This window comes from Lichenostomus cassidix, chromosome 2 (genome assembly GCF_008360975.1).
Source record: "Lichenostomus cassidix isolate B80296 chromosome 2, HeHo_3.0, whole genome shotgun sequence".
Lineage (NCBI taxonomy): Eukaryota > Metazoa > Chordata > Aves > Passeriformes > Meliphagidae > Lichenostomus > Lichenostomus cassidix.
This window is the reverse complement of record NC_139482.1, coordinates 20,791,829-20,911,593: the sequence shown is the minus strand read 5'-3', so window position 1 is coordinate 20,911,593 and position 119,765 is coordinate 20,791,829. Positions and strand designations below refer to the sequence as shown.

The following is a 119,765-nucleotide window of genomic DNA, read 5'->3' as shown; positions in this document are numbered from 1 at the left end:
CATCATGAAAACCCTTTAAAACCACTGCTTGTATTAAGACCCCCTTTAAGTAAGTACTTTCAGCTTTGATGCCCAACATCTCTTGCAGCAGGGCCAGCCATTCTTTGAAAATGGAATTTCTCATCTCACAGCGTTATTTCAAGCACCGTTTCCTACCTTTATAATAAAAAACTGGCATGAGCATTCCTCAGCTGGGTTTATTGAGGAGTCTGTATTTCTAGTCATGTGAACACTAAGTCCTTCTCTACAGAATTACAAAAATAACCTGTAAAGAAAGTATTCTATTTGTACCTCCCTGTTGTCATCACATTTTCCTTCCCTTTGGCTATAAGTTTCTAAGGCAGAATAACTATTTAATGATCAAACACACTAACTGGCACTGTTCATTCCTAGAAGAAAAGCACATCAATAAACCAAGAAATACTTCAGTTAAGTGATAATAGAGACCAGGTGCCACAGTTTGCAAAGTAATAACCTGTAGATACCAGAGGATTACAGCTGAAAAGAACTACATACCCTTCTGTCATTTCTGACAAATAGAAGACAGTACCCGGTCTCTACTCAACAGCCGGAATTACATGAGTAAATGTAATAATAAATGTTCCTCTATTCTGAAAATTGCATTTGACAGCTGCCTATTTGTTTCCCTGAAGCTCTAATTCCAATTGCTTTACAGCATGGAAATGAAAATATCAGCTATATGAAAATATAGTGTGTGTATATATCTACAATAGCATATGATATAGCATATTATTATATATATTATAAATCATATGTGTGTGTATATATGTGTATATATATATATATGTACACACATGATAACAGTAAGGTTAGCATGACGAGTAAGGTTTATCAGTCTGTAAGTCAGTCAATCTGTCTGTAAGCAGAGGAACCAGAAAAGAACAATTGAGTTGCTCCTATTTTTCTCAACTTTGGAAACAATGAGTAGTTAAAATTGTTTTTACTTTCCTTTAATGTAAACCCAAGGTGCTATTCATGAGGCAGAATACAGAGCCATCAGTGATGATGCATTTTGATTTGAATGGAGATGCCATAAAATGAACACTCCCCCAGCAGAGGCTGGGCAAGGTCTCTCAGCTGACAGGGATCTCTGCACTTGGACTGACAGCAGGCCCAGGAAAGCACTGCTGATCCTGTGCCAGCTGCCTGCTGGTGTTACTGAAGTTGTTAACTGTGCTTATATCGAAATGATGAACCGTACTTGACGTGCAGTACGTCTGGAGAGCAGCTCACCACCAGGTGGCAGATACCACAACTAGAAGTATAAATGCTGAAGAGACCCAAACGGCAGCACTGATTCAGAAAAACCTTATCTGTCGCACATGTTTTAGAAAAGTAAACACTCTTCTCCTTTGACCAAAGTCCAGGGATGTACTGCATGGACCCTACCATGCCCCAAGTTACAGACTACTGATAGTTGATTATTGTGTTATAATAAATTTTAATTTGAATGAATTGATGAATTCTTGTTGGTTAAGAAAAAAAAGTCTTTTTGGTTCACTACAGACATTCCTAGTGTAAGGGTAAATATCTAATCCAGCACTTGCTCATTTATACCTGGACTGTTCTATAGGCTAAACTCTACACAGGGCATTGATTTCTTAACAATTTCAACCACATTGGTTTAGAATAGTGAAATAAAATTGGTCCCCTTGAGCATTCATGCATAGAATGAGGGGCAGAAAATGAAAATATTGCCAAGGTATTTCAAGAGTGCTCAATTCACTCTACTAAATCTACACAGTCCTCCCTGTAACAAAGAAAAGCATAATGAACAATTTCCAAATGGTGGGGCCTTCCTCTGTAATCTGCTCATCTCAGATCCGTACCGCAATTTTGTGTAATTTGTGTAACATGTTAGATTGCAGTGCCCAGTTTTTGTCCCTGTATTTGCAGAGGGTTTAGCATGCTGGTACCGTGACAAAGCACTTAATCAAATAAAAGGTCATTATCACAATAAGTCAAGGTGCTTTACAGATAGTCTAATAAGCTTTGAGAAGCAAGTATTTGAGCAGGAACAAAGTGGGAGCTGGGGGAAAACCATGAAGTGAATGGAAGCTTAATGAGTGTAATAATTCCCAACAGTGCTAACATTTCAGAGAGTCTGTGATGTAAATGGACTTGAACTTCAAAGATTTGTTTCTAGTATTTTTTAAAGACCACCAGATTTTCATTATTTTTGTAAGCTTTGTCATTAAAAATATTTGCATTTTTCGCCTCCTAATATTGGCCATCATAAAATAAGAAAACAATTCCTTTTCTAGGTCATCTTCTACATGGCCTTGGACCTGCTGATGCCAAGACTTATTCAAGTTATACTTTGTGTTTTATAAGCTTTATTGGTAGTTGCTTCACTGTGCAACTGCAATATACAAGCAAGAAAATGTCTTATATTTCACTGATGTATCTTCCTCAGTGTATTTCTGAAAAGCATGGAACTTGTCACTGGACTCTTAGATTAGGCACAGCATACTCATTTCAACCTGTTACCCGATCTGTGTTACCTCTGTTCCAGTTTCATTTAGCAGATGGCCCAGGTGTGTTGGATATAGAGAAATACATTTCATAAACTATATATTCTGCAAAATTAAAGTATCACACCAATTAAAAAATGCTATTTTAGATTTGCAACATACCCACACTGTTTGTTATTTGCTGTATTAGGGCCACAAATCATCAAACCATCAAATGTAGTGTTTTGAAACACAAAACCAACACAATTAAAGAAACAAACCACTGCAATTTAATAGCAACAATCTCACTTTACAAGATAGTAAAGATGGAAACTTTGCAAAGGAATGTGAAAAAAGAATGTAATTAAAAATGACAGATTTAAGACAACAGAAAATTTGAAATCAAATAGCACAATAATTCTAGTATGCAGAAATTTTATTCAGAATGTTTACTTACGCAGCATTCTGATTAATGTAACACTGTATTACCAGCACTTACTGACATCTGATAAATACTATTCCTTTAAAGCAGTATTTTTCTGTTCAGTGACCTTGCACAAACTGACAATAAGTAACCCAGAGCCCAAAACCAGTCACAGGCGCTCAGTACAAAATTCCTAAACAGAACAGGAAAGGACCTGGCACACACACACAATGAGTAAAACATAATTTACTGCTAATATGGTGATTTCAATATCAATGCACTCCACAATATTTTAGATTTCTTTTACAACACATACCACTTTCAATCATGAATCAAAGCAAAAGGCGATCTGGCTTTGTGGATGGAAAGGAGCACTGACCTGGGAACTAGGAAATTGGGATTAAATTCCTGGCTAGAGATCAGATTCCCAGGAAAGACATACAGTGAGATGGAAATTACAAGACTCACTTCCTATGAAAACCTTGAAATCTACTGAAAATAAAGCAATGAATGTGAGTTGGGGCTTATTATTAAAAATTAAATAAGAACTATATAGCACTTAAGTCACTTTGGAGATGACTTAATTATTAACTTTAGTAAGCATGACTGCTATTCTGCATGAAAATAACAGAATGAAACATGATAAACTGAATGTATATGAAGGATTCCACAAGAGTGGAAGTCACATACTTCCTCTTCTTTGAACCCAATTCATGAAAAAGTGAGAAGAGTGCAATAAGTGTGAGTACCCACAGGAATCCCAGGAAGAAAACTGGCCCACAGGAAGTATGACTCCACAGGGAATTTTGGCGATATCAGGATTTCATTTCCAAAGTCTTCAGTGATACTTAGGCAAATAATTCTAAATTTATCAAGGTATAGAGGATACTTTTCTGAAAAGGGGTCTAAATTTCAGCATTGACTGAAGTTCATGAGAATTGCAAAAGAAAGTAAGTCACATGTGCATAAATATGCACAGGAAAAGTGAAACCAAAGCATTTTTCTTTTTAAATAACATAAAATAATGTGATAGCCAATAATAGAGGAAAAAGATCCACAAAGATACTTTTTGCAGTTTATTTTCAATTATAATTTTTGGATAACCAAGCAGCTCTGTATGGAAAAAGCACAGAAGAGTAATTCTGGCACTTTTGGATAGTACATTTTTTTTTCCCCCAAATTTTTCTAGACACATTCAGTCCACTTGCTCGGTCAATAGTCCATTTTATATGAGCATGATTAGCTCATGTGATTCCAGAGGAAACTAACAATATATACAGTCAATGAAACTATCATCTTGGCTACTCCGGGCCCTTTAAAATGTCTTCTAAGTCTATCCTGGCTAAACAGAATCCACAATATACATGATAGCTACAGAATACACTGTATTGAAATGAGGAATGCTCAGCACAAAATGGGACTCTTGGCATGCAGCTTAAAATAAAAGGTAGAAGTTCAGAAGTTTATAAAATCTCAAATGGGGTCAATTAAAAGGACTTAGCAAAAGAAGGGACTGTTCATTGTTACTGTAAAAAAGGCACTTTGAGAAAATGGGACCAGAATTGGAGGAATCTTAGTCGACACAAAGTTCAGTTTGGTTTCATAAAAAGGCTTCAATGCTAAGGGATGCTACTCAAGTTTCCTGCAGTTGTACATCAAAAGAAATTGCTGAGTAGTTTATAATAAAGGACATAAAATGTTTACAACCAACTTGTAAAATTAAGAAAAGCATAGTATAAGCAAAAATATTACTAAAAGCAGCAATGCATAGCCTTTCATTGAGATAATGCACAAGTTTGGACACCATGTGTCAAGCTCCTGTTTTTAAGATACTTTCAGTAGCATTATCAACATAAAATTGGCCTACAAAACAAAAGCTTTACCAGCTCCTATTCAAAAGGAGATTGAGGTCATAAACCAACCAAAACAATTCGTCAGTATTTTCAACATCCTGGATGACCAATATCAAGTATATGGAATAACAATCACACTCTTTGTTCAGCTATCTCACTGGAGGCAGCTGTTAAATCAGAGGAATGATTTTAATTCTTTTCTAACATTTACACAGTAATGCATTTAAGTTCTTTCAAATGTTGCTCACCACAGTTTGTTTTTCTCTTTTCTCTCCACAACAAAAAAAAAAAAGAAAAAAAAAAGGAAGAAGAAAAAAGAAAAAAAATATCAAGCACTTCCACAGAAAGGATATTTGGCAATTTTATACTCCACTGAAGGGTGGATTTTCACAATAGCTCACTTTAGATTGAAAGTCATTAGTGGTCTTTCCTCTCGTTTCTGCCAAGGACTCTTCTTATCTTCACCTTGGTCATCTTCCTCATCCTCCTCATCTTCATCATCATCATCTTGCACGGATGTTCCATGTTCAGGACTAGTTAATGGCTCTGGTTTGGTATCCACAGTTCTGGTTTCCTCCTGCAGGCTGGGCAGCTGCACACCACTTCTCTTACTGGTGCCTTCTAGGAGGCATCGGAGAGCATTGTCCTCAGGGCTACAAACTGCTGTTCCACACTCGCTGCCACTTTGGTCCATATCATCCAAGTACACCAGCTGTGTGTAAGCTGTGCTATCTGAAACCTTGCGCTCTCTCTGCTGGTGCTCCTGCACCGGGGGGTGACTCTGCGGTGCAGACAGATGATCTCCTCTTCCCTTTCGGGCAGATTTCGGTTCATTCATGTCAACACCAGAGTCCAAACTGGCATCATTACTCCCATTCCTACCAGCTCTTTGGAGATCAATGTATGAATGTCTAACGTGGGCATTCGAACGTCCATCTAGAGAAACAAACCATGCTCGAGGATGAGGCAATGGCTTTCCACCTCCCAATTCCATCAAAGCCTTTTCTGTAAGAAGCTGCACTTCGCTATTCATTTGAGCCAGGGATGCATCGTTAAGAGAGGCAGGAATGGAAATGGATTCAGACATGGAAGCATTTTGCTGACTCCACTCAGCTGTACCTGCATCTTGCAAATGTTGCTGAGATATTGCTTGGGATGCCAACTGCTGGGGCTGCAGCTGCTGGGTGGGGTGTGGGAAAAGCCGTGCGTGAGGGTTAGGAAGCTCAGCCTGAAGTCTTTCTAGATCAATCTGCTGGTCAGCTGGGACAACCAGGGGCTGGCTAACAAAAGGGTGCTCTCCGGGCAACTTCATGTAATGACCTGGGATGACCAGTGCAGGCAAAACCTTTCTGTAAACACTGTCATTGACTTGGTCAACAGAATTGCAGCAGATTAACTGACCCGGTCGAGGGAAAGATGTAGGTCTTTCAAGGTGATCAACTGAACGAGACATCATACAATCAGTAGGTCTGCAGTCCAGCAGCTCTTTTTCAGGGGCTGAAGGTGTGGGGTATATTTGTTCCTGAACATTGTATTTACTTCCAGTAGCAATATGGTTCATAGACACTTGAATTTCTCTCTCTTGCTTTTCAAATAAAGGCTGAGATAGCATAGCATTGTAACTTCTCCTATACTCATCTTTGATAGGGGACTCATAGCCTTCAGCTGTTTCTGTAGATTTTCTCGTCTTTAGAGGAAAACTATCTGCTGATTTGTGGTAGTCTTTTCTTAGAGACCCACTGGGAGTCAGGTCATCCAAGGAAATTCTGCTCTTGTCTTTCTCCTTGTCAGAGAGCAGTTCCTCTCGGGAGCTAAACTCCTGGGAAGTACTGAAGGAGTGTTTGAGCATAGGTGTATGCATATCTGCTTCTCCAGTAGGTGATACCATCTCCATGTGGACAGCACTGATTAATTCCTTTGCCCCTGAGTTTTCAGCATGTCCATTGCTAGCAACAGACAATCCACCTGGAAATTCTGACTCACGACGTGAAAATATTAAATTTATATGGGACATTGAGGTTGCTTGATCCTTCTTAGAAGTGTCCAGTGCTGTTGAAAGTTGCAGTTTCTTATGATGCTGACGTGGTCTTAGACATTTTCTTCTATAAAAGCCAGTAACAAAAGAAGTTATACATTTATGACTGTTGAACATAAAAACAAGAGAAGCAAGAGTGTCTTAACAGAAGATTTTTAGGCAGTGATTAGTATTAGGGGAATTGAGCTTTTATTACATAATCTAAAAATTAAAAGCTTATCCCAGCAGCAAAGATAAAATTAAAAATAACTAATGTCAATTGGGAAATATCTCAAGTTCCAATTACAAATTGCAGTAAATGTCTGGAGAAGGCAAATATAAAATCACTCACTAGTAGGCACTTGCTGATAAAAGTTTAACATTCATTTTAATACAAGGCTAACAGAAAGATCATTTGCAAATGCCTAACAGGAACAATGACAGAGATCTTGAACCTATGCCCATGTTTGATAGGAAGTTATACGGAGAACACAGGTACAGATGTGTGTGATTCATTCAACTACCATCCTACCAAAGGCAGGGATTTATATGCTGCATGTAACCAGGAACACAGGAAATTAGATCTCACTGTTTCTTCCTTTTTCAAGTTGCCTGTTTGCTTTTTTTCTCCCCCAAAGTAAAAATGTTTCAATACAAAAGTTTTTGATTTCATAAGCACAATAAAGCTTGTATTTTCAACATGAAGTAACCAGGGTGGTGAATCTTACCTGCAATAATACAAAAGCAGACACAGCAAGACAAGAAGTATAAGAGCCATCCCTCCTAAAATTGCCAAAAGAAACATTGTGTGATAGCTGGTAATGTCGTGTGTTACAACGGGACCTGGAAGGCCAGAAAAGAGAATTTAGACCTGTAATAATCTGCAAACAGGAAGAGGAACAACAGACAAACAAGGAGAGGGACACCTTCCCTTATTATCAGGGTGCTAAGCAACGCTGCTGCTCATCACCCTGGTGCCTACTGAGCAGACCATCTCTGGAGAAGGGAGCAAGTTGTGGAGAAAGCATGTGCTGGTTTTCATGACTGCAAGTCCAACTAGCCCATTCTGTGAAAAAGCAGTTAGTTTCCATGGGAGCATGCATCAGTGAATGCTGCCTTCCAGGTCCTAATGCTGACACCGTGCCAAAGCTCTCACCAGAGGAGAAAATCCATCTGAGCATCTCCCAGCACTGTAATGCACCAAGCAGCACTGTGGGCAACAACTGCTCTTTAGTATCTGTGGCTCTTCACACTAAACAGTACAGACAGTGCAGCACAGGATTCACTGGAAGATGTGTTGGTGCCCTGAGTCTAGATCAAGCCAAGCCAAGCAGATCTTTGGTGGCTTTAAAAAACAGGCCACTAGTGAAACAGTGTTGTAACTCCAGGTTCAATAATGCTTAGTAGATGTTCTAACACACAAAGGAATGCACACATGGGGACAGCATCTATTCACAATTATGCATGTGTGACCCTGTTAGTTTGTAAAATCCTTATGACAATTTTGAAATAAAGACCCAAATTTTCATCTGCAGGCAAGGAGGTAAAGCACCAGCTGGCAGACTAATATGCATGTACTGTGAAGGAGAACAAACTCAGCCAACTTGGAGGTTCTAAGTCATAAGGTTTGCATAACATCATCTGTGGATCTTGAGTGGTCTGTAGAGCCACTGCTAGGGATACAAAACTTATTTTTGTCCATTTTTGAGGTAAGAAATTGAGAAGGTTCAATTAGGAGATAAAATATGTGAAAATACATTAACTCATTAAAAGTAACATAAATTATATTGCATTTAGGAAATCTATTTATACATTCTGTCCCATCACTACCTTTACATCATTGATTGTTACTGTTGCTTCAGGACATTGAGCAGAAAGAAGACAAGATAAATCACTTGAATTGTTCATGAAAATGTTGTTCCTATTGCAACAAAGTTTTAGGAACTCTGATCTAGCCCTAGAGGGAAGGAAAAGTAAAACACAAGTAGAAACTCTGTCATACAAGTTAAACTACAAGCACAAAGAAGCCTTCTCCTGTTTTTTTCCTGTTAAGAGTCATGGGCCTTGTAACCTCAGGGTTACAAGCACAATTTCATGACTAGTGTAACTTCTCTGCTTTCTGGGACAGAGCTGTACTGGGAAATGTTTGGCTCAGAACAGTTGCTTTTTCTTCAAGTACAATTATACTGTAAAATTCCATTATATTTGATATGATAGCTTATTCAGATCTGCACCTGCCTCTTAAGTCTGTTCAGCATTTAATATCTATAATTTAACAGAACCTCAAATAAAAAGCTCGCATATTATGAAACAACTTCATTGTATTAATGAGTAGATTTTAAAACCTGTCCTCATGTAAGAGTTTCTTTTTGCTGGTTACTTATAGTTTATTGAGCTTGCACAGCCAAAGCAAGCATGTTTTCATTTCTACTGGATTAGGTTTTCAGCTAGAAAACCTAATAAAGAAAATCTGTAAGGAGTTCTGGGTTGGGTTTGTCATTGATTGATTGATTGGCTCTTTTATATGCAGAGGTATCTCAGATTTTTGGTGGCTGAAGAATTAATACCAAGAAATCTGAGGCAGCGAGAGACAGAAAAAAAAGAAGTGCAAGTTGCAGCATTAAAAACCTCCACAGGCACAGAAGCACATGTAATTAATGCCTAGTTCAAAGTCATTTTATAGTTATGCCAAGAGGTTTGCAGATGGCAACCAGTCAGCTCTGTACTAATGCCATTCTAATTCACTTCCTAGAACTTCTACACTAAGTTATTATTGGCAGTGTAAATTAATCAGTCACCAAAATGATGCAAAGCATAACTCAGGGCAAAATGGGCATCTTCAGTGCAAAAGGAAAAAAGTGTCAATCAATCAATCAATCAATCCATCCATCCATCCATCCATTAGTGAATGTATAATCCAGGATAATGCTGGTTTTAGATGAATCCATATATCTGTGAGTTTCTATACAGAAACTTCACAGCACCTGTTTATCTACCTGCTGGAACAGCAACACATTTATTCTATGACTTCCCTCATTTTCTAGCAATGGCTCTATCAGGCAGTTGAGACATAAATACATCAAAGCAGGAACACTTTAAAAAGTTCCCAGTTGAAATGACACAGATATTTTGTGCACCAGGGTTGCCCCACAGAATCCCAAAAATATTTTAGCCCTTTACTTTCAGATTTCTGTTTTCTAATAATCCATTATTGATCAAGCTGTGGCATCTCAGATGAGGTCATTCTGAAAAATATAAACATTATATATGAATAAATAATTGCCCAGTGCTGCAAATATCTATAAAATCCAATTCCATCTTACCTGGGATAGTAGGTGACATAGCTGCAACCCAGTAGCCCAGCTGAGGTGCAATATAAGTCCAAGTCAACTGATTTCCTTCTTGTTGTACAATTCCCAAACTACTCTTCAGCCATGTCCCTGTAAATGTAAAAGTTGTAGGAAGATGTTACAGATATTCACACATTTCTCTGCAAACAAGAGGAAAATCAAGCAGTAATAAAACCTATCCCTGAGCAGTAGGGATTGTGTGTTGCTGTGATGTCTTTCTGTTGTGCTGTGCCTTCTGGTCACTGGCATTTGAGAGCTCCTACAAGCAGTCATTCCCATGGCTTTCTCAGAAGCAAAGAAAACCCAAACCCCAAACCTTTACGATTAAATAAAACTAATAAATGTTCAAAACCTGTTAAAAGAAAACATTTGTTGTCATATTAGATTCCCTTATTTTTGAAGAAGAATATTGCTGAAGCTTATTATATGTAGGCAGCCCACTTAAAAAATGTAGTTCAAGAGACATCACATCTCTCAGACCACACCTGAGTTCTACATACCACCTTTCTACCAAACCCTGGCTGTCAGCTTCTAGAAGACACAGGAAAATGTTTCCTCAAAATATTTTTCCTATACAGAAAGCAAGCTTATGAATGTTACTACCAATGACTAGAATTAGATTGCACCATCACTTCGATTAACTCCATTAATCATTCAGAATCTGTATCATACCCCAAGGAATACTGTTTGGTAACAGATGATGAGATTTTTAAAACATGTTTCTCAAAGGGAACAGATGTTTTTTAGAATTATGAAATTATAATTTCAAAATAAATACGACTAACAATTTTAAAGCAATGTGTTTAAGTTCATATAACTCATGAGTAGTCCAGATTGACAATCTGCAGTAGTTGAGAGCTGTTCTACTTCCTGAAGATTAATTTTATTCCAAGAGTTGGGTTATGAAAACCTTTACAACTGAATCAGCTGAATGCCTTTTTGTAATTCATTAAGACCGCTGATTCTGGGGCTGTAGCAGAAAAAAAATCACCTTAGTTTCTGATGCAAAAAATGCCCACACTTGCTTGTAGACTGTTCCTGTGTTCATCCTCTTTGAAAAAGACACGGAATTTCTGGCCTGGACATGGAGAGCGATCACTGAGGGGCCACCTTCAGTGCCAGGCAGTGTTTCCCAAAGCTGCAGTCCTGGCTTGGCAACCCCAGTGGGTGCCATAATAGAGGGCATGGCCTCCTTAAGGAGGTTCTTCCCATATTTTGGTGGCCATTACCAGGATGCTGATCTGCATACAGAGAAGGGGTGAACTCCTCTGCATTTCTGTAGTGCAGTTCTCTATTTCTGAGCAGAAGGGGGAAGAATGCAGTATTTCCCTTAGCTTCAAATGCTCACTTGAAAGGCAAACTGCATCATGTACTTGTGATTTCCTTTAAATAAGTCTCCGTCCCGAAATGGTGCTTTTCATCAGACGTCACTCAGGACTAAGTAACAGCATTCTGGATGACAGTCATCTGAACACTCAGCAGTGAGTACAGAACACACAGAAGAGATGCTGAGGTTGTGTTTGTTGTTTTTATAATACATCCAAGATCCCGATGACTTCTGTGTTCCTTAGATTATCCATCCGTGCAAACCCTCTACACATGAGAACAATTTTTCTGAGTATTTAGTTTCTCCCTACTACCAATTTTTCCTATGTAAGACCACCATCTTAGGTTAATAATAAACCCACCTGAATACAGTAAAAGGTTTAGAAAAATACATGGTTGACAGGATTTCTAGATCTAAGTGACCACTACTGCCAGATGTTGACTGTGTTTGCAACCATACTGAATTTGTGGGCAACACAGAAGGAATTACTGATGTAATTAATCAGTTTTCCAAATATCATTTTCAGTCTATACAGGATAGCAATACTCTTATTTCAAAAAGAAAGTCACACAAGACAAGTAATTTTGATTTACACTACTAAAAGGACCAAAATCTGTATACATAGATTTGCATACATGGCATCCATAATGGTTGCAGCAGAACACTTTGATGTAGTCATTCATTAACCTCTCTTGGGGAAACATTTTCAGGAAAAATAGAATGGAATTGTCTGCAGTTATGTGTAAAGTTTCTGGGAAAACAAGGAAAAGTAGATTACTTTTTCTCTACTAATATGGCCAATAACCCTTCAGATTCTCTATCCATAGACTTTTAAGGAAGTTCATACTAATAGCCCTGAAGGTGAAGAATAGCCCTTAGGGTCACAAACTTATTTTAGCTTGTCTCTAAAATGCCATCTGGTAAAAATTCTGTAACCTTGAACCTTGCAATTTTTCTTTTTCTGCAAGATTTGGATGAAGAGAATATGTACCAACTATTCAAATACACAATGACATGAAACAAAATTTTAACAGAGATATAAAGTGCTCACTTAAAAAAAAAAAAGGAAAAAGGAAGGACCTGGGTGATGAATACATCATGTTTCCCATACTCTTCTTACCATCTCTTAGCCTTTTAAATTCACACACAAGCAGAAGGCGGACATATGTAATTTAGCAAAGTTCCTCAGCACTACTTTCCATGTCTGTTTCTCTAGCTGCCTCCCCGAGCAGAAGCTATTGCTGATTCCCTCACTAGGGGGAACTTGTGTCCAGCGTGCCTTATCCCCATGATGCCGCAAGCCAAGGAACGCAGCCTTCCTCTGCTGCCTCCTGAAAAGCCTTTTGCTCGGTAATGCTCTGCATAATGCAGCGATCAAGAAGCTCAGGGAGGCTGCAGGCTTATCGCTGCGAGCAGAGCTCTGCTGCCGTCCTGCCAAACGAGCAGCAGCTCGGATTGCTCGTATTTGAGCAACGACAGGAATCACTTCTTTGCAATGGAAGCAAACGAGTCTACTGCACAAGCCTCAGTCAGGTTTCACCTTGTCTGCTGCTCACTGTTCACCTGTTCTTGCTAACCGCTGGACTCACTCCACACAATGTGCTGGTCTGTATAAACTAAGGGAAAATGCAATTCCCTCTCTCTCCTATGGGTAGTTAAGAATTTCAATGCATGAAAGATGTATCTAATATTAGTCATCTTTAAAGAAGAGTGATGTGGCTTTTGATGACCAGACCCTACAAATTAGTGTATTACAACAGAAAATAGTTATTTTTTAAATGGCACTGTCCCAAGTTCTTTCATCAGGACAACACCAATTTTGGGTTCTGTGAACCATGAGTACCCAATCTCCTTGTCAGCCCTTTTTTAATACTTTATACATCCAACACTTTGGTGTTAAATTTGCCTCTTAAGCTTCCACCATCTCTTATATATTCCACTAATGAAACAGAGCATCCTCCCACATCGTGGGATGAAGAAAGTAAAGAACTTCTTCCTCCACAGCAGCAGCAAGAAATTTGAGTGCAAAGTCCTGTATTGTTTCTTTTGTGATCAAATTTTGTGAAAGCTAACCTAGTATTACTGGGGGGAACTGACATGCCTCCGGTATTCTGCAAATCCATCAGAGCATTTCCAGGTCTCTCTCACATTTCAGCCCTTACAGGTTCTAACTTCTTGGTTGCTTTTCAAGTATCATTAAGCAAGCAGTGCTCTTGTAGCTCCTGACATGCAATGTCTTGCTGTAACGACTGATGTTGGACCTTCTCTTGAGCAAAACCCAACTGCATGGTAGTGACTGGCTATGCTCCTACCATTTCACGCTGCCTTAAGTGACCAAGAGTTCACTGCTGTGCAGCCTTGAGAATGACCTCCCTATGCTGCCTCAGATTCCTCCTTGGAGTGGAAAACAAGATGATTTCCTGTTCTAAAAATGAAGCTAATTACCCTCTGTGTCTTCACATACTTGCTGCTGTAAGCAAAGGAGGAGACTGGGCAGTCAGTAAAGAACTTTGTCCTTTTTTCTATCTGATCCTATGCAGTAGCCTGCAAATGGAAGAAGGGCAAGCAGCATTCATTCTTTCTGTATTGTCAGGATTACAACTGCAGAACTGCAGGAAGATTTAGAAGGAAAAAGAGGTCCTACCTCCCTGTATGGCTGTGTTCTAGTAATTTAATCTGATTTTCTCTGAATATCCTGTAAATCTACTCCTTCTCCCCACCCAAGTCAGCAAAATCAATGAGCTTCACTGTTTATTAATATTTATACTTGATTTGCAATAACTGTTTAGTAACAAATAATACAGGAATATTTAAAAAAAAACCCCAAACCAGTAAAAAGAGCTGGATGTAATGGAAGTGATCATTTTTGTTCAAGACTGTGTAGTTCCAAAGAAAACTTGTCAATGCCTCTTTGGAGCAGGAACAACAAGCTCAGTATAGTTTGTAAGCACTGCATGATTTGGGCCAATTCACCATTAATTCTTAAAGACAGTCTGGTGCTTCATGGAAAGCTTCTATATATAGAGACATTCTTGCTTATAGATCATTTTTACATTTCTCTTCCTCTTTTTCCTCTCTTACTGCTCAGTGGAGCCAACATGCTGATCCAAGATTCAAGTCAGGGGAGCTGTCTCCTGGCTCAAATTAATAGTAGGGGGAGAACCTAGAAGTTTAACGCTTTTCTCACCAAAATTATACTGCCTGTTACTGACTTTTTGGAATAAATAGTGTAATTTAACAAATTTATTGTTAATTTCTTCTTAAAAAGCTTATGAAGCATCTACCCATCACTCTTTCATATATGGGACTCAAAAGAGAACATGGCAAAGAATTTAAAATCAGAGTACCTTACAGATCTACAAATCAAAAAACAATCAGAAAAAGTGAGCTGACCTCCATCTGTCTCCAAAAATATCAGAGAAATTCAAGATTTCAGCAGAGCAGGGGAAATACATTCTGCTGGGAAGAAGCATCTTAATACTTTGCAATAAGTTGGATTCTGATGAACATGCTTATTTATCTCAGAGAGATTTTAGGTCTTGCCAATGGAGGCAAGAGGGGGTTATAATGAGTAAATTAAAAAGCAAAAGGTTTGCACATAAAATCTCTATTTCAAGACACATTCAGCATGAAGCAACACCTTTTCATAGTTTAATTTGGTTTACTTCTGAATCAGACTGAAAAATGGCACTTTCAGCAGGGAGAGTGCCCAGAGAAGCCATTGAAGAACAGCTATTCCAGACTATCCCCTGCACAATCAGGTCACTGCACGTATGGCTGCTTTGCCCAGAAGAGAGACACCCTGCTGTCTTCAAAGACATCAACTATTCAATGTGACAGCTTGCTCAAACCAGGCAGCACAAATGGATCTGCTTCCATAGTCTAGATACATGATGCCTCTGAGTAAGACATTGCTTCCATATTTTAAAACTAGACTAATATGTCAAATGGATCTGTAGTGAAATCCAGTGAATTGTATGTCCCTCTGGCTTCCATGTGTGGCTGCATCCTGACAATCCCATGCTGCTCCAGCTCAAGCACATGGCAAACTTCCCACTGGCCTATGTGAGGCAGGACTGCCCCACACATCATCGGCTCTAGGGAGAGACTGGGACTCTTGCTACAGCCAAGAAGGGAGACAACCTCCTCTCCTGTGTTCTGGCTGCAAGAGGAGTTTGCTCGCTGGCACCCGAGCACAGAGCTTGGCCCTCCAGGAGGATGTCTAATGCTGCTTCCTTCAGGTTTAACGTCCCAAGCTGATCATTTCAGAGCCTTCCAGATCGCCACTGCAGCAGGGACTTCTGCTGACTTTGATTGTGTGTTCTTTCCATCACTGACCAAAGCAGTTCAGGTAAATGGCTGCCAGAGGAGTGTGCTGCAGCCAGCAGCTTCCCCCAAAGACAGTCATAAAGCCTAAATATTGCTTGTGTTTAAATATATGGTAGCTATGGTGGTTTATTGCCATAAATTACTTTTACATGTGAGCTTTTAATAGAAAATTCTTCCATCGATCAAATAGTGTTTGCTTTTCATTTTGTTTCTTTTAACTGACAATAGGATCATCCTGTCCCACTCAAGCAGGGAACCAAAACTGTGTTATTTACAACATGACTTATTTCCATCCAATGGGTTTGACAAATAAGAAGATTTAATTAGTCAGAGAGGAAATTAAACATAATCCCGTTATATGAATTTATTTTTATTCACAAGATTATCTTCCCTGGACAAAAGAGCTTTAGAAAGAAAAAAAAGGCACTTTTAACCATACTGCTAAATGGCATAGATGTTTTGAATAAATATTCCTTAATGAGAAGTGTTTTTCTTTCAGCATGGATCTCTTTTGTGCAGTCTGTGATGTCTCATAAGATTGTCCTGCTTAGGCAGAGATTCACAGTTAAACAGAGATACATGTGTCAAAAGGAATGAGGCAGGTTGTTATCAGACAGTGCAGGACAGCAAAGGATATTCAAAACATACTAAAAGCACTTCTAGAAGTAATTGTTTTAGACACTGCAAATGGCAGTGTTATTATGAAGAGTTAATCAAGGGCAAGTTTGTGAAAATAACTTCCTAAAGCTTGTTATGACATACATAAATTGTAGCTTTTCATTCTACCAGTTGAAAGCTGCTTATCAGATTTCTTCTTCCAACTGAAAATCACCTCTAATCTGCATCAGGAGGGGAAGTTTTGCTAGACAGGGACAAAATTTTTGGTTTTACTTTTGTTAATTTTCTAAAATGCTAAAAGCCTGAAATGGAAGTTGAAAATTCCTTCCTGAATATTGGTGGAGCTTACTCTCCTCCTTGTCTTCCCCCCAATACACATGGGTTTAAAAATTCATAGTATTTAAGTTAATATTACAATTTTGTTTTCAGGGTTGCTAAGCAACATAAAAAAATAAACGTCCCTGTTCTGAGAGCCCATACCCTCATTATTCTTCCACCCCTACAGAATTTGTTACACAACCCTTCCAGGGCTAAATCCTGCTCATGTTCTAGCAACACCACTACCTAATTTCATGAACTAAAAGGGAAATGCTTTTACCATCATACCTTGAAGATTTTGGCAAGGAAATCTAAGGGTTTAATTTATTGCTTGTGTCTGAGAAGCTCTGTGGGTTTTCCCATTTCTTCTCATTTTCCCCCTTTAATCACCTGTCAAGTGTTTAACAAAAGAACACAGCAGTTTTCATTATTTAATAATCTTAATTATATCTGGGCAGAAGGCAGGGCACGTTGTACACAGAACTGCTTGCATTGCTTTTGTCCCCTCAGTATTTCCTTCCAGAATGCCAGAACAGAAGTGACTTATTAAAGAAAATGACTTCCATACATAATTACTGGTTAATAATTGTATTTCAAAAGGAAAAGCTCACCTATGCCTGCTGGACCACCATCCTTAGTTACTGGCATACGTGAAAGATACTGCCTTTAGAATTTGCTTTACCACATTATTATTCATTTTCAGTTAGTTACTGACAAAATTATTAGAAAAAGTAATAAACAAAAGCACATGCACAAAACACTGCATGCCTTTTCCTTCCTTCAGCCTCACATCACACTCACATTCAGTTTCTATTTTTTTAAACTGGAAATGGAAGCAGAGGCACACTGGGATTCGACCTGACATTGCAAGGCTGCAGAGGAAGAGGTTCCCAGGTCCTCCTCAGCCTCTTCCAGGCACCTCCCACTCTTGCCTGGATTCCCACCAATCTCCTGGTCCTCTTCAACTCAGGCTGTTTGCACAAGAACAAAGGTCTTTTCTCCACTTCTGAAGTTTTCATGCCCACCTCTCCCCACCTTCTCCTGCATGGTTTCTGTAGGTGGAGCTACAGGGCCATCTACATGATACTACATTATGAAAACCTGCTCCCAGAAGACAGGTGATTTGTTTAGTTTTATTTCCTTGACTACATATTAGTAGATAAAGATCACTACACTTTGGCACCAACTTGGCTCCTTCAATGTCCCCTTGAGCTTCACCATCATGCCATACCTCATCCAATTTGCTATAACTGCAGCTCGGATGGTATATGAGATGGAAAGATGATTAAACAGTCCATTCATTCACTTTCATATGTGTAAGCCACAACATCCCTTTTGAAAACACACATAAAAAAATAAACACAACTGTCCCCCATGATTCTCTCCAGAGGGATCATGATGGTGAGAACACACCTCAGTGAGCTACACTGTTAGGCATCAGAGGAAGAGCTTCTTTTCCTTTCAGTGCTGAAAGGAAATGCTAATACTGTCTAATACACTGAAATTATATCTGCATCTATTATGTAGACCCTGTACATGATAAAAAGCTGGGTTTGGTAGCTGCAATTTCTATGGCAACACATAAAATATGAAATTCTTTGAGAGCAGTTAGTTAAGAACCTGTATTCCTTAGTGTATTTAGTCTTTAAGAATAATTTAAGCTTTCCAGCTGAGATTAAAAAGGAAGTCAAACTCAAATAGTCAAGGAATTTTTAAACTACAGAAATAGCTTAACCTTGAACTTTTTTGGTTTTCACCTTTGCAAAAAAATTACCATATTACCAGTGAATCTGGTCTAGAACCACATGTTCAGGATCTGATTATACTGAGCTCAAACTTTTGGGGATGAGGAATGTGATTTCCTGAGCATGTCAATTTCTCACACGTAGAAAACCCACTAAAAGTCAGGGAGAAGCACATGAAGTGCCAAGCCCTGTGTGCAGCTGCATGCAGTCCAAATGCAGGCCATCTCTCCAGGGCCACATACTCACACTCAGTGTCAAGTCAAAGGATAGACTGCAAATGTTTCTGTGCAATAATTACTTTCTGTCAGTCACACAGGGTTATGAATGTGTTGGCAATCAGAAATTAATCAAATTCACAACAAATAGAAACCTGTTTTATTTTTAAACTATTAGACAAGCTTTTCTTTGGGTGGATTATCATTGCTACCACATGGGAAGCTTAGATTCAAGACCTTTATAAATCATCTTATTTTCAAACAATGCACAGTGAACTAGACAGGTAGATGTACAGTAATCTGCTTACATTTTCTGCCTGACAGTAGCTGTCACTCTCTCCCTATAAACACTAGGAACAAAACCCAAGCATCATTTCACCTCTATGAAATGCAGCAAAAATATTGCAGTCAAGTTTAAGTAGGCACCAATACTGCTTACACAGAAATATATCCTCATGACTTCTTCTGAGCACAGAAAACATTTTCTTGATTTTGCTGAGGAAGGAACATCTGGAAATTCTGATTCTACAGAAATCAATACAAATTTTACCACTGACGGCAGAATGTCACCCAGAAAAAACAAGTACCAGACTTCTAAATGCATTTAGAAATCTATTATGGCACTAAATGCAGTCAGAAAGCACCAACCAAGAACAGCAGAGTACTTCAAGTATTGTGTTTTATAAAGCTACAAAGAGTTTCCCAAGATACTTTTCTCCATACTGTGCCATCACTTTACATGAACACATGGTTGAAATTTCAGGCACTGGGGAAAGATCCTCCTCTGCAAAAGAACCAGTAATTTAAAGAAAAGTTCACATCAGAGATATACACCTAGTGTTTGGGGAGAAGGAAGAACAGAGACAGTATTCTGAACTTCATTCACATGTAGTGGGTAAGAAATAATACATTTTAAGGAGGAGGAACAAAAGGGTAGAAGTTTAACCCTTCCACTCCAGAATCCCTTGCCACACACCTGAAAACAGTGCTGAAAATTTTCCTTTTATTTGGTGGGATTAATTATCTAGCAGATGCATAACAGTAATAAATCTATTTTTCATATTATGCACTCTTGAATATTTGAATATTTTGTAATATTTTGAAGCCCTTCATGCAGCTCTAGATGTGGATCTAGAGGCATAGGTGCAACATAATGCCTTCATACCACATGGAATGAAACTGAGGACTTAAAATGGAGAATGCTGGACTTAGAATTTTTGCTCATTGAATCCAATGAAAACCACACACCTTAAAATAAAACATAAAGCATTTAAATGGGAGCTAAGGAGAATACAGCTGAGCAAGTACTGTGTTATTCAGTCCAGCTGGTGGGAGTTGGAGATGACACAGGAGGTGGAAAGTTTCATTTCTACTGGGATCTCTGGTATTTCTAACCGAAGATGACAAGGCTAGAAAGAAGTTTTGAACAGAAATTTGGTGTCCAAGAATAGAGAGATTAATTATACTGCTGTAAATCCTACTGACATCAAGGCAAATATACATGGAAGAAGTCATGATCCCAACCATCTGTTTATGGATAAAGAAAAAAATGTTTTTCAGCTCCCTCAGATTTGGAGAAATATAACACAGCACTTGTTAGGAAAAAACCCCCCAAACCCCAGAAAACCTCACTGAGCACCCCCAATCATAGGAATCACTATCTCTATGTTCAAACCTTTAAGTGTGTACTGTGAAATAAAATCACTGTCCCACAGTAGTGTGAAATACAAGACATGGGTATGTCCACAGCATAGAGTGATTAGGTCGCATTCTAGTATGCAATGTCTCTGTAACATCAATGTATCTGTGTTTATTATTATCAGCACTAAGAAATGCTGCAGGACACAGTGGTGGACCAACACAAGAGCAAGGTTACATGTATTTCTTCACCCTGAAAACATCTCCAGGGCATTGACAGCTGATCTTCATTTTATTAGCTATTTAAAATGGTATTATTGCTTTAATTTGCCTGCTGTGCACACAAGGCAGTAAGTTTGTTTCATAATGACAAATCACATTTGGAACAGTATGAAATAGATGCAGCAGATTGTCTTATTTTGATGTCAGCCTGTTTTTTCTGGCTGCTTGTTTCATCAGTGTCAGTGGAGCCACTCTCAGCCTTAAGCAGACTATGCTGCTTCTCCCCCTTCTCTCTCAAGGATAGAAAGCATGGTCATGAAAATACAGATTGTTTATGGTAAACATCCTAAAAAGCCATTAGTTATTTTTGGCTGCCATAAGATGCAAATACGCCTCATTTTTGTGGAAGATATGGAAATCTCTGCACTTCCAGTCAGAAGCCTCTGAGTTCATATTAGTTCATCATGAGCTCAGCAAAACATATGAGATACTAAGGATTAAAATATATCTGTAGTACGTCTATCACTTCTCCACGCCCTCTAAAAGTGAATAATATTTCTGCTTTTTAGAGCAGAAATTGTATTTCATGCAGTAATGATGACAACCACAAGGACTCTAAACAAGAACAATGGCTTGCATGAACAAGTGTCCAGTGCACTGCTAATCCACGAGAGCGAAGTGCTGTGTTAGTGCCTGGTAAGACAGTCAGAGTTTTCTATCTGTGGCTTTTACTCACTGTTCAGTTAAAAGCACGAATATTTAAGCCACTGAAAATCTGTGAAGGAGAGACCGAAACCTAACCAGCACTGAGAAAAGCAGCCCTGAAATGAAAGACAAAATCAGAATAATGAGGTTAGAGGTCCTATCCTGACATGGCACAGATCTGGCAGTGCAAATGGGTTACAACAACTTACCTGCCAGCTAAGGATTTCTGCGCTATGGAGCCATCCCAGTCATTACCCATCCATCTCCCTTCACAGTCCAAGCACAACAGGGATGGGGAATGACAGGATACCACCATGCTCATGCTACATATGGCTAGCTTGACAGCCCTTTAGGGTGCTAAAGTAGCTCGCACTAGATAGTGTCGCTGCTCTACTTATTAAATTAAGCTACTCTAATTTAAATTGGTTGGGATGTGGCCAAAATTCTACTAGAACTGGCACGCTGCAGTCAGGGCTTAAAATGCATCTTTGTTCAACATCTTTGACTGCACAAAGATGCTTACTTCAGCTAAGTGTGAGCTGGAGCCCCAGCATATCATCTTCAATACCCTCCTCTCCACGGCTTTGTGAAGCTAAGTGGCTTGACAAAGATGCATTTTGTTTAGCAATCCTCATGCCTTCTCCTCCCAGTAAAACAAGTGCTCCAGTAGTTTGTCAACTGAATCAAACAAGGCTGGACTTGTCTCAAGACTGGGAACCTCAAGCCTGCAACACTAATTAACTAACCCATCCTGATCTATACTATGACATACTGCACACAATAGGGTAACTAGCTCTTTACATACAAAAGTAAAAACCATATTCCATACTAAGAGAGAGCTTTTGTGGCCTCACTGCAGGGGCATGGAAATTTGGCCATAAATGAGAAAGCTCCATAATCAAAATCAGAATCATTTACTTGCAATGAGTAACTAGCAATGAGCAGGCAGCAGCTCCAGCACAGCTGACAGGAAGGATTGGGGAAGGACTGCTTCTTGTGGGGAAAGTAAATGTGACTCAGTCTTCCCCATCTTTTTTTTTTTTTTAACAAGGGAAAACAAAACAGTTTCTAGAAAAATTATTCAAAATCATTCAGGAAGAATGTAGTGAAACTTATTGCCAGGACAGCACAAGAAAAGTGTGATTTCAATAGTTAAGTGAAAAGCCAAATCCATTAATTGCACTCTTTTTATATGATTCCACTTTATATCATATTCAAATTTATTCTTCACTAAATTGTACTGCTTTACTCTCTAACAGAGGCAACTTCTGAAAAGATTCATAGGCATGCTGTTTGAAAATACACCACTTTTTTCAATAAACAGAGGCAGGAAGGAAGCAAAAACATGATTCCCCCTTTCACCTCTCTCTTCCTCCCTTCCTCCAACACACTGCTTTCATGCTCATTGCTCTGCTTCTGGGGGTGATCAACTGGCTCAAAACATTTGCCTTGCAGGACAAGCCCCACTGATTGTCTATGCAGACCCATATTTCTGTCTCCTTTTTGTCTCAGCATCTACCCTTCTCACCTTCCATTTTCCTTAACAACCATCTGGTACATGCTTCAGAAGGTACAGGGCAGTAACTGAAGGGGGACATGAGGACAAGACTTATGCACTCCTTCACCCTTTTAACTTTCAAGCTGTAAGAAGGCCAGTAAGAAGTGTAAGAAGGCCAGGTGAAAGAAGTGTACCAGCTAGCAACAAAATAAAGAAAATAAATTTAAAAAGAGAGACAAAACCATGTATTTCTGGGAAAACTCCTGTTCACAATGGCACACGCTATTCTACAATATAAAAACCTGAGTGTATTTTACAGCTTTTATTAATTAGTCATTCTGTTCTTTCAAAATGTTTCATGAATTTTGCTTTTTAAAAATTTATTTAAATCATTTACATGTACTTTCCTGACAGTATTAGTAAATCTCAAAGCGATTTACAAAAGAAATCAGTACTGTATTTCCTATCTGGCAGGCAGGAAGCAGAGCTCGAGCCAAGAGAGGGACCCAAGGTCAGACAGCTGGCTGCTGGCAAAGATAAGGCAAGTTTCCATTTCTACACACTTCCAATTCAATGCTGTAGTGAAGATGTCTTCTTCTCAGTCTGCGGGTGAAATGCAGTTCTCTCAAGTTTTTAAATAAAATATTTAATAATTGAAAAATGGTACATCTACTAAAAAATTTTGTTAAAATTGGCACACAATGCTAGTCATGTGTATTTGCCTATATACCACACATTACTTGATCAGTAAAACTCAATTGTCTCTTCTTTTAGATAGAAAACAAAAGCCATCCACGGAGCCACAGTGAGATGTTACCTACCAAATTTTTGGTCAAACCTCCATGCTGGAACGTGTGCATTGTGTTTCAAGTTGCTGTTTGCTGGCAGAGGCACTGTTACATAGATGGGGCCGTTCACAGGGACAGGAGTCCCATCGCTGCTGAGGAGGTGCACGCTGACAGCAGTGACAGGGGTGAGGTCATACCTGGTGCTGTTTCCTGGTGAGAGAGTGAATGAACACTGTGACTACAGAATGGACACAATTTAAGGGATACCTGTGTAGTTCAACACTGTAGTACTGTGTTAACATAATTCTCAAGGGATGGAAGCAGCAATTTCCTCCCTGCCTTACAAAAGAACCTCAAACCAACCAACCAGCCAGCCAACAAACAACCCTCCCCCTGCCAAAAACCCAAGCCACAAAATCCAAGGAAGATGTATCTGATCTATTTTTCACTTAATTTTGGAAAAAGGCAAAGACAAAAAAGACAATATAAATATTTCCTGCATATATTTTTTCATTTTAATTAATCTTAAAATGAACCTGTATGAATAACATAGCCATAATCATAGCAAAAAATTATCTTAGAATTCTTTATTATAGCCTCAAATGCCCATATTGTTAACTAACAAACACCAAAATAAACAGTGCACCTCACAGGTGATCGGGGGAGTGGTAAAGGGAAGGGGAAAAAAGGTGACAAAACTCTGGATTTCAAATTCCTTGGATTTTGCATGATTGGCAAACTGAAGAAATGGAAAATAGCCAGAAATAATGTTGCGTGTGGCTTATTTATGAAAGCATCTAGTCCAATGCACACTTTGCCCAGATTTCCAGGTGGGTGTCAGTGTCACACAGCTGATGAACAAGGGACACACAGGCTGCCTTCACTGACTGAGAACAGAGGGGCAGATGCTGATCCTACAGAGGGATTAGAGTACTGAGAAGAAAACAGGCACTCTGAAGGTGGCCATGTAGGAGAGCCACAGAGCTAACATATTAAAAACAGACAAGCAAGCTTTGAAAATTCAGCTAGGGTGTAGGGGAAAGTTGCCAGCCTACCTATGCATCTGTAAATGTATATTATAGGCTCCAATGGTGCATAATATTGTCCCCTTAACACCTTAGAATATAAAACAGCGAGACAGAGGAAGGAATTGGTGAAGGGAAAGTTGTTTCTTTATTCCTGATCATTCAATACATTGCCTGTGCCATGCACCTGTAACTTTTGTCAGATTGATGCCTGACCCCAGGACTTAGGCCACTAAGGTTCTCAGGCTGGTATAAGAGAAATAAATTCCTCTTGCCAAGTATTGTATCCTGACCATATTCTTGTGTATACAAATTCCAAATGGAAAAAAGGTATAACTTCAGATTTTAGATTAATATAAAGGATTAAATAATGTTTTATGTTTTGCATTTTTTTAGTTATTGAAAGTTTTGAATTTTTCTTTTATTAAAGTAAAAAGTACTTTTCAGTCCCAGAAAAAGCATTCTGATTGTGAAACACAATTTTAATTAAGATGCATTAACACTATGCTCAGCATTGGACTGAAAAATTTATATTAGAAGATGAAGAAATTTCTGAAATCCACTGACCCTTAGCAAGAAGAAATAATTCTTCTGTTTGCCAACTTGTAGAGTATGTTAATGCTCATTAAAAAGATAAAATGTTTCTCTTTTTTGTTGTGAAGGCAAATTAAAATCAATGCTTACGAAACTCTCGCATCCTATAAAACTGATAAGCACACACAGATTAAATGGGAATGGGCTTCAATAAATGTCAGCTTTCATTTATTTCCTGTCATTTTTGACATCTGGTGACCTGTAAAGAGCTTTAAAAATAATCAGATAAAATTCACTGTCACTTCAGACATGACACTTTATAAAGAAGCAAGCAGCCACGAAGAGCAGGAGGAGTAATGGTTATTAGCCAGCTTGGTCCACTGAGGCAGATGATGGAAAGTTTTGTTTAGTTGGGCTAAAAGGACAAGATTTTGTGAAACCATCCTCTTGCTCTCCAACTTGTGATTAATATAAACAATAAGCTAACATTATACAGGCTTGTCACTAGCAGTGAAATTCTTCAAATTTTTATGTTTACAACATGCTGATTCATGCAATGAATTTTCACTGCTCTGTATTACTAATTCAACACCCAGTTGGGATTTTATGAAAAATGCTGAACTCACAGAGAATAGGTTTTAGTTAAAACTACTATAAAGTCACTCTGGACAAATACTGAGGGTGCTAAATGGAGGGACCTCACTAAAACACTACAGACATGTAAATAAACTGTGAAAGAACAGAGGAGTAATTGTGGGAAAGGAGAGGTGGGAAAGAGGGAAGGAACAATGTTCTGCCAAATTCGAAAATTTCTCCTGCAAATTAATGCCAAGATTTTTTAGTATTCTAGGATTTGTAAATACTCTTTTTTTCTTGAGAATAGAAATATTAAAAAATCTCCAGCACGTGTTGACCTAATTTTTTATGCTTTCAAAAGTTTTCCTGGCAAAGTGTTCACTTGGAGATGCAGAAAAGGATGTCAATACAAGTTTAGGATTTTAAAGTTTCATGTTTCCATATCAGGAGAGGCTTCTGTTAGAAACAAAGGAGAATTCATTTCTACTGTAGCGCATAATAAAATACATTGCATTTGTAGTCCATGTTATACCATACAGAATACTACAGTATTCAGAAAACAAGGTTCTTCTCAGTCTCTTAAATGCCATTTCTTTGCCAGCCATTTTGGTCTTTCATAACATAATTTTACCTGAAGGCTAGAAGTCAAATCCAGGGTCCCTGTGCTCAAGCAGAAAAGCTTCTGTCATGCAAGAATACAGAAGACTAAAAAAGCCAAGGGTGCACTAATCTGTTTTGTAGGGGGATAGGAGGTAAAACAGGAGAAAGACAATAACCTGGTTGTGCAGCTCCAATGAGACAGGATCATCTGAAGCCTTGGCAAGACCTGTGCTCACTAAATAAATGCAAGAATGGGAAGTTGGTTTGCAGAGTACTTTGGAAAGATCTGGGAAAGAGAAATCCCACACACATTGCCAATACTTTGTTCAGTTGGTTTAGAGATAAAAAGAAAGGAGATGAGGAAGCAGATGAATGAGATCAAATGCATTCCTTCATTTTAAAAAAGATAAAGAGATTTTGATCACATCTGAGTATGAGAAGTCAGAGAAAACTGAAGGTTGAAGATGAGAATAGGAAAATGACAGGGAGATAGAATGAGATAGGATGAGATGTACTCACTGGAGCAGACAGAAGGACTGGAGTAAGGCTGCAGACACATTTCTTGTTGTAATAGAAAAGGAGATGCAAAGATTTGTACAAAGGGAAAGAAGGGGGAAGCTAGCAAGCTACCTTTTACACACATGACCTAGCATTCAAAGTCACTCAGATCAAAACATCACAAGCAAATACATCCTGAGAAACAGCAGGGAGAGACCTCAAGGGGATATTCAGGCTGTTCAAAGCAGGCTCAGCTACGCCTATGCCATCCTCACAGGTGACTGTCTAACTCTGTCCAACACCTCAAACAATTAATTCTACAGCTTAAACTATCCTCACCATAGCAAGGTTTTCCTAATCACTAGCCTGAATCTCCCTTACTACAGTGCATGGCCACTGATATCTTTCTAACCCACTACGGATACAGAAAACAAATTATTCTCCTTTTCACACCAGCCTTTTAAGAATTTGAAGGTTTCTGCTCTCAATTCTGCTATTCTTCTCTTACCTATGAAACACCAATTATTTCAGTCTGAATGAAAAGTGGAAAAGGACTAGCAGGAAGCTGCAGTCATAAAAATGTATTACAACTTTGAATTTAATAGTGGTTGTGTTTCTACTATGAATTTTCATTGTTTTCCCTTTGGTGATAGATGAATTTGCACATTTTTGCTACATTCAAAAGTATCAAAAAAGCCATTGAAACAAAACAGTATGAAATCCTTGACACACAGGCACTTTATTTATTTTTTAGAAAAAAAAGATGAACAAGAATTTTATGGCATCCTCAATTTAAGTTCTCTCTTGTTCCTTCACATTCATCTCCATCTTTTACATGCACATGCAGTACATTTGGAGACTCAGCTCTGAATTAAAAGCGTACCCAACTTGGCAGATCTCCCAAGGCCAAGGTGTTTTCATCTTTGCTATTCAGTGGCCCCATTTAAGGGAGAGCAGACCCTGCCCTCTTGCTCAGTAGAACAGCATATAGATAGGGCAGTTGAACCTATCAGGTCACCCAAATTGGAAACAATGTTTGCTGAAATTGGGAGTGCAAAAAATTATATGATCAAAAGTCAAGCCCTGGACCGATATGAAATCAGAGCAAAACCAAAGTAGTGGGTTACCTGTTCCATTTCCATCTAATCCCTGCAAATAAGGGAAACTGTCCACTTCCCAGGGTGAACTGGCTGCAGTCAAATACGCTGTCAAATCACTGTAGCTAGTGTTCTCTGGCAATTTCACAGATCTTCTCTGAAAGTGAACTTGTGGCTGAGTCCGTGCACCTAAAAATATTAAAAGTGACTTTATATTCAAGGCAGGCAGAACATTTAGGTGTTCATATTCATGGAAGCACTTTTACATTTTTTTTCATTATAAACTGCAATAACTAGAGAAGGACAGAGACATCGGAAAACTATTAGGAAAGATGGAAAACCAGTATTTTTACATTTATTTTGCGGTTGCCATTATTTCTCCACAAGTATTCCAGAGCAAAATTGTGGAGGCACCTACTGTCAAAAGCTTTTCTAGCTACACTGTTTCTCCCCTACTTTCATTATGTGCCTCTTTTAATGAGTATAACTGAAACTAAAACTAAGTCCAGAAGTAGGGTATGCAAAAGCTTAGGAAAGCATCCAGTTCACCATATTTGTTCAAATATTGTTTTCCCTGAAATAGCAAGATAAATGTAGTTTATACCCTTTAAAATTATTTTTAAGAGACAATTCTACCTGTAGTCTCAATTAATTTATGTAACTTCTGTATTTAGATCTTGCAAAGCTCTGGCTGTGAAAACTAATTCTAGAACTGAGACTGGTCTCTACTGAAATCACTGGATAAAATGATTCACTTGACAAACCTTGGGTGAAAGGATTTTCCATATTTTCCCATGCAAAGAACACATCTAAATAGAACCAGGTTACTTGGCATATAAGATTTCTCTCCTTCCCTCTATCTTGTACAGTGTTAGTGTTTCTTTCAAGCTCACCAGGTGTTAATTGAAGGGTCTTTGTTGCAACATGATTTAAGAGTGTTTCATGTACTATGGCATTTCATGTCTCATTTAAATCCCAGCTTATAAAGTCAATAGTCTATTTCAATGGATACTCACCATTAATACTGTTTAGCAACACACAGCGAGACTCCATCTGCAAGTTTGTGTGCACAACATGCAAATTAATTTTTAAATCAAAAGCTATTGTATTCTCCAGAGCTCAGTTTGAATACACACAGAACACTTCCCACACAGCACAAAATCAAGAGGCAAGCAGTTTTTTTCTTAATTCACACTGGACTATGTGATTCAAAGATGTCAACTCAAAACAATGTTGCATCCTTCCCCCCATTAGTCTCTGGCAGCATTTTTAGGTTACATGTAGCTTCACTGTGAGAAAGAAAAACGAGCTTGACTTGCTCCTAAGCTTTGTAACTGGTACTGTCATTAACCTAGAGACTGATATCTTTTTTTGCATAATTTTCCAGCAGGAGCTCTAGCTGTGAGAAAACACAAAGCTCAACAGAACAAAATGTCTGTGTACAGGAGTAAGTACATCCAAAGAGCTGATCACTGTTTAGCTGTCATTTCTTTGGTAATTCTGCAAGAAAAAGCTATAAAATTGTTTTTATTTTTGAATTTCTGAAACATTAAAGTGTTTACAGCTCTCAAGACTGGCAGTATCCTCAAGTGTTTAAGGTAGTCATTAAACAACACCCATGTGAAATGGGGAGAAATCTCCCTTATCAAATTTCTAGACAATAAATAGAAAGCTATATAAAATGTACTGACTGCAACAAACTCAGGCAAGACCTATCTCCTGTGTGTTCTGCAATCCTGTAGCAGTTGGCTGCACCTCATGGACTGATCTGCTCAGGCACTTTGGAAACCTCTGACTGCACTGCTGAGTGGGCTCCTGCAGCCCATGGGTATAAATATCCACAGTAACAAAACAGGAAAAAAAAAACCCCACAACAAAGAAACTGGTATTAGGATTATCACTAACAATTAAACGTAAAATTGTAGGATTTTCTGCCGTCTAAATCTCTGCTTAAGATGCATTATTCAAGTTGCCAAGAAGTGGTGTTTTATTTCCAAAGATACAAAGTAATTAAAACTTAGAAACCAAGTAACTGTCGTTCAGTCTGTAATACAGCAGTTCGTGGGTTTTCTATTTAAAAAATGGCTGGGTTTTAGCACTGGGAAAGCCATGAGCTGCCAAATTTTAACTAGATAAGGAGGACTCAGAAAGCCAACCTCCATTCCTTCAATTGTACAAGCAACACAAAGCCTTCTCATGGCTGAGTCCCAAACCTGGCAGGAACACCTGCGCAGCAATGAACTCAGATACAGATTTGAGGGTGAAAAAACAACCTCCTCTGTAGAAGGTGCATACACTGACAACAAATCAGTGCAGAGTAGTTAATTCACACCCTAGAATAACAAGTTCCTTGATATTGATGCTCACCCAAAACCTGCCACTGACTGTGACTCTCCCCTCAGTTCCTCCACTGGGTTTCCCATGCGTGGCAAGAGACTCCAAAGGGGGAGAAGACTGGGAGCTTCCAAAGAAAGCCTTGTAAGGGAAGCAGCTACCAAGGCTTTCACCTTCGTTCACCACCTTGCTTGAAGATAATCCAGTGTTCTCCTGTACCAGAGGCAATGTGGATTTTGGGGCATGTGTTTGGGGATAGACTTACTGAGGGAATTGGAAGTGGTAGAAACTTGTGCTGACCAGACTCTTAAAGAGTATTTTTCCACAACTCATCACTTATCACTGGGAGTGGATTATTAGTATTGCTTCTATTTCTGAAAATACCTAGTTTTGACTTACCAAATGCAGATTTTATTTATAAAACCCAAACATATTCTAGTCTAGATTGGGCAGGTGAGTTCTTTCCTCATGGTGTGTGCCATGAGGTTAAGACTGCTGAGCACTGATCGTATCTTCCTTAAACAGCCTCTTGTCAACACATCAGCCATGATTCAAATGCTGTCAGCTGCAGTTTGCCAGTGCACACCTGAAGATGTAACCTCAAGGAGTCCCTGTAAGGCACCTCTTGTCACACTGGATGTGTGACATGTGGCACCACAGCATTTGAGGTTTAATCCATGTGAAGTAACATCTGAAGTCTCACCAATTCATGCTCTGATTGCTCATAGGTCAGAGGCAGACAGAGTGTCCCCACACAGCTTCCATTCACTGAACGCCGAAATTCAGCTTGTCACTGTGCTGGTAGTATTAAATAACTTAAATGACCCAGTGGCTGGCAAGCCCCATCCTTCACAATTACTGACAGAGCACAGCAGTGGATTGTAATGCCACCATGAAAATGGAGCTGCCTGCATCAACTCAGACAAACTTCTCAACTGCATAATACGTTGCTTGCTTGATTAATTATTCAAATGCAATTGGTAACTTAGTGTACCAAGACAGGCTTTTCTTTCCCTTTCACTGGTGCTTCAAACACCAGTGTTCCCAGCCTGTTCCTGGTATAATGAGGTCTGGTTTGCTCTCATTTTTGCAATAAGGTAACTCCTGATCAGCTCTTTTGAAACAGCATGAGGTTACTGGGAAGTAAATTGGAGAAATAACAGAGAAAAACTAGGTCACAAGGATTTTGGATCGAGACTAGAGAGGCTCCATTCAAACACTGGAACAATATCTAGGCTGTCTTTCATTTAGGCTTCATCACAAGAGAATTCCCAAGAAAAAAAAAATGGAGACTGGATCCAAAAGACAGATTGTACTGGGCAAGACTGCCAGTTCAAGTCCTAGTCCTTAGGATATTCCAGGTACTACTTTCTTCCTTTATCCTTTTTTTCTGCTATCCCAGTAGAACTAGTTATGTTATTCTAATTTACATATATTGTGAACACACTGGATCAATTCACTGAAGGAAGCAAGATTATGTTGAAAATATTTATGACTGTCACTCAGCTGTTAAATGTCCTTCCAGTCCTTTAGCATCCCGCATTTTTCTGAAGGAAGCTGTAGAACATGAAAACACTGTTCTTTTTCAGTTAATTGCATAATATTAGCACATTTGCATAAGAATAAGAGTATTTAATACAGCATGATAGTGGAATACTGTTGGTAAACAATGTTTCATGTTTTGCCTAATGGTATCCCTTGTGTTCTAACACAGTTCACCATCCATCTAATTTACCCCATTAGACAATGTCCAGCTCTCAAATTGCAGAATATATGTACAGCAGCTGTTTCTCCAGCTCCTTTTGAGCATTCCACCAGCTACCTAATTTGTTTAATGCATTTTCAGCCCTGGTCATATTTAGTGCTATCATTAATGAAAAGCCTATTATGTCTGGATGGCTTCTAACTAAAAAAATATGTCAAGAAGGCATAATTGTATTATATTCTCTGAGATAGAACAAGGTTATCTTGGAATACTATTGAGGGCACTATTCCCTCGTTTATTAACCATCCAGTAGAGTTTAAAATTATGGCAAGTGTAAGACTTATTGTGGATAAGGCACTATTTAAGAGTGCCCACAGGAAGATGTCCCCTTAGTCTGGTGCAAGGTATATTTAAAAGCTCCTGTTCTTTTGTTAACATCCTTACCTCAGCCAGCACATCAGTTGGACTGATTTACGTCAGACCCCTAAGTCAGATGAACATTTTATTCTTCACTGTGCAGTTCAGAAAACACTGTTCCTCTGACTGATACTACAGTTGCTCTAACGTCAGTGTTTGGCCTTACAAAAAGGTTATTCAAACTTTATTCTTCCAACAAACACAGTGAGCTTCAACCTGTAGGATTTGGGTGTGCAAGCAGTCTGACAAGAGGTCCACAGGGAATGCAAGTTTATACAAGAATATACAAGAATTGCAGATACAAGAAATTTTCAGGGTTTTTATGCCCTAAATTTCTAAGTAGTTAACATTAGGAAGCAAGAAACAAAATAAAACCAGAGAAAATCCTTAGGCATTAAGAACACCAGAAAATATCTACTTCAAGGATGGTTAAATGAGGCTAGATGAGAAAACATCCAACAGATAGTGTAAGAAATTTAATCTCTAGCTCTCAAATGGCACACTAAAGTCCAAACTCATTTATTACTGTGTAACTTGAATTCCCTAGTCACAGCAGTTAGGGATGAATTCAGCTATTAATTTGGTAAAACAATCCCACAGAGAAGCATTCCTCAGGGAACTCAGAACTCCCCACAGAACACCAGTCTCACTCACAGGACAGAGTTCAGAAAGCATTGGGCTGTCAGGCTTTTTGTTTAGTGTCCCTCAAATTTCAATTCTGACCTCCAAAAGCCAGCATACCTTGAAATCCTGAGACTATCTGGACTACATCATCATAGACCATCAGAGTAGCTGAGCGTTCAGGAAGAAGGCCGAGGCTCAGTGAAGAGAACACTGTGGGAGAGAAGTGGTTTAAGTGGGATATATTTAAATTCTTATAAACATAATCCAACAACAGTGCTTACTTTCTTCACATTTTTGCAAAAGCAGGCCACCCAAACTATTAAAATCATATTGTATACATGACAGAAACCACATGCATTTTCTGAACCAAACAGTTAAATTGCCAGAGTAATTACTGAGCTAAACAAAATGTTCTATGCTTTGACTCCCGCACGTCACGCATGGTAGCTCAAAGCACTGAAGAGTGCAGCATAAAGCAGGGTTTCAAGCTTTACATGGAGCAATTCCCAGCTCCACAGACAGACATGAAATACATAAAGAGGAGTGAAACACTAGCTCCGTCTGGCTGATTTATTTTTCTGTGCAAAAGCTATACTTCTTACCTCAGGAAGATTTTAATGAGACTCAACTTTTAAGTACTTTGAGATGCTTACATAAGTCATACAGAAAGGCAAAGTATGATGAATAAGTCTGAATAATTTGCTTTAAAATGCAGCATGTACTTACTGACTCACCACCTACACCAGAGAAGGGCTATTTATAGCAGAACTACTGTCATCCTACTAGTGGTGTGAAGGGGGACAGATAAAGGGAATTTGCTGCAAGAAGCCTGCCTGCAAGGACCTCCCTTCCCACTGGGTATTGACACTCCTTGCAGGGTGCTGTGTCTGTATGCTCACACATCTTTGCAGAGTGAGAAACAGGATAGAATTTCATGCCAAGTTCTTCAGACCCAGAAGACCCAAAATATGGAAGGAATTAGCCAGAGATCCCACCTGCCTCCTGCATCCATGAAAACAGTAAGGAGCATGACTGTCTGCAGTCCACATGTGGCTTTCAAAGACAGAAGGAGAAGACTAATGCAGAGTAGTAATTTTTGGTAACTGGGCAGCATCCCATACCTGGAAATTACTCATCCCAGTCTGAAGTAAACACAAGCTAAGGAAGGCATTCCCAGAACCAGTCAACAGAAAAACAATATATCTTCTGATTTTCTGTAATTTTTAAAAATTTCCTCTAAGTTAATACGCATTGCTTGACCCAAGAGACCAAACTGATGTTAGCTACCAATAGGGAGACTACACTATTTCTGCTTTAAGAAATATATTCTCCTTTTAAAGATCAGAAATTTTAGTGTTTGGGAGAAGTACAGGACAAAGGAGAAGAAACTAGGAGAAACACTCTGATAACAACTACTGTTAAAAGGATGGTCTTAACAATATATATAAACATTGAAATAAATAAATAAAAAAAAAATTAAATACCATATTATTGCAAGTACAGCTGGGAATTTTCTTTCCAATGCCCTACATGTGAAACAGATCTACACATTAGGCAACATAAGTAAGAAAGCCTAGTGCAAGTAGCACTAAGGCCACACAATTACAAAATTTGTCTTTACTCCAATAACTTAATTTGTATGAAGAAAGCTAATATAATTTAGACACCCTGGGGAGCTCAATACAATCAACCACGCCAACATCTTCCCCCATATATGCCAGACTATAATGAATATATAACCTCTAAACTTCCCTTGGGCTTTTCTGCACAATCTTTTCTCAGCATGAAAAAGACAGAAAGACACAGCTTTTAAGGCCAGAAGGATGACAGTGATGATCCAGCCTTATTCCTGTGTAACTACAGCCTTCCCTGAATTAATTACTGCTGCAGACTCCATAGCTGTACTGAAACTTGAAAACATGCTGTAGAAAAACTCCAATTTTCTTTTACAGGTGTCCAGTGGTGAAGAACACATCACAACATCAATGTTCTAATAAATAATTATGAGGGCAGTTAAACTATGTGCCTCTTTACCCATCAAAATTTATAGAGGTTAGATTTCCAGCCATTTGATCTTCTTTTTATACAAGCCTGCTAGACAGAAGAATTCTCTCTTACCCATTTCCTATTCTCTATGAGGGTATTGATGGACTATGATCAAATTACCCCATGGAACTTTCTCACTAGTGAACAAAATAAATTATGCACTTCTGAGTCTTTCCCTGTAAACCATATTTTACAGTTTTTAAATCACCCCTCATATAACTCTGCAGTTTTAAACACGCTTCTTGAAGCGTGGATCCAGAGCTGGACACACATTTCCCTGAATGGCTATGCCAAAGACAAGTCCTGAAATACGATACTCTGCCTTCTCAGTTTTTACCTTATTTTACAGGTAAAGTATTCCAGATGAGCTCTCCTCCCCCAGAAATACCATCAGCATCAGCCTCTGCTCCTAGAACTATTTCACCACAGTGAATACCATGGTTTGCTTTGACTGACTGTCTAGTTTCACCCAGGAAGCAGCTAATTTGTTCTCGTTGCTGGTACAGTGAAGTTTTTTGGATTTGGGATGACAATAGGGTCAATTACACACTGATGGTTTAGGTGTTGCTGAGTAGTGCTTACCCTAAATTAAGGACTTTGCAGTTTTCCATGCTTTGTCAGTGAGAAGCTGAAGAAGAAGCTGGGAGGGAGCACAGCCAGGACAGCTGACCCAGACTGACCAAAGGGATATTCCATACCACAGAATGTCATGCCCAGTTTATAAACTGGCAGCAGCTATCTGGAAGGAGTCAACTGCTGCTCAGGGATAGGCTGGGCAATTGTATTGTGCATCACTTGCTTTACCTGGGTTTTACTCCCCACTCTCTTTTTGTTAGTCTCTTCTATTATTATTATAAAAATTTACTTTATTTTGATTATTAAAGTGCTATTCTCTCAACCCACGGTTTTTTACCTTTCTATGACTCTCCTCCCCACCACACCGAGGCTGGTGGGGGAGCAAACAGATGAGTGATACTTAGTTGATGACTGGAATTAAACCATGACACTGACCCCAGCAGCTAAGTCAGAACTGTGCTGTCTCAGCAACTCCCTCTCTTCATTGCATACATTGCTCCAAAAGAAGTGTCCTTTTGAATAAGGATTACCAGTCACAAATGTTTTCTTCCAAATTATTTACAAAGAAAAATCTATGCGTAGTTAAGAGCAGACAGATGAACACATCTTCCATCATAAACACTTCAACAACTCAAGTGATGTTAAATTGATGAACTGTTAATAAGTTGAGTCATGGCTCTGCTGATAAATATTTTAATGGCAAAAGAGATCTTAAAATCTTTTCCTCCTACCATTTATCACTGTGTAAATAAATAATCCTCCTGATTAAGCGGTAAAGAGCTAGTAATTATTTTGGTTAATATAAGAAAAGTTAATTTCTGCCAAATTATAAGAACAGAAAAACCTTGATGTTCACTCCTTGAAGCTACTACAACAATATCACAAGTTCAGGGTCTGCATAGCTTTTCAGCATAAGGCTGTAACTAATGCATATTGCCTGTGAAGGAAGAATCCAGATCCCTTGGCAAAGCTCTGCTACAGCACTTTTAACATTACCACCCTGTGGCTTTCAAATCTACTCCCTGCTCGTGGTTATCACTTTCCCATTTGAGGTAAATATGGCCACAGTTCATTCACCACAGCCCAGAATGGCACATCAGCTTAAAAAACTGCCCTGGGTGGAACGCTGCTCAGAGTGGGGGATCTGCTCTGTGGGGACAGCTCCTAGGACTGTTAAAAGGTATTTTTGGGAAATGAGGATCCAGCTGTATGGGTGTGCCCAGACTGAACACTGCAGAATGAAGATTGAGATATGCTGCCTGTTCCCCATTATTCAAACCAGCTTAAAAATAACAACAAAACAACTTGCCCATTTTTTAAAAGTTCTACACTGTGTTGGTTAAAATCATAATAGGCATTTAAATACAGGGCATTTAAATACAAACAGTTCTTGGAAACTTTTTTAAAGACTATAGGCATCTTAGTCAATACAAAAAATAAAAGCCTAAGTATCTTGGTCCTTAACTTTTATGTCATGCACCTTTTCAGGACTAATTCAAAGAACAACCCTATTAAATCTACATAGGGCATATCAAGTTGTAACCTGTTGTTTCTTTAATCAAAGAAAGGAATAAGCTCAAGGTACAGAAAGCAAAAGAAAGGATTTGATTTCCAATTAAATCAATGGCAAACTATCTACCAGTTTCAGTGGGGGAGGATCAGAGGTGAAATGAATCTACTTTCTGAGCTAAGCTCACGTTTCAGCCATGGAAAGAAAGATTTTGTGGAACCTATACAATTACTGCTCTTTAAACTTCAATGACTTACTAAAATAAAAATGCCCTGTTTCATTCCCTTCCCTCAAAACCAGTATTTAAGAAAAGCAACAAGCAAAAAACTTAACCAAACTCCAGGCTATGGAAGAGTACATCTCATTCAAAAGACCTAGGGTTTAAGACAGAAAGATGAGACAGAAGGTAAGTTATTGCATACTTTAATCGTTTAAAAGAACATGAAGTATGCTGAGGAAGCTGCACTTCATGTTATTTAAAGAGAATAAAACCCAAAGGATATTTCTAAACAGAGTCACAGAACAATTATGGCTGGAAGGGAGCTCTGGACATCACCTGCTTTCACCAAGCAGGGGTTGTCTGTTTGAGTTCTGAATATCTTTAGACATTTCACTGCCTTTCAGGGTAACCTATTCCAATCTTCACTGCTGCTGTAATGAATTGTTGCCTTTTACTTATTTGAAATTCTCCTGGCTGCAAGTCTTTCCAGTTGCTTCTTATTCTGTCACTACACTCCAAAGAGCTTGACTTAGTCTCCGCTGTAGCTCCATTAAGTAGCTGAAAAACATGGCAGAATATAGTACAGAAAATGTGGAAGAAGTCAGTCTTATCTGAAGCAAGTGAATGCAGATAAGTAAACAGCATACTGAAATGCCTAAAGCATAATTCTGGGTTTGAAGAGATTCACGTTCCTTTCCCCTTCAGAAAATACATTTGCTACTTGACCTTGCAGCAAGTCATGCAGTCCTCCTGGCTATGTTGATATTAATACATAAAATGGAGCCAAGGCACGGAATTCAACACTGCCCTGGGAACAAACATACTATTTAAATATTAGTGCACTTAAAACCTGGCATTGCTTTGGCCCAGGCTAATTATCAAATCTGAGGAGTGTGTTATTTAGGTGTGATTTGGGTATAATATAAGCCTGGGGTCATCCCCAAATTATTGGGACCCTAATTGTAGCTGAGGATTACAGGAAAGGCAGATGAAAGTAGGGATGTGATCTTCATATAGATGTTACATTTCAAGGTTTGAAAGCCACCCTCAATCTGTTCTTTTTAGCAGTACAGAAATAGGCTTCATGACTCAATTTTTCCTCCTGTATAACTAATGTCAGGTTCTGAAGCATTCTGATAAAAACTAACATGCAAGTACTATTGTTATATTTGTTTGCCTGTGGAAGAAGCAAAACCATGCTAATTAAGTTAGTAAAAATCCTTACATCTGCATAACATAACATGTTCTATCAACATGGCTAGGAACTAAAAGACGAGGACTTTTTTGTACACTACAACCTATAGTGCAACAGTTGTTGTTACACCTTGGAAGTGAAGCAAGAGAACATCACAGCTGCTGAAATAAGGCTCTTGAAAACAGAGTTCCCACAAAGAAAAAGATTTGGAGTAGATTTGAATTTTCTGTGGAGCTGTAAGAGCACCAACAGTTGTTTGAAAACTGATGCAGCACTGTATCAAGGACCGTCAGAAGGAGAGTGAATTGCTGCTTAGCCCTGATGCTGCAGTTTAACTGAGGAAGAAATGTTACTATTTTTGAAATAGGCAGATGTTTCTCCTCCCACCCAGGATTGCAAGCATTGAAACACGTCATACAAAACTGTGTAGCTTCCTTTAGATGCAAAATCTTACCTCAGAACAAAAATAAAGATCTCTTACCAGGCAATCTTACAGGTTTCCATGGTGCAGAATTTGGCACATATGAATGTTTACTAGCAGTCACTATCAGCTGATTGCCCAACTTATACTGAAACTTGAGGAAGGCAGTGCCATCTGCTCCTGAGGTTCCAGATGCAATGGAGATCTGGTTGGTAAAAATCTCAATGAAGGCTTCAGTTACTGGCTGATGGGTGCTGGCATCGCTTACATGGACCTTCAGCGTTACTTCTGTAATGACAAACAACCACAGTGATTATTGTCTGAAAAGCTTCTATGGGAGGCAGCAGTCAGAACATGCTGACACACCAATGACTGAAACAACACTAGGCTCTGACATTTTGGTGCCACACACAGCTTCTTATATATGACTGACCTGGAGGTCTCCATCTCAGGGAGTCACTCTTTAGAGACACTGCAGATTCTGCCACAAGCCAGACGAGGTCCTGAATGATTGCCTGACAGCTACCTTCAACTGTGGAGGCATCTACCTTCCACCTGTGACCCACATGCAGCTGGGCAGCACATCACATCACCAGGGTAGGCAATACTCCCTGTGATGGGCAACATATCAATGATGCAGAGTGTTGTACTACGGCAATTCTAAATGTGTGCTATCGAATGTCAGGTGTTAGTCTCGGACAGCAGGGCATGGCAACTCTCTGTAAGGTCCCTGCCTTGCTGCACCTCTGCTCCAGCCAGCCTTCTCCAGCAGCACTGGGGAGAGGCAAAGGCTACAAGGGGGATATGCTCCCTCACCCCTTCCCAAAGCAATTCTGTTTAGCAATGGAATGGAGGAAATCTGTTGTGACAGAAGCCCAGGAGGAATGTGGGCACTGCAGAAGGCTGTGCTACAGTTGTAGGTTTTCAGCTCTGGTGGAGAGATCGCCCCAGCTGGCACAGGACTTCCCTGGTGATGTCTAACCAAGGTCGTGAATTCCCACAGGATCATGTCCACATTCTCAAAGCACAGGACAACTAGGTAGGATACAGAGTGCTGGCAGTGACAGAATAGCCCTGACACTGCTGTATCACCTGTCCCCATATACTACTGGTGAAAAGCAAAGAAGTGATGGTTAAGGCAGTCAGGAGAATCATACATCTTGCAGATATGCAGTCAGAAGCCAATACAATGGACATTTTTCTTGAGTAATTTGCCATTTTTCCAGAAACTAATTACTAGTTTAAATGTTTCCAGATGTACAATATTTGTCCACTCTGGGCACTCCTATGACTAAACCATGCATTGTGTCACCAGGCTTTTGTTACATAAAATGGAGTGCCTTGTGCAAGACAGTCCCTCTGGAAGGCATTCTTCAGTATCTACGATTACTTTTCTGTGCCTACAATAGTTCCATTGCCTCATGCTCTAAAGAAGCAGCTGTTGCCTTTCTGCAATAACCATGACTTACATGCAGTGCTGTGTTGAAAAGACCCAGCAATGATCTATTACTTCTACCAAGATACTCCTTGGGTTCTTTTCCAGTCACCTCTTTCCCTTAAATGAACACCTCCCTCCCTCTTTTCTCTCCCACTCTCCCCTTTCTCTCATTCCCATCCTAATTTTTGGAAATTCTGCTGTTCTTGCATGAAGTTGCCTACCTCAGCTTACTCCATTGCCTAAGGTTGTATTGCAGATGATATTCTGCAAACTCCCTTCTTGTGTCAGGAGACTTCAGTCTTTCACAAGCAAAATGCTCACACTCCATGTCCAACTCATTTCTGCAAGTGATGCCCAGAAAAGAGAGCATGACCTCCATTTTATATATATTAAAAAACAATACACTGATTTCTACAGAACAGAACTGCTGGTAAAGTTCTGTTCTATTACTAATGCCTTGTGATTATAAAAGGTTAATTTGGTGTAAGCCCTGAGTCAGCAAGACATAACACCAAGAAGAAAACAAAGAACTTAACAAAATTTTTGTTTTGAGTTGCAATATTGAAATGACACAACTGAGTAAGCAGAGAAATACACTGTAACAATCAAAAGTTTTAAAAGTATGTCAGGACCCAATACAAAAATATCAGCACATCTGTCCTAAGGCAATTTCAGCTAGAAAGATCAATATCTTGGGCCCTTTTATAAGCAGGGACATTCTCTCTGAATCCTATGGTATGGAAAATACCAATATCCAGCAGCCCTAAACAAAAACCTGATTAGAGAAATTCATCATCATTGCAGCCCTCACTTTAGAACTTGGCAACAGAGGATGCCAATTTAGATGGGATCAGCATGAAACACATTCTAGCTATTAAAGATTCTGGACTTCTTCCCAGTTTTGCATTTAGTAGCCAAAGGAAGCAATGTACATTGAAAATCAGTGTCCACATACTCTGGTGCCCAGTGCAGAGTGTGTCCTCAGAAACCCCGCCTTGACCACCAAGCAACTTGTGAAATCTTGTGTATGTAAAAGGCAACCACATTAATCAAATAAGAAAAATATATATATTCATGTATTTACAAACATGAGGACAAAAAACAGTGTAAGATTTAATTTTCAAAGAGACAACATGCTTAGATCCAAAGCCAGATAGCTGTGCTCTTGGTATTTTCTACTTTGAATTGCCTAGCAAAGAATGCAAGAATAGATGACGTTGGGAATAATGGGTGATGCATTAAGAAAAAGCAGGAGAACAGGATAACCTGAACATTGCTGTTAGCAATTTCAGTAACATGCAAGTTTAGACTTTTCTAAAACAACCACATATTAAGAAGGAACCAAGGAGCTCTGGAATATGAAATACTAATTAAGGAAGAGGATAAGAAAACAAGAAGTATCAAATGAATTTAATTCCTTATAGACATCCAAAATTCTAGAATAGAGACTACTACTAAAATTGATCAAGAGAAAAAACTGGTAAAATTTTCCTGTATACACAAATCCATCTTTCTCTTCCCAAATCAGAGAGCTAGCCATGGGTATCTCCAGTAAGAAATTTATCTTTCATTCCATAGCTATGTAAGGGCTTCTGTCTGCATCCTTCTCTCTTTCTGATAAGGATAGGGGTTTCCAAAATCCTGTTTCTAAACAGAAACGACAAAGGCAATCACCCAAGATGGAAGACTGATGTCCTGAAAGGCAGCAGACTGGAACTGCTATTCCAAACCACACAGTCACTAGATCAGACACAGGGTTTGTTTTCTCCTTCTTTTTGATATTTAACATGTTTTTTCCTGAGCAGATAGAGAAAACCCTAGCAGCCTGAACAATCCTAACTCCTTTTCATGTGTTATCTTCCCTGACAAACATGTGAAACCTATACAACTTGCTTAATTCAGGGCTTTCTCCCACGCAACAGCTCCTTTTTCTTATCTAATACAGCAGTTAAGTCACAAACACTAAACCTACGTTATCACTGTAATTTCCACAGCAACTGAATGATTAAAAGCTTAAAACTGGAAAGAAGTTTTTTAAGAAAACATCCTCTCAAACAGTGAAGTGATGAGAACAACCTATAAAAAGAGACACTAAGTTTCAGAATTGCTAGAATATATTCAGGCACTTCTTGAGGATCAGGAGGACTGGAGAAGGGAAATAAAAAAGCAGAGTAAGGACAAGTGACCCAAGATCAGTCTGATCTCAAATTAATAGGGAGGTCTTAGATTGAAAGACTAGGTATACTAGATGGAATAAATTAGAAGCTGTTTATAAGACTTATTTTAAACTAAGGAATAGAGTATTTTAAATACCTGGCAAACTTTTTACTTGGTACTCTCAGCACACAGTGGGTATAAAGCAGATACACTATTCTTGAGTTTTGCAGTCTACCAGAGCAAGGAGCTGACACAATTAAAGACACATGGACTCAGAGAAGAAGGGCATCTGCAGATGGAGGCAGGGAACTGAAAGTACTGTAAAGATGAACTCATTCTTCATTCTCACACTATTGTATGTACAGCAGGAATATTTGCTAAGTTGTGAGGTCCTGGAGGAAGGAACAGAACATAAAGGTGAAAAGTGCTGATGTTTCCTTATTTAAGAGCAAAGCAGAGATGGCTAAGGTGACAGGGCCAGGCTGACGAACTCACCCTGGGCAGGTGTTGTCTCTCTCACTTCCACAGACAAGCAAACCACAGTCAGGACAGGCTATGCCTGAGCCACAGCTCTGTCTGATGTCCCTTGCTCCTGACTGGTGTGGTGTGAATGTGTCTCTTTCAGACCTCAGCTCTCTGGCATGTGCTTCCCTGATGGTTGGTAGCAGTGGTGGGCACAGGTACAGAGCCAGAGTCACTTGCCTGCACCACTAGCGTGTGTCCTGCCTTTATAGTCTTATAGGAAAGATTCAAGTCCAAAGCAAGAACCATCTAGGATAACTGTCATTTCCAGAAGATAAACCATGGGCAAAGACATCCTTTCTGGATGAGTAAAACACCTGTGTCTCTGTGTCTAGAAGTGCAGGTAGGAATGGGGCACTCACAGATGTTAAATAGTGCAACCTTCCAACTCTGCTTCAAGTATCCCAAAGTGGCAAAAGGAGGTTAATGGGAAAAGAGCAAATAAAACCAGCAAATGAAAGGGTAAATTCCACAGAGATCAAGGTTGATGTATATGTATGCTCAAACAAGTCTAGTGTAAATCTGTTCTCTCATATAGTCCTTTGTCCTCTTTTAAGCAATATCTTGTTTTTCAAATGACTGCAAACCAAAACTACTAGTTACTGTGAAAACAGCTGCTTAAGTGCAACTCCCTCCCAGTTTTCTAGTACTAAATTTACTGTAAGCTACATAAAAAACTCCAGCATCTTCAAGATTATAATTTGGGAAAGTAAAAAAAGACAAAAAAACCCCCTAAATGGTAGCATTCCAATCTAGAATCCCATCTGTCTTCCTAATCTGATTTTTGAGATTTTTTTAAACTTTCTCTGAGCAATCCTTCCTGTGCCATCTGGTCGATGAGCCCTACTGCCTTGCCTGAAATACAATTAACCTTAAGAAAACTATTTCTGCAGTTGTAACCCCTTCTTATACTCACAACTGCTCTTTACATTGCGGTGAACTCTCAGTTTGGGAATTGTTTCCTTCAGAACTGCTATCATCACTGTTGTCTTCTATAACCAAACTCTTAATAAATGAAAAGCACTGGTTTTAGGTGCTTGTCAGATCTCAAATACTGGAATAAACAGAGAGAAGCTATGACACAGATTGGAAGTTAAAGATCACAATCCTATTTAGATCCCAATCCTGCAATTTGGTTTCTGTGCACACACCCCTCTGTCAGGCAGACTCCCACTGACGTCTGCTGGACCGATGATCTCTTTTGGGAACAGGCCGACACAGGCAGCTGTTATCACTTAGCTTTTCCTTTGGGGATCCCTTATCCACAGACAATGTCAGGATATTACCAAAGAAAGAGATATTTAAATTATCTAGGGTTTGATTAAAAAAGAAAACTTCCTGCTCATTTAAAAAATGCCATTATGAACTTTATGTAAAATTGTGTCCTCTGTTCTGATTGAGCTTACTGGCAACATGCCTGGCTTTGAATCCTACATGCCAAATGCATAAGCCTTTCTGTCTCTTAACCTTTAGCCCATGTGTGAGGTCAATCCTCAGCCAAACAATAGGATTTTCATTTATCTAAAGGAAAACATTTTCCTAGAAAAAGGAGTGTTCCACATGCTTTAGCCACAGATGCCAACTCAAGCATTTACATATCTTCGTGACTATTTTATGTGCTGCATCAAGAAGGCTCTACTGACAATCACACTTCAAAATAGCAGCAGAGTAAGTTTGTATGAAGAAAAGGAAACATGTATATAATAACATCCCTCCAGAAGCACATAGACTCTGATCTTCAGTGATGCTGTCAGCTGAAAATAAGTTCTCAAGTAGCACCTCAAACAGCAAACTATGTGTGTTTGAACAAGATTCACAGCAAAGAGGATGACATCCTCTATTCAGAACTGGTTCTAGCATCCATTACAGGAAAATCAGTAGTGCTACACCACTTTCCTCTCCACCACAGGTGACCCAGCTTTCAACTGGGGTCAGTGTCCACCACTGATTTGCAGGAAACCAAACCATGCAGAGGGTGGGATATGAGAGGTCTGCTCAGTGCCTGTTCAGCGATTCTCCAAATGATACCAAGGCTGCTGCAGTCCCTGCATCAAGACGAAAGCTCCTTATTGCACTGGTCAGAAATCCAGAAAGGACCACACAACACAGCTTGGTTCTCAGACCCAGATTCAGAAGGGATTTAGAAAGTAGAGGGGTTCAGAGAAGAGCCACATAAAAACCCAGGGGGGGACAGTGAAGCAGCCTTGGGACTGGCCATTTGAAGAACCCAACCTCTTCTTCCTGCAAGAGAAGGCTGGATTACTCTGCATAAAAAGGAAACTGCAAAAAATCAAGTCAGCTGAGGACCATTAGCCTTGCTGACAGAGACAGCCAACAGCTGTACACCAAACCTAAGAAAATTCAGGCGTCAAACAGCTTACTAGATAATACACTCAGGCCGTGGGAAAAATTAATTTTCTTTATTTTTTAAATAGCTTTAATTTTAGTTCTAGGTGTTTAATTAAGGCTCACAATTAATGTTAAGAGAATTAATTTGATTCTAGAATATTTATGAAGGCAGCCAAAGTGGTTGTTTGTAGTGTTTCTTTTTAGCACTGCAATCTGAATTTGCTAAATACTTTTGTGCTTTATAGGCTGAGAGGAAGACTATCAGTGATGTCCTCTGCACACTGAGTACTTGCAGTGTGATGACTATAATTAACTCTCACACCTCAGAAGTCAAGAAGGAACTTTCTTCTCCAAATACACAACTGATTGATTTCTGAGTTTTTCTTTTAGTTCTCAGTCTTGCTCTTTCTCAGAAAGAGATCTGGCACAATGAGAGCTGCATATTTCACTCTTTTGGCTGACACAGAGAAGCCCCTGCATGACACCTGATCAGGGCATCCTGCTCACCTCATCTCCACAGATAAGCGGGATCCAGGCCTGTGGAGTAGGCTGCTTTTGGGTAGCACTTGAGGCTTTTTCACCCTTCTCTGCAGCTCAAGTTGATTCATCCATATTTCTCATCTAACATTCCTTGCTGCTCCAAGTGCCTCAGGCATTGCTGGCACTGTGGCTGGTTCCTCTAGAGCACAAGAATTTAATTTCCAGGGGATTGAAATGGTTTATCTTAACTAAAATAATTAGACTTAATCCTCAATATTCAAATAAAGCACAGTGGTCTGTGATATGAAGGTCAGACAGGTGCCCTACTTACCTCTTTAGATTTAAAATCCATTAAACAAAGTATTCATAAACTAAAACGATAAATACATTAATTTATCTCAAAATGCATTATCTCCAAGGGATAATGCACACAGTTTTTAGTAAAATGTCACAAAAAGAATTCTGCTATTTGAACTAGAGCAATTTATGGCACATACAGTGACAACCAGGCTACTACACAACCCGGTATTCAAAGGGGAGGGAGGGGCAGTTATGGGATAATAAAATAAAGACATTCATCATACAACCGTCCAACATTTAAAAGAAGATTTGCATATCCTGACCTGCTAGAGCCTAGAGCATTACCACCAAAATTAATTTCTTGGGAAAAAAGGTAGGAATTTGCTTTAATTAAAAAAAGTGGGAGCTATATGCATTATGCCCAGATGAGACTCTGATACCCTATTGTTGAGTGATTAAACAAGCATTTATAATTAGCTTGAAACTCACACGGCTATGAAACTCATGAATAGCAATAGTTGCATTAACAGGTCTGCCTTTGATCTCCACAGGAACTGTGCATGACACAAACTAATTTCATTTCCAAACCTTGTATCTTAGACATGGAATTAAATAAAATACTGTCATGGAGCGCAGATGGAAGTTGAGTTTCAAAGCTTTAGCTTGCCACACGCATAATGTATTCTTTACGAGACATGAAAAAGTAATCCCTGCTTAAACCCCTCTTTTTTTGTAATAGAGATCTTTGAAACTCTGTGTGGGGATCAATATGGAATGAGAAGTTAATGCACTGATATTTTCCCATTGCTCAGCATTAGAGTTCTCCACTGACTCAAGACCACAGCTGATTTCGTGACATCAGCTCTGAGGATAATACCGCATTGAGCTGTGAAACTCACAAGGGTTTTAAGCCACCTTTACACCTACTGCACCTCCAGTCTAGTTTTGGGGAAGGGCAGAAAGGGAAAGCTTGGATTTACTTAGCCACAAAGGCAAGTGTTACATATTCTCAGAACAACTTTATTCTAACTCTATTAATAAAAGTGTGCATCTGATGAAAGCAATTTAAAGCAGATATATTCTATGTTTAAGCAATCCAATGTATGTTCAACGGGGCAGCAAGTACACAAGCGCTTTTTTTTTTTGCTCATTTTCAAGCAGTTTTAATCTTAGGCTTAATCTCTAATTTCCAAAGCCTGTTGGGGAAGCAAAGCCAGATATCACTTTGGAAGACGGTATTTTTACTTGAGTTGTTTGTTTTCAACAAACCACTGTAGCAATTCAAACAAACCCATCTCAAGTGCCTCTCTAAATTCCCATTGCAGCCTTTAGTGCAAACTTCCACTTTCATCTCAGTACTCTGCTGACGTAAGCACATGCACATACAGAGGCAAACTATCGCGCTAAAATTTTATCCAGGCGCTCGCACGTTCCCTTTCTTCAAAGAACTCGACAGTCGATTTATAATCACTTCATTCCTTGAAGAGGTTATCCCTAGCTGCCAGACAGGAAAATTAAATCACAGGTGAAGCTACACATGGTAACCATCTCATTCCTTCAACCCAGCCAGCCTGAGCAGAGAGCTCTGCAGAGTGATGAGGAGTGCAGCACTACTGTTCAGCTTTGCCACAGAAAAACCAGGAGCATCCCTTCCCTCCCCACCTCTGTGGCCTGGCTGTGGACTCTTGCTCCTCCTCTTGTGCTATCCCACTTTTTCCTTGGACCTGCTGCTGTGGTGGTTACATTTACTAACCCAGCATTGCACCAGCCTAACAAAATGAGTGGCTCGCTGCCAGGCTATCAGGCTGAACTGCTGAAGCAATGCAGCCTCAAGTGCCAAAATCAGCAGAACAGGCAGGTGTGGGGGTGGAGAGTGGTGGCCAAGGGCAACACTGGCAGAGGAAAAGAAGGGATTTTGGACCACCCCTGCTGGTTCACGGGCAATTCAGTCAGCTCTGTTGCACCCCTACAGTCACTTTGGAAGGGTACCTGTCCATTTCCTGACCTAAGGCAAGCTTAAGGTCAGTATTTGACATGTACAGTTGCAGTAAATCTTTATTCAGCATTAGTCCCAAATGACTGATGCCCAAATAACTTCCAACCCTTACCCCTGCATACTGGCACCACAGCAGTAAAATCTCCTGGCTCCATATCGACAGGATGCCTGTGACAATGCCAGGAAAAGGTTTGATAATGGAGCAGCGAGGACTTTTGCACAGGCACTACACAGTGTTTACAACTGCTCTTGAACACTGAAAAACCTCTAGAGTCAGTTGGTATTTGTGACTGGGTGGATGGAGGAGGTTCCTGTTGTTTCCTCCTGAACCTAAAAAGCTTCCTTTTATTAACATCTCTACATGCCACTTCCTGTGACTTCTGTTTTCTCCTCACAATAGCACCAGGATTAATTGACACCCAACTTGTCTATACTGAAATGTCCCTATCCTCCAAAAACATTTATTATATTTCCAAGGTTTTGAGATTTGTCTGTTCAAAAAATATTTCTATTTCCTCATTTGGAATAGCTTAAAAAATTTAATTAACCTGTAATCTAGGTCTTCTTCTGGATAATGAATAAAAACTTTAAATAAAATAGGACCCATTATAGTTCCCTTCATCCTAACTCTGTAAAGCAACCCCAGCTTAATACAAGGCCATTTATCATTACACTTTGTTTTCTCTTTCATCCAATCTCAGTCACACAGAAGAAGCCTTCTGATCCAAGTTAATTAATTTTTCAATTAATATTTTTGAACCAGGCTGCTGTACTGTCTATATTTCAGCTATGATGACTGCATATATATTTAGACCATATATAACTGATTCAGCAACCAAAACTTGCGTCAGTTTAAATTACTGTAACAGCCATGGTGATCTTAATTCTTGGCAGCAGATTAATTTTAGGGTTGTTATGATTTAATAAGAAAAAAAAATTCTAATCAGACTAAAACTGTGAATTTTGAAAAATTACTTTCTATTCCCCTACACTGGAAGTCAATTATGTAAATCAGAAGTTACTGGCTCTTCCACAAATTCACAATCATGATAGAAAGGTACAGTTACACTTGCAACATTCATCTTTCTTAGACTCATTTTATAGAAAAAACACAATGTGACAATGAGGGTTTGACACGCTGCTCACACACCTTATCTTGCTTTCCAAGATGGGAAGAGCACTGGAGCATACATTTGTATTTCTTGGTTTCCCTGCAGCTCTGATTCCCTGAGCTGCTTATCACAGTCCCATGACTACCACTGTAGCTAGAAATGAAGGTTTGGAGGTTCATGGCTTTGGGAATGGGTGAAAGTAACTCGGAGTAACCATGTTTGTTTATGTTGTATATACAATTGTCTAAGGGAGGGGTCTGAAGGGAATGCCACTCTACTGAAGGACTCCTGGGGTTCACAAATCAAAATGCTAAAAACCAACAAGTCACAGATGATCAAACAGATCAGTGAATTATCTGTTCTATTCAGAGATCAATCTTGATGTAAAATGCTGTGACTGGCTAACAAATGGCAGAGGAAGGCTGAGAGGAGATGGGCAAGGCTGACATGCCCTGAAGCTCTGGGAGTAATGCAGGGTGGGACTGACCACAGCTGCTGCAAACAGGGCTGACTGTATCTCAACACAAATGGAACCTGAGGGTGGCTTCTGTGTTAGATGACCAGCTATGTCACTTGAGTGAATCAGCTGATCACACCACAGCAGAGTGGGTCAAATCTTTCTCCAAGTTCATTAAAAAAGTGACGATATCTCCCAAACTAGCAGAGGAAAGGCATGTATACATGGCTCAGACCAGCAAAGAGTGAGAACTGGACAACTAGTAACATAAATAAATAAAATCAAAGATAGCTATGGGCTAGTTTCAGCCCATGTATTCCTTCTCAGCAGCTGGTGATGCCCAGCATCATGATGGTGAGCATATTACAGAGACCAGAAATATGTACCACATATTGATGTAGTGATCAAACTGCTGCTGCTGTTACTGTACTTTGTATTAACAAAGTACAAATTACATTGGCATTGCGATTTTGGTATATTTTGTATCAAAATCAAAAATCCCACATAACGTTAAACATATCTTTAAAAAAGTAAACTTGATATTACACAAAAGGCCTACCTAAAAGAGTCCAGTCAAAGAATACAGGATTCTGGCAAAAGCTCATATTATTTACTAGTTTGTCCATTTGACAACATAAAGAAGGTATTGCTTTTACTCTGGCATAAGCCCATTTTAGATATTTATAGGTGTAAACAGCACTCTGCTCAAGCTCCTTCCCTCAGCATAGAATCCCTCAACTTCTTTCATTTCACCTCGTCTGTTTCTTACACTTGTGCTACAGAACACACATCTGTTTAAAAGGAATGCTATCACACAGGGCTGCTGGTGTTTTCAGTTTGACAAATATGGCCACTTTCCCATTTACAAGCAGATATGTAGAACTGAAAACATTCCAGCAGCCTGCTCTGCTTGGCACAGACAGCAACATGAATATTTTGTAGGCTACTTAGTCTGTGCATTAAGCAAGCATTATAAAGTATTATTATACTGGTTTAAACAAACAGCTGTATGTTTGGAAAGCAATCTACTGCGTGCAAGCAATGCTTACAGAAGCAGCAGGAGGAAGGCCTTCTAAATACTCAGATCATGCAGAGGCTAAACTTATAGACAGAAGCTGCATTAACAGGATGTGTTGGGGGAATTTTCTGGGATGCAAATGAAAAAGGAGATATGTGAGACCAAAAATCAACATCTAAAAGGGCAAAATATGCTCTGTTATACATTGTGCCCAGAATAAATATAATGTTATCACTTGGAGACATGGTTTTGTGATGAACATGGCAGTGCTTGGTTAATGATTGGACTTGATGATCTTAGAGGTCTTCTCTAACCTTACAGATTTATAATTAGCAGGTAGAAGATTCATGTATGTTATACACATACATATGTATGATAAGTTAAACTGAAAACAAAAAGTACAGCTAATCACATTGAAAATGACAGCCTTTACTTTAAAGTTTCCTTGACAGTACAAGTCCATACCACTTCCCTGAAACCCATTCAAAAACCAAGTTTACAGATGCCCTCTTGATGTTAAAACATGTATGTCACGCAGGGATATCTCCTCTTTGCTCATTTGCAATTAATTCTGTTCCCACACTTACAAAGGAACTAAGAAAAATTATAGTATTCAACAGCTAATCATAATTTTAAAGGAATCAGCCCAATAAATTTAAAACCTGTTCTACCATATTTAGTCATAAATACAATTCCAGTGAGTATTCCAGGAGTGCTAACCTTCTTGTAAACATAGAGATACAGACTCTTCATCTTTCCTTCTTGAATTTAACAGTTGTAGAAAATTTATAAATACCAATTTTTAGCAGTATATTCAGTATCACTACATGCTCTGTATTATTTTGACATTCAGTTTTCTAAACTATTGTACATTTACTTTTAAAGTTCACATAATTTCACATTGTCCTGAGATTTGGGAAATTAACATTCCACAATACAAAAATAAGGTATCCTTTCCACTTTGCTGAGCATATGTTCTAAATCAAAATTGCTCTTTAATTTTTTTCCCTTCTTCACACAAAGATTCTGGGAAAAAAACCCCAACCCACATAACTCAAAGGATGCATGTGTGTGTATATACACTCACAATCTGCAGCACACAGTTGTACAGGAAGGCTGATTTATTTATTTCAACAGGTCTAACAACCCAAACAGCCAGTTGTTCTCTTGAGGTTGCAAAATAACTTAAGGGAAAGGGAAAAAGAACAGTAGATTGCTATTACTGCTCAAAGCCAGCCTGAATTCCCAGATAGCCTTGTGCTACCATAAAACAGCATGACTGAGACTTCCAGCCATCAGCTGGCCAAGCACAAGGTGCACCCCTTTAAAGAGTACAGGAAGGGGGGAGGTTAGAAAGCCCAGCAGCACCATCCTGTAGGAACCAGAGGTCTACTGCAAGGATGCTAACAATCTGCTGAGCTGCCTTAGCTGTTTATAAAGAAAAAAGGACTTTGGGTCCACTACTTTAGTATAGGATCAGCAACAAGCACCACAGCAAAATAGTGACAGTTCTGATTCTATGTAGTTACAACAAAATTCTACAGACATATTAACGTTCTGCACCCACATACATGTGGATGCAATATAGGAGAAACAAAATAATTAAATACCCAACTGCCTTAAATAGAAACTTAAAGACCTTATCTGCAGACTCAAGTTTCTCCCAGAAATGGCAGTTAGTCTAATGCCAAGGTGTTCGACGTGAACACGGATTTTAACTTCAGCTTTGGACCATTCAATCACATACTCCCACCTGAGTTGGTAGTTAAATAAAGAAAAAATGAAGCAAGTAAGAATTATTACCAGCTAATATGAATGAAACAACCTTTAATATTTGCACTTTAAGTTCCTCTTTCTAGCAATTAAATGAACACTAAAATTAGGCTGAAATTATTTTGTAGTTACACTCACATGGAGTCCAAAGTGCTTGGGGTCTCAAATAGCACATAATAAACAGTAAGGTAATAATTCAGCTAAGTACACAGACTCATAGTGTAAAGCTGCTCCTTTAAAACGTGATGATTCTTATATTAGCTGCAACACCAAAGCCAGGCAAAATACATTTCATATTCTTTTCAATGGGTATGTTCACACATAAAACACTGCTGCTGATTTTGGAGGCCGGTTTAGAAATTCATTTTTGTTACTGCCATGTTAAAACTGCAGTGAAGTGGGTGGAATTTCTTAAAATCTCTTTTTAACTAGGAACCTCAGCCAAAGTCTTTTTGAGAGCCACTGCTCCAATTCCCTTAGTAGAAAGGACTTTTAGAAAATCAAATAGGTAACTGAAGCATAACGAGTGAGATTTCACGATCCACTTAGGGATGCAGTGCTAAACTCGCTGTCAACACAGACAGTGGCAGAAGCAGATGGCTCTGCAGGCCATAAGCTACTTTTGCACTATGCCTATCCTTTTCCACAAATTAGAGGGGTTTCCTGGCAAAATGCCCTGAGGACTGCCTGTTACATTAGAAGTAACAAAGCCTGAACTCTGAAGATGTGGCCTTCACCTTGATAGTTCTCCCATTTCTGCTGCCCAGGCTACATCACATGCAGAAAGGGTGTGTGAAAGGCAGCTGCACTCCAAGCGGGGAATCCTCTCTGGCAGGCAGAGCCATTGCACAGCACCTTCCCCAGCCTAGGTCCCTGGAGTAACATAGGAATGCTCAAGGCTGATGGTCTCACCCAGGAATCCTGTTCGGGCTATTTTCTGCTCTTGTGCTGAAGACCTGTTTGGCTTAAAATCACCACCTCCTCGGACTGATGACCTACTGCTGAAATAACCTGGATAAGATGATGTATTTAGACTCTCAGCTATTAATTTTCAGAACTGCTTGTGAAACACCTTGCTTCATATTTAGGTACCTTTTCCCTACAGTTTTCATGCTCCAAGACTCCATCACTTACTAATACACATTTTTTAAAAAAGGAAACAGAGAAAGCTCTGCCAAATTCAATGAAGTGCTTAATTGTAATAACATGAAGTAAATGGATTTACACTGGAGCAGTATGTCTTATTTAAACTTCATTTTGTTTAAGTAGCAGTGGTAGCAAATATGTTTAAATAGCAGACCTGCCACAGTTTAAAAAACAACAAAAACCCACATGTACTTTACTTTGGCTTTCTCTGCAACAGTTTAGCACAAACCGTTCCAACTTTCACATGAGACTGTATCAACCTGCAGAGAAAAACAGGCTCCAGAAACTCATTCTACAAAATGTGCAGAAATTTGAAATTACTTTTTAAATTAAGAGTTTTCACTTTTCAACAGCTTTGTTGCAACCCTTGCTACTTTGCTCCCCGAAAGTATCCTTCTGAAAATATGTATCCTTTTTAAGCTCACTTATTGCAGTGACAGCAGGCACACAGATTCCAGCAACAGTGGCAGATCAGTTGTGAAGTTACCAAAGCTTTTTGCCAAATCAATCAAATCCAGAGTTAAAATAAGCCCTAAACCATGCAGCAAAATATGCTGAATATCTGAAATGTGGTATGATCATAAGGGTCAGAGCAGTGGGAAGGCCCCTTGGTATAGCAGAGTCCTGGAGCTCCTTCCTCCAGGGTGAGGAAGCCGGTTCCAGCAGAGTCACACAAAAGCTGCATCTTCCTGTCACTTTGTGTGGGCAGCCCAAATTGCTCGTTCCTATCACTCAATTGCAACAGTTTAGCAAATGGGGCTTGACCCAGTCCCTTTTGAAGAAAGCAATCACCTGCCAGTCTGTTTTGGGTTTTCCCATGGCAGCTTTTCTCAGTCTCCGTACAAGGCCCTTGGACCTACAGATTATATCAAAAGAGTCAAAAAAGACACCTGAAAAAGAGCAAGTCATGAGGCTTAGCAGTGTTATACTGCCATTTTTACTGTTACTGGATTTTTTAATATGTTTTAAATAGGATCCATAAAAGCAAAAACGCTAATAACTACTGCTGAATGATGAAGGAAGTCTAATAAGATGGCAGTGGGGTTGCTTCTTGGTTGAGGGTTCTTCAGAAACAGACACTTTTTAGGAAGAAAAGCTCTAAACTCAGAGAAAGAAACATAGTACAATAACAGAGAGTGAAAATGTAATGAAGAGAGGGCAGCACCTAGCTTTTGTATGAGTTTAATGAAAGTCTACAAATAAATTTATTCTAACAGTTTTTGAGCTTGCAGAGAATCAACAAAACATTTCATGTTCAGTGGGACTTTCACCTCCTATTAGATAAAAAAAGATGAGTGAATGTATCCTTGTGGAAGGAAAGGCCTTTGGGCTGAGCTGGGCTGAGCAGTAAATGGACCTTAACACCAGAGGCACACAGCTAAGGCAGCTGGGAGCCTGCATGGTTATCTGCCATGCCTGTCAGCCTGTGGAAGATGGGAGGGGACAGAAAGACAGGTGAAGAGGTGGATAATCTCCATTGACTGCAACAGGGAAATGAGAGTGAGGACAAATGCTTGCAGGAAAGTCACAGGTCCACAGATATTGTTGTTCTCCCTGGAGTTTAAAAAAACCCTGAAATGGGTTTTTTGCCCTGACTACTGGACTCTCCTCCTTTTTAAAGTCCTTATCACATTCCAGTAATTCCCATCAGCTCTAAGCTAACTTTTGCTATTTGCTCTTACTCAGACTGGTCTTAAGAGTGGTCCAAAAGCATTCAGAAAAGCAGGATGCAGAGAAAACTCCTTGGTGCAGCAGTGAAAGACCAACACCTCCCTGATGCCACAGGCCCTGCTGGCTGACACAGCCACGGCTCGCCCAGCTCTCTGGGATGAGGTGAGAGGCAGCAGGGCAGCACACAGCTATGTTCCCCATGACAGCCAGGAGCTCTGCTGGGGCAGCTGCCCCATTCCCCAGCCTTGGGCCTTAGCACTTCATCGACATCATACAAGATTCACTCCTCTTCCAGCACGTCCACCCCAGACACTGACAGCATCTGCTTTGGGCCAGAATACCCTGGCCTTTTGACTCCCATTTCTCCTTTCTCTTTGGGATCATTTGCTACATTTTATTTATTACAACAGCTGGATGTTCAAGATCCTCCTATGCATGTGGGCTTTGTATACAAGAAGTGTCATCTCCCCCTGGATATGGGGGTGTTGGGCAGGGGAAGGGAGGAAAAAGAAGAGAAGTTGAGTATTTCAAGCTGCTCCCTTTGATTTGCAGAGTAAGTACATCACTGCTGCATGCCAAGACACTTCAGTCCAAGGGCTGTACGCAGCCGTCAGGGAAGCAGGTCACAGAACAGGGCAGCTCCACTCCACAGCCAGCATGCTGGGTCACTGCTGCCTCTTCCCTCCCACAAATACCACCCTCAGCCCAGCACCTCAGGGCTGTCAGCCAGCTGGCAAGGAACTGAGGTGGGGAGGGGAGACCAAAGAATCCCAGGCTCTGCCTTCTCCTCAAACAGCAGTCAAGACAGGCTGGGAGATACAAACACTTGCCTACCCACTCATCGTGCTGTGATGCTGCTCAGGACTTGCAGGAATGTTACACCCATCCCCTCCGAGGCACAGAGTGACTCACACAGCACTGACTTCCCACCCTGCAAGCATCAAAATCAGCAGCAGGGTGTTGGGGGCAGGGGAAGGAATATCAAACAGCATGCCCCAAAACCACCCGAGTTGTGCAGAACAGCAACTCCAGTCTTGTGCTATGGGACCCAGGCAAATGTCTTAGCTCTGGGATCTGTACACACTGCTTCCACAGATCCCAGTTCCATGGCGGGAGGACACAAAGGAGTATGCCATCCCTCTGACTTCTGTAGCTTGTTTTCCACAAGATGGATTTTGAAATGGCTGTAACCCATCTGGGTCCCACCCCAGCCAGAACTGCAAAGCACATTGTGAACCCCTTCTCCCCCTGAAGCTTTGGCATAGCTTGTGTGACAGCACTCAGCATCTGGGACACTTGCAAGATAAAACCAGAGGAAGCTGAAATCAGAAAGGCATCTAACACTAGCACAGCTCTTGCAAACACTTAAGCAAACCATAGGTTAAGTAGTGAAGCAAGTGCTAGAAAATGATCTGCACATTGCTTTATGGGAAGAAAAAAGGGAAAAAAATGGTCAAATGGAAAAGATTTGTCACTTGGGAGAGATGAACAGTGGTGGAGGACATCTATACACATCAGCAATCAGATACAAAGCAATACCTAAAAATATCCAAAGGAAAAACTAGTAAAATAGTATGCTTAAATGCAAAATGTGTGTCTTAGCCACTTTTTATATCCCGCTTTGCCTCCAAAAATCTTTGTGGGTTCCTTTGAAGTCAAATGACTGCAGATTATTATTTTTTTTTTTAATTAGTTTAATTATGTTCCTTGTGGACAGTAAAATATTTGCTAACTTTTACACAAGAATTTTCCAATAGTTTTATTTGGAATGCTCACTGGTGTTGTAGGACTCTCACTTGCACTTTCAGCTACTTCAGAAACTGCAAGCTTTAGCAAGTCCAGAAAATGAAGTTTTCTGAGTAGTCTGTATACACCTCCATGATTCCAAAGGCTGTAAGGATTCATGCTCCTGTGACATAAATATACCTTGGAGAAAAAGTCAAGCAACATTTACAGTGTAAGTTTAGGCTATTTTTGAATGCTCTGCCTTTATACAGCTACAAACTAATTCTAAATTGTTCGAAGGTTAGTACAGGAAGAAAATAGTTCTTAACACTAATACAATTTTACTTTAAAGAGACCATACAGAAAATAAAGAGGGTTTACCAGGCAGCTGTTTGGTTCTATACCATATACTCTACTCACGTCCAGCTGAAAGACCACTACAAATGAGCACCCAGAAAAACATGTTTTTAAGGTTCAAGCACATGGACAAGACCTCCAAGGCCAGCAGCACCAGAAGTGTGAGTCACATTATGTATCATATCTACCTTCTACAGACTCATAAGCTTCCTTTGCAGTATTTTGGCTCTTATTCTACTGGAATTTTTGAGAGATTCACAAGCATTATTGTTGATGACAGCTTATTAATAAACAGAGATTAGTTCAAGTTTTGTACACCACAATATGAAGATATAATCAACCTGTGTTTTTAAGCAGAACACACACAATACACTCATTGTTTACCAAAGAACTGCAAAACCCACACAAAACACGTATTTAAATTATTCTTGCTTATATCTGGTCTGAAAAATCCTACAATAATTTCTTCACAGCAACTGATATTTAAAAAATAATAATACATAATCCCTATATCATCTGACGTGTACTCATCTCGAGTCCAAGAATACCACTTTCATAATAGTTTCAATGTAGTAAAATGGGCTGTGAAGTTCACCAAGTGACTAGACCTCTTCTATTTTCAGCTTAGATCCTGCCTAGACTTGGAAACTGAGGCAGGCAGGAAGGTGACTGGCTGATGTTTTGTAAGGAATAAAGGATGACAAGACCTCTTGGAGTTTCAAGGAATAGTCTATGGCCAGACATGGGAGATGTTTCTCAGTTCTCAACGCTCCTCATGCAAGGAAATTGGCATGACTAGCCTAAGTGCTCTTTCCCACATTGCTCCCCTCCAGGGAAGTGTGACAAAGATGCTACAAGGAATTGATGTTTCTATTAACTTTTTTTGTTTGTTTGTTTTTGTTTTTTAAAAACAGAGATTGGTAAGAGTTTGATACTTTGTAAGCTGTGTGGTGACCACAAAGAGGTATTTCTCCATCGTGCTGAAGGGAAGACGCAAGTATGTTCACAAAGCCTCTTTATTCCCAGCTAGCTCGGGAGGGCTCACAAAGGGGTGAGTGGGCCGATGATGACAACCTCTTTGCAAGAGCACGCAGGAATCTGGTGACGCACTAATCGCTGCCTTGCTTTTTTCACTGCAGAACCCCTTGTGTGCCTGCCTCAGAAGCCAACTCTCACCCTGCTATGCTGCCACAGCAACACAGAGACCATCATGTGGGAGTGCTGAAAACAGATTTCCTTGTAGTACTGAAACCAAGAGATCCAGCAGTAGGCAAGAAACCCAGAACCACTCCTCTATCGTCTTGTGGACTCACCACACTCACATCTCAAAGGCAAAGCACAATTTGATGCTCTTCCCCTCACCCAGTCTTAAAACAAATGCACACACACTCTTTCCCCCATATACAATACTACACAAGAAAAATTCTCCTGACTTTTATTGTCCTTTGAGGAACTGACTGTTTTCTCAGCAAGGCCTTACGCTGACTTGAAGATCTATAAACTTACACAGCATCTCAGTGGAAAACAAAAACTGTTATTGGGGTTTGGGCTTGCTTTGCAGAGATGCTGCTGCCTCTTTTCACTTTACAGAAAAAAACCACAGTGAAGGAGAAAGAAAGGCTGTGCAGATCACTGAGACATCTAATTACACCTTGCTTTTTTAACTTTCAGTAGATTTGCAGCTCTTTGACAAGTCTATAATGATACAGTTTTTCATTTTGCATTATAAACGTTAACAGTCAATACCCCAACAACTACTGAAACAGATAACAGGTTGCTGAAATTCTGTAATGTAGGAATTCAATCTGTGGGTGGTGTTTTAAAAGTAGCAGTTTCTCTCCTGTGCTCATGGGGAAGGGAAGGTGACAGCAGGACATGCTCTAAAAGCCCACTGCTTTTGTCACACTCTATGACACAGACAGAGTATAACTTGGCCACCACAGGAATCCAACACATTTTATCAGTATACACCCTCATATAGTTTACAAGTACTAGTGATACTACCATGTGGCCTATCTTAAAATTGTATTTTCCCACAAGGGAAGGAAACAATGTTTAAGATGAGACACTCATTAAAAATGAAACAATTAAATGGGAAGTTTCTAATTTCCTTCAGCCAAGCTGGAATTGAAACATCTGAAAATAAAAGTATCACTTAATTTCACTGCTTCAATGTATTCTCCTGGGTGACAACTTTCCAACAAAACTTAGTGTGTTTTATGCGTTACACTTACTATGCATTCCCTCTTTAACAGAAATACTGGTCCAGAGACATAAAGGAGAGTGAGAACTAACTTCCTTGCAGTTAAATCAAGAAATCACAGTTTTCATTTCCTGTGGGTTTTGCTGCAAGGCTAGAATCATCCATCAGATGGTATCAATACCAAGCTAAGAAACCCAGTCAGAAAGACCTTAATCATACTACAGTTGAAGACAAACTTTAGTTCAGCACTGTTCAATTTGGTGTTTGTTTAATTATACATGGCAAGCAAAAACTTATTGTACCTGACATTTTGAGGAGTAGAAGATTCCAGCTGTTGCTCAAACCCATATGAACACAATATGTTTAAGAATTGAAATATGTCATCCCAGAACAGATACAGTAAAATGGTGTGGCTGCTGAAATCACCATCTATGCACAGCATGCTCACTAATGAATGACCTTGATGTGAAATCTTACAGTGGCAGAGCCAGAAGCAGAGCTCTGTGAAGATTCTCCTTTCCCTCAGCCAACCAGACACCACATCCTGGTGGCTGTCAGACAGTGCTGGGAGCAGGACGATTGTACCCCAATGGTCTTGAGACCTCCAAGTCTACTGAGGTCATTCCCCACGACCGGAGCTCCTCAGAGGCTCTGCAGGTTTCACCACCACAAGGAAGCAACAGGACTGCTCTGTGCAGGACTGCTAGCCTCTGATTTCTTTTCTTTATGGATGAAAAATGCTGCAAACATCAGACCAAGCTCCAAGGTGTAAAAAGCCTGCACTGAGAGACATAATGAGGGATTTTTAAAATCTGTTTTATGTTGCCAGAAGCATTCAAATCCAACACCTTCAGGGAAGGTCAATATTTCTCCAGTGACAATGCAGAGAACATACAGTATGCTTATTTTGGTAATTCTATATGCAAGCAAGTTAAATACCCATACTAGCTTGAAGCTGAGATTGAAAAACATTACATATACCTACATGAAGTTTTATGCAGAAAAATCACAAGGCAATTGGAAAAAAAGTTTACGGTCAAACTGTCTCTCCAAGGAGTATTTGGAAAGCAAAGGAAAAAGGCGATTGATTGAGCAGCATTCCCTTTAATTGATTAAGTCCAGCTGTATTAATTTATTTAACAGATGTTGAAGACAACAAATCATTATTTGTCAGTTTAGAGCAATTTCACGAAGCAATCTTTAAACCTCAGTGGTATTATCTCCCTTTGCTTTTTGAACACTACGAAGCTGCTAAAAATGTACTTAATCAGCCTGCTATCAATACTGATAGCACTATGAAGTTGAAAACGATGCATAAAACCCTCATAGTTTTCCAGGAAATAATCCAAGGCAATGAAATTAAGCATTATTATAGTTTTCAAATGTTTCAATTCCAGCTTTCCTGGAATCTCCATGAAGCCAATCCACAAACACACTGGTTATAAACAAAACTGCCCATAAAATTAAGACTCCTGCATTTGATATGCTCATCTTACCTTTTAATTACACCTAAAAACGAAGAGGATTGAGATTTTAGTTGAGATGTCCCATATCTTGCAACCATGTGTTTTCTTGCCCGCTGTCCATTGTGTTTAAAAGAGAAAGCAGAGTGGATGCCCTACAATTTTATATAGCAAGAAACACACCTCATTCAAATTGTGCTGCAGTAAGTTATCTTATTCTAAATCACGGTGGAAGAGAGATCTTGCTGAAAGACGTACTTTCAGAAAATGCAGTGAAAGAGTTGTGTGGAAAAGACAGAACACTAAAGCAGCCTGGAAACTGGTTTAAAAAGCAATCTGTTTTTTCTCCATAGTTAACAGAGAATGTGCTCATCAAGCCACTTTTTAAAATCAATTGGATTGCATTTCTCCTTTCATTCCTGATGCCTCCTCCTAATGACTGTTTGTACCTCAATTTCCTTTGACATTTAACATACACATTAAATGCTAGTTGAAGGTGAAAGTATCTTACTTAACAGTTTCTAAATATGAATATAACGGATGGAAATATATGGATCTATCACCTGAATTACAGCCAATCCCCCTCCCAAACAACAACCAAAAAAGCCCAACCACAAGCAGAAGCCAAAGCTGTAACAGTGCATTAGTTTACCACAGCATCATAAACAAAGGATAGTAGTGGGCAAGCTTTCAAAATACAAATTTTTCTACTGTGAGAGTCCTCCTGTTTTCAATCTGTTACAGCTAAGTGCCTGCGCTCATTAAAAGCATGTTTTGCACAAACAGGACTTAAAGAGCAATGAAATATTCACTTTCAAGTAAAATTGTGGCTGCTCACAAGTCAACATGACACAAGAAAGCAAGAAGGAAATGTGATGATGCAAAAGCAGCATCACTTACCTGTCAAGAATAATATAAAACAAGCCCACAATGTGCTTCATTGTATTTTTTCCGATACTACCCATAACCCTTCACTTTTAGCCAACTTAAATTGGCTTAGATGGCTACCATAGTTTTTGTGTCCTTAAGGCTGTTAGCCAATTTAAGCATTACAGTAAGTGACCAAAATTTTGGTAATCCATAATTTTGGTAAATATTTAGTAAAGTTATTCGATGCATGCCTTCACTTAGACCTTCCTGATAAAAGCAGAAAAGGCTCACCAACTACATTAGCCTGCATTTATAAAATACACAGTATATATTACTTCAGACAACCTAGTTGTAGAAAACAGAGGGAAAAAAGCTATGTGAGTGAAAGAATAGCAAATTTAAATCTTCAGAAAATGTCCTCAATTAACTGCATGAACATTTGACAGAAGGGATGTTTTTAACTGGGTGTACAACATACAGGAATACTGCAGCCCTCAACCCTTACCCCCATCTGCCTTTGTGCCTTGGGCTGGAGAAGGGGACAAAAGGAACAAACACACACAGTTTTCTTCTGAGGACAGAAAGCTTCTCTGGCACACACCACTGGAAAACAACACTGATGCAATTATCACATGGAGGCAAAGCATACAGAATTTTAAAGTGTAATTCGATTACTTTCCCATTTTTTTAAAATCACATTTTTCCTCCAAGATACCAATTTCTGCTAAGTACAAACCTAACTGGCATTATAAGTATGTCAACTTGTAATGGGCAGAACTTCATATTTGGCTGTACCAGCACTGTTCTGAGCTCCTTCAGCAATAGCACAGATTCCACCCATTATGGGATTTGGGATTAGGCAACACACCCCACAGAAAGAGTAACATCAAAATTAACAATTAAGGCAATCCTTTTCTCTAAAGGAAGCCTGGTTGGAAAGACCTGGAGGGTTTGCAGATCTGTCCATTCAGTACCTCTTGCTCTGTAAGTCTATCAGTGTTGTTGGAATATGTATACTGTCTGGACAGGAGGAGAAAATCTCCATTAAGAATGTCAATATTTATGAGTACTTTACTTAAAGACATTTATATTTTTAGTAGCCTTATGATCCTGTGTAACGATTTTTCAACTTTACAGGAAGTAATGCTACAAGGAAAGGTCTGCATCTTGGATTCAGGAATGCTGGTTATTACTTTTTCCAAGCCTTGGCTTGTTGCTAAAAAGAGTGAGTGTGAGCATATGTGTGTGTAGGGGAGGAAAGGAGGGAAACCTGCTATAAATACTGATGCATGATGACCTTCATAAAGTACCAGATGAGATTCCAACTTGGTCTAAAGCTACTTCATTTTTTCCAAAGAGACGGATATCTTTTCTCTCTCTTCTTATGCCCAGCTATCAGCTTTTTGCACCCCTACATCTTAGCAATATCACTTACATAAAATAGCAGTAAAAAGTCAAGCTCTTTCGTTTTACTCAAATTGCTGCTTCCCCAGTGCTGATTGTACCCATGGTCCTCATCTGTCTACTCTATAAATTTACATCCCTGTGGTAAGTCATGATAGTTGTGTCATTGTCTTTAAATATCAACTTTTCCGTAATCCACATACCCTAATTATCTGCCAGTGAATGTACCTGCAGCAGGTTGGAAAGAGCACAAAATGAACACATATGCTGGTATAAGACAACCAGACATCACAGTTCCACTGAGACAGAGGAAGGTTGTAGCCTCTTGAGCCATAAGAATTATGAAAAGGGCTTTTTCTCAAGATAAGAAAACTATCTAATCAGAAAACCCTTCCCCAGGCAGTTCTAGGAGTGTCTGAAATCAGGTTTGATGCAAGGCACGGTCAAGAGTGGTTAAGTTCTATCTTGACAGCAAAGGCGACATCTGCAATGGAACATTAATTACCATCAACCTCCTCAACTAACCACTTAAAATCGGAAAGCCTCTTAAACCAGCCAGTCTTTTTATATTTGTTAAGATATCAGCAAAAATGATGCACAATATTAAAAGTGAACCAACTCTACTGCTGAATGAACTTTTTGAAAAATAGGACTGTATTGTCCTCAAAAACCAAACATATCCCAATTGTTGCCCTAGTACAATGCAGGGTACTGTGTCCTTTAACTGACAACAAGCCAGGCAGAGAATTGACTAACCCATTGATTTCTGTTGGTATGTTTGAGATGGGTTTTAGCCACACAAATTTAGGGTTATCCAGAGCCAGAGGGTAGGTACAGTGCACCTGATAGATCCTCTGTGACAGAACTCAGTCAGTGCTTTGACTAAAACCAAGTATCAACACTGGGAAATGAGGCTGAACCACTAAAATGTGCCTTCAGGCAGCTTGGGTGCTTTTTTTAATGGCAGCTGCAAATATTACTTTACAGATCAGAGACTCCTGAATGATGTATATGGGCTGAACTCAAACCAGTGATCCTATAAACTGCATTATCTTTTGTTGGGTTCTGCAATTTACTAGTGTGACTACTGAAATAATTAAACCTATTCACCTGATTAAACCATTATATTGACATTCCCAAAGGCTGTACACCCTTTATACTTTTAGACACAGCTTAATCTACACGCAGCCTCAAAATACACAATTATAAAGTAATTAGTAATATTTTACTATGGTTTGGATTAAGTTAATCAGACTTTCAACTAACAGATATATTTTAAAAAAATTAAAGAACAAAAATAGGATTTGCCACACCAGATCAAGTCACTATCCAACATGATATTTGCCTTTGGCAGTGGCTCAATACTGTGGACTGGCAAGAAAGTGACAAAGTCTGTCCAGTTTTTAAAAAAAAGTTACATAACATACATCTATGAAAGCAAAAGAATAAAGGATAGGGCAAAGTGTGTTGTCTCACATAAAATCATGTAATACATCATGCATTTGTCCAGGAGTTAATTCACTGTTCAAGGTTATAACTCTGCAAGCAGTCCAAGGAACAATTAAGAACAATGTCAAAGTATTCTCACAAGCACTACAAGTGAAAGCAAATTTAGAAATACAACAGATAATGGTATAATGACAGATGGGGCTCCGTCTGTCAAGCACTTATATTTGATAAAGTAATTTCAAAAGAACTAATGGAGATGAAAATTTTCCAGTGGGTGTAAGAAGAGATACTCTTCAGATGTAGTTCCAGAAAGGACTTATTCTGGGTACAGTTGCACTTATCTACATATATACACAGATATATACATATATACATATAAAAATAAAGGCTGGTTAACATACTCTATCGAAAAAACTGAATTAAGAAGGGAAGGATAACTTTTTTTTAACTCAAATCGAGTCACTGACGTGGTGTGATGGAGGGCAGTGATGATCCTAGTACAGCTAAACACTGGTAAAGACAGATGAGTGGGTATGGTCAAGAACATTGGAATTATGCCCTGATTTTCACATATGCAGAAATACCAGTATATTCATTTTTCTCATGTAGTTTTGGATTTTGGCAGGTGAGAAACGTATGTTGTTTACAACACATAAGATGTTTCATGGTTATCAAGGAACTCCCTATGAGGGACTTATTTAGATAACCAGGAAATGGTTCCCATATCCATCTTACTGGTGGTGGGGGAAATCTTTTCCAGGCAAAAAATTTGCTCAGTTCACACCAAGCTAGGGTAAAAATCTGCATTTCTTGTAGACAGACACAATAACCATGGGATGGCATAGTTTGGTCTGTTGAGGTCCAGCAAAACTCTAAAGGATAAAGAGAAGAGAAAATGAAACCAGAAAAAACCCTCAATCCACTCCCCTGTGCCACCTCCTTCCCTCTCCCCTGACAAAAGGAAAATCTTGGAAAATGCTTGTGAAAACTATCCAGAAAAAGACCAACTTGCCAGTTAAGCTATAGTGGTGTAGTAAGTATCACACTGGAGCAGTAAGCAAGGCACAAGTCAAGGCCATACAGCAGATAAAGAACTTTTACCTGGTATCTACTTTTGTTGCAATCTCACTTGGGATGGGTTTTCAACTAACAAATTAACAAATAACATATCGACTAACAAAGCCAAACGTAAAAACCAGAACATTCTTTGACTAAAAAATTGTTAAAACATGAAATATTATTGAAAATAGCTAAATAGTTATTTGCAGTGAACTTGGACAGACTTAGCTGTGTGTGTGATTTTATGAAGAAGGGTATTCCATAACCCAAAACATTCTCACAAAATACCTAAAGTACAATTCCCACTAAGAAGCATGCACAAAAATTGAGCTAAAATACTACATTTTAAATATGGATGTGAAATAAAGGGAAAGGAGCATGCAGAAGGGATTGAATGTCCCAGGACAAAGTACAACATACTAAAGGGGAAGACTGCCATTAGCTATTTCCACAATCATGGTTTTCCATGGACAAAATCTAGTGGTTCCTGTTGCTGTCCTGTGAAACTCAGCAATATGATGCACCCAAGTTAATACCTGTCCCAAGGTCCCGTTTTTGGCACCCTGAAAGGCAAAGAAAAAATTACCATATTCTGGAAGCTTTACGAGCTTCTTGAAACAAGTCAGATCACTTCCTCTCAAAAGCAATTTGGTTTGTATATTAAATGAGCTGAACTTCATTAAAACTTTATACATTTTGGACAAAAAAAAGAGTTTCTACAATTCTGAATTATTTTGGTTGCTGGTCAAAATATCAAACTATAGCCAAATATGATATCAATTAGCTGTCCAAATGAAGAGTATCTCTCTGTTCTTATCCAAGTGGTAAGAATACTTGGATAGTCTATTTAAAGCTTCAACTTATGCTGCTTTATCATCCAAGTCTTTTACACTAAAATGAGCACACAAAGAAACCCACAGACTAATGTTCTTCAAGCAGATTTGCTTGAGAACACAGGCACCATTAGATACATTTCATTTCATCAACTCAAAAGGACACGTGTACAGTGGTCACACCTTCATGTGATTGTAGAACAGACATTTAACAGACATTTAACTCTTCCCAAAATCAGGAGCAGCATTTGAAAGTTCCCTTCGCTTTTCAGTTCCTCTTGCTATACAGTGGTGGTTCTGTATTGGTGTTTATACAATAAACACTAATCCAACCAAACAACAGAATCCACCACAAACAAGAAAGCAAATTCTTCCATATTCAGCAGCCATTCACATCAGCCCTGAAATGCAGTTACATGTTTTGCCTTTCAATCCCTTATCTAACACATTAATTACTTTCCATGTGCACTGAGAATAAAACTGTAACTACTTTCAACTGAGTACTAGTTCTTTTGCAGCAAGAATGGACAAAAATGACTTTAAAAAGAGTAATCTGTATAAAAATTACCAAGTAATACTAACATACAATCCCTAACTGCAACACAAGTACAAAAGAAACTGTAAATCTCAAGAAAACAGAGTCATTTTTTCCACTTCTTTCATAGGCTTTAGTTTTTTATTTAAATACTGAGTGTCCTCAGGCCATTTTTAGAACAGGAGGTTTTGTTGCGTTCCACTGAAAAGCAAAAACTAAAGGCAAATGAAAAATAGTTTAGCTGGATCTTCACTATACTATTACATTTTTTTGTGTTTCTATTCTTCTCACTTGTTCTTAGTAGGAATGTTTTAAATTAGAATAAAGAACATAAAGGAATCTTGTGGGTAGCCAGATCCAGGCCTCTCTTACCAGAAGAAACATGCAGCATAAAAAGAAGTAAAAATTTTCAAGTTCTGTCTTAAAAAAGGTAATTACTTATCTTCCACACCCACACAACTGGCTGCCTGCCAGAACCTCACTCCTCAATGGCTATTTCTTTTACCTGCATACTTTTCTCAAGGCCAAACTGTCAAGTCTTATTCTTTCCTATATCTGCAGACAGAATCATGGATTACTTTTATTTGGTGTCTTATCACTCTGTGATTGACAAATACTCTTGTATCTGTTTTTCCCTCTGTAACTAACAGCTGATAAGCCTGCAATTTGGAAATTAATGTTATTGGTACCAAATAGAGAAATTCATACTCTAATACACTGATTTCATTTTGTAAAGACTGTTATAAAAATCAAAGCTTTATAAATGTTATTATTAGAAATGTGAATGAAAACCTACTAATACAAATATTCAGCATCTATTCACAGGCTACTGTGTTTGGTCACACAGAAATACTTTCACAATGCCAAATGTAAAGCAAGATCCTGATGAAACACTACTAACAGCTTTGATACAACAGGATTGGGGACACAGTCTAACAAGGAACAACACTATTATTCCATTCAATCTTAATAGATTATGTGCAAATGTTAACGTGTTAGAGAAAAAAGATCCAAAATAGTTTCTGCAGCAATCTATCAAAATCTCAGCTTTGTCAAAAACAACTGAAACAGTCATGAATGTTCTTTGCCACAGCCATTTTCCACCTCTTGCAAATAAAGATCAAAAGTAGTATAAAATGACAGACAATTCCCTAACAAAACAAACAATCAAGAAACACAAGCAACAAATCCCAACACCAAAATGCAACTCAAGCAAGGTAAGGCAGCAGGTCATATGGAGTAACCTGGGGATGGTAAAATCTGACCTCCAAACAACCTGCTTGAGTAAGAAATACCAAGTAATCTTCCCCAAGCCCTCCCCACACCCTCTTTCTCTGCCCCCCCCCCCCCCCCCATTTGCTGAGAGTTTTACAAGTACTGGGACAAAGTGTCAGGTCACAGAAAGCTGAAATTCAAAAAAGAACACAGCAATCTGTACTAGACAAAAACTAAGTTAATTATGCCATGAGGAAAAAAATGCATGATTGAGCAAGTTCATGTATAGTTCAAAAGCTATGTAGGAATGAACATTATACAAATGAAAAATAATGTTTAATAATTCATTTATTATCTCCAATCATCACACACTGATGTTTAGATGATTATTCAGGGCCTAAAGTGCCTATTTCCTCCTTTCTGGGAAAAGGGGAAAGAATTGAATGCAATGGAGCTGTGCCAGGTGGCACAAACTGATATCAAGAGAATAAAAACAGTCCCACATGGCTTCACCAAGCTGTGAGCTCAGGCTAGCTATGACAACTTTTCTGTGTAGGTAAATAACATTCCCTTCTGATTAAGCAAAAGGGCAAGACTGCTTTTTGATTAGGATCAAATACTGCTAGAACAGCTGCTCACTGCAGATACCAAAGGTGCATGAAACTGTAATCACAAACGCCAGCAGCACATAAAGATGCTCATGCTCAAGCTGCCTAGCAGCCTCCCTCATCTGAATATCATTATTCCTCCAGCTGAAGGACTGCACAGTGTTACATGAGCACACCTCACCCCTATCTGTGCAAAAGCAGCCAGGCAGTGACTCCATGCACCAACACTGCTCAACTGTTTTGGTGAAAACCAACTGGAGTTATCCAAACTGTGGAACAGAGATCCCACAGTAACTGCTGCAACATCCAAAGCTGACTATGCTAGATGTGAAAGGTAAATATGATAATAGTTTAACTGTGAAGAGGAAATAGTACAAAGAATATGTTATAAAATTGCTTATCAAATAAAATATAGATGCCAACACATATGGCACTAAAAGCTTACAAACAGGGCACTACCACAGCTCGATGTATATTAAATTCCACATAGCCCGAGCACTGGATAGACACATGCAGTGTGAAATCATTGTTCCTGAGACCACAGGCAAAGGTAAAACATACCAAATTTCTGGCAGTTCACTTTGAATCATTACTGTTCATATTTTAACAACAAATGCTATGAAAGCAATACAACTCTACTCAAAATAACCTGGCATACTGTACATTTCTTGGCTCTGGTATGGATCGAATTTTGAGGAAACGTGCAAGGTTTGATTTCCCAATCAGGTATCCTTCTACTGAAAAAATAATTAGTCAAAGTTTGATAATTTTTTGAAACAGAACTCTTTCTACTCTTTGTGGTCTTGACAGTAACAGCACCTTCCAGACAAGTACAGTTTGGAAAAACCAGCTTTGAATATGGCATAATCATGCTAATACCATATGTCACAGTTTTTCCACACTTGCTACTTTATTGGAAAGATGATGGAGTCAGGCACTTCTCAGTGGTGCCCAGTGACAGAACAGAGGCTATGAGCGCCAAATGAAACGAAGGAGGTTTCCTCTGAACCTCAGGAAACTTTTTCACTGCAAGGGTGACTGCACACTGGCACAGGCTGCCCAGGCATGTTGTAGATTCTCCATCCCTGGAGGTACTCAAAAGCTGTCTGGAAATAGCCCTGGACCACCAGCTCTAGCTGGATCTGCCTAAAGTGGGGGATTGGACTAGAGTTACCTTCCAAACTCAACCACTCCGTGATTTTATCTCCACACTATTTCAATGCCTACCTTTCCCCAATTTGATGGATATCAACCATCCTTATTGCCCTCCTTTGATTTGTCTCAACATTAACTTAACAAAATTAAAGTCAGATCAATTGTATTGAGGTATGTACAAGTTGAAAAAAACAACTTAATCAGAGATATGGATAACATCTTTATGCCTGCAAGCTCTTCTCTGTTTTTCAATTTTACAAGGTGGTCCTGTTCTAAGAAATAGGACCATGTGCAAGCTACATACATTTGGATAACACTAAAGAAAAATATGAGGGATTATCAGGTTCTAATTACCTTACCACCAACTGAGTAAAAAATTAGTTACTTCTCTGAATACTTGTGGTTCTGTACTGCTAAGTGTTTTCAGCATCTCTGTTGGTAATGAACCTATGTGCCCAATCTTTAGTTTGTAAAATTTTATATTTTTTTACCTTTTTTTTTTTTAACTGCATATTTGTACAACTGCAACTTTCACTGAACTCAACAAGATGGATCAATCTGTTCAGTTACAACCCTGTGTATGCACATGGCAGTAAAGGGCAGCAAAATCCCGTATTTCATGGACTTTAATAATTTAGTTGCTCTGGAAGATAAAATTAATTGAAAACTTTGCACAATATTACTAACAACAGTGAAATACTTGGGAATATCCTCTGACTCATAATGGTGAAGTCAAGCAGAACTCAGTTTTAAGATGAGGTCAGTGAGATTCAAAAAATGCTTACAAGGTACTTGCTAAGGAGATGAAAATCCAGTCTGTTCCAGTACCATACTCCTACACTTTCACAGGGTTCATGATTCATATTCAGAACTGCGTTCCAAACATTTTTGGTCAAATGCAGAAGTTAACATATTGCTGCACTTCATTCCCTTTCCCTACAAAGAGAGTTGTGGGCACATGTTGTACACCACCTGTAATTTCTGCAGTATTACATTCACAGGTTGGAGGGCAGAAGGGCCACTTGGTATGATCCACAATATAACACTAAGGAATTTCACCTAGTTCCCACTTCTGTTCTGCATAGAAGCACCAATGGCAACCATGCAGACCAAGCTACTCCCTCTGAAAACAACATGTAATCATCCTGCACACCAGAAAGGAGAAGTGAGACAGCCTCCCCTTTATTTTCAGCTCACAAATATTTGCTTTCCATGTTCAGCAGTTAACAATTATCCTGCTCCAGGCTGAAAGCAAAGCAGACAAGTAGACTTATGAGACCAAAGCAGTGGGGAAAAAAAGTTTAAAAAAAAAAAAATTAAAAAAAAAAAATCAGTAATCCAAGAATCAAGTACAGGCTATTGCTGGTGCCTATAATAGCTCTCAGAAAGTCAAATAAACACAGATGACTAGCGAGGAAATCTGAAGTTTATGTAATACACAAAATCTCAAGACTATTAGCGAAAGTTATTAAGTGCTCCAAAGTCTACAAATGGCCCCCAAGGAAATAGTTCTAAAATAATAATAATAAAAAAATCAACCAGAAATCACAAATTGCATTTATTCTGGCATAAGACCTGTATATTTCTTGGAATTAAATATCTGTCTTTCTATTAAAAACATCCATGTCTGTTCATGCTGGGTTTAAAACACAACCAGAAGACATTTGCTAGATTAACACCCTTGCTATCATGTTTTAACTCTTTAAAGAATCACACAATAAAAAGTCAGCATCTGATTCTCATCAGTTGACAATAAGGTCAATTTTCTTTTATTTAAAAAAAATACTAACTTTATTCCTCACTCATAATATAAACCAAGAAAGAAAGTAAGGAGTTAAAGCTGTTTGGCAGCTGTTACTTTAAACTCCTTTGGGTTTTACAATTTGCAGAGCATTTCAGTTCCTCCACCCTGAACTTTTTTAAAAACACACAAGCAGAGTAATGTCACAGCACCATCATCTGCTATCAGTACAATAGTCAGAGAGATGATACAGCAGAGGACCTCCTCCTCCAAATCTGTCACTTGTAATAAATTATGGCATAGCCAGGAGCTGGTTGAGACCAGACAGACAGAGAAATCAAAATTAAGAGAATATGTAGAATCAGACATGACCTATATAGAAGTGACAGATAAGGCTGAAGAGAGCAATATGATTTCTTAGAGGGAGAAGATATGCAGATGAGGGATAAGGACAGAGCCAATGACCACTCGGTGAAAAGGACAAGCAAGCATAAAACCTTGAGCACTGGTACTAAAAAGTAGCAGTTTGAGACAGTTTTCAAGCACACAACACACTGGTTTCTTGTTAAAGGTGCTCAGAAAGTAAAGACTAAATGGCACTAAAACCCAGCCATGGTGAATTTAGATCAGAGACAAAGCCTGCATTGTAAGACCTGCTGGGCAAGTGCCACACAGCAATCAGACACTGTCTTTGAACAGAATACCTCGAGCAGAAGGTTTTGCACAACTAAGAAATGCTTATGTTTATAATTCTTCAAACAAATGCCCTTTTCCCTACAAGCTCATTTTTTCCACACCTATTGAGAAAGGCTATTCCAGCATACAAACATCCCATCACTACATCAAGCCCCTGTATCTGGCCAATAAAACCCTCTCTCAAAGCAGAGAAATCCAATGTGAACTGAATAAAGATAGATAAAACACTATCTCATTATTTCATAACTTTGCACTAAGTTTACTTCCTCTATTAGTATCCACTTCCATTAAGTCCAAGCTGTGAACAAGAACTAATGAACAGTAAACTACCATCCAGCTCATACTCAGTACTGCAGGACAGTAGCTCTGAAGCACTCCTGAGCCTTTGGCAAATAAGGGTGGACACCTTCTTCACTTACCAGTTTAAAACAAGCAGACAAAGCCAGTAAGACATCAGTAAGACAACCGTTCATGTTTTCTATTTTTTTACCTCTTTCAACTATGTGCATTTTCAGATGAACTTCTACATTACTTACTTTTCTCTGTTGCACAGCTTACAGCATTAGAAGAGGTCACAAAGCAGAGCTTCTATTTAGCTCCCCAGCAATGGAAAACACTAAAAGCCACACCACCTTGACAGATTACAGCCCAGCAGAAGCCCAGTCACAAGCTGGGGCCCTCATGCACTGCTGCTATCTACAGGTACCTAAGAGCCAAGGAAGAAGTTACAGCAGTGTAAGCAGTGCAAGCCCAGCATCTGCAAGTACTGAGAGCACAACAATGAGACATTTGTTCCAAGCTCACGCAGCAAGGCAAAAACAACTGCACAGCAGCCACCATTCTTCTGAACAGGAGCCAATACAATGAATGTTTTTTCATTTTCCCCAATGTGTTCACAAAATGTTGGTAAGAATCATCCTTTTATTTTAATGATTGCACAGATCCATACAATCTGGACGCTTTACCCAAGAAGCAGCAGCAGTGGGGCGTGGATGAGGGTGAAGAACAGGAGCACAGACAGCTCACTGCTGTACCTTCAGCCATACCAGCCCACACTGAAGGAGCTGCAGTTCAGGATCCTCAGTTGACACAAAGCCAACACAACAGACCTTCTAAGTCTGGACACAACATGTCGAGAACACAAAGGACTGGGCAACGAAACAGCAGTTGGTAGCCATGAGATACTGCCATGGCTGTCAAGCTAACCAAGCTTCCCTCAAGTATGAACAACAAAGAAACACAGTGCTCACTACAGCCTCATCTCTGCACATCCCTCTGTGGTAGTGAAGGCCAGTAAAATGCCTCATTCCACCTACACCTTGAGCATCTCTCTCCAAGAACTACTGAGCAACCAAATCCTTCTCCATCTCTTCTGATGGGGATTAAGAACCTGGGAAAGGAACAAGACACATGGATTAGAGTCCTTCAGAAGCTGAAATGCAGCTGTATTTCAAGCAACTGGAAGGACAATTTGAAACACTGCCAAATTGTCAGGGACTCACTAGCAGGGACCTAACTCACTCCTTTATGAGATGTAGATGTGGCACTTAGGGACATGGTTTGGTGATGGACTTTGCATGGCTTAGTGATGGACTGTTGTACTAGATGATCTTAAAGGTCTTTTCCAATCTAAATGTTTCTACAATTCTTTGAGTAAACAGCCAGGTAACAGAACTTCTGCAATGCACAGCTGGAAACACAGGTCAGAGGCAAGTTCAAGTGAATCTGACAAAGAATAAAACGGCTCCAGAATCGACACCAGGGTGGACAGCCTCCACAAAAAATAATCTGGAAATAACAAAACAACTCTTAGCAAAAGTCCCTGATGAACTACTCATCATCTTCATACTTTGGCCTGAGGATGCTCCTTGCTCAAAGACAACCATAGCAGCATGCTGAGGAGGGCACATGTTCATCTCCTCTGAAAGTCAAGGTCATCATGATTATGTGAAGAAATAACTGGCCACTCGACCAAGGTCATTATCTACACCAGAATTACTGGCAATTGAAGTCCTGTTGTCAAAAATTACAAGTATGGCAGAAAATTTAACTACCAGACATACTCTGAAGGGATGGCTCTGAGTGCTTACAAACCATTAAAAAAAATAAAAATCAATATATGAGACACATCATGTTACGTAAATATGAATCGTTTTATTTGACGTTTTATATTCCTGATAGAGAAAAATGACAGCATATCAGTTCCAAACAAGTATACAGGAACAGTTAGAGCCCAAGGACCTACTATCACTACCAAAGAGAAAAATCTACCAGTATTGATTTTCAGTAATGTCATTTACAGAATAAGACATCTGATTCAGCATCTGGTCAATTTTTAGGGTATCTTAATCACCCTACTTATCTTAATATAGATAAAATATAAACAGTAGGTCAGCTCTCCATTTAATGCTAAACGTATTTGTGTGTCTAGAAAGCATAATTTTTAATACTATCAAAGGCACTATGACAGCCTAAAGGCTGAATTGTCTTGAGCTACTAGAATGAGGAAAAATTTTAAGTCTTATAGTTTTATGTAAAAAATAATAGTCTAATATTAAAATCCACTATTTCTGATAAAAGTTGGAAATTTCTAAGAACTCCCAACAACAGTATGAAATATCCTTGAAAACTGCAGGAAGAAAAACAACCAGAAGCCAGCAATGTTTAATTAGAGGTCTCAGATTGTTTAAAAATCCTGAGCAAGGAAGTACATATACTCATACACTCAATTAGTTTGCATGCCTTTTATCTGCTAGCAAAGGTTTGTTGCAAATCTACTGCCATGACCAAAAAAGAACAAACACATCTGTATGCATTTGCAAGCCGAAGCTGCTTTGAACAAAGCCAGTGAGCAGAAAAGATGACACAATTTCTGGTGTTATTGAAATAGCCAGAGCAATCCAAGGACAAAATTGAAGCTAAGTATCCTGGAGAACACATTAATTTCACAGAATAATGACCATTTACAAAGGACAATCACTGTAAGTTGTTCGAAGCACAGAGTATCATGCCATGAACACATAACTGAAAATGGTGGAAAATGCATTACAGTTTTACTACTGTGAGGTAAGTTTTGATTCATACCATATGGCCTTACAAGACAAGCATGTGTGCACGTCTGCACATGTGTACATGAATGCCGGGGTCTCCAACAAAATGCAGCCATCCCAGTCTCCTAGCAGAAGTAAGGAAAAACAGGAGGATTCCAACAAAAAAATCATAGTTTTTTCATAGTATGAAAAACTATTCATACTGACTCAAAATTTTAGTCTCAGAAACCTGGTAATTAACACAAACTGAGAAACGAAGGTGTGAAGATATCTAGGTACTATATTGATATTATTATGCTCATATTTGTTCTTCTCTTTACAAGGCTTAAAAAAAACCCCTCCTAATACCTAACAAAACCAATTCACACTAATATGTTAATAATTCATGACAAGGAAAGGGATCAATGGACTTACCATTAAGTTCTTTTCTTTTTCCCTATTCTTTTTAACATAGTATAAAACACACAGTCCTTTTATTTTGCCCTCAGGCTAAGACGTCCAGTGAATACACAGCTACCCCATAAAAATCACAGGTCATCAGTCAGGGTTTGAAGTAACAAAAATGTTAAACCAAATACTATACTATAATCACAGAGAACATTGACAAATGCAATTAGTTACCATGAAATTTCCTGAAATCAACATTTATCAGTGCTGTCTCACTCTTTGAATGAAAATTGCATCCTATGGTATTTTCTGGGCTGTAACTACAGACAAGTATTGACTTTTTAAAAGCACCTTGAATTTGAGGTGTTTTATCCTCCTGCTGCTTCACAGGCATGAAATGAGATTCTGATGTTATCTGCAACATCAAGTTTGTGAGTATGTTTGAAATACAAATTTGTTTACAAGACTGTTTTAAAATGTAGGTTATCTTCTGTCAAAATGAAAAAAAAGTAAAAAATTAAGCTCAACTCCGCAGGAAAGGGAAGGTGAGGGAAAGTGCAAGAAGGAAAGGAAGAAGGATCTTAGTACTTGTAGCTGGAATCCATTCAAACTTCATTTCCTATATAGGAACTTTAACATGTCTTCCTACCACCTTTATGCTTTTGCTTTTTACACCCCCCCCTTCTTTTAATCTTCTTAGTTTCTTTATATATATATTATATATATATATTCCAAAACACAGCTTGCCATTCATTTTTGGGACAAGTTGCTGTGTAGATAAAAAGCCTCCCTCAGATTTGAACATCAGTGTGGCAGGTGGGGCTCTCTGCCTTCCCAGGAGGCTGAAAGCACTGCTGACACACTGCCGTGCTTCTCACTGCCAGGCAACTTTCTGGCTTTACCCTTTACACTCATGCAAGTGTGATGATGAAAAGCATGGAACTGCAAGAAGAGGGGGAATAAACCTGAACATGATTTCACAAGGCTCCAAACAGAAACTTCATTACTAAGCATCACTTAATTCATTAAAAGTTCCCCAACCACTGAAGTAAAAATGGCATAAATTAAGAACAAACTTGTGTGGGCCTGATTTACCTCCCAGCCCTGACCTAGACAGAGTATCATCACGGTCATTTTCTCTTTGCTTCTGACCTTATTTTATGCACAACAGATACCTTCCTCATCCTGTGACTAGAGAACAAGCAACAAGCCTTTCTTTTCCAAGGAAGATACACCCTTTTATTAATTTGAACTTTTTTTATACACTCAAGAAGCTGTAAGAATAACTTAAAACATTAAACTCTGGAAGAGTAAGTGCTGTTCCTTTTGGCAAATATACTCAATGCCTTCAAAGCCTTTGGGCTGTTAAAAGCTATTCTGAATTTTAACATTTGGAGTAATGAAGGCTGCATTTTACTATCTCCACAAAGACACAGCAGAAAGCAATGACCTGCAACCCAATACTGTCAGATACCATTTGTTTATAGCCAGCCTTTAGATGCACCAAGGTTCTGTCAGGATGGAATATTTCAAGTATATCCTCACTAGCTGTTAACCTGTACAGCAGTAGACAGAATGGCATGAAGTAACAGTGAGGCCATGAGACTTTCTGCCCCATGTCAGTCATTACCAGCCCCTCACCCCTCAAGGCTATTCTTCTGTGCATAGAAAGTCAGCTTGTGACATGATACTACTTTGATCCCCTTTCTAACGACAACATCTGCTGAGAGGGCTCACTCAGCTCTTTAAGCAGCAACAGTAAACCATGCCTTAAAAAGCCCCCAAACAAATGAAACAACCACTTCCACCGCCCCCAAGATTAACTGAAAGATTACATACAGGTAAAATTAGTAATTAAAACAACATTTTCACCAAGATTCTGAACTTGGCTTAAGAAAGACAAGTAGTTTTTGCTGAGGTAAAGCTTCATAGAACAGGTAAGTATTCATATCTGACCTTAAGAAGGAAGGAAGACCTTATCAAATGTCTGGAAAAACGAATGGTTTTCAACAAGAACTTTAGTATGTCAGATTCTCTTTCTTCAACAGCTGATTTTTAAAGCACTTTTACTAATTTAATATTCCAAAGCCCGCTGCAGCTATATCTCAATAGCTTACAGCAATAAGCAAATTTGAAATTCATCCCATTTGAAGTTCTAGCTCCTACTGCTTTTGGCTGCTTGAAGCAACTGTATATTTAATTTTCATGTAACATGCTAACAACAGTTTTTACATTGACTAAGTCTAATGCCATAGTTCCTTCTGAGGAGTTTTAACTAGCAGTATACTAAAGAATGAAATAAAAATTCCTTTGTTCTTATAGGATAGTTAACTTTGGAAGAAAATGAGTGACTTCAAATTAAGGTTTTTGTAGCAGGGAAAATAGAACAACCCCCCCCACCCCCCCGTACACCACAAAGCAATGAAAATATAGCTCTCATTTCATCTCAACATCTGTGTTCCTGGGTCCTGTAAATCATACATCATGAACCTAGAGACTGGCCCAAGCTTAAGTTATTTTCCAGAACTTCAAATGCTGAAATAAGCTGCACTGCAAGAATATTCTGGGTACTAGCAGTAAAGCTAGAAGAGTAAGTATATCATTGTGCTTCATTGTGTCTGTCAATGTTATTACTCCAAGCAGCCTCTTTAACTACTGTAATATTTGTCCAGGTCAGCATGCTACTCAGCAGGCTTCAGAACTTGCCAGGAGCACAATACAGAGGGAAGTAAAGAAAGTTCCCATCTTGAGCTGATGGCTCCCATCCTGCAAACACAATGCAAGGCCTGAACAAGTTTATCCCCTCCTGCCCAGCAGTGTGCTCCTGCCTTGTCCACCTCACCTCCTGCAGACCATCAGTCCTGTCTCCAGAGCTCCTGGGTCCATTTATTTCCCTAGCAATGCTTGCCCACCTCAAAGAGAAACAAGAAAAGGCCATGAACACTCCCTAGTACATTTTCCTGCCTGTCATCAGCAAAACGAAACCAACTCTTTCAAGATATGAGAGGCCCAACACTGGGATGGAAGGAGGAAGGGTAGGATAAGGAGTGAAAAGTTCTTATCTCTCGGCAGCCACTCTAATCTTGGAGACATCAATGCAGAAGTGCAGTAGCTAAGGCAATTAGCTGAAGGAAAGTGGGAATCACTCCAGCTGACAGACAGACCACAGAGGAGTGACCAGACACTACCAGGCATCATGCACTAATCATGTAAAATGCTGTGTTAAGGACTTGCTGGCAAAAGTTACTCCACCAGAAGGCTATGGCAAGTGCCAGTACTGCTCCCACATTTCTTTAGCATTCAAATGAACTAAAATGTATCATTTTCTCTCAAGCCATTTAGAACATCCAGAGAAAAAATGACTCAGGTACTAACTCACCTACTGCCCTACAACTGGAAGAAACACTTATGAGCACTACATGTCACAGGACACTTGAGTTGAAGCTGTGGATGAAAGTCTGTTTAAACTTCCATGCAGGGTTCAAACTGGAAATCCTACGCAAGGACAAAACCCCATTCTTGACAGAGACAGACAGTTGCAGCTGAAAGTGCCTCAAATCATCTGCCAGCACCAGGTCCAGGTCTGCCAGTATTAACTGTATAATGCACTTTTTTGTCTACTGTAAGAAAATAGGTTTTTCAACAAATCCTTTATGTTTTTACTTTGAGCAATGGGGTAGTATTGTATTTCCAGACAAGAGCACTTTTCTTTAAGCAGTAACTTTTACAACAGTTACCTTTCTAAATGCTGTGCCTTATGTCTTATGCTTTAGCTCTACCAAAAAATGGTAATCCTGCAACGACTGGCACTGCTGCCATTAAGGCCTTGTTTTTTTCCCTTACCAGCTCCTCCCAGCCCTTTCCTCTGCACCAGCAATAGCATTTGTGTAATTTCTGATGATTCCAATCAGGGAAATGATCCAGGTCAAGATTGAGCTGAGCTATATAGGAGTTTTCATTTGGGTAACTTCCTTGATCTGGTTTACCATATTGCTACACAAATACCAGTATGAGAAAACAGACGAAGATGAGAGTAACGATGCAGTTTAATCCAGAATAAATCAACCCCTGGGAATACAAAGCTAATTAAAAACATGGCAAAAACATACAGGCAAGTCCAAACAACTCTACAAGTCTGCTTACTTGTTTCTAAACCTTTCTTTTTATTTACTCTTGGTAGTGAAACACTTAGGCTCATAAGCATAATGCTACAAAGACAAATGGTTTAGAAATGTAAATAGACAATAACTCTTGTTTGAGTCTTGAAAAGCACATAACCCAGACAGGTAATCCAAGAGTATGTTCCTTCACATGGTTTATTACACTGTATGTATTCAGTAGCTCAAGGCCAAGCCAGAAGGCAACACCAAGAGTGCCAGCACTGAGGGAGGATTCACCTGACTAAATAGGAATACAAATGGTGGTGTGTAGGCTGCCACGCTGCTCAGTGGAGATCGCATAGCACGATTCATCAGACCAAATGTGCTTACTCCAGGTGACAGGAATGATACTCGGCTCCATTAGCTGAGAAGATCAGATCTTCTTGTCTGTAAAAGGACTGTGGGTGACTCACTACAATGCAGACACTTGAAGACTGCAGACACCCAAGTCAGAGATGCCTCCTACCCTGGATGACAATGACATATCCCTCACATGAGGAGTACTTGATATGTAGAGGTATGAGATGTTTGGATCTCAGCCTTTCACTTTGCACAACTTTTCATGGTATGGTGAAGAGCAAGAGGGCTGGACAAAACTGCTGATACATTAATTTCCTCCCAGCAGCAGTATAAATGCAGCTTTTACTTTAATTTGGTGCTGTTCTCTTAGCAAGTCTCACAAAATCACTTGAGAAATACTTGTTGCTGTGTTAGTATATGCCTTTGCTTATAAAGGATGAAAGACACCTTATTTCAGTAATGACAATCACAAAGGTGGGATGAAACACGAGGGAGCACCCAGTACCACTATCACTTCTGTTAATCACTGCAGGAAGAAGAAAGGGCTCTGTTTTCTTTAACAAAGCAGGAATACTTTATGGCTCTAGTTCTTGATTATCTCTGCATTTAGGGACTGTCAAGGTGAACTCCCCTTTACTGTTCAACATTGTTATTTTATTACTTGCACCTACCATATAGTACAACAGTTCTCAGCACTCCTGCAGCTACAACTAAGCTGGAAGCATTATGGACTTCATCGGATTCAGCTTCTTTGTTGTCCCCAAGTTGAAAGGATGCTGCTACTTCCTTCCCCTTGGCTTCCCCTCTGTGCTCCATTTCCTCCCTGCTAACTTGAGCTGCCACTGTTCTCTCCTCAAAGCCTGATTCCCACAGGGCAGAGAGGCTCTACAAGTCACTGCAGCTCCAGCAAGGCCTGTATGGTGCCCTCTATACTGTTCTGTGCTCTTGCCTCTCCCTCTGAAAAGCACCCACTACAGCAGCAGCTTGCCATGGTGCAGATTCCCACGCAGTGACAGGGAGGTTTTATCTCCCAGTGCGTGAGGTGCACAGATAAGAACAAAGACAGGAATTCACTCCCTAGGATGCCTCCACAGAATGGCACAGGCAGTGACAGCTCACAGAACTGCAAAAACTAAGAGTAGGAACAATTACAAGACAACTTTAGAGTTGGATTTTCAGGGACTTTTGTGCCCTGCCTGCATAGACTGCTTCGACTCAAAACCTACTTCAATAACCACAGCAGCTCTGTTTAAAAACACCCAATCCCCCAGGTAGCTAGTGATGGACCCACAAGTCACAGGGAGTCAAATTCAGAAACCATACTGTACATAAATGAATGTTTCCTTCAGTTTTTCTCAAGATCTGTTGCTCTTCAAGCTAGCATGGGTATATATGAATCAGAACATCAGCATTTTACAGAAATGAAAATGTCGCTCTATATTGAAACATACTTAAAAATACAACTTTCAAGGGCTCAGACATGCTATTATGTGAACTGTGATTCTGCCTTACTATTTTAAAGTGGAAGATTCAATGCACTTAGTAAAAGCAACAAGAAATCACAGTATGTTCACATACTTATGGCTCTGTATTAAAAAATACATATATATTTTCCAGTTTCTAATAAAATTAAAAATGGTATTCGTAAAAAGCATGTGTATAATGCTTATTACCCATGCACAGCAAGCCAGATATTACATTAACTGAAAGCTTAATGTAAACCAGCTTTCAGGATAACGTTTCTGGAATTTCTGAAGAAAAAAAAGCACTCGGCTCTCTTTTGCACTCCCTAAAACCAAGTGTTTTAGTGTATATTATTAACATGTATTATCTTAGTATTATTAAACTGATTTTTTCTAGTAAATACAACCATTTATACAGAATTCTTGCCTCCCTTACTTGTGCTCCGTGGCATGTGTATGGTAAAACCATTCTGGTGGGAGAAGCAGAATACCAACAACACAGTTCTCTCAGAAGTTGCCTTTCTTCCTATCTAAACGCAGAACAGATATATAATGGAGCAAAGGAAAATTCTCCTCACAAAAAAATGCAGCTTGCATAAGATAATTAGTGTATAAGCCAACAGAAATACTGAAAATGCATACTTTGATTTCAAGTTACAGGTATTTTTGAGAGATTAATTTAGTTTGCCTTTGGCTGACTGGAAAAAGAGCTCCCCCTAAATTATAAGCTTGAGGTTTGCAACAACTGTATTCATCCAATGTACTGGAATTTGAGATGAGGAATAGAACCACACTGCTGTTCAATGGCCAGACTTCAAGCACAGCTGTTCAGAAATGCTATTGCAGCTGAACCTCCAACCTGCACATTCCTATAATGACAAGAGCTATGCACTGCATTTCCTTGGCATGCATTTTCTTCTTGGTTTTTTTCCTGTGCCAAGACTGGCTAGTGATTGCCCACAGAAGACAAGAGTAAAAAACTAATCTAGAGTCTGTACTAACAGGAAGCAGAGTGACATTTCTGTTCTTCCATCTAGCAAAACCACTAGAGATTTCTTATATTTTCCAAAGAATCTAAATGCACAATTCTACCTCCTCAGCACACAAATACATATAAGCAAGCTTCTGTTAACCATTACAATTACATTTTGGAAAATTGCATTTCATTTTCATTGCTACCAGAAGCTGCTATTTGAAACCATTCACTTAGCCAAAAGGTGGCACAGCCATCCCGAAAGGCTTTATGAACCCAGTTTTAGTCTCAAGTGGGAAAAGGCATCAGAGTGATGCATTAAAAAAAAAAAAAAAAAGACAAAAATGAGGAGAGAGGGAGAAACACATGGCAATTAACACTACCTCAAGACACAAGTGGGCAAATGACTACAGAGAAAGGCAGCACATGAAATTGTCACTTCACAAGTGCATACATGCGTTATTAAAGGTAAGGTGGATCACTTAGTGCAAGGTATTACAAGCCAAAATGGTGAACACAAATGCTTAGGAGAAAAAGACTGCAGTTTTAAACCCTCAGATCACCTAGGTAACTTGCTCATCTGACTGAGAAAAATCAGTTACTAGGCATTTGCAGGCATTAGTAGTTCATGACAAACCTGAAAAAAAACCCAACCAAAACCTAGTGCTTACCTGGATCTGATAATTGATAAAATCAACAAATACCTCATCCTCATTAACATTTTATAACACTGTCTAATCCTGAGTAAACAACTGGCTTCTCCACTAAAATAATGCAACATTATTTGTGCTGCTTTAGAGCAATTTAGCTTCTACTCTGAGGAGTCCATTTGTGGTCCCAGTGAAATAAACCTTTGGATTTGATGGTCATTAGTAATTTGCAGCTGAATGAGAAGAGACAGTATGGCAGTGCAAGAGGAAAGAGAAGAACTATAAAGACTATACCTGCATCAAGTTTTCATCATTGTTAAAACTGCAAGCTTGGGATAGCTAGTATAAAAACAACAACAACAAAAGCCCAGAACTGGAGAGTCTTCTCAGAGCTATTACTGTGCTGTCCAAGAATGTCCATCTGAAATGGTTGTGAAGTTAGCTTTCACAAAATATTGGAATGGCTGCTTGCAGGCAGGCAATTCCAAACAGCAGCACTCAAGCATCAACCCTTCTGTCCTCCATGGACACAGAGGGAAAAAACACTGCAGACTCTGACTAAGCAGCAATATATGAATTTTTATTCACCGTTATACTGGGAAAAAATTATCTGCCTAATCTCATTCTGGGATCGTGAAGGTGGGATATCCTGAGCATATTCGTCTACTAGTAGGCTAGTATTTGAGTTGGGTGCTACTAATTACTCAAATGTTATTTTATTATTCATAACTTAACTTTGAACAACTAATAAAACAGGAGGACCAAAACCAATACACACTGCAGCAGACAAATGTAATACCAGATTTTGGCACTACAACACAATATTCTAGGATTTCTCTTAAAGGACCTCCCTAGCAGATGCAAATGAATGATCCTCATCTACTAGAGAAGCAAAGTTTACAGACAATGAAGAAATTTAATCCCTTCTCAAATTACACTGATTATGCTTACATGCTCCCTGGGTTAATGTTACCTCTTCATATAACTCTTAAATTCCTATTTGCCAGGGGTCTGCTGTTAGGTTTTACACAGGACATATGCATGTGAAAAACACACACTGTTTATTTTGTGTACTCACCAAAGTCAACAGGAATACAGCTTAAGGGTTAGTTTGGGTTTTTTTCATTTGTTTGTTTGATTGAAAATTTCCACACATTCACTTCAGCATTAAAACAAATTTAAGTTCTGGAATACCTGTTAGAACTACTAAAAAATATAAACAAAACCAAAACCGAACAGAAACCCCTCAAAACCATAATCTAGTCCTCATCTGAAATACCTGTCAGGTTTTATGCACTCGAGAGAAGTTAGAGAGGTAAAGGTTCTAAAGGGTACCCTCACGGACATCTAACAACCTCCCTGCTGGGGTCCTAAACACCAACACTGACAAAAGTAAACTCACCTGTGAGAATTTTACCATATTAAAGAAAACAAGTTACTGAAACTTAGAGGGTACCTCTGTGACCTTCAGAAGCCACAAGAGATCTGCATAAAAAAGTAATTTAATTTTCTAAATACAGTGCTAAGTGCAGAGCTTAATTACCAGTACTTTCCATATTCACAAATTACATAATCAGTCTGGCTGAGGAGAATTTGAAGCTGGGACTATCTGAACATATGTCTGAGAGCAATGAAGGAGAGAAATTCTTGATGCAAAGCATCCTTCCTCATCCCTTCCTTAATAAGAACACTGACTACAAATCCCACTTTCAAACAGCTCCAAATCCAAGACCAATTTATTTGGTTTGTTAATGTAGACATGGTTACATTGGTTACATTGGTTACAATGTTACATGGTAACATTGGTTAAGTAACAGCTTAATCAAGTCCCATCTGATCTGTCCCACCACGATGAGACTTCTCCACCCTAGTCTCATGTAACCTGTCCAACAATAAATACTGCAGCTGAAGCAATTATTCCCTAATGGCGTGCTCTGGCTTACTAACCTCTACCTTTATTTCAATCCCTTGGTTTTTAACTAGTGTATTACCAGCCAGAAAGGGAAAGTCAGTCATCTGCAAACTTTCCTCAACTTTGGCAATGGCCCTTTACCTGTACCTACAGCTATGACCACAAAGGGCAAGAGGGAAAAGCAGCTAGTTTAGGTTTCACAACCATTTAGCACTTACTGTGCTGCGTGTGTACAAACTAGGAACACCTTCCCCCACAAAATCATCACACCTGATGTTCAGGAACTTATTCAAGGCTACAAGCTGGCATCACAAACTTTCAAAAAAAGATTCACAGTAAGTAGCTGGTAACTAGGAAGCAGAATACACTTAGATATGACATCAGCTCTACATATCCCCTCGTACCAACGTACATATCCAAAGAGTAAAGACTGGGCTTGTAATCAGGCTTTGGAAAATGATACTATGAAAACTCAGATGTTCTTGCATGGAAGATAAAATTAGACATTGCTATTTCGATAAAACGTTCTCTACTCACTGACATAGCTGCCATTACTCACTCAAATAATCAGCCATCAGTCTCGATGTGGATGTAGCAGCTACAGAAACAAGCCTTTCCACGCCATCTGAGTTGAGCTTGACAATAGCAGACAAGATCGACAGGGCAGTTGAAAGGCACTAATTTTGCCAATACCTCACCACTTTGATCACATATATGAAGGAGATCTTCCATATGATACAAAAATTGCAATAGATTCTGATATTACCTTGGTATCCAAAGCGCTAGCTTCATGGGCCAAACACAGCTGTAATTTTCTGGCATGCTTACCAATAAACTCAGTATATCCCAAGTTTGGTGGCCTTTGAGTTACAGTTAGTGGTAGTATTCCAAAACTGCTACTGTTTTGACCTTTAAAATAGGCAGAATCCGGTATTACATTTGATGTCAGATTGCCTAGAGTGGTATGTTCTGCTACAAGACATCTTTACCTTTTGACTACTCTGTGTGTGAGAACACATGCCCACCTAGATTCTGCTTAGAGTACCTAAATACAACCAGGAAAGAAAGAGTCCAAAAAGGCTACTTTTAACATTTTACTTATTGTGGCAGGCATCATTTACTGATGCTTACAACCTATGTGCGATAGGATAGCTCTGAAGAAACAGGGCATGAGCGTACCCTTGGCATGATGCACATCCACCCAAGCACAGCGAGAAGGGTGCTGCCAGCCCGCTGCCAGGAGAGGCTCAGCCGGTGTGTGATCGCTCAGCCGAGATGACACATTTAGCCATTTGACAGTACGTGCCACCAGGGCCAGCACTGACCACAGGGGAGGATGCATTTCCTTCTAACACATCCTGTACCCCTATGTACACAAGTTTTCTGCATCCTGACATACCCGTGGTCCCGGCAGGCGCGGTGCCACCGCAGGATCCCTGTGGGAGCCCTACGGAGGGGTAACCTTCCTGCCACCCAACTCGAGGCCGAGAGGGGCACAGCGGCATCTCGCCCCTCGCCGAGTTTCCACAGGGGGAGGGCTGCAGGGCAGGTGCACCTGGCCGGCCCAGGGGCTGCCACAGCACGGCACAGGTGAGCCCAGGGGCGCTCGAGCACTGCCTCGCTGCACCTTCTGCGCCGCCCGGGCGGAGAGGGAGGATGACCCTGCCCGGCCGGGGAGCGTCTCTGCCCGGCTGCCCAGGGGCAGCGGTGACAGACCCCGCCCGGCCGGCGAAAGCCACCGCGCCGAACAAAAGGCCCGGCGGAGGCCCGGAAACGTCCCGGGGCCGCGGCCGAGCCGCACCGTCAGCCCGGGGGGCGAACCCCAGCTCGGCGGCCCCTCACGGCCTGCGGCCGCCCGTGCCCCCCGCCCGCCTCTCGCCGCCGCGTCGGGCCCTGCAGCGGGCACGGGGAGCAGAGGGCGAACCGGGGGAAAGGACGCGATGCAACAGCCCCGGCGGCGCCGAGGGACGGAGGGGGCAGCACAATGAGGCTAGCGCAGCCCCTGCCAGCAACAAAAGCTCCCAGCCGCGGGGCTGCCTTCGCTTCTCCAGGCTGCGGGATCTGCGGCGGCCGGTGGGCGCCGGGAGAGGTCTCACATCACCGCCCCGCTTCCCCGCAGTAGCCCCGGCCCGGCCCCCCGCACAATGCAGCCCCCGGGCCGCCGCACAAAGCGGGCCGGTCCCGCCGCCCATCCCGCACCGACCTTGAGCCGCCTCGGGCGCCCCTAAGGTTTTGGTCACCGCCTTCCACACGTTGCAGCCCAGCAGGCAGAGGAGAAGCGCCGCCGACCTGCTCATTTCCACCCGCCGCCGCCAGCCGCCGCCAGGGAGAGAATCGCCGCCGGAGCCGCTGCCCGGAGGAGGAGGAGAAAGAGCCGCATCAGGGGCTGGCCCGCTCCGCGCCTCCCTCCATGTTGCCGTGCGCTGCCCCTCCTGCTTTCTCCGCCTGCTGCATTGTCGTCCCGCCGCTGCGCCCCGGCTCTGCGTCCCGCGCTGTCCCCCCGGGCGGGCGGGCGGGCGGGCGGGCGGCGAAGGCGGGGGGAAGGAAGGGGAGGCGGGAGCGCTCCGCGGCCCCGATGCCCGTCCGCCCGGGTTTATTCTTTAATTCTGCCCCCGTTAATCCCTCCCCGCGGTCCCCGCGGGAGCAGCCCGAGCTCCCCGCCCGCCCCTTAACCCTTGGCGGCACCCCCTGCCCTGCCCGGCCCGCGCCCGGCGGCGCAGCGCCCCCTGCCGCCCGCGGCCCGCCCTGCCCCGCCGCGGGGCTGCCCGGCAGCGCTGGCTCCTGCCCCCTGCCCGCCCGGGGCGGCCGTGTTTCCCCGCGGGCAGCCCGCCCGCTGCCGCCGCGCTCACCTGCCGCGGGGGTCGGGTCCCGCCCGGCCGCGCCCGCCGCCCGCTCTCCCTCCCTGAACGGCTGCAAAATGGCCTCCCCGGCGGTGACGGCCCCGCTCGCCTCCCACCGCAGCCGGCGGGAGGGACGCGGGGGAGCGCGGGCGCGCTGATCTGCTCTCCGCACCGCTGGGACGTGTCGGGTCGCAGGGTCTCCCCCGGTCCCGCTGCCACGCGTGACCTCCGGTCGGGGCCCCTGCCACTGCCGGAGTATTTAAAGCGAATTTTAAAAACACAGAGAACCAACCAATCAGCCAACCAACCACAAAGCAACAGCAAACGCACCCATCTACTGATTTTAATACAAAAGAGTTTTAAAAACGCTCTAGCAAACTGCACAGGAACGATGAACTCTGGCTTGGAAATCGTGGCATTGAGGGCTGAGCCCGGGCACGGTAGCTCCCCGCACCGTGCGGAGCGTGCCAAGGGTAGCACTGGGGACATTCTGCCAGGGCAGGGCACTCTCCCGCGGGCTTTCTCCCTGGGGTGCTTTGCATCTTCCCTAAGAGCATCTCTCGGCTTGCTTTCCTTCAGGCCAGCGGAGGCAGAACACAAGGGCACAGCGGTCGCTCCTCCCTTCCCGGTCTCTGCTGAGCATTACGCGTCCTAAGGGAGGGAGAACAGGCGCTCCTCATGTTTCCTCCGGCACGGAGATTGCTGCTCCAGACAGCTATTATGGCAAATCTTTACACAGCTGTGCAAAGCAAACCCTCTGTCCCACTGCCTCATGGATTTCCCACGATCTGCTCCCAAGCACTGCCAGGGCTTCAGTTGGCCTGTAAGACTGAGGTTTGTATGCCTACAAATTTAATCGCTCACTGAGGTGTCTTAAAGTTTCAGGGTTTATTTGTAATATCTATTTTTAAATAAAATCTTCCAATAAAAATGCAATGCATTATAGATTGATTTTTAGAAAGCAGTATAGTTGTTTATTTTGTCATTTCAGTATTTGACCAGGGTAGCTACATCGCAATCTACAGGGTGTTCCTTTTACAAATTTTACGAAGTTCTGGTGCCCCAGAAGTGTTAAAACTGATTTTAAAGATAATTTTTTGAGACACTGCAATTGATTACAATGTATTTCATTTTGGTTTTGCTGTTTTCAAATACATTTTTGAGAGTTGATAAATACTGTGTTAGACATTGCAACTTTATCTATGGATCCTGAGAATTTGGAGGATTAATTTGTAAAGTTTGGTCCCATAAAAAAACAAGTACAAAAAGGCTATTCATTTCACAGAGAAGACTAAATGAACAAATACAGATCATGTGATCTTACTCCTGCTTATCATAAACAAGGATTTCAATATTGTAAACTCATGGCATGTTTTAAGTGTGATGCAACTTATTCCTAAAGAAAGAAGGTTAGCCATGTGGCAAATAATGAAGTTTTTTTGGTTTTTGGGTTTTTTTTTGAGATCCCATTTCCGTTTCTCTAGATGTTCATTAACTTAAAATAGCATACGTAGGATGAGCTTTGAGCTAGAAACTTATATAAAACGTATTTCTGTCCATAAAGAAAGACAGAGCAATTCGTTATAAAGAGGAAAATGCATTTTCCTGATTATAGTTGTATTATTTTCACAAAAAACCCAAACAGATACAACCATTCTTGCAACATCAGTGGGTAACACATAATGACTAAGGCTGGAAAGAAATGAGATATTGCACAGACAAATCAAATATGAAATCAAAGAAATGAGATATTGCACAGGATCATCAAATGGTTTGGGCTGGAAGTTTCAATTCCACTGCATAAGCAGGGACAAATTCCACTAGGCCACGTTGCTTTAAGTCCCATCCAATCTGGCCTTGATCTCTTCCAGGGATGGGGCATCCACAACTTCCCTGGGCAACTTGTTCCAGTGCCTCACCACCTTCACAGTAAAGAATTTCCTCCTACTATCTCATCTAAACCTGCTCTCTTTCAGCTTAAAGCCATTCTCCCTTGTCCTGTCACTACATGCCCTTGTAAAAAGTCCTTCTCCAGCTCTCTTGCAGCTCCTTTCAGGTACTGGAAGGCATTATAAGGTTTCCCCAGAGCCTCCTCTTCTCCAGATGAACAACCTCAACTCTCTCAGCCTGTCTTTATAGGAGAGGTGTTCCAGTCATCTGATCATCTTCATACCCCTCCTCTGGACTCTGTCTTATTTGGGGTCCCCAGGGCTGTTCACAGTACTCCAGGCAGGGTCTCATGAGAGCACTGGACAGAATCACCTCTCTCACTCAACCTGCTGGTCACTTCTTGTTATGCAGCGTAAGGTACAGCTGGATCTCTGTGCTGCAGATTTTGAAAACACGAGCTGTGTCTAGTACCACACACTCCCTGCATTTCTCTTTATTTCAGCCCAGATATCCTTACAAATTATGCTGGGCACACAGGGCTTGTCTCTTACCTGAATAAACTAAATTTTTCTATATAAGTACATGGTAGCACTCTTATAAATGCTGCTATTCATGTAATGAAACTGAAATATCCCTCCAAATAGCTTCTCTTAAAATGATCTTTTCTCAGTTGCTTCAGTGAGCACTGAAGCATCTAACATTGACATACTGGTAATGCCATTGATTCCTGGATGAAAACTCCCTGTGACACAAAGATAATTGACATCTTATAGCTCAGTTCAAATCCTCTTCAAACTTGAGCAAATACCAGTTATACCCCAGTCACGTTTGCATGCCTTGTTTGCTGACACCCACTGGCTAGACACCCTTAAACACAAAAAAAAGAGACAATTTACTGCAGCCTGAGTAAATACTGCAGGAGCAGTGTCAATAAATAACATTAGTACAATAAAATGACCCAAGTCAGGCTGTAGTGAGAGCTCATCTCAAACTTGGGTCATACATGAGCCAGCAGTGTGCTCTTAAAGCAAAGAAGGTGAATGGCATCCTGGACTTCATTATTCAAAGCACTGCCACCAGATCAAGAGAGGTGATACCTCTCCTCCACTCAGCACTGGTGAGGCCACACCTGGAGTGCTGTGTCCAGTTCTGGGCTCCTCAGTACAGGAGAGACACAGACATACTGGGGAGGGTCCAACGAAAGGTCATGAAGATGGAAAGGGACTGGAGCATCCCTCCTGTGAGGAAAGGCTGAGAGAGCTGGAACTGGCCATCCTGGAGAAGAAAGGGCTCAGAGGGAATCTGATCAATGTATATAAATACCTGAAGGGAGGGTGCAAAGAGGATGAAGCAAGGCTTTTTTCAGTGGTGCCCATTGACAGGACCAGAGGCAATGGACACAAACAGAAACATGGGAGGTTCCCTCTGACCATCAAGAAACACTGTTACTGTGAGAGTGACTGAACATGGGCACAGGCTGCCCAGGGAGGTTGCGGAGTCTCCATCGACAGATATATTCAAAAGCCTTCTGGACACAATCCTGGGCAACTGGCCCTGCCTAAGCATGGAGGTTGGACCAGATGACTTCCAGAGGCTCTTTCCAACCTCAGGCATTCTGTGATTTCTATTCAGAAAGAGTACTTGAGCCCTAGCATGGGAGGTGCAGTGGGAACTAGATGGTTTGGCCAATTCCTAACCCAAAGTGGGAAGTTTTTTCTTTCTGCAGCATTTCCTATTTGTCCAGTCCATGTACTGATGCTACAGGCAGTACATATTCACGTTGTATAAACAATGTAAATTATATTTTAAATTGTACAAACACATTTCAAATAGTTGACTATTGAGGTAATGAATACTAATATACTTAGAACATTAGTACCTATTAATGAGGCTCTCTGTGCTAATCATTAGTAGACAGACAAACTCAGTGAGTGCCTTGGAGACTATATGGATTAGTTTGCAGGTAGGCTTATACTTAAAATTTCCAATTTTTAATTCTGCAATATTCAGACACCCTTGAAAGGTATGCTGAATATGTTTGAGCAAAAAGCTGGGCTAATTAGTTATTTTCTGTTCTTTCTCACGATGTCTACTACCATATTTCTTGTGGCATTACTTCCACATAGACAGATACAAGATATGAAAGCAGTGCTCAGACAGCCAAAGACAAATCTATAATGGATTAACAGTTAAATATTTCATATATAGCAAGTGAATTCAGTGAACCAGAAGGTGCAAATATTTCTAATAAAGATATAGCTCTAGCAGGCTGTTATCTAGCCTTTCTGGTTGGCAGTAGCAGTCTGAGCATTTGAGAATTGCTTTGAAGTACTTTTATAATTTCTAGGAGAGTCCTTGTTTACCAGCGCACAAGTTACTTTACATATGGAAGATCACACAAACCTAAATCTAAAACAAAAAATAGAGTGAACGTCAGATATAAAGCCCTGCAGATTATTTTGCAGTGCTCCTGGTAAACTGAGCCAGCAACAGATTATGTGGTATTAAACATTTTACAGGAAAATTATAGAAGCTATTTAGTCCTTCTTTCACAGAGAAAAACAAAGTTTTATGACCAGGATAACAATCATTTCATACCTTTATGAGAAATCTAGCAGTGTTTGAATACTGCTGTTGTTTTAGTTGCAGCCATGCTGAGCATGGATACCAAAACATAATGCTGTCTTTGGCATAAATACCTTTAAACCTGAAGAGCTCAGATAATTTCAATATTGACAAACACATGCTGTGCTATTAATATGAGAGTCAACTAGTTCCTATATGTGCTTGTAAGGTAAAGAAATGTTTCCCTCAGCAAGACCTAAGCACTTGTTTACTTAGGGAAGTCAGTGTGAAACAGTTATGTGTGAAATACATCCCCATACCTGACTGCACGCTAAATCCCTTGGTAGACAACTGGATGTGGACCAACTTGAGACTTAAATAAATATTAGAGCCAAAAGTAGCTTTTATTGCCCTATTTCCATATTAAATAAAATTATATTTATCTTGTGGGAGCTGTCAGAGTAGGACTAGGCTGAGATTTAAAAAAAACCAGCCATCTGTAAGCATTGCATAGAAGTTGCAGAGGAAAGGCTAGTAAGAAGCCTTGAAGTCAAAATGGGTTTTAGAAGGCCAGGCTCAGCAGCTAAGAAGGGTCTGGGTGATCTGAAGCAGGGGTGAAAGGATGACCAAGGAGTCAGTGGGTTGGGGGACAGGGGGAGGAAGGAGGAAGGAAGGGTTGTGGGGAGTCTCTGGAGCTTTTGGGAGTTATGGGAGATTTCAGAACATTTGCTGACTGGCTGGTCAGAACCCTTTTGGAAGGGGTTTTTTTTAATCTCTAAGGGAGTTATGTTTTCCAGATTTCCCTACATTTCTGAAAGGTGAATTTAAAAGGTAAACAAAAACAAAGGTGAATTTAAACGGTGAATTTAAAAGGTAAACAAAAATATGTGGGAGTCCCAGATGAGTCCCTGACTCAGAGAATAAAGGATTTAGTAAGAACTCCAACATAACAAAATTCTGAATAAAATAAGAAAAGGTGACAACATTCATACTAAGGATTATTATATGGTTAACAAGGACTATAATTAAGAGGAAGCTGTTATTCAGCATTAAAACCCTTCTTTGCCCTTTTCTGTTATTTATGGCTCCATTCAGCTGAAAGGAGGACTGTCATTTGGGTATCAGCTAGGCAAACTTAAAACTTTTTCTGGAGAAGGTTTGATTTAAACTCTACTGGACATTACTTACATGATTGTCTAAACTACCACAAAGCTCCTATGATATAACAAAAAAGATATCAAATTTAAACAAACCAACCTTTTTTATGCTACAGCAATTGATGACAAAACTATATCAGTAAAATAGAAGCTTTCTAAAGTGTCTTTTGGTACAATGCCTTACTAAAACCACTGTCTTCCCTAAAGCTCTTAATAACTACATTTAAGAGCCTTCCCTCTCTGTTTAATCCCTTTGCTGAAATACACTCAAAGCAGTTTAGATCTGAGCTCCTCACCCCCAAGTCACACCGTTGCTCTCAGTTCTCTCCCAGAGGCCACACCAGCAGTCCAGCTCTTCTGGAAGGCGATGGTGACACAAACACCCATCGAGGCAGAGCTCTGTCTGTGGAGTCTGTGAGTGTTTGTGCTTCCTTGTGCCTCCTGATGACAGTTCATTTGAGTCAGCAAAAACAGAATGCAGGAGAGTCTTAGTTAATGGCCTTGAGCTGTCATTACAAAGTCCTGTACAGATTTTAGTCTTTGGGGGGAAAAAATAGAAACCACTTTATAAATCAATACAAAACTAGCAAACATTGTTCTCAGAAGCCATAATCTTACTAAGATTTTTAAACCAGAATTTCTCTGAAGTTCTAAACTCAATTATGTCTTTCTGTGGCTCCCCTTCTCCTCATCTGCCTGTTACCTCTGCTCTCACATCTTCTGTCATCCAGGACACTTCACTTATTCTCATGATTTTGGCTACTGCCTACATTTATCAAAATTTAATTTATCTTTCTGCTTCAAATTTTATTTACTTCAAACTTTAGTTTCAAGCACATCAGTTTTACAATTGGAAATTATAATACTCGACTGAAAAACCTCCATTTAAAATCTGGTTATTGTTCCTTCTCACCCAAACTTCTGAACAGCACTTGCTTTTTGTCTTTGTCTCTTTTTTTTCCCCTTTTGTTTTATCTCATGCATTTGCACCAGTTTGTATTTCTAAACTTTGATTTATCCTAAACATGCCTTCTGCCACAGTCTTCTCCCAGCAGTTTTACCTAATCTCTATTACTACAGGTCTCTCCCCATGTACTCCAACCCTCCTACTTCAACCTCTTTGCTTCTTAAATCTAAATTGAGGAGTGAAAAAAAAAGTTATTATCAGTACTGATCAGAACTCATCCTTTATCTTTGTGATACCCGCTGAGTCAAACAGACAGTGCTGCATCAGTATGAATCATTGTTTCTTCATAAAAGATGGAGATTTGCCATTTTTAAAGCTCAGGGTTTTTTTCCAAATGCCATTATGCAGCAGGTTAAAAATAGCTCACAGTTATTGGTAATTTGCAAATACAGAGAATTGTATTGTAATCCTGGAAGCTCTGTAAAGTATAATTTTCCAGGCTCTGTCTAATCTTGAATTTTAAAATAGTGCAGGTATTCACTCCACCATATTATACCACCAGGTCCTACTGAAAACAATTTTGGGAATATTTTAACTACCTGGTTAAAAATCTCAAAACACTGTGGCACCTATTGATATAATTTTTCTCAGATGACTGTTCTGCTGCATCTGACTGCCACACACATCCCATCACGCCTTAGTAATCCCTTAGACAGCTACAGCTGTGCTAGCAAATACAAGTAGTTTCTTAGCTCCCAAGGGCCCTGCTTTGAGTTAGTGAGTGCTAAACACTGTCCCTCCCACAACAATTTACGTGATGCATTTTGTGATGGTTTTTGTTTTCCTTCTGTCGCTAAACTTAAGCTCAGAGTTTGCTACCAAGCTGTTTCACGTGACATGTAAGTATTAAATTCTACAATATTAGTATGTGGAAACTGCTTGGGTTTTCACATGTATTTATGCTTATAAGTGGCTCTGATGGCTTACTTGCTATTATTCTGAGTCTTATGGGTCCCAGAGCTCAATGTCTCAGGCAGCATCTTGGTGTACTTGTGCCTTTTTCCTTGTCCTGCCATCTCCCATTATTTTGGAAATAACCAAAAGCCAAACCCAATACCCTTAACATTTTGTCATTCTCTGCAACCTTTACTCCTGGAAGTAAACATAATCATAGTCCTGTTGTTTTCAGATTACCCCTGAAGACCTGGAATGCACTTTTTCTCTGTGCATAGCACAGAGTGGGGAAGCAATGGAAATGAGATTCTACATGAAGCAAAGTGTCAAGAGAGCATCTAGCAGGGAAGGAAGGAAGGCAATGTCAGAAACCTGCTGGAGGACTGATGAACACCACAAATGTTTTTGTCAGCTGGTGGAAAAGAGATGACTGTGTTCTCTTTGCCAGAGTTTAGAAGAAAATTAACTTAGTCCCTGCTTTAGTGAAAGGGAGATTGCAGATGTTTCTCCATGCATTTAAAATGCAAATGATAGGATTAAAAATAAAGGGAGTTAACCTGCAGACTAAAAACTAAAAGGCAATTTAAATGCGCTTTCCTTTTTTTTTTTCTTTTTTCCCTTTCTTTTCCTTTACTCCATGGCTTTTCTGAGTGGACTGAGAACATTTTATGTGATCTAGATTCAGCCAAAAAGTTATTGCCATACTGGAAAATATTTATACACTTGAGCCAGGACTGCTTCAGGTCAGGGTTTGCATATCTTCCCCTGTATTTCCCTGTATACTTATTAGAAATGCACAGAACTGTCTGCACTGTTCTTTCCTTTTTGTTTTTCCCTGTGTTTGTCCAAAGCATGGTGAGATTCTTGGTCCTGTGCAGGAACAGGAGTTGGACTTGATGATCCTCGTGGGTCACTTCAAACTCAGGATATTGTATTCTATTCTGTTCTGTTCTGTTCTGTTCTGTTCCGTTCCGTTCCATTCCATTCCATGGCTGACTAGTCTGTTCACTTAAACTGTGACACTTTTAAAAGTAAACTGTAAGTTTACTCTTTCACATAATATTATTCTTGATATACAATATATCACACTGACTGAAGACATACTGACAGAACCCTTCCCTGACTGCTAATTAAACCTGACATCTGTAGTGTTGATTGCAAATGTATTAGAATTGAACATTTGTTTAAATTTTTATTAAATGGCATTAAAAAGATAGGAGAGTGGTTATTGTTTCAGTTGCTGTCTGAGACAGAATCAGCTCTTCCCAACTTTTTGGAGGACTGCATGTCTGAAATAGATGTCACCACATTTCCAAGGGAGGGGAGCAGGAATGAGAGAAGGAGCATCTGCAAATGGTTTTGTCTAAATTAATAATCATTTGGAAGAGACGAAGCTTAAGTAGTGTGGAAGGTAAACACAGTGAAATTTGAAATACTGAAATAATGGGCAGGACTCTATTATTTGTCTCATGAGTGAATAAGACCAGGCATTGTAATGCATCAGAAATACAACTAGCTGTGAGGGACTTGTCTCATGACTACTTAGGAAAAAATTGAGGCTTCTTCAAGAGGCACAAACCTCAGGAGATGGGAGCTGAAGTGTTGCGAAATACTTTTGTCTCTGGCATTCTGAGCCCTTTGAACACTCATATGAGCAGGCCTGGCTGTGGGAAAGGCAAAGTGGGTTGTTGTCTATTGGAGCAAACTCCTGTGAGCAACAAACTGCTGCTGTTCTAGGTAAGGCAGCAAACTTCTGGCTTTCCCAGGCCCTTTCACTCTGCTTGGCTCACAGGCTGTGCCTGATCTATTGGTGCTTCCCACCATGCTGACACACCATATGCCCTCTCTGATTACGGATTACCCAGTTTAATCTTACACCAAACCCTGTGCTGTTTCCTGAGGAATATTTACAGCCCCTTACTGAGCATTCCTACACCCCAGGATGCTCCAGAAACAGTCCTCCAGCTGAATGTATGCCTTCTGTAAAGAAAAAAAAAAGAAAAAAAATAAGAAAAAAAAAGAAAAAAAAAAAGAAAAAAAAGTTATTATCAGCTCCTGCATTCTACACAGAGAAAACTAAGACAAGAGAGTTTGTGGCTATATGATGTTGGGTAGACAGGGTAGAAACTAAGAAGAAATCTAAAAGTGTGGTGTTTTTTTCCCCAGGATGGAAGAAACTTATGGGTCTGCTGAGTGTGGGATTGTGGAATAATGTCCATAGATAAAAGCCAGTCTATCCCTGTAATGCAAGGCTCAGGGACACAAAAACTACTCTGTTTCTCTTGCAACTCTTGTATACTGCAAAAAAATATGGGAGACAAGAACTGGGAAAATATGTTGAGATCACTTATTGACAAAGATGTTATGGCCATCAGAGTACAGAAGTATTGTGACACAAAAATTGAGATGCTGGCAGTTTCTGCTTTCGACTGAAAACAAGCAAATAAAGACATTCATTGCAATGTGTTCTCCAGAGCACAATGAATATAGTGTTTCTGGGGAAACCCAGAAAATGAGAGGTGAACTCATTACATGTATCTTATGGGGCTGTGATTTTACGTAGCCTGAGAAAATGGAGATACAAATGAGTGGGTTTGACCGAAGAAAAACAGACAGGCCCTAAGTGGATCCCATATTCTCAGAGAGAGGTGCTCAGGAAGCCCTGCATTTGGCCTGGTTGTAGGGACATTATCTCAGCATGAGAGTGACTCAGACTAGTTCCAGAAGTTAATCTGCCCAAATGTGCACTGAATTTATCTGTCTCTGCTTCAGACTGGCTTAGTGCATGCCAGCCTGCTTTTGAGATGTGCTGGCTTTGTGTTGAAGGACTTCAGTACCTCTGACTATCAGGCACAGTGCTCACAGGAATGTTTAGACGAAAAATTCCCATTAAAATGAAGGACTCAGGCTGGTAATAGACCAAATTAACACTAATGAAATATTCACTGTAGGAAACTGAAACTCTTCAAATATTAGGCTTAACCATATATGCATGCAGGTGCATGTGGATCCACACAAACTATTGAAGATGGAAATCCAGTAGGACCAGCACAGAAGTTGTAAAACTTGAGCATGCTTTTCTTGGATTTCCTTTCCATGGAAAGCATTTATTTATGTGTTTGCAATGTCACTGTGAAATATTGTCCTTTTTCAGTCTTTCTGCACATACATTGTAAAATTATATATAGATACAAATCAAGACACATAAATACATGTATGTATGCATACAACTGTATCTGTGCATGGTAGACAAATATAGAAATATATATAAACACAAAACAGAAGTATTAACTGAATAAATTACTTTTATTCTTTGTTTAGTTTAAAATCTGAAGAGTTAGTATAATTCTTTTAAAATTACTATCCTGTATAAAGGCACAAAAATATTACACATTCAGCAATAACATCTTGACAAAACACATTGGTACAATCTCTCAGCTCATGTTATTACTTTCCTAAGGTGTGCTTTAGAATAATGACATTAGAGGCTCAGCATGGCAATGACTGGAGGCCAGGCTAGTAAGCCCTGCTGGGATAATTAGCAGGACCTCCCTGCTGTTGCCATTAAGAGACATTGAAATGAGGGAATGCACAAGAAGGAAAACAGAAGTGGAAAGGACCAGAAAAAGATGAAGTCTAGGGACTGGGAAAGTGGAGAAGGTGGTTGCAGGGAGTTCCAGCTACAAAAATGTTGGGGAAAATGGTTTTGTATTCTGTAGTGGGATCTAATGGTGCCAAGTGGTCTTAACCCTTATGGAAAAGTTTTGTTTAAGAACTATAAAACCCTCAATTTTCCATAAACTCTGTAATCTGGGAAGAGAGAGATTTTGTCTGATCTGAATTATGTGGTCTTTGTTCACACTGTATTCCTTACTAAATCTAGGGAACAATATGAGAGCCCTCCTGTGGCCAGCTGAACACCTGTAAATTCCCTTGATGGCAGTCAAAGATAAGACACTCCTCTAGATCATTACCTAGTGTCTGATTTCTTGTTCAGTGGGAATAAGTTGTTATTATCACACTACTTATTGTGTAGAGCTGTGCAAGGCATTCTCAACAATAAATCAAAGGTGACTGGCCTCAAACCCTGATCATTTAAGAGCACAGACGCAGCAAAGCAAAACACAGAGGTAACACTAGTGCAGAACATAATGACTTATTATCTACTGCTGTAAGTCAGCACAACTCCACCAACACAGACAAAAGAAGGTAAGTGGATTGAAGAGGTAGCCATATGGAACACTTTAACAAAAGGCAGTGGACTTGAAGTGGAAAGGATGGCTCTGAGCACCAATCCATGTCTTTATACACAATGCACTGACATTTACACCAAGATGGAATAGATGTGAAATTCTGTGCTCTGACTAGATATTTTTGTATATCCCTTTGCAGATTGTAGATATTGTACAAGGTACCCAGTAGGTTTCTTGTTAATAGTAGCTCGCTTCTAGGCAACTTGGACTCTGCCAGGCTAATCCTCATTCCCATCAACTTGGTTTACAGAAGTATCAGAACAAAAGGATTCAATAGCATAAGAAAGGCTTAGAAATCACATTTTCAGTATCCATAACTTTTTCAGTTAAAAAAATCCTTTTGCTAAAAGGGCGGAAAAAGATTCCATGCAGCCTCTTTAAAGAAGTGAATAGCTGGTCTAAGTACATAGAGACCTTGAAAAGTCAGGAAAAGAACAACTTATATTATAAAGAATATGAACCAAAATAATCCCTTTAAAGCTAAGAATTTGATGTCAACTTATCTCTTTCATAACTACAAAACCAAAATGATTCTTAATTTATATAGTCAAATTCAAGAGGACATAGTGAGAAGTGACAGCTTAGTTCTTCTGAACCAATGTGCTCTGAGCTTAGCCTGAAGAGCCACGTGTGTGCCTATGCAATGCAATGAATTACATTACTGAGCTCTTTAAGTGCCATAGGCAGCTGACTACCTTGGGAGAGGTGTCAAAGATATATTACACAGTACTGCTGATGATTTTTATTAGCATGAGTAAAAGTATAGGAAAAAAAAGCAGTATTTGATCCTGTCAGTGCAATATTAACCAGTGTTGCCTACCATACGGTCACCAGTTTTTCATGTTTTTTAAATCAGAGCAAAATGTTGTTCAGATAATCTGCAGTTTTCCCAGCAGCAGATCAGCATTACCCAGGACCCCTAAATAGTTGCTGCCTGAAATGTTTGAGTTTCATGATTCTTCTAGACCACTACATTTAGCTGTCTTTGCTCTCCTTGTCAGGCATGTGCAACATGTGACAAACTCTGCCTCAGTACAAGAATTCTAATTTGTGAATTAAAATCTGCAAATCCAAATCGATCCAAGCGGGAGCCTTTCTCTCTTGGTAGTACAGCCAGTTGATCAGTAGGTGGTGGTGGTGCACTGTCACCTGATGCAGTTGACCGAGGACAGTACCGAGCTGTTAAAGCATTTTCATTATAGAGCAGACCAGTGACAGTCTTGGACATGACTGAATTTTTAATATACCAGAACATTAAAACTTTAAGAAATTAGAAATACTAAATATATGTGTCTTATAAATGGTGAAAAGTTATATTTTTTCCTCTCTAGCATTTCAGCAAACTTCTAAACTTCCTTTTCTGCATCCTGTATTTTATTTCTGTGGGAAGAGAGTCCTTTAGCTTTTGCTGTTTTCATATACTAATTAAAATGGTTTTAAAAGGAGAAATATAGTAAAGAGTGGGAAGATGCCTAATGAAATTGTCAAACTCCAGAAGTCTTTTCAACAAGATTATTTGCCGCTTTTCCTCCCACGCTGACTTTGTCACAGCAGCAGCTCTCTGAAAGTGAACAGGGGAGAGAAGGAGCTCCTTTCAGACTTCTTTTCCCAGGCAGGTCGGAAGGAGAGGGCGAGCGCTGGAAACATGCTTCACCTGTTCATACACAGGATTCTGGCATGCCTTTATCTCTGAGTCTTGATCTGTTTGCACTGCTGTAGGTATTTTTGAGCTTCTTTCTAGGGGTATATATGGCATTATGCACCTGGAGCCAGTGTGCTTGTCATGGGGATGGACTGTATTAATCTTGGAGCCTCTGCTGAGAGAGGAAGAAGTAAGGTCCTGGAGCAGGACCACAATTGAGTGAATTAGAGCTGCCTTTCTGAGCAGTACAAGTGCTGAAGCTTTATAGCAGGACCTCTGATGGGAGTGACATGCTGAAAGCAGTATACGAAGTATTGTAGGTTAGGGGCCACATGGCCGAGGCAGATCAGATTTCCAGTTAAACACGTTTGCCACCCACTGGCCAGGCTGCAGATCTGCCTGTTGCTGCAGTGGGAATTAGCAGCTTGTAGTTAGAACTGAGTTTACATACGAAGGATGATTAGGATGTAGAATGCATAGTTTAACAGTAGAGTACATTTGAATATTTATAGGCTTTTGTTTACAAATTAAAATGTAATGACTCCGGAACTGGGCAGTGTCAGAGCCATACTAACACTTTTAACTTGCAGCTCACTTATGCCATCAAAAGCAATACTTTCTCACTTCCTAGATCATATTTCCTGGGCTGACTAATTGACTGATTATACGCATGAACAATCAGAACTAAAGGAGTAATTTCATTTGGGATGTGCATAAAAACTATTATGAAGGTAAAACCAGATGTTAATTCAAAGCTGAACTAGTAGCTGAGAAGAGGGTGAGAAAGCTTATCCAAATTGTTCCTTTTCCTCAACCGTTGGGTGCCAGAAGAATCTGGTGTCAGAAAAGAGAATTGAAGGGGAAGTCCTTGGCTGAAGACTTGGCTGAAAGCATCTTCCAACAGCATTTGTTCCTATTCAGTTTTGGTTTTGGTCCTATCTTCACCCAGAAACAGAACTGCAGTTGTGAAGGTGGATGAGTCTTTACCTCATCTCAAAAGCACTAATACAAGTTGGGCAGAGAAACAAAAAAATATGTGCCCTGAAGCTAGCAGGCCAGCAACAAGAAATGACCTTTTCAGATTTACCCAACACTAGTCAGATTATTTTTCTTCTTTCCTCCCTCCCTATTCCACTGCAATTTTTCTATCACCTAGAAAGAAATGGATGTTTAAAGATGTAATATAAAGAGGAATTCCCATGCTGCCCCTTTTGGATTTGAAAGCTGGTAAGAATTTATTGCTTAGTAAGTTAAACCTGATACTGTGACATTTCTAAGGGCAATGGTTATGTAAATGCATCCTTATACTGTCTCTGGGGTGCCACTGCAAACAAAAAACACAGTCCCCACTGGGTAATAATATCACCTTTACATGACTGAATACAGAAAATGGAAGACTATAAAAATAGCTTTTTATGAACAGTTGCTCTTTTCGTAGGTCCTAGAAAAATACATATTGCTTCGAAAGGAAACAAAGTAGAGAAGGATTGAGAAATAGAAATAATTTTCATGGTCCTTCAAATATTAAAAAGGGAATACAGTGAAATACAAAGAAATTCATAAACTCTGATTGCCCAGACATAGTTAATTTTGCACAGTGAAGGTGTCAGTGCAGAAACATTATCCAAGCCAGAAAAAAAATCAAGTCTTAGGTTACAATTAATATCTTCAATAAAAATCATACCACAGCTTGTACTGTAAGACTTAGTCATTAGTGAAGTTATTTAATATAGCTGTTTCATAGAGTATAATTAAAATGATAAGTTCAAATGATAAGTTAACTAGTCATGACAGTTCTTCCTTGACTAGCACATCTTATTCTTATCTATATCAATCTTAGAGTCATGAACTTTTGGTAAATTGGGTCTAGAACCTCCATATGGAGTCACGAGGTTTTCCATGCAAATGGAATTTCTTACCCTACAAAGACTGAAGAAAATGTACCTAAACTTGAGTATCTCCAGAAACTAGAGGGAGCAAATAGTCCTTTAAGGCATATGAAGGTCACAAATATTGCAGGAGAATAACTATATATTTGATGTATATGTATGTGTGTGTTTTTATTATATGTATATATGTATTTGATGTAGTTATCACACCTATTTAATGTGAAATCTCTGTTTTCCTTGCATAGATGCATGGCAAAGATTCAGGGACAAGATACTACCTAAAGAAAAATATCATTGTCAACACTGCAACAAAAAATACCAAAATCCTTCTGTTCCTTACCATGTTATAGGGCACAGTACTGCAGTCCCTGATTCTGTAGATGATGCCTACATGTAAAGAAAGGCAGACAATAAAAGTCAAAATTTGGTCTTTGACTTGAATGCAGTAATTTATTTTGTGCTGACTATTACCTCACTGAGAAAATTTCCAAGAAAGCAACATTTAGTATTAAAGGTGAATTTTGTGCTATCCAAGGCGTGCTGTGGGAACTTGCCTGTTGCCTTGAAGAGCTAACGAATTTTTCAAGATGATACTTAAAAAAATTGCCTGTCAGCTTATTGTCTTTCTACTGCTGTTGATAGACTTACAAGCAGTACTGGGAAGACTTCCAGTGTTGGGAAGAACTCTGCAAGGTTACTCTTGCCATTCTTCTGCCTTAGGCTATGCTGAGTCTCTGCAGTTCAGCCCCAGTGATACAGACCGTATGTCCCGATTCACGCCTCAGGGAATATAATTCATATGCTTCATTTCTCTGCCTGTTCAGAAACACTTTCTAACATCTAACCTAAACCTCCCTCAGTGACATATAAAGCTTTTAGGTTTTAATCCTATCCAACATGAACATGGCAAACAGATTACTTCCTTCCTCTTGCAGCAGCAACTTTTTACATGTCGGAAGCCTATGTCTATCTCCCTCCTCATTTGTCCCTTCTTTTGGCTGTCAATCTTTGCAGACAGCTAATCATTCTTACTGGCCTTCTTTGGACCCTTTCCAGATCATCCACATCTTTTAAAAAATAACTGAAGTTGCCAAACATTTCTTATAATGTGGGATTTCCCATGTTTAAGCCTCAAATCTCACACGGCATATTAAAAACATGTGCAATATTACCTGCCTGAATATTTCCTCTTTATTTTAATAGGTGATATGGGTTTTGAGGTTGAAACATAGAAACCTGCAGCTGCTTTCCTGCCCATTCTTCAGAGCTGATTTTGGCAGCACAGAGCCATGACCTGGACGTATCCGTGGATACGATGTGACACAGAGGTATGAATTTGCTTCTTCCACTTCCAGATGTATGAAATTACTGTATTGCTTGTAGAAGCCAGTATCAGCTCTTGTCTCTGGAAGGAAAGGCTGGAGAGTCAGTCTGAGTGTCCTCAGCCCTGCCCACTGTGGGAGAAGCACTGTTTCGTAGACGTGAGTGCACATTTAGCTGCGGCAAGATATAAAATCAACCCAGAGGAATAATCATCTCCTTCCACAGCTAAGAATAGTCCAGCACTAAGAATGTCCTCTGCAAAATATCTACTACAACAAATAGAAATGTTTTTTCTTGGAGACCCTAAGTAATTGATAATACAAGAGAGAAATTACAGCCTTTTTCTGCCTCTAAGACCTGCGACATTCAACTGCAGCAGTGTCCATCACCTCTGAAATGTAAACTGTAGCAGACCCCAATTGCATGAGAAGAATTTTCTTCAACATCACCAAAAGGTCTGGGACCTCTCACTTTGTGAAGAGCTTTAGAGGAATATTTTAATAGTTTTCTAAGAATATATATGAATCTTTCCAATCTGGGACCTGTTAGAGGAGTGAAGCTTGGCATTTAGGAAATATTTGAATCTAACTCACTTCATTTTTTGCCCCAGCACTCTGACTGATGACATTTCAGTGTAAAAGAAGGCTTTGCAGCTGACCTTTCTATTCCTGCCAGAGAAACCTTACAGGCAGTGGCAAATTCTGTCATTACACAAAGTGAAAAAGATACTATTCAACCTTATCCAGTCTGGACATCTTGGCAGGATCAGAAATATATTTCTAGTTAATTCAGTCCCAATGCAAAGCTTTCAGTGACCAAAGTGGCTGAAAGGGAGTGAAGAAAAGCAACTTGAACAACTTAAACTATATTTTAAAGTTAATTCCACTCACTCATGCAATTTCAAACTGAATTTCGAACTTTTAAACCAATTGCTGTTATTTTCCAAACTATTAAAAATAAATTCCTGTTGAAAATGGAGACGGTGGTTTATACCATCCACTTGCCAACTGTGAGAATAGATGTGGCTGGAGAGATATGAAATGTATGGCCTGTGCTGATAGAACATGGGCTCACAGGATTTATATGCACTTAGGGACCACTTACAGGACAGTTTTATGCCTGTGTGGCCAGAAATGTGAATGTCATGGGCTAGTTTTCCTTTGCAATGATGCAAGGAGGTAATAATTCCCACAATTTTCTCTCAGTGACAGAGGAAAGTAGCTTCAAGAGCTGGAAGGCTGAGGTTTGGGACCTCTAGTTTCTCTAAGGTGATTTTAAAAAATTCTTTAACTCCAGACATTTTGTATTACTAAGCTCCTAAAGATTTATGATGTTTATGACAATCATTTTTCCCTGTGAAATTTCCATTCTGCTCAAGTATTTACAGGAAGAAAAAGTTTTCCTTTTCCCCCCTCAAGTCAGCAAAGCTTATCCTGTGAGGATTTCTGAATGAAAGGGGGAGATTAGTGTTTCAGGAACACACCTTAATTCACTTTAGAAGCATTTACTGGACTTCCTGCCATGCCTCCTGTCCAGCTGGCTGGGCAGCCACTGCCCTGCCTCCCTCTGTACTTCAGCTTTATTTTATTGCAAGGAATTGGGGAAAAAACATCCACAAACAAGCTTTGAGACGCTTTATATCATAAAATCCCACTTGGGATGTGATTGTTTTTGACTAAAGCAGGGAGCTTCATTTAACGGGATTAAGGAAATTTCCAGCTGCTTAGAGATCCTCCTTTTCTCTGCCTCTCATTGACAAGGGAAAAAAGTTCAATTGTTGTAATTGTATTGCAGGATAATACATCCAGTGGCTTTTGACTCAGTGCCCACAGTTATCACTGCCTCAGCTGTACAGAAGGGAGCCAACTCTCCTCAGGGGTTTTACCAAGACCTATTTCTGACCAAGACAGAGATTATTTATTTTGGTCCTTAGATGCACATTTACAGAATCATAGAATCACAGAATATACTGGCTTAGATGGGACCCATCAGGATCATTGAATCCAACTCCCAGCCCTGTACAAGATCTCCCAAGAATCACAGTGTCTGCCTGAAATTGACAGCTCCTTTTTTTTATGTCCTGCTCAAGATGTTTGGGAGAAAATGCAAATCATCTTAATCCTTTCAAACATTAGCTTTTCACAGGAAATCACTTCCAGCTAATTTCCTCTCCTACTTCTTTTAGTTTTGGAGTATGTTTCACTGTGATAGTGATGGATCTGCATAATAGGATCACACAACTATGTTGTTAGGACAAAGTAACACGTAGAAAGACAGTGAAATACAGAAATCCATCTTAAAATAGTAACCCTTACACCACTGCACAAATTACTCACATTACGGTTTTGAGATTAGTAAGGTGTGTTTCAGAGTCAGTCACCCTTTCACCCTACTCTACAAGTTTATCTACCTTCATAGCTTTGTTTTTCCAAAATATTTAGAGGGAGTATTAAAAAGGGGCCGTTAGGATTTTTTGAGATTGAGAACTACACTATTAATATGCTGTTAGTTATTAGGCTTTTTTTTTTTACAGCATAAGTAATCTGTAATTGTACTTTTGACATGTACTTATATTTGTTGTCAGTATAATTGTATCTGGCAGTTCATTCATAGTTAGAAAAATAGCCCTAACCACAATTGTTTCTGAAATCAAACAGGTCAGAGGAATGGTGTAATTTTAAGAAAGCAGATCAGTACTTAATTATCTGCCCAAACGTGTAGTTATTTGAGGTTACTTGCTATTTAACACTATCAGTGAGTTTTTATGAGGGGAAATTAAAATTCTGTGCCCTAAGGTGCTTGTGAAATGTTGCATCAAAAGAAAAAGCTTGAAGTGTTCATTGGTATGCCTTGTTCCAGTTTGAGGTAGAGAGAATTTGTGTGACACTCTATATACTAAGAACATTTCTACTTTATGTTCTACAGTCTAAAATCTGCTTTACCTTTTCATTTCTCTATCGAAGTCTGTTATGCAGGCCTATGTCAATGACAATCTCTCCTCACAAAGGAGCAGAACTGGCAATGCTGATCACCCACCAGGATGCCAAAGCTTCCCACTCTGCATCTGAACCATCTCCACCATTAAGTGCTCTGTGCCCTCTCCCCTCTCCTTCATCTATAGGCTTCTATACAAATATGCATGATTTCTCTATGTATATTTAATCTTTGATGTTTTATTCAATAGATGAAATGATTAAAGAAATACAGTCATTTTAATGAGTATGACAGCTTATTTTTTTCCTAGAATGATTTGAAGAGAACTGGAAAAATGGGACTTTTACTTTTAACATTTTAAATGGAAATTTGCATTTTCAAAGGAAATATAAAGCTTGCAGAAACTCTTCAACAAAGTGAGGTATTATCATCTAAATAAGTCTTCATTTTTTCCTAAGGAATCCAAAATATTTGGAATCCAAAAGATCAAGAAAGTTGAAATTCATATTTTTTGATTTTGCTGCAAGACTTGCAGGAAGACTCAGGGATTTTTATAAGGAGTTCTGACACCTTAACTTCATCATTTTTTAATGTAAATTAGGCTCTTCTTAAATGCTAAGTGAGCTTAAATCATGCTCTGCAGAGATTGCTAAGCAGTTTGACATAAATTTGTGTTCTTGTCTCCATTACCTGGTTTTCTTAGGAATTCATCATTTCACTACTTCTCCAATTGCCATAGAACCTAAGTAAGTTACTGAAATGAGCCAAAATTCCCAAATAAAACAAAAACTGCAGAAAAATAGAATAGTAGCATGAAGAGAAAAGTTTCTGACCAGTAGCTAGGAACACAAGTTTCACAGTGTATTCCTCAGAGTGTGTCCCACTTGCACATCATTCTTCAAGTCTATCAGTGCCATAAGAATTCAAAGAAAAAATAGCCAAACTCCATACTTCTTATTAAAAAATATATAATATTACATTGCTTTTCATTAAAACACTAAAAAGACTACTTTTAACTACTAAAAAAACATGAAAACACTTTTCATTAAACACTAAAAAGACTACTTTTTAGTGTTGTCTCTTCACGGGTTTTTTCACCATGTTCTCTAGCTTTCACCCACAGGTGCTAGACGGACCCTCAGGGCTCCCAAGTACAGCTTGAATGACACATTAATCACTCTTGGAAACTTAGACACTTCATGCTCTCCTGATTCCTTGGTGCCTACATCCCTTAAGTACATTTTTAATCCAAGTATCTCCCAAATGAAGCCCTCCCTAGATTACTTCCCAAAGGAGGAGTTTTGTTATTTAGTTCTTGCTAAGGACTGTTGGCCAAAAGGAAAATGTGTATCTGAAAAACTCAGGTTATGTACATAAGGGCAGGTTGAAAATTTGATTAAATATTGGACAATAACATATCCAAAGTGTTCAGTTTCCAAAATGCAGCAGGCTCATGCCCAGTCTCTCTAGAACATCAGGAGAGACAAAGATGCAACAGTAAAATCTTCTATGTAGAAAAATACTTGGCAAATACGCAAGCCTGCTGAAACATCCCTTAAGAGGCTAAACAAATATCTACTTGTAATTCTTTTATAGCTCCTTTAAGATGGTATTTTCTCCCCTAAATATAATGTTGAAATTCTACTTTTAGTAAGTTTAAAAAATGAAAGTTACATTTTCGAAACTGAAAAACAAGTCTCTGTGAATAACTAAATCTCAAGTATAGCTATGGAGCTACAGACACAGGCATTACCCTGCTCACAAGTTTCAAAAAATACAGTGTTTGAGTTTAATAAACCCAGCATCGCCTGCAAGACAGATTGGTAAAAGGGTATGGTCTGCCAAACTTCAGGGAAAGCTCATATTTTCAAGAGTTTATAACTCAGTTGTAAAATGTTAACAACTGTTTTCCAGACTTCTCTTTGGTATACAGGTTTCAGTCCAGAAATCCTTCCATGTAATCAAATACAGTTTACATTAAGGGACAAAGAAACCAACTTTGAATCTATTTACAGTGGTTCATTTATAACACTAAAATTTTACCATTGGGAACCATTGTAAGACAGGATACAAACAGTTATTTGTGCAAGTTGAAGAAGCAATGTTAATTACATAAGCACCTAGTTTTGCATACTACTTTTCACCAGTAGATTTAATGAAGTCAGATGTCACACTCCACGCTAATTAGATGAGCACCTAGTTCTGTGTAGTATTTTTTACCAGCAGTTGCTAAGAAGTCAAGTTTGAGGCCTCTGATATAAAATTTAAAGAAATAAGTTACATATAAGCTGATCTACCTGACTGGGATCCGAGAAAGGAAAAACATCTAGGGATCTTTATTCCTTACTGGACCTGCTCACCACAAAGCAAGTTACAAGTGCAGTAAAAACCATCTTCACTCAAGAATGTGTATTACAGTCAGGTCTGTAACAGCGTTTTCACCTACACAGCTCCACTGTGGGTGTTGCTATGGCATGCTCTGGCAGAGAGAGATCAACAGCACTCCAGGGCTCCAGAGAGGGTTTCATCTGCCTGTCAGGGGCACCAGGAGTCTGTCATCCTTGAGCTTTGGAGCATGCCATGCTAGTATTTTTCTTTAACTGTAACAGGAGATAATTATTATACTGTTATAGTATACTAAGAAACAGGTTTTAGGTAGAGGTTCTGCAATTGTCCCAAACACCTAGATATCTAGATATTAAACCTACAGTTTTTAATGGTACAGAAATTCAGATCTCCCTGCAAAACAAAGCAGGGAACAAAATCACCCAGTATTATCCTTCACCTGAACAACCCTAACGGCAATAATTTTGTAAAACTTTCTTGTATGATGTCTATTGAGTATAAGCATTGTGTACTTCATATGGAAATGTCATGTGTGAAATTGTTTTCTGTTGAAATTTGTATTTCTTAGCCTATGAAAACCCTACAAAAATAATAAAATTAAAACAAAACAAAACAATACCAAACAGCGGTCTCTTCTGTTTGCTTGCTTCAGTCTTCAGTCAACTCTGTGAGCTTATTCATGTCCCAACCCAGGCATGCCTGTGACAGTACAGAAGGAACATCTGTCTATGCAGAGCAAACAATTATTACCCATTATGAGGTCAGCATTGGAACAGAGATATAATTAATTACAGTAAATTTAGCACCATGAATTGAAGGACTTGACTTCCATTAGCAAACAGGGGAGGGAAGCTCAGCAGGCAGATAACATCTTTTATAGACAAGGATCATATAAATGCCCATTTCACACTTATTTAATCTTCCAAAAACACCATTAGGGAACAAAAAAAAAAGTTCCTGAAAAGCAGAGGAGCTATTTGAAGGCATTCAGACACCCCCATACAGAGTTTATGTTCAAGAAAGCCCTGAGCAGTCAGGAAAGCCCATGATCCAAGCTGGCAGACCTGCTGGGAAGGGATGGAGCCCTAAGTGCCCCCATGGACAGATGCAGAGCAGTGCTGCCAAGGCGCCAACCTCACCCCTTCAGATGTGTGCACCAGCATTCATGCTCTGCACCACAACCCACATGTGGTGCACACAAGAGGCTGTTTGGGGTGAAGTATGCCAGGTAGGGCAAGGAAAAGGGTGCAGGGCCATGCAGGCACCCTGCCCAGTGTTTAGAACCTTCAATAAGATCTTGCGGTAAAAAACGGTGTGTTATTATTTGCATACTGCCATTCTCTGGAGATGAGAGCAGCCACCAGAGTGGGTATGTTCTTGTGAAGATTCCACCATATTTGGGACCAAAGCTTTGTAACACCTTTCTGTTTATTTTCCAAGTATGCAGCACGGCAAAGCAGAAAACAAGCTCCTAGAAAAATAGCAATGACTTTGAGATGGGAATGTAATAGAAAAAGTCAGAAAAACCAGCTCATTCTATCATATCTAAAAACCCAAACAGCCAAAATTTTGGCTGGGAAAAGATCTAAGAATTTATATATGGACCGGCCATGAACTGCTCCAGCTAGGTTGGAGGCTAGATGTTGAAGTTTCTACACTGGGAACACAGCTAGAAAATATTACAAATGCAGTTTTTACCCAGGACTCTCTCAACTACAGGCTGTATCAGAGAAAGTAGAGGAAGAAATACTTCCAGAGATGGAAATGTCTCTTACATTCCTTAAAATATTGGCATCTAGTGCTGGAACCTTTTTCCTGTAATAAGGTACAGGTGATGAGAACAGCACAACCATGAGGAAATTCTCTTGCACCCTCTCTGTAACACTGTTGTCAGGGGACAGCTGAGAAACGTGCAACTGCCTTGGTAGTTTTGTAGCCTCGACTGAGTAATTGGTGCTGAGAATTCTGGTCATGCCTGGAGTAGGCAGCAGTACCCTGTTTTTGTGTATTCACTTTTTTCATAGCCTGCAGGTAGGAAAATTTTAATTTAAATCTTACTGATAACATAAAAGAAAAATAGCTATTGACTGTATTGACATTTTAGCATGCCAGGTATTTTTAGAAATTATTTGGAACCTCTCCTTTATCTTCTTAGATAGCTATATTTCCATTTTGCTTGTGGAAGAATATAATTTAGGTGCAAAATGTTTCAGTTTATCCCTCCATGATACTACAAACTTTTTCTTACTCAAATCTGTAAATTGACTGGAAACACCATCAGTTTCAGAATTCCGTAATGTAATCTTTGGTTACTCAAAACACACCAATACATCTCCGTATTATTACAAGTCACCTGAGTGTACAAGTTAGCTGGTAACCCTGTGTGAAACTGAAACTTGGGCACCAGGGATATTGTCACAGGGTCTGAGCACTCATTTAAAATGACAGAAGGAAACAAGACATGGGAAGAAAGATGTAAAATCAGAAAACTAAAATTGAAAACCAACACTTGGTATCAGTCCCTTGAGACTTGAAAACCATAGTTTCATTTGTAGTTTTCTCAGGATATCAGTTAAAACAGCATGAGTGTGCAAAAACAAAGCACAGATCTGGAAATACCACTGCGTCAGACTCTCAGGTTTACCCCAGACAGTGCCAGGGAGAGTATATTAAATTGTTGTAGCTTTAGAGATGACACTGTCTTCCTAATCCTTCACCCATGACCCCCTTGCACAATTAGAAGGACCATCAGCAATACCGGTTCCTGGCCTGGTAAGTGCATTGTCCAGATCAAAACACCTAAAAAAGTAGTGTTAGTGATTAGAGGGAAAAAAACTCTCCCATTGCAGCACCCTCATGTTTTTCTGTCATCAAAGGGCTAAACAGTGATCAGTGTCTGACTCTACAACTGTTTTCGTGGATATTTCATAACTCAGACATCATGCTCCCCAAAACTTGTCATATGTAAAGGACAAGATGCATTTAAAAACCTGTTTCTTTATGTAGCACTTAAAATCATGTCCTGCGCCCTACGACTGCATTCAAATTCTTCCAGGTCAAGTAAAATGTGTAGCAAAATCAAACTGGATATACACAATCACCTGTAGTTTCTTTAATCAAGGCCACCTCAGAGAAGCAAGAATAATAGTCTAAGAAATGTTGAAGAGACTTTTTTTCCAGCCAACATACACAAATCTACAGTTATTATGTTCCCAGGGGCCAATTTTCCTCTACCACATAATGAAAATTGTTGCTTAATTTGTCCTGAATTTTGGTATATGTTTAACGTGCTTCCCTAATGCCACTGTTTGTCTGCTATCATAAAAAAATACTTCTAGCTTGTTTACACTTCTTACTGATTACATTCACATATTCTTCATAGCACAGTTTTCTACAACAACTCAGTAGCCACCACCCCAATAAACCAGAATGATAATCCAGTACAATCCTTCCCATCCTAATAGTATGAATTTATTTCTGTGCAATTTCACCATCAGTTGCAGCTTTTGTAAATCTTATCTAACACTGTCTCATCTAGGGAATGCTCTAAAATCAGATTCACACACATATAATTGACTTTTTTGCTTGGCTGTGCTGGAATTTCTATCCAAAGATAGCATTTACAGTTCTGACAGCTTTTAGAGTTTGTACCTTATTTGAAAATCATGTATTTGCAATGGAGAAAAAGTATCTCTGTATTTTAGTGGCAGTGTTTGCAATACTTATCCCTTGGGGTTATGGCAACGCTCAGTTTAATCTAATGATACTTTCTATAAGGACATTACATTTTTATATCCACAGACCAACCTCTACTTATTTTAGTTAATTTCTGATCACACCTCTGGACCAGTTTTCACCCTACCACTCCAGGAGATCTCTATTAATGCAGTTTATTGCAGTCTAATTTAGACAATCTGGGTTTGCCCTTACCGCTGCTGGTGAATCCCAACAATTTTGTCAAGCACCAATCTCAGATTTTCCACAGTTACAGCCACCTTGCCACTTCTATCATTCTGCTTGTTGTAAGGGACCCACCCTGAGTTTAAATCTCTGATTCATTGGAAAAGCCCTTCCTGCCTTCAGGAGCTGTGTATTAGGACCTACATTGTTCAACTAATTAGGCAGCTAACATCAAGCAAGTCTCAAGATAAGAATGAATAGATGGAACCCAAGGGGACAGAAAAGACTGCAGCAGAGGCCACAGTGGGCTGGAGAAGAAACTCCTGGTTGTAGGCAGGCTGCAACTTTTCATGCATGTTGAAGAATTGCAGCTGCTGATATTGTCAATATGCCAGAAAAAGGAGCAGCTGCAAGAGAGGGAGGAAGGGAGGACTGTGTAGGACCTCCTGGCTTGACCCCACACTTCTCTAGTGTAAATTTTTTCTCCCTCTCCCCTGCCATACTCCCTCCATAAAAATTTGATTACTATGATTTCATACAGGTGAAGTGAATTTCACTTTTAAGGCTTGAAAGTTGTTTCATTTTCAAACCCTAAGGGTTTACAGTGAGAGAGTGGGAAATGAGCTCTGAGAGATCATGGGTGTGATTTTATGTGGGGGGTTGTTGGGCACTCAGTTTCAGGAGCTGGCTTTTTAATACTGCTGAAAGAAGTCCAAACTGAGAATTGCAACCTATCAGGTGAGTGCCATAAAAAGAAATACAATCTCTACAGGATGTGGTTTGTCTGTGTTAAATTTCACATCTGCCAGTCATAATAGAATCCTTGTAAACCTAAAAAAGTCAATGTTAATGTTATTCTGTGTTTGAATAAAAACATTAATTAAAAACCTATTTTAAAGCTTGTCATTTATTAATTCATGTTTTACAGAATAAGCTATGAATCTTCAGCATATAGAGTGACTTATAATTGAGAAACTGTAATTTTCTATGTTGTTAAAATTTTTTCTGAGTTCTTATTGCCTATATAACATAGGTCAGTCATATAATTATTACATGTTCAAGGAACATGTTGTTTCCATAATTGAGCTCTTCATTAGATATTTCTCTTGTAAAACAATTCAGAACTTTCCATTCTAATTTTCCCCCTAAAACACGCAACTGCAGAGATTGCACATTTAGTTGGACATATTCGTGCTGTAGCAGATTTCAGCTTTTCCTTCAAAAATCAGTTATTCTTTTTATTATTTAAAATATGTTAATATTTTGTAGACAATTTACAGCTGATTTAGAGAGGTCTGTAAAAAGAACCATAGCCCTTCATGACAGCATGATGACCTCTGGGAAGCTGGGGAACAGGACCATGGGCTACAGGGACCACAAGGCTGCTCAGACAGATCTAGCTCCTACTTGGGCCAAAGCACTGCCAAGTTTGTGAAAAGTTCTTTCACATAAGAAGCCTATGGGCTGTATGAGAAGAGCCTGGGTTTGGTACCTACAGTAGGATCCAAAGATAGAGCAAGAGAGATGGATGTGTGTAGGGTGTTGATGTTTGACTGCGGAATCGGCTGGGTGCTCCAATGCAGCTGGACTTCAATATACCTTCCTGTAAAAAACATGTGTGGTAGGAAGAAGATGGCTGGTAGGACATACATCCACAGCTCACACTGGTAGAAGACTTACCAGTCTGGGCACAGGAACCTTTTCAAATCTGATTGTTCATATGTTACCTATGGACTATAGAACCCTGCTGTTTCTTCCAAATTCCGCACTTGCGCTTGCATCCACAAATTTTAGTCCTTGAAAATATATTGTGGAGTCTTTCACCCTAAGCCCTCCATCCTGCAGCTCACAAGGGATGGCCGCTGCTCTCTAATTCCTTATCTAGAGGGAAGCTGTCCTGAGAGCACTGCTTAATAAAAACCTGTTGTCTATCACACATAATAAAAATGAAACATGGGGACATCAGACAACAAATATAAACACTCCCACAGACTTCCTGCCACTGTAAAATAATTCCTGGGGTTGGAGCTGGAATGGTATACTGTCCCTGATAATGTTCCCAACTGACTCACCAGCACCTATAGTTTCCCTGGCTGTTTACAGAATAATCCCAACTCTAGTTTCAGTTCAATAACTTACTTTATTTGTGAACTGCTATTAAGAAAGTCTCAGATGTGGTCAGGTCTCACTCACCTAGTGGAAAATTGTGTGAGGTATATCAGAACAGCCATCATTAAGCTCACTTTAAGCATTGTGTTTTTTTATAGAATAAAGGAAAGCCCCAAAAGAAAAAAATTAACTGCCACCACCTCGCTTTTTCCTTGCTGAAATGTCTCTCACAAATCACTACAAAAGGTCTAGGCAACAAAAATCTTTCTTAGACAAACAAGCCCAAACAGAGCAAATAAAAATAGGCTATGTACAACATTTAACATAAAATCCAATACTCCTCTACCTTCAACCTGTAATTTTGTGAGATCACATGGGAAAGAACCAAAATTTCCACCTTTTCTCCTACAGGTGCTATGTAATAGCACAGTTTTCAGTGGGGTCCACATTTTTATTGCCTTATGAGATTTTAATAACATTCTCATGGCTATCCCATTCACATGAATCTTTTTTAAAGAATGCTAATAATTGTTCTTTTAGAAAGTCAAGTCTGTAGGAGGAAACCTGAATGGAAAGCGCAAAAAGGTTTTTATTACTGTAAAAGCATTTTCTGAGAAACAGCTGTGAATCCCAATGAGAAAGACTCAGGCAGTAAGTAGAGGAGAGAATTTGCATATACTAAGTCCTCTAAAAGATACAGCTAGATGTGGCGCCAAAGAAATGTCTATTATTTTCTACTGGGCATAAAAAATTGACAACAAAGAATGAAAAAATTATATAGAAAGAAGGTGCCAGTGGCAACCTGGGGCTCCAGCAGAATACTGCTATTGCAGTCAGAGATTCAGAGGCCCACAGCAGCAGAACAACATTCACTCAGGTATTTTTGTCAAATTTCTTCTCTTCTTTTTGACACCATCATCACAATAACCCTTTTACTCCCATATGAACAAAAAAATCCATCAAAGAATGTGAGAGCAACAGGTTAACTGAAAGCACTTCTACACTTAAGTGATAAGTGGTGTATGCAAAGACACAACTGAAAGGTAGTTCTCACATATAACAGAACACTGGGCTTTTATGAACATAAATCTGATGGATACACAATGCAAAATTCATTGCAAAATCTACATAACATGAATAAGCTGCTTTTATTTGAATTCTCTTCCTTTTCTCCTGTTATTTCTCTATTAAAACAAAGCATGTGGCTGCTCTGAGAATCTGTACTGCTGAAACAAATTGCAGTGTGCATGACACTCACTGCTGTATCGTTGTACATTTTTTCAGCACTAGCAAGAGAACACTAGAACAATACTCTAAAAATAATTTTGTTCCATTATAAACCCAGACACTTAGAAGCTTGATTAGTTCTTCACTCACTGAACTCCGTTGCAAAAACAGGGCTTGATCTAAAGTACATTGGATAGAGGGGAAATGCACTGGAAACACATCATTGTAGAGAGTTTGCTGCACCAGAACAGCCTGAGCTGAGAGGTGAAACCTATACTAGGTAAAGGATTTAGGGTGAGGGAAGTATTTTATAGAAGTCATGGAATTTACAATTAGAAATCTGGATCCAAACCATAAAGGAGCTATCTTCTCTGTAAAACCTCCTGTAATTAAAATCACCTAAGTTCAATAGGAAAAAAAGAAAGTCTTACTACATTCTTAGTCAAAGCCAGGATATTGGAGTATCATTACCTGGAAAAAGTAGGCTGAAATTTTGAAAGCCTCTGGTGATAAATATAAAAGTAACTTGGAGTGAGCCAAGACCAAACTTTCTTGCTGATAATACAGTTAAACAAAGTAATACTTAGTTGATTAAGTGTGGCCTGGAATTTTTTCTTTTCTAATCTCTTGAGTCACGTAAAAATACCCTGTGAGTAAAAAATCAGAATAATTAAAGTAATGGCTATATTTATAAAAACTGCTGCTTCTTTTGCCAGGTCATTTGGAGTGCTCTGCAGCAAAATAAACAGATGTTGAAACACTATATAAACATACTAATATGAAAACAGCCTCTTCACATTTAAACAAGGACCATTTGAAAAAAACACAAAAAAGAAAATAAACAATCAAGGGCAGGGAAAAGAGTGGATAGAAGCAAAAAAAATAAATCATGGATGAAATGTGACATAACTGAACCCCTCCCCGGTGCAGAATGCAAGGACAGCCAAAAACACCCCCTAAGATGCTGTCTTATGACAATGTGTAGGAGAGGGGTAAAGCCCTGGCAGCAATACAGACACCACCCAGTGCTAAAACTTGTAAGAAAGAAACACCACAGACATGCCCTAGGGGTGTTCCACCAGTGCAAAAAGAAGGAAATGAGAAAATATTAATGTTTTCTCCCTTGCAAAGTAAGCATTGGCACCCTGCTCTCCAGGAATGTGTTGCTGCCAAAGCTCATGGGGAAGCAAACTTCACAGAACAAACAAGTCCCATCTATGCCCTATCTCCAAAGGGAAGAGACACCTCAAGAAAAGTGTTGCTGCCTAGAGGAGCAGCACCTCTGTGCCTTAGCTCTATCTGTTTCTTTCCCTGCCTTAACCAGTAAGCTGCACAGCTGGAAGATGGATAGTCTGATCCAGAAAATGTCCATTAACAATTCAAGACTATAAGGGATTTGGAGCAGTTGAAAACAGATCATAGTACCCTTGGCACATAGGAAATCTCCACGACTGCTAAGGCTGCTGAGGCCCCTAAGACCTAGTGAGCTACCAAGCTGTTTAGCATTGTAAACAGTGAGCAGAAAACCTGTTCCGATGGAGAGATGATCCTAGATCACCTAGATCATCCTAGATCATCCTAGAGAGGTGGTCCTAGCACCATGAGTCTGCCACCAGCCATGACAGTGCACAGGAGTGACCTCTGAACAACTTCACAAACTGCTTGATACTTCCAGCTTCAGCTGTTGGGCTTAAGAACAGGAAAAAAACCTCTCAAGTCCAAACCAAACATGTACTTTCTCCACTTACAAAAGTCTTTGCTTTTTCCTCCATAATTTTAAGGCTTCAAAATTAACCACGGAAATTTCCTGTCCAAGAATAAATAAGCCCTAAGCAATTTCATGACACTAAACACCCTCAGCATCAATCATGCACCTTTCTTTAAAAGAGAAACCACCCTTATATGTCTCTTTGGTAATTCTGTGAGGCCTGAGGCTCCCACCTCACAAAATATTTCAGCAATTGCCCAACTTTAAGCACTTAAACTCACGCAGGGCCCAGAGCAGTAACACAAAAATGAGAGTCCGGAGTGAAATGTAACACTGTGCAATAGATAAAAACCATGTATTGTTTTGGTGCAGACTCTGGCAAAGAATAATTTTTTAAAAGGAGAGACTAATATTTTTATATTAAATTAAATCCAAATCTGAGCTTGGTTCTGTGTTCTGATACACACATAAAACTCTTATGAAGTGAATAGATGTCATTAATGTGCGTGTAAAACAAATTAAAGGACTGTGTGGAAATATTTACCTGCCTCAGAAGAGAAATTGAGGAAATGTTTTCTGGCTTTTCTTCTCAATGTGG

The 119,765-nt window shown here is 39.7% G+C and overlaps 1 protein-coding gene and 1 long non-coding RNA gene across 3 annotated transcripts; both read right to left on the bottom strand.

The window, feature by feature from the left end:
* Nucleotides 1-2,741: 2,741 nt before the first annotated feature.
* FAM171A1 (family with sequence similarity 171 member A1) lies at nucleotides 2,742-88,440 on the bottom strand. 2 transcript variants are annotated; one of them, XM_085050623.1, is made up of 9 exons: nucleotides 88,373-88,440; nucleotides 87,727-87,872; nucleotides 38,957-39,184; nucleotides 33,046-33,138; nucleotides 27,879-28,037; nucleotides 23,552-23,728; nucleotides 10,089-10,205; nucleotides 7,494-7,608; nucleotides 2,742-6,853 (listed from the first exon to the last, which is right to left on the bottom strand). In XM_085050623.1, the coding sequence occupies exons 2-9, from the start codon at nucleotides 87,818-87,820 to the stop codon at nucleotides 5,149-5,151; spliced, it is 2,688 nt and encodes an 895-aa protein (XP_084906749.1). In that variant the 5' UTR covers nucleotides 87,821-87,872; nucleotides 88,373-88,440; the 3' UTR covers nucleotides 2,742-5,148. The 2 variants fall into 2 exon arrangements, with proteins under 2 accessions (XP_084906749.1, XP_084906750.1); XM_085050624.1 differs by lacking the exons at nucleotides 87,727-87,872; nucleotides 88,373-88,440 and having other exon boundaries at nucleotides 38,930-39,062.
* A 7,995-nt stretch (nucleotides 88,441-96,435) lies between these two features.
* LOC146440930 (uncharacterized) lies at nucleotides 96,436-104,009 on the bottom strand. The gene is made up of 2 exons (XR_014850379.1): nucleotides 103,961-104,009; nucleotides 96,436-97,816 (listed from the first exon to the last, which is right to left on the bottom strand). It is a non-coding gene; the product is annotated as an uncharacterized LOC146440930 (long non-coding RNA).
* Between the last annotated feature and the right edge of the window lie 15,756 nt (nucleotides 104,010-119,765).

Excerpts from the sequence above, each read along its gene's own strand:
- FAM171A1 (XM_085050623.1), bottom strand. The coding sequence starts at position 87,820 with ATGAGCAGGTCGGCGGCGCTTCTCCTCTGCCTGCTGGGCTGCAACGTG. Across the intron at positions 28,038-33,045 it reads GATAGTCTCAGGATTTCAAG|GTGCACGGACTCAGCCACAA; the intron begins GTATGCTGGCTT and ends TAATATTTTTAG. Across the intron at positions 23,729-27,878 it reads ATTAGATGGAAATGGAACAG|GAAACAGCACCAGGTATGAC; the intron begins GTAACCCACTAC and ends CTCTCTCACCAG.